This window comes from Muntiacus reevesi, chromosome 16 (assembly GCF_963930625.1).
Source record: "Muntiacus reevesi chromosome 16, mMunRee1.1, whole genome shotgun sequence".
NCBI classification, from domain to species: domain Eukaryota; kingdom Metazoa; phylum Chordata; class Mammalia; order Artiodactyla; family Cervidae; genus Muntiacus; species Muntiacus reevesi.
Window position 1 is genome coordinate 12,843,519 of NC_089264.1, and position 121,896 is coordinate 12,965,414.

General features: G+C 37.3%; 2 protein-coding genes, 1 long non-coding RNA gene, 2 other non-coding genes and 2 pseudogenes across 17 annotated transcripts; 1 reads left to right on the forward strand and 6 right to left on the reverse strand.

Annotated features, from left to right (window-relative positions):
* Positions 1-35,820: 35,820 nt before the first annotated feature.
* LARP7 (La ribonucleoprotein 7, transcriptional regulator) lies at positions 35,821-53,945 on the reverse strand. Of its 4 annotated transcripts, none has more exons than XM_065907410.1 (13): positions 53,793-53,945; positions 47,984-48,187; positions 47,671-47,771; positions 47,516-47,599; positions 47,228-47,392; positions 47,052-47,145; positions 46,622-46,969; positions 46,399-46,543; positions 44,403-44,551; positions 43,592-43,710; positions 40,103-40,262; positions 39,742-39,833; positions 35,821-36,160 (listed from the first exon to the last, which is right to left on the reverse strand). In XM_065907410.1, the coding sequence occupies exons 2-13, from the start codon at positions 48,183-48,185 to the stop codon at positions 36,080-36,082; spliced, it is 1,740 nt and encodes a 579-aa protein (XP_065763482.1). In that variant the 5' UTR covers positions 48,186-48,187; positions 53,793-53,945; the 3' UTR covers positions 35,821-36,079. The 4 variants fall into 4 exon arrangements, with proteins under 4 accessions (XP_065763482.1, XP_065763481.1, XP_065763483.1 ...); XM_065907409.1 differs by having other exon boundaries at positions 46,622-46,972; XM_065907411.1 differs by lacking the exon at positions 47,984-48,187 and having other exon boundaries at positions 46,622-46,972.
* Positions 53,946-54,122: 177 nt separating this feature from the next.
* ZGRF1 (zinc finger GRF-type containing 1) lies at positions 54,123-108,981 on the forward strand. Of its 9 annotated transcripts, XM_065907613.1 has the most exons (32): positions 54,123-54,341; positions 54,444-54,519; positions 57,390-57,475; positions 58,313-58,393; positions 62,679-62,738; positions 64,203-64,388; positions 64,833-67,038; positions 70,540-70,613; positions 72,520-72,570; positions 74,137-74,223; positions 75,861-76,046; positions 77,841-77,943; positions 78,039-78,136; positions 80,450-80,573; positions 81,524-81,607; positions 82,390-83,033; positions 83,587-83,725; positions 84,183-84,367; positions 85,189-85,385; positions 88,389-88,528; positions 91,999-92,142; positions 94,039-94,153; positions 95,509-95,771; positions 97,067-97,226; positions 101,768-101,845; positions 102,045-102,192; positions 103,788-103,915; positions 105,590-105,713; positions 107,081-107,257; positions 107,393-107,527; positions 108,233-108,494; positions 108,670-108,981. In XM_065907613.1, exons 3-32 carry the CDS (start codon positions 57,455-57,457, stop codon positions 108,828-108,830), a joined length of 6,561 nt encoding a protein of 2,186 aa, XP_065763685.1. In that variant the 5' UTR covers positions 54,123-54,341; positions 54,444-54,519; positions 57,390-57,454; the 3' UTR covers positions 108,831-108,981. The 9 variants fall into 9 exon arrangements, with proteins under 9 accessions (XP_065763685.1, XP_065763687.1, XP_065763684.1 ...); XM_065907615.1 differs by lacking the exon at positions 54,444-54,519; XM_065907612.1 differs by lacking the exon at positions 54,444-54,519 and having other exon boundaries at positions 54,123-54,289.
* LOC136148178 (U6 spliceosomal RNA) lies at positions 54,592-54,698 on the reverse strand. Its single transcript, XR_010659463.1, has one exon. It is a non-coding gene; the product is annotated as a U6 spliceosomal RNA (small nuclear RNA).
* TRNAW-CCA (transfer RNA tryptophan (anticodon CCA)) lies at positions 71,982-72,055 on the reverse strand. The gene has a single exon. It is a non-coding gene; the product is annotated as a tRNA-Trp (tRNA).
* Positions 97,234-108,325, reverse strand: LOC136148137 (uncharacterized). Of its 2 annotated transcripts, none has more exons than XR_010659440.1 (3): positions 108,130-108,325; positions 99,230-99,471; positions 97,234-99,141 (listed from the first exon to the last, which is right to left on the reverse strand). It is a non-coding gene; the product is annotated as an uncharacterized lncRNA (long non-coding RNA). The 2 variants fall into 2 exon arrangements; XR_010659441.1 differs by lacking the exon at positions 108,130-108,325 and adding an exon at positions 103,808-103,918.
* Positions 108,982-114,301: 5,320 nt separating the features above from the next.
* On the reverse strand, positions 114,302-115,229 carry LOC136148028 (large ribosomal subunit protein uL23 pseudogene; annotated as a pseudogene).
* Positions 115,230-120,966: 5,737 nt separating this feature from the next.
* LOC136148167 (U2 spliceosomal RNA) lies at positions 120,967-121,110 on the reverse strand (annotated as a pseudogene).
* Positions 121,111-121,896: the final 786 nt, after the last annotated feature.

A 121,896-nucleotide genomic window follows, 5' to 3' on the forward strand; every position in this document is an offset into this window, starting at 1 on the left:
TGCCAAAATGCATACATATTTGTGCAGGTCCAGAAAAATAAAAGTATGGTTTTTGGTGTGACAAACTTGGCTTTGAGTTTGGATTCTGTCTCTTATAATCTGATACATTAGGCAAGTTGCTGCTCTAAACCTCATCAGTTGTTTTGTGTGTGTGTGTATGTATCTGGTTGGGAAGGAGGTCTAATTAGTGTATAAAACATTTATTGTGTCTGGGAACTAAGTGAATGTGAAACTATATTAGACATTATTTTTTCATCAATCTGAAGTTCCCATTAGAATTGTTCTTTCATTTGCAGGCTTTCATACCTATCACAGATTTGGTCTTCACAACTAGTACACAGGGGAGCAGAAGAGCATGACACTCATGTTACAGTTAAGGAAAATAAGGCCCAGAGAAGTCTCCTTCTATGACCCTAGTCACATGGCTAGGAAGCACTGTTTTCAGAACCCTTGTCAAATACTTTGTCGATTTTACTACTGTGGAACTTTATTAAAATTCCCAGGTGTTTTCTGATTCTGACCAAAAAGCATTCTTTTCTTTCCTTTTCTAAATCTGGGGCTTGATTTCCCTCCACCTGCTTTTACTTGTTTGCTCAGATGAGCTGAAGACCATGAATAACATGAAATAAATGCTTCAGTGTGTAACCAAACTAGGTCACATAAAAAGCCGAATCAACTTCCTAAGAAGTTAGGGGTCTGCCACTGATGTGCCATTACCCGACCCATTCTGGTGTTTCTCACAGGCCGCACGCCGGAGGATGAGATCCATGTGATAGCACACAGTACGTGATAAGTGGGTGTGGCATCTGAATGTTGAGGATCATTGCTTGCAGCCCAGCACCTGGCCAGAGCCTTGTAGTTAGCTTGCAGGCATTTCTCCTCCTCGACTTCCATATATAACTGGAAAAGAATCTAAGGACCCATCTTATGCATAAGAGAAAATAGTTCTAATACAGTATAGTTGATATTTTAGCTGGGATTTGTAGTCTAAAACCCTCGTCCTTGCATTCCACAATATACCCTGTTGTTGTTTAGTCCCTAAGTCGTGTCTGACTCTTTGTGACCCCACTGGCTGTAGCCCACTAGGTTCCTCTGTCCATGGGATTTCCCAGACAAGAATACTGGAGTGGGTTGCCATTTGCTCCTCTAGGGCATCTTCCCTACACAGAGCTCAAACTCACATCTGCACTAGCAGGCTGATTCTTTATTACTATGCCACCAGGGACGCCTAGCAAAGGTTAAAAAAGTCTTTCTCCAGCTTCCAGACACATTTGAAAAGGGTAATAAATCTCTAAGGATAATTGGGCCCATTCCCAAATAAACATACGAAAACCATATTCACTTTTCAAACCAATATGCATAAACTCCAAAACAGTCTTAAAGCTAATCAACTGAAAGAACACAAAACAGACTGAGAGACTGAAATTCAGATATTCTAGCTTATATAGATCTTTTTTGGTAGTTTTATTTAATTTATTTTTTAATTGAAGGACAATTGCTTTACTTGTACAGATCTTGATCCAAGTTTTATTTTCATATTAAATATAGACTGAATGTTAGCAAACTGACATTGAAGACTACATGTTAGACCTGACCTGCTTGTCTTCAATTTTATTTCCTATCTTTTCTCTACATAAATCTTTGTAGAGCTGAACCACTCATCCTTAGATTAAATCCCCACATTTATTTTGGCCTGCTAGCAAAAGTATTACTGGATTTCCCGAAACTTCTGTAACTGCCTCATCCTCTGATGATTTATTACCACTTACTGTCAGTAGCAATTAAATAATTCTTACATATATATAATACCTATGTATAATGCTTATTGTACAGTATCTACATTTTATTTATATACTCTATTTCCCAGTAGCTATATCATCAACATGTTGAAGTCAGAGATTATGTCATATGCTTGCTTTCCCCCCCCAAAACCCAGTACAAATACTACAAATAGACATAAAATTAAAATGATGATTTTTTTAATTATTTGAGGGAGTTGCCAGAAATAGAGGGGGAAAAAGCAAAAGAAATGGAGTTTTTTTTTCCTCTTAAAAAAAGTATTATTTTAAAAATAAATAAATAAATAAAAATGAGAAAGTATTCTTTTTCGGCCTCCGGGTCGGGACGCGCAGGGGCGGTGCAGATGCGCAGTCCGGGTGCAGGTTCGCGGGCCGGCGTGGAGGGGTTCTGGCTCACGAGGGCGTGGACATAGAAATCCTGTGTCAACGTTAGTTTCATGACCGCAGGAACTTTCGGCTGGTATCTCTTTCAGGAAGCGTGAACTCTTCATTCCTGTCTCGGGGCAGGTCTTCCTCGGAGGCCGCACACTCTCCAGGGCCTGCAGGACGCGCTCGGCCGCCGTGGATGAACTTGAGGGGCGCGTGGGAACTTGGGTCGTGGTCACCGAGGAGAGGACGGAAACGGAGCGCTTCCAGCGAGGAGAGCCTGCGGGCTGGAGAAGCGTGAACTGAAGACCCCAGAGAGATGCGTCAGCCTGCCCCCACCTGCCGCAGACCTTGGTGGGGGCAGACCCACCACCTGCCCCGCCCTCTTCCGTCGCGTGATCTTCGCCATCACCCACAGATCAACGATGTTCCAGAAGGATACTGCCTTAGTGCTCTGTCCAGTCCAGCCTGTCTCCACACACTCTTCTTTCTAAGCAAATTGCATTTCAGCATGTCAGCTAACAATCCTTACCTGGATTCCCAGTGCCTTCAGGATAAAGTCCAAGTTTAAGCATGAACCGGCCCGTCTCCTCTCTGAATTAGCATGCCTCCATCCCACTGACTTGCCACGCACAGGCACACCTCTGTGTTGCCGTGTCTCTCCTGTCCCTCCTTTCACCTTGCTCACCCCTTCGCAGACTGTTACCATCTCCAGCACCCAGCGCAGGCTGGATGCTCTCCGCCTCTCGCAGGGCTTCCTTGCGGGCAACTTGGCCTGTGCCGCTGTGAGCTCTGCCTCCATCTGACACAGCTGACCCTGATTTCTTTTCCTTCGTCTCCACCGCACCGAAGCAGCAGGACTGCGCAAGCTCCTGTTGCCGCTCTCTGTCCTCATTAAGACTATACTTAGGAAGTGAATGATAGACTTATACACCCATATAATATTTCAACTTCATTAATTTAAAAAATTCTTTTCAAGATTCCTCATTGTATTTAGTTGCATTGAGCAGCTTCAGCTGCGTGCAACAAATTCTGGTAAATTCTCATTTCATTTTTATTCTGTTACAAATATTTTCTAATATAATTATATTATATTGTCTATAAGTTATCTAATTTATAAATAATTCCTGTTACAGCTTCTTGGTCTTGTATGTGCTCAGTTGTGTCTGACTGTTTGCGGCACCATGGAGCCTGGCCTTCCAGGTTCCTCTGTCCATGGGATTTCCTAGGGAAGAATACTGGAGTGGATTGCTATCTCCTCCTCCAGGGCATCTTTCCAACCCAGCGATGGAACCTGCATCTCCTGCATCTTCTGCATTGGCAGGCAGATTCTTTACCACTGTGCCACCTGGGAAGCCCATGGCTTCTTAAATACACCCATCATTTAAAAGTGGACATTTAATTTCCAAATACACGGGGTTTTTAAAGTAAAAAAAAATAAAAGTATTATTTTTCTCATTTTCAAGTCATTTTTTGTTTCATCAAAATAATAGGGAGTGTAGAGAGGCAACTTTTGAAGAACACATTGTTTTTTAGTTGACAACTTATTGATACCATACTACCTAAAGTATTCCAGATATTTTTGATTCTCATATTTACAAATATATTTCAGTATTTCATAAATTTTATTAAGATTTAGAAGTTATTAAGCTATAATCTTTTTTGTAAACTATTAAAAAGGTAAAGGTTAATACCTGTTCATGGTAAACAACATACAAACATTACAGGAGTGTATAAAGTGAAAATTAAGAGTCCTCCATTCCCCATTATTCTAGTCCCATGTCTCAGCAGCAGGCTACCAAAAACTGTCTCTTATTGTCCTTCCTAAATTCTTAGCACACTTATTTGCAAAGAGATAATAAGTATAATTTGGGGATTGTGTTATACATCCTATTTCTTTTTCACTGTACAGTATAACATGTTTCCATATCAGTACATATAAATCTACTTTTTAAAATGTTAATATAATACCTGATACCTACAAATAACTTATGTAACAAATTTATAATAATTAAAAAATATGAGCCTATATTGATATAATCAAACTATGGATTCTTCACATTACTCATTAAATTGTAGGTTTTTTTGAGATAATTATAGATTCACTTCCAGTTATGAAATAATATGCCAAGATTCCTTGTACACATTGTCCAGTTACCTGTCATGGTAACATTTTATGAAGTTATAATTTCACAACAAAGATACTGACTTTGATACAATCTACCAATCATATTCAGATTTCCTCAGTATTGTTTGTATTTGTGTGTGTGTGTGTGTGTGTGTGTGTATGAAGGCAGGTATACATTAAGTTCTATACAATTTTACCATCAATGTTGACTCAGATATCCACCACCAAATGCAAGATATTAAAGAGTTTTAACACAAAGGATCTTTCACATTGCCCTTTTATAGACACCTCTGTCCTTAACCCTGGTAAGCACTAATCTGTCCTTTCTATCTAAAAATATTGTCATTTTAAAATGTCATACTGAATATAAAAGAAATCATATATTAGTTTTGAGATTAACATTTTTGTTGAGTTCCAATTAAGTTGTTGCTTCCACCAGTGAGTTTTTCATTCCTTTTTACTGAATAGCGGTATAATTTAGCATCTTAATACTATAAGCAGTGTGCTATAATCAGATGCCACAGGATCTCCTATCATAACTTATTTTAAGAAATCACATCACAGTGACTCTTAACCATCAGGAATTGTGTTATGAGATTGAGATAGGCCATGCCTGTTTTCAGGAGTGTAATGGTAATTTCATGAATATCATCCTGGGTGTGGTGGTCTTTCCAATAGAAAAATGTAATATTCAAAAAAACATTTCATTTTTTATGTGTTTTATCATTTGGTCAACATGATTTAATTCGAACTTCAGAGACAGAAACAGTCACCTTGGGTTGGAGGAAACCCAGAAGACTTCTGACGTTCTTCTCCACTGGGATATCCTCCAGCTCAACCAGGGCAGAGTGCCTGGTGCATGAAGAGCCAAGGTGAAAACCAGCCATCTGAGGAGGGCCCCCGGGCAAGCAGTCTCTCACGGACTCACCCTTGTGTTTGGAAGAACTTCCTGTTGAAGAACAGGGAGTATCTTGGTGAACTAAGATAATATCGCCCCTTCAGAGCAGTTAGCAAACTGCGAAGGAAAAGGAAGACTGAGGAAAACCACAAATTTAGGACACATTTAACCTCACAATTGCTGAAACAGCTAAGGTGTTTCAGAAAATGTGCAATAGTATGCTCTCAAAAAACACTGTTCTAAAAAAGGAAATTAGAAGAGAAAACAATTGTGCAAATTTATAAGAATTCTCGCATATAATAGAACTTGTTTCCTTAGCGATGTTAATTCTTGGCAAGGGAATGGGGGAATACAAGCATAGGAAATCAAGTTAGACAAAGATTTATAGATGGGAAAATGTACTTTTGAACCTTTTATGTATTTTTAATCAATTAAAACGTGATCTAAGAATCTGTAAATAGAAGTAGAATATTCATGGGCAACTAGGAAAATCTGAATAGCAAATTTCATTGGTTTGCAGATGGCACATAAATGTGACTTTGTAAAAATAGATCAGAAAGAACAGGAGAGAAATGGGGAGTAGTTTATTTCTGTGGCAAAGAAAATAATGTCTAGATCCCCAAACTAAACAATATTTTCCTACTTCTGCAGAAAGTGCTTATATATTAGTTAGCTGTTAAGATAAATATCTCTATTGTTTTCAATTTAACAAGCAAGCAAATTTCAGTTTGTGTCCTTGGAATAGATTCCTCACTTTTATGCTTTCTTCTTCTTCTTTTTTTTTTTTACAGTGCAAAAAAGAATATGGAGAATAATAATGAGAGACCTGAATGAGGATGAAGCATCCTTTATAGGTCAACTATTCAGGCCCATTCAGCATCTCTAACTCAGCATGTCCACAACCACTTCAGCTGCTGCTTCTCCATGTTCTCACAGTGAAAACCGGAAATCCAGAGATTATCTCACTCTCCTTTCTCTCTCCGTCCAGTCACACCCACATCAGTTTTTAAATTCTCTTCTTTCTTCTTCAGTTTCTTTCGTCTCAGTCACCTCCTCTTTCATCGCAGTTGCCACAATCTCATTTCAGGCTCTCACTGCTCTCTTTTTCCTGTTTTACTGCAGGGACTTCTTGACTGGCCTCTCCCACTCCAGTCCTGAGATCTATCCTAGAGTGATCTTTTTAAAGCAAATGTGTAATCAGGGGGCACTTCTGCTCCCACTGCTTCAGAGTTTCTGTATAGTACTCAGGAAAAAATCTAAACTCTTTAGTTTAGTGCACGAAGCTCTTAACAATCTAGCACCGTCTACCGTTCCTATACCTGCACACGTTTTCCACCATCTTGCCTTCAGACATCCTGCTCCTTATCACTCAAATGTTCTTCCAGTCTTTAAATTCAGCTTGAGATCCCTCTTCTAGGTTCTGCTACTCCTACCCCCATGTCAGTCTCATTAAATTAATCTGTCTTACATCCTTATTTTACCTATCTTACTCATTCATTCATTCAACAAACATTTGAGTGCCTACATGTGCCAGGCATTAAGTATATTGTCATAATGTGGTGATGATTTATATGTCTCTCTTCCCCACTTGAATGCAAACTCCGTGGATTTTGGGTTCAACTTAAATATAGTGTCTAGTGGATGGATGGATGGATGGAGCTATTTAAGGATAGCTGACAGTGTTCCTTATAAGCATCAAAAAATTTTTATATTAATCATTTTATGTAGAAAATTTTCTAACCTCCCTGCATTCTAAAAAAAATACGGAGACTGCTTGACTCTTCTAAATGACTCCTTATTGCTATTTTTTGAAGTATTTAAGTTTTCCCTCTGCATTTTTCTGTTTCCTTCTTTATTGATATGAAATCATTGGTCACTTAGTACTGTTGTCAATATGCCACCTGAGGCGGCTGCTCTTCTAACACCATTCTGATCTGTTACAAGTTTGGAAGCCACGTTGTGAAAATTGCTATAACTGTAACAGAAACAAATTGCTATAACGAAACAAAGAAAGATTCAGAATGAGGTCCTAAAGACTCTTTTCTGAGAATGGTCATGAATTCTAGGGTAGTAGTCGTAATGACAATTATTTTTGCCTACTAAGATTGCTTTCCTTCATGATATGTTGAGCTTTAGATAGAAATGGTATTAATGTATGGTATTGTAAAAGACAAATCACAAGGTCAATTTAATTAAAAAATCTGACACAGTCTATGTATTCTTCAGTATATGAAAAGAGCATGAGCTTTGGAGACAGATAAATACAAGCCCAAATCTTTGTTCATTCTTTGGGTGACCTTTGGCTATCTCCCTTAATTTCACCTATAAGATCTGTAGCCTGAAAAACAGAGATTAAGTCACCCTTCTTACTGACTTGTTTGCAAGTAGAATAAGATAATAATTTAAATAGTCAACAGTCACGTGCATTTAAAAATTTGTTGAAAAAAAAAATTGTTGAGAGTAACTCTTATGTTAAGTGGACATACCACAGTAAAATAAAAGAATTTTAAAGAAAATAATTTAAGAGTAGTTGCCTATTTGGCATTTCCTCTTGCAAAAATGAACATTCAGAAAACTAAGATCATGGCATCTGATCCCATCACCTCATGGGAAATAGATGGGGAGAGAGTGGAAACAGTGGCAGACTTTATTTTTTTGGACTCCAAAATCACTGCGGATGGTGACTGCAGCCATGAAATTAAAAGACGCTTACTCCTTAGAAGGAAAGTTATGACCAACCTAGATAGCATATTAAAAAGCAGAGACATTACTTTGCCAACAAAGGTCCGTCTGGTCAAGGCTATGGTTTTTCCAGTGGTCATGTACAGATGTGAGAGTTGGACTGTGAAGAAAGCTGAGCGCCAAAAAATTGATGCTTTTGAACTGTGGTGTTGGAGAAGACTCTTGAGAGTCCCCTGGACTGCAAGGAGATCCAACCAGTCCATCCTAAAGGAGATCAGCCCTGGTGTTCATTGGAAGGACTGATGCTGAAGCTGAAACTCCAATACTTTGTCCACCTCATGTGAAGAGTTGACTCACTGGAAAAGACCCTAATGATGGGAGGGATTGGGGGCAGGAGGAGAAGGGGACGACAGAGGATGAGATGGCTGGATGGCATTACCGACTCGATGGGCATGAGTTTGAGTAAACTCCGGGAGTTGGTGATGGACAGGGAAGCCTGGCGTGCTGCGATTCATGGGGTCGCAAAGAGTCGGACATGACTGAGCGACTGAACTGAACTGAACTGAACTTGCAAAAATGAGCACCTGCAAAATAAGATAGGAGTATACTTCAGTAATAAATAGAAAGTTGAAGTTTCAGCAAAATGATAGATCATTAAAGTTTCACTGGGCAAATCTTACAAACCCTTTAAATGTGTGCTGTCAGTGCCTCTTACAAGCAGTCTTGTGACCTTAGCTAATTTAGGATTACAGTCTTACTTAGCCTCGTGTCAGGAGATCTCCCTTCTTCTACTCTGAGTAGCTCCTCTTCCCTGACAGACCACCAGGCCATTTTGGGAGAAGGTTTTGTTATTTGAACTCTAAAACTGTGCTAGGCTTTCATATCCAATAACTCATTTAATCACACTAGACAGGATATTTTTTTATGTTATCTTAATTTTTAAGTGAGGTATAATTGACAAATAACATTATGTTAGTTTGAGGTATACAACATGATTTCAGTATTTGTATTATTGTGAAATGACCACCACAATAAGTCTAGGTATCACTAGGCATAGTTACAAAATTTCTTTTTCTTGTGATAACTTTTAAGATTTACTCTCAAAAAAAAAAAAAGATTTACTCTCTTAGGAACTTTCAAATATGTAATACAGTACTATTAACTATAGTCACCATGGTATATATCACATCCCCATGATCTATTTATTTTAAAACTGAAGTTTGTACCTTTTGACCTTCTTCACCTGTCAGGTGCCGCCAGGACGTGCCTGGGCCGTGACAAGGTCACGGGACGAGAAAGAGACTTGCAAGGTAGCTCTTCCCCTCGAGGTTGTCCCGGGGGCCTGGTATGTCCCTCTCCTCCTTCTGTCTTACTGTGATTGGGCTTTCTATTAAGTTTTGGAAATATAATATATAGTAATAAGGCCTCCCTGGAAAAGTCCAAGCCTTTTTGGAAATGCTCATGATTGCTCTGGCTCAGGACACAACCATAAACATCAAGTCAAAAGAAAAGGCCACAGGTACAGTTTGGCTGCTTGCTTAAAAGATTATAATGTTCTAGAATAGAAAAGAGTAGAGGCATTGAGATTTAGATATACTGCTTTAGTTTACTTGCTCCTTGGTTGAGAGGGTTTTCACAATTGCTATTTCCTTGCTGCTATTTGTTCATTGTTTCTCTTTCTTTAAACAACATGGGATATTACGGGTATTTTTGTAGAGTTAGAAAATGGGGTACATAGGATTTCAATAGAAGATTTATATTAACCAGCTTCACTGCCATTATCTCACTATTAATAGAGGTGTTTTGCTGCTTTGAGGTGTTTTTGCTGTTTAATAGTTCATCATTGTAAACTGAGATTTGTGGTTTCAGGTTAAGAAAAATATCAGGGTTTTCTCATGGTACTATTCTCAGAAATGTCAAACATGTTACTGTGACCCTTCCCATGTATTGTTTTATTACCCAAAGAATTCATACTATATCTGGAATCTATGGAACATTGTTTTTGTTAGAGTGAGAATGTTAGGCCATTGAGGCAAGAAGACTATGTACAGGACATTTAAGAAAAAACCCTGTAATCGGGAACGATCTAGATGAATGCATAGGGGAAAAACATGGGGAAAAAAATATTGACAGAAGCACGAAACAATATCTGATGTAACATGTGCTGAATTAAGGGGGAGGTAGCGTTCATTCTATAAAAACTGAGCTGTCCTAAAAATAAAAAAAAGCTACCTCTTCTACGCAACCTTCTGTATGTGTGTCTGTCTGATTCTTCGCCGATGCCACTCATCCCTTGGGTATTCTTGGTCCTGCCAGGGCTGGACCGCATCATTCACCCATTTCACCCTCCTTCCTGCCCTCCAGACTGTACCGTTCTTACACACAGTTTACAGATAGGTAAACTGAGGCAGAAGTTTAAGCCGAGTTCTTCAGCATGATAGCCTAGCCCATGTGGCATTTGAGCATTTAAAATGTAGCTTGTCTGAATTGAGATGTCAGGGTGAAGTACACATAAGATTTCAAACACTTAGCACAAGTTAAAAGGATGTAAACTATCTCATTAATATTAGTTTCCATGGATTGCATGATGAAATAACATTTTGCATATATTGGCACAAGTGAAACACGTTATTAAAGTTGATTTCATTTGTTTCTTTTACTTTCTTTAACACGGCTACTGGAAAATTTTAAATCGCTTATGTGTCTCATATTATGCTTCTGTAGGACAACTCTGGTTTAAGCAAATTACCCCAGATCACCCTGGTAGTGTCAGAGGCAGGGTTAGAAGCAAGTGGTCTAGGGGACTTCCCTGGTGGTCCCGTGGGTGGACCGCTGGGTGGTTAAGAAATCCGCTTACAGTGCAGGGGATGCAGGTTGGATCGGGGGAACTAGGATCCCACATACTGTGAGTAACTGAACCTGGCCTGCCGCAACTACTGAGCCCGAATGAAGCAACCAAGATCCCTTGGCCACAACTAAGACCCAACACAGCCAAATAAATAAACATCAAAGTCTGGTCTTAGAGCATGAGCTCTGCGCTACTGAATAAAGCACTTAGTGGGTCCAGACACATAAAATCAAAGTGAAAGTGAAGTCTCTCAGCCGTGTCCGACTCTGCGACCCCGTGGACTGTAGCCTACCAGGCTCCTCAGTCCATGGGATTTTCCAGGCAAGAGTACTGGAGTGGGTTGCCATTTCCTTCTCCAGGGTATCTTCCTGACCCAGGGATTGAATCCGGGTCTCCTGTGTTGCAGGCAGACCATCTGAGCCACCAGGGAAGTCTGGGCATGTAGTGGAAGCACCAATTCAGCAAATGCAGTTTCCTTCTATATTCATTAATAGCATGTCCCTTTTCCCACACCTCTGCTTTCTTCTAAAGTACTTAACAGATATTATCTGATTTGATTTCTGTAATAAGCCTACTAGTTGTCTGCTATTATTATCCCCTTACAGACAAGGATATTGCAGTCTAGAGAGGTTAGGTGCCTTGGCCAAGATCACAAAGCCAGTGAGGAGTTAAATTATCTCAGAGTACATTCATTAGCAAGGATCATACATTCAGTGCATCTAAATTGCCTGAGACAACTCTACCAGGCACGCTCTGTGGAACCAGTTCAGTTCAGTTCAGTCGCTCAGTTGTGTCCGACTCTGTGATGCTGTGGACTGCAGCAGGCCAGGCCTCCCTGTCCATCACCAACTCCCCGCGCCTACCCAAACTCATGTCCATCAAGCCAGTGATGTCATCCAACCGTCTCATCCTCTGCCGTCCCCTTCTCCTCCCGCCTTCAATCTTTCCCAGCATCAGGGTCTTTTCCAATCAGTCAGTTCTTTGCATCAGGTGGCCAAAGTATTGGAGTTTCAGCTTCAACATCAGTCCTTCCAATGAACACTCAGGACTGATCTCCTTTAGGATGGACTGGTTGGATCTCCTTGCGGTCCTAGGGACTCTTAAGAGTCTTCTCCAACACCACAGTTCAAAAGCATCAATTCTTCGGCGCTCAGCTTTCTTTATAGTCCAACTCTCACATCCATACATGACCACTGGAAAAACCATAGCTTTGACTAGATGGGCATTTGTTGGCAAAGTGATGTCTCTGCTTTTTAATGTGCTGTTTAGGTTGGTCATGGCTTTTCTTCCACGAAGCAAGCGTCTTTTAATTTCATGGCTGCAGTCACCATCCACAGTGATTTTGGAGCCCAAAAAATTAAAGTCTCTCACTGTTTCCATTGTTTCCCCATCTATTTGCTATGAAGTAATGGGACCAGATGCCTTGATCTTAGTTTTCTGAATGTTGAGCTTTAAGCCAACTTTTTCACTCTCCTCTTTCACTTTCATCAAGAGGCTTTTAGTTCCTCTTCACTTTCTGCCATAAGGGTGGTGTCATCTGTGTATCTGAGGTTATTGATATTTCTCCCAGCAATGTTGATTCCAGCTTGTGCTTCTTCCAGCCCAGCATTTCTCATGATGTACTATGCATATAAGTTAAATAAGCAGGGTGACAATATACAGCCTTGACGTACTCCTTTTCCTATTTGGAACCAGTCTGTTGTTCCATGTCCAGTTTTAGCTGTTGCTTCTTGACCTGCATCTAAGTTGCTTGTGACAACTGTGCAGGGCATGCTCTGTGGAACCAATATTTCTAGGTAATTGTTAAGACAATCTGCAGTCAGTAGGTTGAAATCAAGTTTCAGATCCCCATAGTCACATAGAGACATAACCTCAGAAAAATATCAAGAAATAATTGCTGCCATATTTCTGTCATAAGTTATACATCATTTCCAATATGAATTAATGCTAACAAATATATTTAAAATTTGTAATGCAATCAATCAAAATATTTCCAATTTAGTATGCAAGTTACTTTCTAGTACCTTGTATGCCAGATAGCTAGTACTTGTCATTGTAACACATTATTTTTTAGCAGTAGGATATTTTTGGAACTTTTCAGCTTTCAAAATTGAAATTAAAGAAGAAATGAATTTAAGGTGCCCTTATTACAAATCTTTGAGATAATTCAGAGGGGGGAACAGATCAATGATCTTTTAACAATTACTAATTGTGTTTTAATTTTCAAAAAATTAATTTTGTGTCTAGTAGTGAAAAAATAACAAGAAAATACCTTGTTTCAATGGAACTTATGTTCTAGCCATGGGAATGGTAGGAGCGATAGATATTACAAATGAATATGTAATATGAATATGAATATTCAGGTGGTTAAAAGGGCTATGAAGAAACACAAGGAAGAGTAAAGACAGAGAATGTCAGGAGAGTGGTGGATGGAACTGGGGCTATTTTTAATAGGAGAATCTGGGAAGTTCTCTTTGATGTGCTGACATTTACACAGGGACCTAAATGAAGTGATGAAGCAAGCTTTGCAGTTATTTTGGGGAAGAGAATTCCAGGCAGAGGGTAAGGCAGGTGCAAAGGACCTAAGGAAGCAGCTAAAAGCTAATGTGGCCAATATGGAGTGAACACGGGTAGGCGATGAGGTCAGAGAGATGTGAGGTGGGGGCAGATGCAGAGGGCCAGGTGGGCCTCAGTAAGGACTTCTAACTTCATTTTGATTGACATTGAAAGTCATTGAGGTTTCAGAGCAGAAGAGTGAGAAACTCTGGGTCACGCTCTTACGGCTTTATGGAGAATAGATTGTATACAGCAAGAATGAAAGTAGGGGCGGGGCAGTTAAGAGCTTACTACAATTGCCCAGTTCTGCAAGTTTGGTACATTAGACTAGGATGGTACCAGTGTAGGTGATAAGAAAGGTCAGATTTGGGTTATTTGTGGAGCTAAGGCTGACCAAACCTGATTGGATATGAGATATGGGGAAAAGATAGCAGTTAAACTGGCCTGAATGCATAGGACTTTGTCTTCATTCATTCATTCATTTGCTCATCCTATCGTAGGGCCTAAAGTCTGTCACCTGTGCCCAAGCCAAAACTCATGTTCAGACAAAGTAATCCCTCTTGTTCCTATATTGTTTTTTGAGTGATGTTGTTGTTGTTTTTTTAAAGATAATTTTTCCCTTTAAAGAACAAGGACATCTATAAAAAAATATTTTTTAAGGAAATAGAGGGAAAATCATTCTAGTTACATCTCCCTAAATCTACTACTAATATTTTGCATATTTTGTTTCCTAGTACTTTGCAAGATACAAGCATATTTTTACATAATGACATTATTGGGCATAATCTATCATCTTATTGCATATTTAGCTTTGCGTTTTGCCTACATAATGTTCAAAAGTAGCATTTATAATGGTTACTATTTCAATCACTATTCTGCTTGTAGCTCCTTCCAATTCTTCCTTATTATAAGTAGCCCTGAAGGAATGTTTCTAATTTTGGATTATAATTTTACATCAAATTTTCAGATTTGGATTGTTGGGTCAAAAAATAATGAATACTTTGCCTAATAAATTAAAATTCATTTAAAATATATCTATTAAATATGTGTATAAGTAAGACCCAAAATTAAAATGAACTTGGTGAATATAACAATTTTTGGAGGCCTAAACATCTAAGTTTTCAGTAAAAATATCCCAGAAGAATAATCTTTCTCAAAATTTTTGGTTAATAGGTGAAAAGGCGGTTATTTTAAACTTCTATTACTATGGCTTTACCATTTACTTCAAAAGTAACACACTTAAACTGTTTTAGAAATATTGAAAAATAGAAGTAGGAAAAACACTTTACTCATGTTCCACCCTCAAAGTCACTGATAAACTATTAGTGGATTTCCTTCAAGTCTATTTTTTAATGTTCAGATTATTTTTATTTTTTAAAAACTTATTTCTCCTGGAGACGGAAATGGCAACCCAGTCCAGTATTCTTGCCTATGAAATACCATGGGCAGAAGATGCTGGTGGGCCACAGTCTATGGGATCGCAAAGACTCAGAAATGACTGAGCGACTATGCATGCTGCAGTGTCATATCCTGGAATGGAATACAATCACAGCTTCAGGTTCCCAAGTGACAAAGTCGTATTAGCTTAATTGAAGAACATATCCCAGAGAAAGTACCGCATATCAGTTCACAGAATTTAGGAAGGTAGAGGTTGCTAATCCCAGTGCCCTGAGAACACTGGTATTTCAGACTTCATGGTTGGTTCTTTGGAAGGTTGAGTTGCTTAATATTTTGATTGTATCTAACGAGTCAGAAATTCAAAACCATATCCATTTTACATAAACATTAAATCCAGAGCAGCCAAAAAAAAAAAAAAAAACCATTTGTTTTCCTGCTACAAATACAGTTTCACATTCCAGTTTATTCATTTAACATCTTTGCACACAGTTTTCATGCTGCTGCTACTAAGTCGCTCAGTCATGTCTGACTCTGAGACCCCATAGACAGCAGCCCACCAGCCTCCTCTATCCCTGGGATTCTTCAGGCAAGAACACAGGAGTGGGTTGCCACTTCCTTCTCCAATGCAAGCATGCATGCTAAGTCGCTTCAGTCGTGTCCAACTGTGTGCAACCCCATGGACAGCAGCCCACCAGGCTCCTTTCTCCACGGGATTCTCTAAGCAAGAATGCTGGAGTGGGTTGCCATTTTCTTCTCCACACAGTTTTCATAAACGTACTTAATAAAAAACTTTTCTTTCTTTCTTTTTTTTTTTTTTTAGCCACAGGGCTTTTGGGATCTTAGTCTCCAGACCAGAGATTGCACTTGGGCCCCCAGCAGTGAAAGTTTTGAGTCCTAACCACTGGATCTCCAGGGAATTCCCATCCCAACTGACTTTTTAAATGACTGTCATGTAAAAAAAAAAATAAATAAATAAATGGCTGTCATGTGCTACGGAATTGACTTGGATGTTAATACAATCTGTCTTTGACTATTGTTAACCCACCCATCGGAGTTTAAGCAGGTCAACCCATCAAGCTCAGCGGTTGTTTCACCCCTTCCTTCCTCAGCAAGCTATTAGCATCCAATGAACAGTTTCCCAGAAGAGAAGGCTTGTAGAAGTCTCCATGCTAGACTCTCTACAGTTTCCTTAACTATCCACCTATTAATTTTGGTTTCTTTAATTCTATCTTGGTGCTACATCTGTTCTTATGTAGCATTTCCAATTCATATGTTGTTTTCCACTTTTAAATATACTGGTAAGTCATCATATACACATTTTAAAATTACATATAATCTTCATCTTCTTTATTAAAAAAGCAATGTTGACTAAAGAACATTATAAAATATACAAGGGGGAAAAAAAGAATCCAAAAACTGTAATCCAAGCAACAATGCTAATTCCTGGCATGATGTGAACAGCCACCTCATCAGAAAAGTCCCTGATGCTGGGAAAGATTGAGCGCAGAACGAGAAGAGGGCGTCAGAGGATGAGATGGCTGGAAGGCATCGCCAATGCGATGGACATGAACTTGGGCAAACTTTGGGAGATGGTGAGGGAAAGGGAGGCCTGGCATGCTGCAGTCCGTGGGGTCACAAAGAGTCGGACACAAATGGGTGACTAAACAACAATGACCTTCATCTTCTTTATTAAAAAAGCAATGTTCACTAAAGAGCGTTATAAAATGTACAAGGGGAAGAAAGGAATCCAAGAGCTGTCATCTAAGCACCAATGGTAATTCCTGGCATATCCTGTTCTACATCTTTTGTTCTTTCTGGCCACGCTGCGCAGCATGTGGGTTGCCCGACCAGGGATCAAACCCAGGCTCCTTTCAGGGGAAGCGCAGATTCTTAACCCTGGACCGCCCGGCAAGTCCCCTCCCCTGCCTGTTTTTAAAGTATGTATATATGCCCCTTGCCGTTCACCTGCAATCATCTTATTGGTCATCAACAATTAAGACTAACCTAACTTTTCATCTTGAAGAGAAAAAAAAAAAGCTGCCTCCTTGAATGAAAGTTTCATATTGTTGTAAAGTTTTCCCCAAAGGGATGCAGAGAGCCTCACCTGGTCAGTTCAGGGAAGGGACAAGCCAAAGTGAGAGAAGGCTGATGCTGGATGTCAAAGAAAGTGGAAAGAAGAAGTCAAGGTCGAAGAGGAAGGACAGCTTCCAGAGGCCCTGGGTCCTCAGCTGCTGCCGCCTCTCATCTTGCATCTGGCCTCCTGCCGGACACCAGTGGCTGCCCTCCACCCCCCAGCCTCCTCCTCCGCCCTGCCCTTGAGGAGACACGCTAAGACGCGGCGAGCCTGAACTCCCACTCCTGCGCTAACCCCATGAGACTCAGGCTGGTATGAGTGATCCCTTAAGCTCCTCATGACCAGCGTTGTTTTAGGGAACTTCCTTGTGTTTGGGAGACATTCTCACTTCAATAAAAGATCAAAGAAATCTCTTGCCACAGGAATACACAATTTAGTTTACTTTATGTTCAATGTTCCTTGAAATAATGAAACTGTATAGAAACTGTATGCTTCATATTTATATTCTACCTTGTAAAACATTATCATTTGTGCTGGTAAAAAAGGGTTTTGATGTAATTTAAGATTGAAATCTTACCCCTGACTTTCCTACTTACTAATTGTGGGAACTTCATTAAGCAACTTAATTCTCTGAGCTTCAATTTCTTTAGATGAAATGACGCTAATAGTTCCCAACTGCAAAGGTAAGTCTTAAATGAAGTGATATATTTTAAATGACTAATTGAGTGCCAAGAGATAGTTTTTTTAAACCTTTATTTCTTATCACAACTACAATGGTGTCTCCTGTGTATTTGTTTCAACTGAATTAAATAGGTTAATATATATAAACATGAGTTTAAACCCTTTGCCAGCACAGGCATCTGAGAATTTTTGCAAGGGAGAGAGAAATCACCTTGGTCCTTCAGTCACAAAATGGTGCTTAGCACAATCACTCATATATGAGTACCCCAGGTTACGGGGTCTCCTTGGAAAAAGCAAGGAAAGAAAGGGACTGAGAATTTCACAGTGACCAGTAGGACCCAGATCTAGGAATTTTCCCGTGTGTTGCCTGAGACCCTGCACTACTGGATTGACACGGAAGTTTGCATTAGCCATCAACTCCAGGGACTCTCAATATAAATCTGGCTCAGGCAGATAATTTAAGAAAAAAAGAGAAGAGAAATAATTGTCCTGCATCATCCTTGAATGAACTTAGGGTCCAAGAGGAGAAAGAATATTAAGCATTAAAAGTTGCTCAGAATTTTTTTATGATGAGTTAGCAGTGATGGGTCATCCTCTAATGATAGGTTAACAGTGAGAATATTATTTCTGGAACAGTGTATTTTAAAATTTTTCTCTTTAATTTTTATTTTACTTGTCACTAAAAGAAGAGCTTCGTGCTCACATTGCTGGCAAAATTCAGGGCACTGCCTGGCTGGTCTTATCTATAGACACAGGAAGAGAGAAAATGAGGTGATTTCAGAAAGATGATACCCTGTGCCTAAAAATATCCTCCTGCCCCTGAAATTCTATTTCAAAAGCTCCTTGTAAAATGCCTAGCACTAGCACATATGTATTAATTAGTCAATATGTGATGACTATTTCTATTACCATATAATATATATAAAATTGTATATTATATTTACTTTTTTTTTTAATTTTTTTTTTAACCATGCTGCAAGCATGCAGGATCTTAATTCCCCAACCAGGGGTTGAACCTGTGCCTCTTGCAGTGGAATCTCCAAGTCTTAGCCACTGGACTGCCAGGAAATTCCCTATTTTTATCTTTACAGTTTTGTGTCTTGGAAGAGAAGTACTTTTAAGATGTTTAAGATCACATTATTCTGCTCAGAACCCTCCAGTGATGTCTCATCTGCTCTAGAATGAAAATTTAAAAAAATTTTGCAGTAACCACCTTACCCCCAAGGACCCATATCACCTGATCTCCAGCTCCATGCTTGGCCTCACACTCTGCCATGCTGTCCCTACATACTCTACCGCTGCTATGCCAGCCTTGTACCTCAATAGCCAAGGCACACTCCCACCTCAGGGCTTTTGCATTTGATCTTCCTGGACTTAAACCCTAGACTCCCCCATCTCACATCCTGCAAGTTCTTCACTCAACTGTCATATTCTCAATGACACCAACCCTTCCTGGCTTTATTTTTCTCCATAGAATGTGTCATAATCCAAAATAGTGTATATGTGTTTCTGTATTGATTGCTGTCTCCTTCCACTAGTGCATTAAGTTCAACAAGGGCAGATATATATTTTATTGCTGATGCTTAGCCATTGATAGCTGCACAGTAAATATTTGCTGAAAGAATAAATGAATGAATCATATATGGTGCCATTTGAAATGCATTATCTAAGAAAATATTTTAGGAAAAGTATAATCTTGAGAGGAGGCATGAGACTCAGATGGGATATCCAAGGAGGTAAAGAGCACAGAACAGAACAGTCTTGGAGATCAAAAGATAACCTCATCTACTTGATCAGTTTGGAGAAAGTCAAGCCTCTTTGGTGGGCCAGAAACAATACTGCATTAATATAGGCAACTGAAGAAAACCTAAACCTCATTTCAGAAATTCCACTGTATTAAAACCCTTTTATGGACTTCCCTGGTGGTCCCATGGCTAAAACTCTATGCTCTCAATGCAGGCGCTCTGGGTTCCATCCCTGGTCAGGGAACTAGGTCCCACATGCTGTAATTAAGAGTTTGCATACCACAGCTAAAAAAAAATCTTCAGGCCTCAACTAAAGATCTTGGATGCCGCAAATAAAAAAAAAACAATAAATAAATAAATCACCCTTTTGTGGTCATTTCTCATTCATGTTAATAGATCTCTCTAGAGCACTAGAGCCAAAAAAGAAAAATTACTTCAAGGGCCCGGAAGGCAATGACTTAACTAAATATAGCCACATCGTACTGTAAGAAATAAAGACTGTGTAAGTCTGCCAAAACAAGATGCTGTCAACAAGGAACACATTCTGTTGTTCCTCATTTCAACCTTGAGATGGGAAAGTTTAAGAAACTAAGATTTGCAATTCTCTATTTTCATATAATAATTAGAAATTTAAAATGATCTTGTATTTGGACCATCTTTTCCAAGTGTGAACTGGATATTAAAAGGCAGAGGCTACGTGACTCCAGACGAAAATACACTGTATCATATTGGGACCCACGTATGCCTTCCCAGCTGCTGCAGGAACATTTGTCATGTGGTGACAACATTCTTCTCACTTCTGATAGCACGCACACTCTCACACCAGCACCCAGGGCCTCTTCAAGTCTCTGTCTCTGTGAAGTCAATTTTCAAGAACGCTTTGAGATTAGAACAATGTGAGAAAGGTCTTAAGCTCCCTCCTACTTTTTCAAGCTATTTCAAAGGTATGTATAGGATCAGCAGAGACATTTCAGTGATACAGTTTGGGGTTGGAGGTGTAGTGAAAAGAAATACTTCTTCTGCCCGGCACAGGGTCTCATAGCCTTAGGATTAAACACCAGCTTTGGATGCCAACTAAAGCTGAGTCGTCCAAAACTTGCTCTGGAAAACTTTTAATTATAACTCTCTCTTTCTTGGCATAGGTAAGTTATGAAGCAGTGATGGAGGGAAAGGCTATTTAGAGGATGGTGTTCTTTTTATACTTAGGCGTCGTAGGGGAAGAGAAATTAAGTATTAATAGAGAGGGAGTATGTTGGAAGCAGACTATAGGTTATCCCAGAAGGGAATATGATGTGGGGCATAAGCAAGTAGAAGCCAGATGATTGCAAAAAATGTGTCATATTAGATAATAATACACTTCCATGTATAATCATGAGATAGTCATGAGAACAGTGGTCCTCAAAAGTGTGGTCCCTGGACCAGCGGCATCTATATCACCTGGGAACTTGTTTCAGCTGTAGAGTGTCAGTCCCACCCCAGACCTACTGAATCAGAGACCCTGCGGGTAGAGCCCAACAAGTTTACCCAGTCCCTCAAGGAGCCTGCTCCTACACACTCAAGTTTGAGAACCACTGAACGAGTGAATCTCGGGCCCTGTGCAGGAGTTCTGCCACGTTAATGAGCTTCAGGGTCATCACCTGGTGAGAGATCACAGCCTCTAACGCCATGCTCAGACCAGGCTTTTCATCAGGCCTTGTGGAAGAAAGGAAAGGAGGGAAGGGAGGATTATATTCATACATCTCACAGAAGCAGAACTTAACAATTTCCATCATTCATCTCACATGTCTTGGTTTTTGTTATACTTAAGCAAATTTACAAAGAGATATAAACTACTATGTATAACAAATAACAAGGACATATTGTATAGCACAGGGAAATAGAGGATTATTTTACAATGACTTTAAATGGAATATAATCTACATAAATATGGACCATATTGTACACCTGAAACTAATAAAATATAACAACCATACCTCAATTGGGAAAAAAGCAAATTTACAGAAAAATTCATCTCTAACACCATTTAAACTGTATGAAGTGGGTATGCATAACATTTTGCTGAGTTGAAATCAGTGTATATGCATTATTTTTGCAATATGATTTTGATATTTTATTTATGCTTTTACCTTTACCTATTAAGGATATGAGGCTACCACTTCTTTTTCACTTGATTTATGTACACACTCCCATGTATCAGTTTAGCCAATATGCTTTTCATTTTTATACTTTATAATCTTTCTGTGGGTTTCCTTTTCAGTGGCTTAAAAATAGAAAATAACTAATTCTGATTTTTATGACAAACAGTGGCAAGAGCATTTGAATCTCCTGCAGAAAGTGCTACCATGTGCTAAATTCAATTCAAATAACAAAGAAAAAAAGAATCAGTCCCAGTTCTGCAGACAACAGTCACCGGAAGTAATCTAAGGAAATTAGTGAGAAGCACCACAGTACTTAAGTAATTAGAGAATACACAGTAAAGAAGTGATCAGAACAGGAATGCTCCTGGAGAAAATGAAGTTCTGGATCAGCATCAGGAGGAAGTGATAGATCTGGACTAGCAGAGAGTAGGACAGTCATTCCAGGTTTACAGAATGGCCTTTCCAAAGGCTCAAAGAGAGGAACTAGCAAGTCATATGCTGGGTGCTATTTGCCAATTAACTTGGCTCAAGAAGAAGGTCATGTTAGGGAATAACAAAAGTTGAGGTTGGAGAGCTGACAATAAGCCCAGAATGCTAAACTGAGAGATACGGTAACTAGTAAACAGGGACTCCTGATAGATTTATAATGAGGCAGTGATGTGATAAAAACAATTAAAAAAAAGGTTGACATCCAAAATGAATGCTGATATAGAAGTAAAATCCATAGGTGTATATTGTTGGCAATATAAGTCATTTACAGCAGGAATTGTTGTGAATAAGACATAATTATTTGCACTATTATGTCTCTCTCCTTTTGTTTCTACATTTAATCTGCTTTATAACTCTCCTATTCCCCCAGCATGACTGTGTAAACTAATTCTCATGTAAGTCAGATATGACTTAGCAACCAAACAATAACAAACTTGGGCTGGAAAAAAATCTCTAACACACCAAATTTCTATCACGCAAAAGTAGTTCAGGTTTTTTGGAACCAATGCTAACATTGTATTTCTGAACTACATTTCTGAACCTCTGCTTGCCTTCAGCTGTGAAGGCTGTACCACTTTACCTTAGTCAAACCAGTGAAGTCTCTGCTTGCTGCATCCTTTGCATACAATGGCAGTTTCATTTAAGACTTGAGTTTCACCATCTTTAACTGGAGCAGCAACAAAGCTGGAAATAGCTCTTAAAAATCTTGATAATTTAGAAATGTCAAAGATATTAAATAGGAGGGAAAATGTGATGCTGTACTGTCTAGTACCAATCTTGAGTTTTATTTTTCTTTTTGATAGTCTACATTCATAAGAAGGCATCTATAATTGAGCTCTGATTGTTCACTCTGGGGTCCATCTACATCAAGGGTACCATGGTGAATTTAAATCAAGAACAGATTTGATGAATAATAAACTGGTATAAGAATGTTGCTAAGACTTCACAGCCTGGAGGTGACAATTTCAAACAGAAACTTTTCCAAACCAGTTTAGGACTCTAAGAGCTAGGGAGAACAAAGTATTTAAAAAGCAGAACTCATGGTCTTCATTCAACACATGTTAAGGGTCAGCACTAACTTTTGGCCAAAAGTATATAGAAATGAGATTGTGTTTTGGGAAAGTAAGTCACTGGGATGGTGAGAAAAGAAGTGTAAGGATTTCCTTGTTGATAAAAACCAAAGAAAATCACCGGGTAGCTTCCTGGCCAGCAGACGCCCATCATTCTTGTATTTTCTTCCCTCTTGTCACTATTTCAGCTCCTCTTGTGTGCCTATGGGCCCTTCAAATATGATGGAGTCATAAAATATGTATGTTGACCTCGAAAAGCAAACCGTACATGCTCAGAAAGGAGAAAGGGAGAAAAAGAAAGAGAGAAGAAAAGGAAAGAGGGGGAGAGGATTGAGAGTGTGACAATTTCATTAGTATGGAAAAGCCTTAATTGGGAAATGGGAATATGCTCTTCCCTGACTTAGTTTTCCACAATCCTGAGTGTGATTATAAAGCTACACTTCAGCATGTTTTAGCATTTATGGATTCATATGTCATATGACATGACCCTCATACACATGAGTGTTCACCTGTTGGAAGAGGGACTGCTTCTAACAGTGGTAGAAAATGGACTCAGTGAGTTTAAAGAACAAGCTTTTCCAGTACATTTGGGGGATTTTTTACCCCAGGATACATCTGACTATTTGTGGTGTTTCTATGATTATTTTTAAATTTCTTTTATTATTTCTTTTATTATCTTGATATACATTCTTCTATACCTAATTTGTTGAGAATTTTATTGTGAAAGGATGTTGAATTTCGGTAAATTCTTTTTCTGCATATTTTGAGGTGACCAGCATCTCTTTTTTGATGCTTCCTATGTACCAGGTGCAGATCTAGGCACTGGAGACACCTAGTTTGAAATCCCACCTCTGCCATTTACTTGCTGTGTGGCCTTGGACAGGTTTCTCAATTTGTCTGACCCTCAGTTTCCTCAAGGGTAAAATATATCTCCTAGGACTGTTAGGAGTGAATAAATGCACAGTGCTTGTAACCGTGCCTGGCACAGTAACCAGCTGTGAATATTCTTTCTACTGTTAATTCAGACAGACGTGTGTAATATAAAAGATGAAAATCAATACCCCATCCCACTCTGCATACATAACCAGTGTTAATAGTCTGGCTAGTATGTGTCCTATTTTTATATGCACATATAAAATTTACACCTGAATTAGGTGTGTTAATTCTCTTACACGAGTGGGATCATTCTGCTCTTGAACTTGTTTGCTCACTTACCTATATTTATTTCATAATCAGAAAGAAATGGATATTCACAATATATCATATAGAGTTAAATACAGGGACTTCTCTGGCGGTCCAGTGGTTAGGACTCCATCCTTGCTTCCAATGCAGCGGGTATAGGTTCAATTCCTGGTCGGGGAACTAAGATGCCACAATTAAGTTGCAAATTTTTTTTTCACTTAAACAAAATTAAATACACTATACATAAATTAAGCCCCTTCCTACACACATGGGCTTCCCTGGTGACTCAGACGGTAAAGAGTCTGCCTGCAATGCAGGAGACCCAGGTTCAATCCCTGGGTTGGGAATATTCTCTGGAGAAGGGAATGGCAACCCACTCCAGTATTCTTGCTTGGAAAATCTCACAGACAAGAGGAGTTTGGCAGGCTCAAGTCCATGGGTCGCAAAGAGTCAGACGCAACTGATGACTAACGTTTCACTTTCCACATACATACTCATAATAAAACATGGATAGGGTAGTGACTTCTAGGCTACCTTGAACCAAGCTGGATATTTTCTGGTTAGAGAGGATAAATGTATAGTAGAGAATAGGGGCCTTTGGTAAGCTGGTAAATCTATTTATTTATCGTCATTGAGGTCAGTCTTTCTTCTTTAAAAGTAATCTAAGAAATCTTGATATATGATATATTAAATCTGAGACTAATGCCAGATCCATCCAAAACAAAATAAGTCCATAGAAACAGAACAGTCCTGAGGGCTGGTATTAGGTAGGATCAGTGAGGAATGCAAGTGAATAGCATAATATGATTAAGTTTCTTGTTCAGTCACTAAGTTGTGTTGGACTCTGTGACCCCATGAACTGAAGCACACCAGGCTTCCCTGTCCTTCACTATCTCCTGGAATTTGTTCAAATACATATCCATTGAGTCGATGATGCCATCCAACCATCTCATTCTCTGTCGCCCCCCTCTCCTCCTGTCCTCAATCTTTCTCAGCATCAGAGTCTTATGAGCCGCCTCTTTGCATCAGGTGGCCAAAGCATTGGAGCTTCAGTTTCAGCATCAGTCCTTCCAATGAATATTTAGGGTTGATTTCATTTAGGATTGACAGGTTTGATCTCCTTGCAGTCCAAGGGACTCTCAAGTCTTCTCCAGCACCATAATTCAGAAGCATCAGTTCTTTGGCACTCAACCTTCTTTATGGTCCAACTCTCATACCCACACAACTATTGAAAAAACCACAGCTTTGACTAGATGCACCTTTGTTGGCAAAGTGATGTCTTTGCTTTTTAATACTCTGTGTAGGTTTGTTATACATTTCCTTCCAAGGAGCAAGCATCTTTTAATTTTGTGGTTGCAGTCACCATCCCTAGTGATTTTTGGAGCACAATAAAATAAAACATGTCACTGTTTCCATTTTTCCCAATCTATTTGCCATGAAATGATGGGACTGGATGCCATGATCTTAGTTTTCTGAATGTTGAGTTTTAAGCCAGTTTTTTCAATCTTCTCTTTTATTTTCACCAAGAGGCTCTTTAGTTCCTCTTCGCTTTCTGCCATTACAATGGTATCATCTGTATATTTCAGACAGCTTATTCTTAGAGAAGTGTTTTAATCAGATAGCTAAAACACTGAACACACAATTGGGAAGAAACAGCACATCTGAGGATGCATTCAGGCACTGACAGTGAGCAACTGATGCTCAGAAACAGCAGGCATATTCAGAGGTTACAAAAAAAAAAAAAAAATTACAGTGTCTTAGAGCTTTCTCATTAGGTGTTCCTTTCTTCCAGTTTCTCTTATTTCATTTTGAAGATGGAAGGCTAGAGCCTTTAAAGTGGTAGGAGAGAGACATACTCAGATGACTTTAGAATATGACACAGATGTCAACTCACCAGCCATTCCAGCCAAGCCTGTGATGTAAGCAGTCCTATTGGAGAGCCTCCCATCAGCCCAGCGTGTCCCCAGTGGCCTCCACCCAAGAGTGAAGGCACTGCTGGGCCCAGTGGCATGCTGACTGGAGTGCCTGGATTCCCCCGGGCCGGCACACAGGTGTGCATTTGGCTCTGCTCTAGCCAGTCGTGGTCACAGTAGCAAGTAGGTTCCTGACATGCATAGCGTAAACCATATTAACTTTGCAGGACAGACAAAGAAAGGCTTTTAGAAATATTTAGCAGGCCTTTACTGAGGATTTCATGGCCCAGCCTCCTCTGTACTCCACTCCTTATCTGCCATGAACATATTTAGGAATTTATCCTAAGCACACATGAATAATTAACAATAATAAAAAAAGTAGAAAACTAAATGTCAAGCAATAATGTACTGATTCATAAATTATGGCAGATAACATAAGGGCATACCAAATAGCTATTAAAAATAAGGATGCTATTTTAAGAGATTTGATGAATGATTACCATATGCCAAGCATGTGCCAAATGGTAGGTAATATTACTATCTCTACTTTGCAGATTAAAAACCTGACTCAAAGATATTTGTTGACAGAAAAACCTTTATAGTATACTACTAGGTAAACATAGAAAGTTATGAAACAGTATAATAAGATATATAGAATTTTGATGAATTTGTTTTCTTTTTTTTCTCATATATTTTTCTATTTTTTTCCTCAGAATTTGTGTAATTTATGTATCTGAGATATAATAACAGGGTAACATTTTTTTAAATAAAAAATTAAGTTAATTTTCAGTACTTGAGGTAATTTAAAAATAAATGCATTTCCATTCCTTTATTTAGTATTCCTTCCTTTCCCTTAATCAAATTTTTTTTAATCTAGAAAAGGGGCAAATAAAGTTGGTTTCCTTAGTAATAGCAGCAAAAGCTTCCAAACATTCTTTTTGTTCTTCCCATTACTTTCTTTTAAAACTGTTTGGATTTCCTGAGTAATAGATATGCATACTAATTATTGGTCCAATTTTATTCCAGGGTTTTTTCAAAATGATGACTGTGAAAATGGCCTGATTCAAAGTTTAAACCAACAATTTTAACAGCTTAAACAAACAATTAAGTGGGTCACCATCTCCTTTTAGAATCTGCAGAGCCTTTCCAACATTAAGTTTAAGTTGAAGGGCCAATGTCTTATTGAAAAATGTCAGGAATGGTTCTCATTTTAAATGTAAGGATTGTGTTTAGAGGATTCTTCAACTTTTTATTCATATTTAAAAAATTAAACACAAGTAATGCATTTTTTAAAATATGCAAACAGGACAGAAAGACATAATATTCTTTGTCTTTACTTCGGTTCTTCACTGAAGGGATCATTATTACCAAATTTCCTGTGTATTATTCTAAAGTGTGTTTAATACATTTACAGTACATATATGATATAAGCTTTTTTAAAGGAGATATTCTCTTTTTAATATGTTTGCCCAGATGGGCTCATACTATATTACTGGTTTGTAACATCTTTTCTCCACTTCAGTTTAATGCAACAGAGTACTCAACTGTATAAATATGGTGGTAGTTTAGTCACTAAGTAATGTCCAACTCTTGTGACCCCATGGACTGTAGCCTGTCAAGCTCCTCTGTCCATGGAATTTCCCAGGCAATAATACTGGAGTGGGTTGCCATTTCCTTCTCCAGGGGAATCTTCCCCACCCAGGGATTGAACCTGTGTCTCCTGCATTGCCAGCCGATTCTTTACCACTGAGCCACTAGGAAAGCCCCATATAAATGTACCATTATGTAAACAATTAGTCTCTTTCTGATGATTTAGGATTTTTCTTTTAGAAATAATTCTGGAGTGAGCAAAATAGTGATCTAAAAAGAACATCTAAATGTTTGACTTTATTTATGTAAAACACAAAATTAGGTGAAGTTAATCTATGCGGAGTCCTCACTTGGTGAAAGGAGTTGGAGGGGTTTCTAGGCTACTTATCTGTTTTCTAATTTGGGTGCTGGTTATCCTGGTTATTTGGGTACAAATGTATTCCTTTTGTAAAATTTCACCAATGTTCACTAAGCTTTAAAGTACAGTTTTCAGTATATAAGTTGTACTTCAGTAAGAAATTGAAAAGAGAGTTGTTAGTGTAACTGCTGTTTTTAAGACTTAAACGCTGGTTCTTCCGGCAGCACACTGAACACTTAGGTGACTTTCATTGAGTTTTAGTTCTGTACTTTTGCATGGTTAAATGACTAAATATATGTTACAAATAAATGACTGAGATATGCGACCTTATAACCCTCTTCTCCAGAGTACAGTGCTAGCATCACAGCCTCAGTAGCACACCTATGTGGGGGAAACCCAAATCCCTGTGTTTGGCCTCTTGATATTATCTGATCATGGTTCCTATTTGTCCAATAACCTGTAAGACATTACCATTTAGAATCCACCCCCAAATTAGCACATATTAAGAAGCTAAGAGTCATGCCTCTACCCTACCAGTCTACCTCTTGAAAATCAATTCTCATCTTAACCCCTTTTTATTTGTTTTTAAAATCAACTGCTGTATTCTGCTACCTAGCCTAAAATCTCAGGCTTTGGAGACTCCACTTCCGTCAGCATTTATATCTGATGTATCAATACAGATTGAAGCTCTTCCTTGGACTCAGGCCTTGCATTCTTCATACCCTTTCCATTTTCACTTAACTCCACTTTCTCATGACCGAGATATTCTAGTGCCTTTCTCATCTTGTTTCACTGGTATCTGATTTTCCTTCTTCACTTCAAAGACTTACATACTGATGTTGGTTTTATTGGACTGGTATTTCATGATATCTTTTCTTTGCTTAGAATCTTCAGTTGCCTTCAGGGCAAACCCCTGAGTCTGACATTCAAAAAATTTCTATAGACTGATCCTTATCAACCTATCCTATTCTTATATCTTTTCTTTCTTTCTTTTTACTTTTCAGCTGCTGAGATTCTTTGCTATGTTCCAAACATGCCAGATGAGTTCCAAATTTATTATTTTTACATTTGCTGTCCTCTCAATTTTACCACTATAAATATTTAGCTAACAACCTTTGCCCTCTTTTAAGAAATACTTTCAAACCTGTAGTTCCAGTGTGAGTATTCGTAACATCTACTCCTCTGGCCACAACTGATTGGTCTAAGATTGCACCCAACTCTAGGCTTGGTCTTTCAGAGTTTGCCTTCTGGGAACTGGGAATTCTGCAACGGAATAGTAGAAGTAGCCTCTCTAAAAACTCCTACTTTCCAGGGGTCCAGAGTTGCCCGGGATCTTGTACTTCTTGGGACTTTACTATTCATCCACCTCTTCCTCATATTTCATGTGCCTTCCTTGTATTCTTACAATAGTTTTTTTCCTTTGCTTAATTTAATGGATTATTATCTGTTTCTTGCAACTGACAAAACTATACATGCATAATATACTTCCTCACTTACTTTCTCTTCCACATTTATTCTACAAATATATTGCTGGGTCTCATACTGACCTAGACTTACTCTGACTGAGAGGTGAAAGGAGTCGACAATCACCGAGTGATTATTTAATGAGAAGGGCAAGTTCCAGCACAGCACAAAAGCTCTGGAGTTAACTCTTCTATCCTGTGCATGGCCCAGAAGTAGCATGAGAACTACTGGGCCAAGTACACGGGAATATCCATGCAGCTGACGTGAATCCAAGACTTGGAACTTCATAATTGGGAGAGTGGCCCTCTTGGATATATTTCTGGAGCAAATGGCCTCCACAACTGGGTATTACAAAAGCCTGGAGAATTCTGACTCAACACTAAGTAAAAGGGACAGAACCCTAAATTGATTGAGATTAAAAACCTCTAAGGGATGTGGGGCTTGAAACCGAGTTGAATTATATAGGAAAATAAAGTTACATTTCTTGTACACTTTAGTTTGTGGGCTGACTTCTACTGCAACAGAAATAATGGATTTTGTAGTATTTTAGGTAAAGATGTACATTATTATTTTCTATACTCCTTCGGTTCAGAATGTAATTTATCAACTGAACAATGAATTCACTAGTTAATGCACAAGATGCTTAATTGCTAACGATCCATCCTAATTTTGTACATATCCCTTTATACTAAAATAAGGATTAGGCAGGTGTACATTTGAAAGGTTACTTCACAAGTAACTCTACGAATTGCTCCAAGTACAGGAAAATAAACTCCTTATATCATGACAATTTTTATTTACTCATGCCACTAGAGACTCACAGAAATACAAATCTAAATCTATTCCAGGCAAAAGATTAACAAAGCAAGAGGCTTATCAAATGGATTCAGGACATAAAATAGCCTTTTCTTTGCCTGCCATCAGCTAAGTCTATTGCAGAGATATAAGCGTGCTGATACTGATATTGTTATTCTATCAAATAACTGCTCAGTGGTATAATTATTACTCTGTGTACTACCATGGATTCCAGTTGCATGGTGACAAAAGTTCTATCAATTCACAATACAGCATATTACCCCTTTAACCCTATCCCTGACCACTCTGGGTAATACTAATCTTTTTTTGCCAATCTAATCAATCCATACAAGAGCAGAACACCTTATTTTAATTTTCTAGATTACTAATGAATTCATGGGTCTGTTCATTATGTTTATTGGCCATTTATATTCAGTTCAGTTCAGTTCAGTCACTTAGTCGTGTCCAACTCTTTGCGACCCCATGGAATGCAGCATGCCAGGCCTCCTTGCCCATCACCCACTCCCAGAGCCGACCCAAACTCATGTCCATTGAGTCGATGATGCCATCCAACGACCTCATCCTCTGTTGTCCCCTTCTCCTCCCACCTTCAATCTTTCCCAGCATCAGGGTCTTCTCCAATGAGTCAGTTCTTTGCATTGGATGGCCAAGGTATTGGAGTTTCAGCTTCAGCATCAGTCCTTCCAATGACTATTCAGGACTGATTTCCTTTAGATTGACTGGTAGGATCTCCTTGCTGTCCAAGGGACTCTCAAGAGTCTTCTCCAACACCACAGTTCAAAAGCATCGGTTCTTTGGTGTTCAGCTTTCTTTATAGTCCAACTCTCACATCCCTACATGACTACCGGGAAAACCATTCCTTTCACTAGATGGACCTTTGTTGGCAAAGTAATGTCTGCCTTTTAATATGCTGTCTAGGTTGGTCATAGATTTTCTTCCAAGGAGCAAGCATCTTTTAATTTCATGGCTGCAGTCATCATCTGCAGTGATTTTGGAGCCCCCCAAAATAAAGTCTGCCAGTTTCCATTGTTTCTCCATCTATTTGCCATGAAGTGATGGGCCTGGATGCCATGATCTTAGTTGTCTGAATGTTGAGTTTTAAGCCAACTTTTTCACTCTTCTACTTTTATCAAGAGGGTCTTTAGTTCTTTCCTTTCTTTAAGGGTGACGTTATCTGCATATCTGGGATTATTGATATTTCTCCCAGCAATGTTGACTCTCATTTGTGCTTCATTCAGCCTGGCATTTCTAATGATATACTCTGCATATATGTTAAATAAGCAGGGTGACAATATACAGGTTTGACGTATTCCTTTCCCAATTTGGAATCGGTCTGTTGTTCCATGTCCAGTTCTAACTGTTTCTTCCCGACTTGCATACAGAGTTCTCAGGAGGCAGTTCAGGTGGTTTGGTATTCCCATCTCTTTTAAGAATTTTCCAGTTTGTTGTGATCCACACAAAGGCTTTGGTGTAGTCAATAAAGCAGAAGTAGATGTTTTTCTGGAACTCTCTTGCTTTTTCGATGATCCAACAGATGTTGGTAATTTGATCTCTGGTTCCTCTGCCATTTATATTAATACTTGCTAATCCTTATTCATTTTACTATTGTTGAATCTTTCCTCATTGGTTTACAGAATTAAAAACTAAAACACTTTTCTTAAGACCAAGCCCTGTTTAGTCAAGACAAAGCAAATCTCAAAACTTCTGGTAACATAAATTATATTCCATACCTTTGGAGTGGAGTTAAGCTTTAAGTACTGCTACAGAAAAGAATCATGAAAAACTAATACTGTCCCCTTTAGTAGTTGAAATCTCAGGAAGATGGACCACATTTAAGAGATTCTTGTCTTAATTCCTGACCCTGAAGTCTCTACTTAGATGATGATCTGGTCTATATTACAAATCCTGACTCTAGGTTTGGATGACCTAAGACCAATTTGTGATGACTTAAAAGAATGTTAGGTTTTTGTTTTGTTTCCTTCAACAGTGGAAGAATATTCTCAAATACAAAATACAAAAAGCTGAACATCCTTGTGCACTGGGCTGCCATGAACAGTTGGGCAGATTGTGCACTGCACAAATCCAACAACACCATTCACATTGTAACCTAGGCAGATACCACCATCAGAGTAAGACTTGTGCCTCTACAGGAATAAGGCAGCCTTGTTGGTATGGCATCATCGAGAAGGTCAATAGACAAGTGCGGACCAAGTACAAGTGACAATGTTGGCTCTTTCTTAGTGTAACTCTTCCCTAGTTTTTCATTCCAATTGCTTTTCTCTATTATAAACTTTCCAAGGCATTTTTTAAAATGTGTGATTTAAAAGCAAGGACCTACCGTATAGCACAGGGAACTGTGTTCAATACCTTATAATAACTTATGATGGAAAGGGATTTGGAAAATATTTATACATACATCACTTTGCTATATACCTGAAACTAACATAACATTGTAAATTAATTATATTTCAATTTTAAAAATGGTTTAAAAAAATAAGGAAATTCAGGGAAAAAAATTTTAGATGAATAGTATAACTTTGCCACAGAAACTCTTAAATCCAGGGAGAGGTAAGGAACCAAGATAGCACAGAAGTATGTCTTAAAAAAAACAAATCAAGGATGTGTTATGAGCATGTGGAATTCTCTAAAATCAGATAGGAAGTCTGCTGAGTTTTTGAGAAATTACTACTGCCTAATAAATTAATAAACCTAAAAGTATGATTTACTTTTTAAAGAATGGTAATGCTTTTTTTTTTGAAGTATGATATTTACTTAAGGTTGTGCTTAGCTGCAAAGAACACATTCACTCATGCTAACTCAAGAAAGATTTCTGCTTATATCTCTCTCTTCTGGGTATCAAAATCAAGAAGTGAAGTAGAGACAGGATTCACAGGTTTCAGAAGGAGAAATCAAGTTCTGTTAATAGCAGATTAAAAGATAAGGCTCTAGGAAGTCCCTGAGGGTCCAGTGGTTAAAACTCAGTGCTTTCATTGCCATTGGCCCATGTTTGATCACTGGTCAGGGATCCCACAAGCCATGTGGTGGGGCCAAAAAAACAGAAAACAAAGATATGGCTCTGTAAAAATATATAAAATATCTATAAAACTGCTATAAACCAAATTTAAAGGCAAGAGATTGAATGGGAGAAAATATTTATAAGAATGCAATAGCTGTTGCTGGCAGTTAAAGTCTATACAGCATTTTTGGACTATTTCAGTCATGTTATATATAAGACTTCTCCCAGCAATCTTTATTCCAGAAATCCATCATGCAGACATACACATGTCAACAAAGGTGGGGGATACAATGTTCATTGTAGCATTTCTTTTAGTAGTAAAATAAAGCAGACAACTACAAGTTCAGTAGAAGTACAGTTACATAAATTGCAGTACATCTCTACTATGGGATGCAAAGCACTGGTTAAAAAAGAAATAAGGAAGAAAAGAAGTTGGCAAGAGGTTGGGAGAAAGGGAGGTATCCTAATCATTAAATGTGTGGTCTTCAGAATAAGAGAAACTGATTTTAAATCCTAGACTAGCTGTTTATTATGACCTTTGGCAAGTGCTTCAGCTTCTCCGTTTTTAAAGTGGTGATACCACTGGTACCTACTTCATTGAGACAACACAGCAAACAAGTAACAAAAGACAATAGCCAATGAGGTTTCCTTTGTGAAAGTGATAGGGAGCGACTGCAAGGTGCTTAAATCAGTACTGCAGTTAAGGGAAGCAAACCCCATTGACATGCACACAGACAAGGTGTGTAGCAGACACTTAAAAAAAAAAAGGAACATGAACACTGAGAATCAGCGATTTGAAAGAGAAAATATCCTTTATGCAACTAAATCAACCTCTGACCCTGGGGAACACCTTGGAGCACACATTCAAGTCACATTTATAAAGCAACTACTATGTGCTGTGTTGGATAAGGAAGGGAATATACTTACCTGAAGGATCAAAGGTTGTATGTCTTGAATGATGCAGAATTAGGACTCTGCTTTCAGGAACTGATCCCGTCATCTGGAGTAACTGTCCTGTTACTTACACTATACTGCCAGTTTATGTTGTTGACTTGCCCCGGTTTCTCTCAAGGCTGTAAATCCCTCAAAGGCAGGGGACCTTACCTTTTCTTCACGTCTCTCAAGTCTACAGTGTGAGTGGCTGATCTGCTGGTTAGTGGTGTTAGTGTTAGTCGCTCAGTCGTGCCCAACTCTGCGACCCCAAGGACTGTAGCCCACCAGACTCCTCGGTTCATGGGATTTTCCAGGCAAGCGTACTGGAGCGGGTTGCCATTTTCTTCTCCAGGGGATCTTCCTGACCCAGGGATCGAACCCAGGTCTCCTGCATTGTAGGCAGATGCTTTACCAAATGAGCCACCAGGGAAGCTGGGGTCAAATAAGTATTCCTTTACTTAAGTGAACTGAAGAAGAAACGCAAGAATTAATGAATGAAATTTTCTCCCTCTCCATCTCTTTCTGTATGTCTCTAGGACTTATCTAACACTGTGTAATTTTTACTTGTTTTTATTTATTGTCTCTATCTACTGCTGGAATATAAGCACCGTGACAGAGGGATCTTTGATTTACTTCACTAATGCCTCCCAAGTGCTACAATGGTGTCTTGATTATCTTGTTTTAAAGACTGCCAAGGGGACAATTTCTGAAAGTTTACTGATAACCTCTCCAAAGTCACCTTATGACAGCCCTCTTTGACATTAACTGAATTCTTGAGACATACACCTACTACTGATTATTCTGGATCAACCAGCACATATTTAGTCATAATCCTCATAAGAGGATTTAGCAACAATTTACTGATCATTCTTTTTCTTCATGAGTGTGTATGCTAGCTTTTCTTCATGGGGAGAGAAAAGCTAGTGAGTCAGTGGCAACCTGCCAGCATTCCTATTTCTGGCAGTAAGCTGCTGCTACCCCACCCTGATGCAGCCAGTCTCCTCAACCTCTGGCCCATAGGAGTGAGCAGATTCTTGATTCTTTGCCTCCCACAGTGCATCCAAGGGACAACCAAGTTCATTCCCCACTGCTGGACAAAGCTGACGGGACTAGAAATGGGTTTGTAGCTCAAGGAAATGAATCCCAAGGTCGTCTAGAGTACTTTCCTGATAGCCTGATGAGAGATTAAGATGCCAGTCATGTACATCCCTGGACATTCAGTTCTAGGAAGGCCTTCAATACTCCCTTCTGTGATTTTCCTGAATAAAATGATACACTCAGTTATACCAAAGGCTGGTTCCTAGAATTTTTTTTTCTTTGTTTACAGCATCTGGTACATTTTATTTTGTCTAATCAAAATAAAATGCTTAACTTCATTTATGAAAACAAACTCAATATGTTTAAAACATTTAAACTGCAAACAGTTCATATGGTCAGTTAAATGGGAGCTGGGACAGGCAAAGTACAATAAACAGAATGAAATATCACACACATGTCTCTGTATAAATCAACATGAAAGGATATCCAAGATATTTCAAATGGAAAAAGCAAGTTACAAAACAAAAAGCACAATGAGCATTCTCTGTTAAACATTTCCCCCAACCTATTTATTTAGATAGCATTATTATTTTTGCATATATGTTGTTTTTGCAATATAAAAACAACAAACATAATGATAATTTCAAACACATTTATTTTCTAAATCACTTTGAGGTTGATTTGTGTCATATAATTTCAACAAATGCAACGTTTACAGAAAAACTGGTAAACAATGTAACTGTCTCCAGGAAAAGTCGTATTTACAAGTTAAAGAACAACTATTTAATTAAATGTAGGTTTTAGAAAAACATTATGCATTACCACCATAAAAAAAAGATATTCCTAAGAATAGCTCTAGTATCCAGTGAAATCTGAAGAGGTGAACAAAAATTTTTTTCAGTCATATTCAGAAAATCTGATGTGTTGACTTGCTTGTTGAGTCTTTTCGAGTCTAATCTTTTCAGCTTTGGTGATTAACTACAGAGAAAAAAATCAGAAATTAGAAGGAACTGGATATGTAAAAACAGAAAGATAATTATGACTAGAAAAATCTCACAACTATTAGCTTGAATAAAATTTTTTAAAAGGGGGACAAGGGAAACAAATGAGATAATTAAGCTCAGATCAAATCTGCCTAAATTAGAGCTTATTAAATATAGTAGATATTAAACCTTTGAATTATCTAAGATCCTTGCATTTTAGTGCTAGACTACTAAAACTTTTTTCAATTAAAAATAACCAATAATTTGGTTATTAATTAATTAATAAATAACCATAATTCCACCAACATGGACCTATTATTCAGTACAGGGAATGCTCCTCAGTATTCTGTAATAACCTAAATGAGAAAAGAATCTGAAAAAGACACATGTATATGCGTAGTAACTGAATCGCTTTGCTATACACCTGAAACTAATACAACACTGTTAATCACCAATGTGCCAATATAAAATTTAAAAATTTTTTTGACATTTTAGGAGGGTTGAAGACCAGTCTTTGTTTCATCATATCCCTTTGGGTTTGAGTATTAATCATTAAGAAATTTTGCTTACAAATTTGAGAAATATTCTAAATAAGGGTCTGCTATTAAAAGTACTTATTATTACACCCTTACATAAATCAAAAATTTTAAAGAAGGCAAATTAAATTATACAGAATGAAGAAGACCATTTAAAATGCCCAAAAGCTTTCTTGTAGAAAAACTAAAGTATCATATTTAGCTTTGGAGGAATTGAAAATCTTATTCTCTTATAAACACAGATTCTAATGACTATTCATTAAAATAGTTTCTTTAAACTGGTGATAAGTGGTCATCAGCAGGAAGTCACCTTTATTTATTTTTCATTTTTTTTATTGTGGTAAGTTTTTAGGAAGTCATTTTCAGATTAAACTAAAAACAAACTGTCAGTGGAGTCAAAATTTAACTGTTTCAAACTCACAACCATATGCTTTTCACAAATTTTATGAATTCTATCTTTATCTGTTTAATAGCTGACCTGTCAGTACTTTATAAAGGAAAGATGATTTTGGTAAAAACAATGAGAAATTCAAATGTGCTTTACAAGCTAAAGAAAAATGAGAAAAGCCTCACTGTGTCGTCTCCAATACTTGTTATCTAATTTTACTAAAATGCTCAATGTGATAGGGTACACTGGAAAGATTTGGTTGAGGTAGAATGAATGAGAGCCCTTTTGGCAGGTCTTTTCTTCATCTTACTGATCTTTGTCTCAGGTCTTAATTTATCTGCACTTGATTTTTTTTTTTTTTTTTTTTACAACACCATGCATATTTAATAGCTTACCACAGTAATTATTTGGGAGATCATTTTAGTTTCTAGTACAATGTAAACTCTATAAAGACTGTTTTGTACTTAGGCCATAGTGGCTTAGTGGTAAAGAATCCGCCTGCAATGCAGGAGACCCAGGTTCTATCCCTGGGTGGGGAAGATCCCCTGGAGAAGGAAAGAGCAATCCACTCCGGTATTCTTGCCTGGAGAATTCCATGGATAGGGGAGCCTGGCAGGCTACATACAGCCCATCAGCTCACACAGAGTCCGACAGGACTGAGCAACTAACATTTAGGTTTGAAGGGCTCTCACATGGATAACAGTCAATAATGGATTTCAGCAACTCATTTCACAGTTCACACGCCTGGGCAAGCTCCATATACTCTCCTCAAGCCTAAATTTCAGCACCTCCTTAAACTGATCGCACTTGATTTTTATACGTCAAAATATCATACATAGAAAATGAAGTATTTCTTAATCAACTGTCTTTTAATTCTATACAAACTGAACAGAGCTTAGAAAACTATCCCCAGTAGCCTTCTCCTCCACAGAGTGAAAAGCAGAACCAGGATTTTCTATTAGTGTTTTTCTTTCACTCAAGTATACTACTGTGGAAATGGTAGAATGGTATGTCAGTGAGGTATTTACACTATATTTTTGGCTGTTAATTTTTCCTAAATACTTATTTTCTATTACTGACATGCTTGCGTGCTTCCCGTACCCCAGCTACACTGGTCTCCTAGTCTGACAATCTCCCCCAAGACCTCTGTATTTTCTGTTGCCTTGGAGTGTAAAGCGGAGCGCCTAAATTCTCCTGGCTTGTCTGCTCACTTCCCTAAGGTCTGCTCTATGGTCACCTTCGTGCTTTTGAGTTTTCTGAACAGCACTGGTCATCATCTGACCTATATTAACTCTAAGCCTCATGAAAGAAGGAGACCTTGCTACTCATGGCTAAACACTCAGTTCTTAAACAGTGGCTAACACAAACCAATACCAAAAATGTTAATTAAATGAATTAACAAAGTAGTAAACTAATAACCTCCTCTCCTCTGAGAAGCTAAGTCGTGTGGAATCTTTCTTCATTTTATGAAATTAGCAAATTAGTACTTTCATTGCTTTAGCTAGGATTCTATACTTTCAGAAGTTTGCTTATCATACAAATCATGCTAATGATAAAAAGCCTGATCCTGTTAACCAATACACGAGAACCCTTCAAATTCAGTGACAGAACTACTCACTGATTTCAACCCAATTTATAAAATTCCCTGTCAATGTTTATTTCCTTGTCTCAAACTTAAAAATTTATGCAGATGGAGTCTTTCTTAAAAACAAAACTGTTTTTTTCTAGTTTTAAAAATATATACAATTTACATGATATTTTACACAAACTAGAAGGAAAAGTATTATTTAACAAAGTGATTTCATTTCAATTGTGAGTTCTGGATTAATGATTTTAATATTTAAGTTAATCAAAGCTTAAATAGGCTTTGAAATTAACACCTCATAGACCTGAAAGAGTCTTTAAAGAGGAAGGAGGCCTCTCTATTTCAGCAAATTCAGTCTGCATTCATGGAAAGAGAATTAACAAAGATCAGTAGAAAACCTCCTCCCAAATCATTTTAAATTCCAATGAATCCTAGGAGATGCAAGACAGACGAAAAAAACTTGATTTTCCAATTAAAAAAAAAAAAAGAATTTTATAAATAGGACCTTAAATCAACAAACCCAGAACACGGGAAGTAAGACCTTTCAAGTACTAACCAATCATGAAATAATGCACATACATCTTTTTGGATTTTACTGATTTTTATAATATACATTGAGAAATTGATAATATAAATTATTATGTGCCCTATTTTGCTCTAAGCATTTTAAGATGTACTAACTTTTACACGTATAATATTTTTAAAAAGAATAAACAGCTTACTAGCAACGATAAACACCTGATAAATTCTTAAGTGTCTTTTAAAGTTATTGAGAGACTTGCTTTAAATTATCATTGTTTTTTTCTATAAATTATTTAATGTACTAATTTAAGCTTATTTATTTCCCCTGTCAGTTATTCTAGAGAAAAAGGAATAAAGCTTACCACTGCAATTGGGAATGATATGCACAGATTCTCAATCTTATCTGTGGAGACTCATATCTTTAAAAACTGCACTCTACATATATTGTGCTTTTTACCATTAAGACAATCTTTAAATAAGCCTTTACTACCAAGTTATAAAAGAAAACAGCCAGAAATTTAAATTACAAAGTATGAACTGATTACCTTCTCAGTGCCTCTTTTCTTTTCACGAGGTTGATTAAGTTTGGCCTGCCTATCTACCAAAATCTTCTGCCAATACCTCTGTTCATGATCACCTTTAAAAAAAAAAACAAACACAAAAATGCTTATCACTGAACATAAGGATATAGATGAAGAAACACATCCACAGCTTTATATTTTCAGTAGAACTAGAATAGTTGTCCGAGTTATTTAATGTCTTTTTACGTATATTGGTGTAAAGAACCGACCCCGCCCCCCCAGTTTCATTTGCCAAACTCGGAAATTATATAAAACAATCACCCCACAATAAGCATTGTTAAAATAAAAAAAAAAAAAAGAAAGAAAAGGTTCTATAAAGTTTTACCAGAAAGAATCTCTAGTTTCCAGCAGTGTTTCTTTTTAATTTCTGAATGCGCAGTTACTACTGCTTGAGCATCCTCAGGAGTTTTAAATCTAGCATGGCATTCTGTATCTCCTTCCAGCAAATCAACATAAACAACCTCTGAGACTGCTGCCAAAGTATCCTGCATTAGAATTTAGAAGGGCTTAAAATAAACAATAAAAACATTTCATTATAATTCTAAAATTATTCCACTGTAGGATCTATTATAAAATTGAGCCATATTATCATTTCAAACGAGGAGTAACTATTTCATTTCAGTTAGCTTCCAAGATACATACAAATGGAGAATTCCTTGGCGGTCTAATGGTTAGGACTCTTCACTCTCGCTTCCAGGGGTACAGGTTCAACTCCTGGTCTGGGAGCTAAGATCCCATAAGCTAATAAGAAAGACGCCCAAAAAAGACTCCAAACGAAAAACCAAACTACCACCAGAAAAAAGACCTCAAAACAAATGCTCTTAGAAATGGACTTGGACAAAGTTGAGGACCAATTTAATATCAACTCTATCAACTTTCTTTCATTCAACAGTATCTTTAAAATCATAGTAGATGGGAATATGGAATAAGAAAAAAAGATCTATAGTATAGAATGTACAAATACTTTCCTCTAACCCTCAAATTTAGAAGAAGGGTTCCATGTCTGGGTGTAGGCAAAGAGTAAAACAAAAAACAAAACTGAAATGGCATTAAGGAAGAAGTTGTGTTTCCATTTACCTGTACAAAATCACTTAGGACTTAAAATACATGCAAACTTTTTATAACCACTTGTGAAAAAAGTTTCAAGGCACACAGAGAGATATTTGGTTCTTAAACTGTCTATGGGAATACAGATAGGCCAGAGTTTTTACTCTGATAAAACATCTAAGCAACCTCTTCCAGTCACGTAGCAGTGAGAAGTTTTACCTATAAGGCCTGCTGTGAGGGCAAATTAACAAGATTCCTGCATTCCCAGGTCATTTTTTTTCACAGCAGGTTCTACAGTGTAAGCAAGGTAATTATGCAGGAATGTTACACTAATTCTTAATTCATCAACTTCCATTCATAAAGCTAAAGAAGTAACTGAAGGTTCCCAACTGAAAGAAAGAAAAAAATCGTCCTACCTACCTCAACCCCTTCAGTTTAAACCCAAAATTTCAAGGTACAACTAATTTAGATTATTTATTTATTAAAAGAAATATTTTTTTTGGCCGCGCCTCTTGGCTTGTGGGATCTTAGTTCCCCAACTAGGGCCTTTCACGTGAGAGCTTGGAGTCCTAACTACTGGACACCAGAAAATACCCTAGATTACTTTTTAAAATTCTGAATTACAGAAGGAACTCAGCAATACCTGGAAATATCATTTCAAAAGAAAAGTGCATTAGTTAATAATAAAGAATAAGTAGTAAAAAAAAAAAGAATAAGTAGTAAAAATCCATGCTTATATATTAATACAAGCCACGTACTAAGTCTTAATTTATCTCAACACTTAAATCACTGCCTATCACAAAATAGGCACTTTATAATTTTAGGCAAATTCAATTTAAAATCTGAAAACTGGAGAGAAATATACTTGCCAATTCTTCCCATTTCTCTATCTAGTTAATGAGTATTTAATTTAAACACAAAGAAGGAAAAATAAGGTATTAAGTGATGAAATTTGAATGTGTTTATTGGTAGTAGTGAGGGTTTTGTAACTGATTTATCAGACAGATTCAATTACTTCAATTCAAAAGATATTTACTAAATATCCATTATAATGTCAGGCTAATCTCCAGATTTAAAATCCTTCTTAGAATGACAAATTAACCTGGCAATCACAGGGGCAACTCGCAGACAGCAGTAAGAATCAGTTTTTGTTCCAGCAAAATGTAAGTAATTAATAATTTGGTTAATGCACTTATTTTATGATTTTGGTGATCAAAAATGAATAATTTGTAATCGACATAATTACCATTTAGATAATAAAATCAGATAAATGCAATTAAACCTATACCAGTTATTCAAAATAACAAACTTTGAGTAATTTTTCTTTTAAAACTTGGGCCATCTGACTAACCACAGCAGCATTTACATCTTCAATTTTTTAATCCTTCTTATTGCAAAGTCTATTTTGCTACCAAATTATGAAGTGCAAGCTAGTATATCAATTTGGGATTGACCAAATTCCTCATCAATACTATAGTAAGAGTATAGATTTACTTGTTAGTGACAGCTACAGGATTTCAGGGGATAGGGTTTCAGATAAAGAGTGCTTACAGATGGTTACAATGAGCAACTTTAATGTTTACAGAAGTTAAAAAATGTTGACTGGTAACAGTCTATGGAAAACCAAAGCAACATACCTCATGGTCCTGAAGTCAGTGTAAGAATTATAAATATACTTGTTATGTTATAGAACACCTTACATAGTTTAAAAAGAAAGTGTTTCACTTAAATGGATGACAAAGTTAAAAAGTAAATAGGATACTCCCACTTAAAAGAGTATGTGAATAAGATACATTGCCATGCCAGTACAAAATGCTGTAGGGGACAAACTCTTATAAAGTGAAAAAAGACTTAGGAGAACAACAGGGATAGGAATTTACATGTAAACTATAAATTTTTGGAGATATTTAAAATACTTTACACTTTCCTGTAATTGTTTCAAAAATTTTAAAATAATTGGTGAGGACTGAAAATACCAAAAAAAATACTTTTAGGAATAAAATTTTAAAAGGTTCTTCTTGCCAAAAACAACCACCCTGCATTTTTTTCAGGAGAAAATTTTCAATTCTCAAGAGGATTCATTAACAGACAAAAATAAACTAAGTCTATGGTAAGTGAAAAATATGCACACTATCCCTTTTATTTCAACATAGTTCTGATTTTTAAGTCACAAAATCTTTTAGGAATTTATTGAAAACTAAAAGCTCTAATGAAAATAAATTACAAATTCTCTAGTTTGCTCCAAATAAGACAACAGCAAATAGTTTTATTTTAGAAACAATCACAAACCAACTTTAATGTTAGTTCCATCTTTATGAATGTTTTATCCCTAAGTATTGCCCCAAAATCTAGTTTCTCTTGATTTTTCTGAAAAACAGAAAAGGTCCCCTGAGAAAATGAATATTGGGAAAGCATTTTACTTAATCTCCTCATTTGATATAATAACTACAGTAGGGTTTCATCCCTTTCCTATACACAACCATTGGGGTACCAATAAAAATAAGCACAAATTGCTGTTTTCCTATAAAAGGATTAAACGAAGTTCACTATAAATTTGATTCAGTGAGGAATTTCAGGTATCAGAATTTGCCTTGACTCAGACTTAAAGGGTTATTATGGAATCAAACCCAATAAGCAGTTTACCACAATAGAACAAATTCTAATTTGATTTGCCTCATTTTCCACATTCAAAACACTTTCACACAGAGGTTTTTAAGAAGAAAGAGAAGAAAGAGAAACAACTATCATGGGGATTCAAAAGCATTACCCTGACTTGCTTCCTGCCAGGTAAAGGCTCGGTGCTAATGATCTTCACAATCACACCACTCACAAACTGTGGTCCTGCTGCATTAACTTTCTCCTGGGGACCACACTCTTCACTGTTTGCTGTTGAAGCAAAAAGAAAAAGACCAGAAAAATATCTCTTCCATTTAATAATTTAACGCTTAGAGGCCCGCTCTAGAGTATCAATAATGGTCTCCCACCTTTATTTAAGTAATCTAAACTTAACTCATAAAGTCATTATGTTTTAAGTTATACTATTTATTACAAATTACCATAAAGTAAAATACAGAAACTCTTATTACTGTAAATGCAAAGTTTTACCATTAGAAGAACCCTTTTAAAATCTTAAAGAAAAAATGTCCCCTTTCACTGAACCAATAACAAATTGTTTTACTCAATAAAGAAAGAACAGGCATAGGTATACCATTACAATTCAAATGTGGAAATTTATATTTTCAACTTATGGGAATTTAAAATATAAATATCAAAGATCATCTTTGTTTCTACAAATGCGATGAACTACAAACTAGGCACTCATAACTAATTTTGATTACTAATGAAAACTATATAGAGAAAAGGTATATGATTAAAAAAGATTCAGTTTAAAATGAGCCCTTCAAATATTTTTAGGTTAAGGATAAATCACATCTGGACAACCTGAGAAATCAGTAATTGCTCTAATAACAACCACTATATAATTGAGTTTCAAAAACTAAAGTTTATCCTATAATAACTCAGTGTGTTTTAGTATAAGTAGAATATAATGCTACAAAAACTATCATATTGATGCTTACTTTTTTCACTTTTCATTCCAGAATTAGAAGGCACTCCATTTGTTTCCATTTCTGATTGTGACTTTATTTGGGATATTGTTTTTTTTAAAGAAGCCATGCTGGCTTTTTGCAGTGCTAAATACTCTTTCTTCAAATCCAACCATTCTGTCCTGTAGTGAAAATAATTGTACTTTTAAACAGTGACAACAGATCATTAAATAAAAAGTAAGTCTCAAAATACAGACATTCAGTGACTTAGAACCACTCCTTCTCCCAATCTTTCTTTAAACACACTTAAATTATTTCCTGAGTTCTAAGTCCATCTGGCAAAGGAGAAAAGGGGAGTTCCCTCTGTCCCAACATTCAGATTAAATGTTTTCTATTTGCTGATTCAATTCTTGAGTATGTTTCAAATGTCTGACTGACAAAAATAAAAGCACTGAGTTAACTAACTAGTAACATTTACTAGAAAAGTCAGTTAACTCTGGGTGAAAAATTAAAATTTTAACATTTGTTAAACTGCTTCCAATTCGAAAGGTAACATTCCTCAGTATTTACTGGAGTCAAAGGAATTTCTAAGAAGAAAAACACCCCATGGAAGCAATTTATTTATTTACATACATTGATCGTGTAGAGGTTTCCTCAAACAGCTAGAGGTCCTCCAGATAGAAACACAATGCCTCTCCTGGCTCTGCAGGAGCACTCATTGTTACCCTAATCTGTGCCATCAAACACGCAGATAGGGGATTTTTTTTTTTTTTTTTTAAAGAGGAGAATATCTGTGGTAATGGTTTTAGCTGTTAACATTGACATCTGTATACTTCAAAAAAAAAAAAAAAAAATCCAGACCCACCCAGGACCATACATTCCCTGAGAGCTGATACATTAGAATAACAAAGGGCTCTTGTAACGATTCTCCGAGATAAAAAGGGAAGAGGAATTCAGGAGTTAAGAATAGTATAAATAGAAGTACCCAAAGTCCTAGCCTTTTAACCCTCCAAGAGCAAAACTGGGGTCTTTGGAAACGGTAATCCAGGAAGGTTAAGGAAACTTTCTTTTAAAAGGTATGCCATTTTCTTTCTTCTCCTTATCTCCCACCTCCTGAGAAGTTGGACTCCCTTTAACTTTAACATGGTAGTACTTTCTGTGACTTTAAAATAGTAAGTGCTTCCATGTTTTAGTAGAAGTGAGTCCAAATGACGCCTCTGGACACAAGATGGCAACGTCTGCAATCTGTGAGGCTGAAAGGGGCGCCCCTCTGCTTTAACACGGGGGTACCTGCTGTGTAAAGAAAAGCAAGTGCTTCCGTGTTTCAGTGGAGGTGTCTCCAAGTCAATACTTGAAAAGCGCTTGTGATCTGAAAACTGGCTATTAATGAAGCTCTGAAAATAATGAAAATGTAGCATTGCTAAGTTTCAAATGAAAGGTTAAAATAAGTAGTCCTTTTAATTATGAAATTGCCTTAAAAGTTATTTCCATTTTGCTTAATAGAAGTTTGTCAGGCATGTCCACGGGGTCTGACACATTTATTCTGTTCCCAGATTATTTTCTAAATGCACTTTACAGGTTAAAGAAAATTCACAATTTTATTTTTCTCAAGACCGGGCTCCCCACCACTTAAACGTGGATGTACTTGCTTTGTAGCTAAAAAAGTAAGTGCTTCCATGTTTTAGTGATGGTAAGTCTTCTTTTTTCATTTTGTCTTCAAGAAAAAGTAGAGTACTTATCGTGCCGCTCCTTGGTATACTACAAGATGCACCTTTAAATCTATTAAGGAATACCCTCCACTTTAACATGGAGGCACTTGCTGTGACTTCATAAAAAATAAGTGCTTCCATGTTTTAGTGTGGTGGTTCCTTTTTAAACCCCAACATTGTGCAACTTCTTTACAGATCATGGCTTCAGGCCATTACTGTTGCTAATATGCAACTCTGTTCAATTCAAACTGGAATTGCACTTTAGCAATGGTGATGGAGTGTGTCAGTTGCCAACAATGTAATTTGCACCCGTGACTTACTTCGATAGCACTCGTAATGGAATAACCTCTTCTCCCATCTTATGCCTCTCTTTATGTTTTTTCTTATGCTTTCTTTTTGCTTTCAGTAGGGATCCGTCTTTTATATCTCCAGTATCCTTTTCCTCTTCCGTAGAGACTTCTAATTCTAAATTAACAAGAAATAAAGACATGAGTTAAGAAGAAAACCCTCCTTATCTAACCATAAATGTAAAGTCGGAAATACCTTTGTTTTCTTTACAAACTTCTGGAGCTTCTTTTTTAACACTGTCTTTCTGAGACACTTTCTTAGATTTCGTTTTGGGAGTGAGGCAGTCTGCATCTTCAGAGCCGCTTCTTTTCCTCTTTCCTGCTTTGACTAAAGGTAAGCTGGATACTTCAGTTTTTTCTCGTTTTTTCTTTTTCTTTGTGGGTTGCTTTTGGGGTTCAGTAACCTCTAATTCAGAGCTCTCAGATGTGGTCCTTGATCTTTTTTTACAGACACTTTCCTTGGCTGCCTCCATGTTTGACTCTTTGGGCTGGATATTGTCGTCTTTCTTTGTTCGGCCTTTCTTCTTCTTCTTCTTTTTCTTTTCTTCTGTAACAATGTTATTATATTTACTTATTTTGCTTCATCTATGTCTATGTCTATGTCTAAGTATTTAATGACAACTCACCAGTTACTGTCAGAGCAGGAATGGGCTTGTTTTTCACTGTCTTGGGAAATACACCAGGTTTTCTCGGGGCTTCCTCTGGTGGGTTATTAAGAAACTGAAATGAAATAAGCAAAATTCTGTTACTGTTTAAAACACTTAGTAATTTTCTTTCTCTTTCTTTTAGGTTGTGGACCTACCTCAATAGCTTTTGCAGCTTGTTCTTTTGTTTCAAATTCCACGAAGGCAAATCCCTTTGGGTCCCCAGTAGACTTATAATGTGGTATACTTATATAAACAACATTGCCACATTTCCCAAATACTCTCTCAATCCAGCTGTGGTTAACATTTTTGGGAAGCAGTTCCTATGATAAATTAGTAATAAAGTGTTGAAAACCTTAACTGAAAATAAAGTCTTACTTAAATTGAATACTACAATGTTTCTGCTGGGAGGCAGCAATTCTGAGCTGTCCAGAAAAGTGGCTTACCACATACACTGTCCGCTCATCCTCATCCTTGGGTCTCTCACCCAGTGGCTTTTTCCTCCTGATTCTGGTGCCTTCTAAATCCAGCTGTAAAACAGTACATAAAGTCAACATTAACTAACAGCATCATGTGACACATAGTATGTAACAATTCTTACCTCTACAACAGCAGAACTTTTCAGTGCTCTGGCTATTAACTTTCCATCCGTGGTCAATTTTTTCATTTTGTTGAAGGACACAAGAAGTGATATATCAACATCTAATGAAAAAGTTTCAAAAACATTTTTAACTGTTAAAATTTAAAAAACATGTTTCATACACAGTGTATATTGTACATTATATGTGGCATATATATATTTTAATAGCTCTTAAAACTTTTATACACTGTATATTGTACATTATATGCAGCACATATAGAATAGAAGTAGATACAGCTCTTAAATCTGGTACAATACACTGAAGAAAACTTACATCCATCTCTAGATTTTTCTATCTGCTCTCGAAGAAATCTATCCTTGTGGAGATTTGCATCTCCAAACCAGAAGTCCACTTGCTTCACAATATCTGCAAGCACCTGTTTAACTCTAGACCTTTTCTTTTTTTCTACTTCTTTTTTCTTTTCTATGCTTTCTTCTTCCATTGCCTTTTCTTTATTTCCACTTTCAGTTTCCATTTCTATGAAATAGGAAAGAAATATTAAGTCAGGGAAAATAATTATTAGTGGTATAAAAAAATACTTAGTTTAGCCTTTATCTGAATGGAAATGGGCTCAAATATGTCTACCAGAGGACAAACTTTGGACATTTTCACTATTAGCTGTGGCAACTTTCGTTTTGTTTTGCCTGTTTCTTATAAAATTTACCTCCTATGTTAACAGCATTTTTTATGCGTTCTGGTATAAATAAGAATGATAGACTGATGTGTTCATTTCACAACCTCCACTGAGAAACATTAAAAAATGTTCTTTACTTGCTGAAATAAAGTGAGATCTCCTATACTCAGACTCCAAAGTTCTGGACAGACAACTATCTCCCCGTTCTCTTCTGGTTTGAACTTAAAACCTTACTAATCTGTTTATCCTAGAATGCACTTACTGGTACATCCCCAGTTCCTGGTATATAGTAATTCAAAAATCTGTTGAATGGTGTCATCTTAGTTAATAACATACACAAAAATGAGTGAGCAAAGACCTAACAGGAAGCCTGGGGTGATATTAAGACATGCGAAGTTTCATCTGTCTTCTCTGTTGCTGGGAGATGCTATTAGTTGGGATGCAGGCCTTGAGGCTATGACCAGCATGACAGAATAGATTGGTAGGCAAAAGGGCTAAAGCTTTTAGGCATCTAGATAAGGGTGGGGGGAAGCAGTGGATTTGGGTTAATTGCTGTATTTGGGGAAGACTGGGACTAGGTCTTCAGATGAGATGAAGATTCTGTCCCTATTCTATCTTCTGTCTTATACCCTTTAAAGCTCAGTAAACAGTTATTAATAAAGCCTATTTGTGTCTCCTGAGTCGGACTGTCAGCTATAATCTGACAGTGCAGCAGTGATGCTGCAGATAGAAAGAGCGACACCCAGCATGAGGGAACAAAGCCATTAATGGCATTTCACTTCAAACCTCCAACTAAGTGTGCATTCTCATCAAAGGAAGAGTATTTTGGCATTTTTAAAGCAGGCTTCCGTTGATCAGCTAAATACTAATTTCTAAAACATGTAAGTAATTATTTAGATGATGCTAGCCTGACTCATAAAATGGAAGTACATGCCAAAATTAATCATTAGAAAAACAACCAGGTGGCATTTAGTGCTGCATAACCATTTATCACACTCTCACTTCAACCCATCCTGTCAGGTTTTCCTTTCCATCATTCTAATGAAACTAAAAACAATGATCTCCACTGTCTACCAGATCTCTCAGGAGCATTTGCAGTTGCTAACTCCCTCACTGAAAACATTTTTTCATTGGGCTTCCAGGAGTTGTCTCCCTTCTCCATTTCCTTTTCTGGACCCTCCGACTGTCTGCTCTACCTTTCCATGATGTCCAAGACTGCATTCAGTCCTGGGCTCCCTTATCTACACAGATGTCCTTTCAGAGGGTCTCTGGCTTTAAGCTCCATGGCTCTCTATATGTTGATGTTTCACAAACCCATCTTCTCCACTCCCAACTTTTCCCATTATCTCCCCATTCCAACACGCAAATGCCCACCTAACCTCTTCACTTATTTAGCTGAAGCTAAATCTATCTCAAGCTTCAGTTGAACTCTCAAATTTTAGCAAACCAGATTTTTTGCCTAGTCTTTCCCATCTCAGAAAATACCAGCGAAGATTGCTGAGAGGGCAAAAACACTGAAATCCTTCTTCATTCCTTCCTCACATCCCACAGACAATCCATTAGCATTTCTGTTAGCTCTAGCTTTTCAAAATTCATATGACTCTTCATTTCATCCATCACAACCACCTGTTCCAAGCTATCACGAGTGTCTTGCCTGCAGTTCAAACACATCCTCACATTTACTTGCTTCTACTCCTCTTCCATTATCATCAATTCTCCAGACAGCAGCTGGAATGATCATTTAAATATGTAAATAACATGTCAATTTCTTGAACAAAATCCTCCAAAGGTTTCTTATCCCAGTCAGAATAAAATAAAAAATCCTTATTGTGGCCTATAGGTCCTATTAGATCGGGCCTGGGGATCTCGCTCTAACTTCATCACTTGCAACTTCTTTCAGAGAGCTCATTACAACCTCAACACATCATCATTCTGTTCCTCGAACAGTCTAATGCATTCCCATTTCATGGCTTTTGCTCCTGCTGTTCCCCAGCTTTCCTGTCACAGCTGCAGGGATTACTTCCTTGTTCACCCAGGCCTCTGCAAATGCCACTTTATCAAAGAGGTTTTCTTTTTCACCAAATAACCCTACCCTCTGCCTCACTCACCACTTTCTATACTTATATCCTCTTATTCCTATCTGGAATTATAATTTTATTGCCTACCTGCTTCATTATAATATAAATACTATAAAGGCAGAGACTTCGGCTTGATCACAACCTTGGCATTTGTTGAATAGTTAAGTAATATAACTAACAGTATCTAACAAACTGTCAAGTGTTGAGCATTTCAAGTTATTTTTAAGGGGGTAGAATTATAAACAAAATACAAATGTAGGCTATGATTGTCACTACAGAATTCACTACTAACTCTTCTGAAAAATCTATAAAGAGCAGATTACCACTTCTCCATTTGTTTTCATCGTCAAAGCCACCATCTGAGGAGATAGTGGACAGAACTGCATAAACACAGAAAGCCACAAATCTCCCAGAAATCAGACTTTTCCCAGCGTTCTCTTCTCAGCCCTGATACTCTCCTTCCTTCCTAAGATTTTTTTTTTTTTTTTGAGTGTGTGTGTGTGTGTGTGTGTGTATGTGGCCTGGAGAATTAAGTTCAGAAAATCTTGCCCCATGTGAATAACACTCATCTGCAATTTTCAATCTTAAAAATCTGTAAAGACTCAAACATACCTTCATTTTCAAGTATGGATATGGATCAGATTAAACAGGACATAAGCTATGGTACAAGTTCTCTTCTCTACACATTGGTTACAGAAGATCAGGAAGTTACATGATAGTCATAGTTTACTTTCTCAATGTCCTATGATAACAAATAGGTATACTGTCATTCCATACATTCCAAATCAAAGTTATCTTTCTTAGCAATGTCTGTTCTACTGTTCTTCTTACCACCCTCATTTTATTTAAGGATGACATATTCCACTTAGTAATCCACTGAGTCGAGCTATTTACTAGCTGTATGGATTTTGAGCACGTTACCTCATCTTTCTACGATCTATAAAGTGGAATAAAAGTTATACCGACATAAAAGGGTTGCTGTAAAAATTAATCAAAATGAATAAAGTACTTTCCATTGCTGCTATACAGCACACAGTCAACAATATGTAACTGTTATTTACTGCCATTTACCAATCTGTCATTAAGTCCTATCAATGTAACCTTTGGAATGACTCTTATCTTCTTCATCCAGTGTTTTCCACAACTACTGTCATAATAATATGGAAATAGTTTATAAATTGTTCAGGAAGTCATTCATCCGTCACAGAAGCTGTGTAACTTGTCTAAACACAGGTCTAATTTTGTGACTCTGATGTTAAAACTTTGAACAACAGTTAATTCTTTAGCATCTTTTGGTAACACAGCATATATTTTAAAAAAATTGTTAAATGAATCAACTAGTTTCATAGGCTTTAAACAAAGAATAAAAGTTACTGTGTAACACAAGTTACTTGACACACCTTGTTTTAAATCCTCATAATCCCTCTAAGTTGGTTTCTCTTAGCTTCTTTTTACAAAGGCTCAAAGGTTAAGTGACCTGGCTAAAGCTAGCTAGGTAAGTAAGCTCAGGTATGTTTAACTCTCACACTGCCTACGTTTTAGTAGAACCTCTTACCATGCAGTCTATGTTTTGACTCAGAAATCCTTTTTTTAAATTGTTAAAAAATTTTTTTACAATGTTGTGTTGGTTTCTCCCGTACAACAATGCGAATCAGCCATCTGTATGTTCGTGCTAAGTCACTTCAGCAGTATCTGAGTCTTTGTGATCCCATGGACCGCAGCCATCCAGGCTTCTCTGTCCAAGGAATTCTCCAGGCAAGAATACTGGAGTGGGTTGCCATGCCCTCCTCCAAGGGATCTTCCTGACTCAGGGATCTAACATTGCATCTTACATCTCCTGCAATGGGAGGCAAGATTTTTTTAACAGTAGCGCCACCATCAGTCATAAATATACATATACCCCCTCACTCTTGAGCCTCCCTCCCCTTTCTCCATCCCACTCCTCTAGGTCATCACAGAGCACCAGACTAGGCTCAGTATGTTACACAGCAACTTCTCAACAGTTATCCATTCTACACATGGTAGTGTGTATATGTTGATGCTACTTTCTCCATTCATCCCACTCTCTCCCTCCCCACCCCCACTGTGTCCACAAGTCCATTCTCTACATCCTGGCTCAGAAATTCTTAACCTGAAATCCATGGAATTTGAGATGGATTTCAAAAATTATTATGAATCCCATGAAATTTTCAAAGGTAAATTTTAAAGAAAACGTGAAACCATGACTTTTCTACATTTATAAAATGAACACATGTCAATCATTTTATTTAAGTGATTAACCAGGGAACTAGTTAAGTGCTAAAAACCAGTTTAAAGGTGAACTCAAAAACTAGACATGCACAAATACAAGCAAGCAAAAACGCTGAAATGACCTTGTTAACAGATGCAACACTAATCAGGGCAATAACTGTAAGACATTTCAATTATGACTGTTTTCTATAACTCACATAATTGTAACATAGCTCAATGACAATGAAGCGCAGAAGTAAGCTGGAAAAGTAAGCTAGACACCTTTTTTTGGGGGGCCATTTCAACGTGTTTCACAATTTTTCTTTAGAAGGTTATAGCAAAATGTTTAGACATGTATATACATTTTCCTGGGAGGCTCATCCATATCTTTTAAATCACGTTTTAAAAGGAAATGGCGTGTCAAAAAGGTTAAGAACTATAGTTCTAGTCACATCTGACTATTCAGCGGTGCCCACTTTCTTGTCCCTGTGCCTCTGCTTTAAACGAGTCTTCTCGTCTTGTCTTATGAACTCCTATTCAATTTTCAAGGCCCAGGTTAAACGGCATCTCACTCTTTCTAGGCTTCTGCTAGCACATTTCCCCTAACCAACGGCCTCATCTATTTCCCTTTAAGTATGTCTATTAACGCACTCAATAATACACTGTATTTAACACTCATTAGTTTTTCCTTCCACAATGGAATTTTCAGCTCTCTGAAAGATAGAGACAAAAGTTCTGAAAAAGGAAATGACTTAATTTTAAAATACAAGTCCACATTCGCTTTCTTTTGACCACCAAAACTCGAATCTGCGAAGAAAAGCAATTCCCCTTTTGACTACTGCCCCATTAGGTACCCGTCCTTCCTCACGGAAGCCGTCAAACGCGGGACTGCCCCCAAACCTTCCAAAACCAGACGACAAGCGCCCCCAATCACTAGAAAACGGGAACTACAAGGGCTGCCGGAGGACTCTTGCGCGTGCGCACACAGAACTAGGACACTAGGACAATCGAACTGATGGGTTGGTGGGAGGGGGCGGGATGAGAAGGACCAGAGATGACAGAAAGGACTGCATAGAAAAAGACTGAGAGTAATTTAGACCTCACCCAACCTGGGCTACCCTAGAGTCCACTTAGAACTTACTTTGCCAAATTCCCAAACTACAGGGCCAGAGACTGCGTTCTTCAGTGCTTCGCGTCCCCCGAACCTTACAGTCGTAGTTATTTTAGCGTCACATGAGCGACACTTCTTCCGAACGCCTTGGAAAAGATAGGCCCACATGCTGTGCGACCGCGGTTTACGTCGCAGGCGTAAGCTCGCTCAGCGTGGGGGCGGGACATCAGAGAACGCAGTAGCCACAGAGGCTCGCAGCCGGAGAGGAATTTGATTGGCAGTTTGAAAACGGCCGTTCAGTTCCGGAGCCTGGGGTTTGATCTGGTGCGGTCGCGAGTTGATGATGTCACGACTTTTCGCGGGAGAAGTTCGAAAGTGGGTTTTGTGCAATGAGCAAGTTAAAAGAGCTGTTTCCACTCGGGAGTTTCTGGGTAGTGAGGGTAGATAGGCTGGAGTTTTGAGCTCGAGGTGCTATCACTGATTTTGATGCGACGGGCGAAGGAGTTTGCTCCGCCAGACGGGGTCCGGTAAGGAAGCTGTGTGGAGACAAGGTTGGATCACGGCTTGCCCCAGCAACCTGTAAATAATTAGTGCTTCGTCTTTACCACCTTCCCCCAACTCCTGCTTTGCAGTTCCGGTATCCGTGTGAGAACCGGGGATGGTTTTGCTGTTTATTTTTAGGACTGACAAAGGGTCACTTCTTCATTGTCATCTGGTTACACAAGATCGTGATAATTAGAACGTTGGCAAATGAAATGTGAGCATCTTTTGGTTGTCTGGACTGGACGGTTTCTTTTTTTTTTTTAATATTTATTTATCTATTTGGCTGAAAAATATGGAACGCTTCACGAATTTGCGTGTCATCCTTGCCCAGGGGCCATGCTAATCTTCTCTGTATTGTTCCAATTTTAGTATATGTGCTGCCGAAGCGAACACTGGACGGTTTCTTAAAAGGCTCGTGATTCTTAAAATTTTTATATCTGTGAACCATTTAGGGATTCGAAAGATCCTGCTTGTTCCAAAGGAGAAGAACCAAAAACATCTCATCGTACTTAGCAAGAACAGCTCATATTTTAGTGATTACACCGAATTTTATACATAAATTTATAAAACAGCACAATAATGTGTGTGTATGTGTGAAGATATGTATGTATTTCTGTAGTAAATTATCACAAAACATCTAGTCTCTCCCCCTTTTTTTTGAAGTGTAATCCTTTAAAGTAATCTACCACTAATAAGAGTTTGGACCTTCTCAATACCTTTTAAATTGCAAATCCCTCAAGTAATATTTCTCATTTAGGAAAACAATGGGGAAATTTATTTTACAGTTGGTAAACAGCATATAAGTAATCCTAAAGAAGTAAATACTGGATTTCTAACCTGTAAATTGTGATGGTAATAACTTTTCAGGATTAGGAGACTGATAAATATTATATGTAAAGAATCCACTTCCATTCTTGCCTGATACAGTAGGTATTCCATACTCACATAATGTAGTTTTTGTGAATAGGAACACCAGAATTTAGACTATTTAGTTTTGAATTCTGAATCTGCCATTTGTTTACTTCATGATCTTAGGCAAATTACATACTTATTATGTACCTCACTTCCTATTTTTGTAAAATGAATATAAAATATAGTATCTGTACTATAAGGTGTAAACATTTAAAGCAGTTTAACAGTGTCTAGCATATAATTTACACTGAATAAATGATAGCTGTTATTAAAGCGATCTAATGTTAACTGCTACATGCCAAGCGTTGTGTTGACACTGTTAGTCTTATCTACATATATAGGATGTCTAACCCATTCAGTGGCTGGAAGCAAGTTGCTGTGAAAGCAGCAGTGAATTAGGTGTTTCTTTGGACCTCTGTTATCTTCTTGGCTTTCACTAGGCACCTAGCAATCCTGTAAGCTGGAGGGGAGGGATTAGGATATGGAGCTGTATTTCTGAAAGGCAGTGCCTCTGTAGGTCTGGTCCTGTGCTGTGAACTATGTCATGGGACAAGTATTCATATCTCATTTGTGTACTCTTTGCCCTGCCCTTTCTCCATTTGGTAGCCAGAGCAATCTTTGTAAAACCCAAGTCAGATTATGTAATCTTACTCTTAAAATTCTGCCTTGGCCTCCTACTATCTTTTTAAAAAGTCCAAACAACTTAGCATAAAATAGAATGTCCTTCGCATCCTGTTATTGCTCACTTTTTCAGTCTTATCTCTCACAACTCACTATCTTACACTTGATGATAAACTAGAGCTCCTTGATGATGTCTTGCTAAGTCTTCCACAGCTTTTTTGTACATGTTATTCTTATTTGGAAATACCCTCCTTGGAATTTTTCCTTGGTTAATGATTATTTCAGTTTACAGTATATGCATTATGTCTTTCAGGAAACCTTGTTTGATGCCCTAGACTGAGTTGGGTGCCCCTCCAGTGCTTTTCCTTCCATATTTTTTGTAATTACTGTTTATTACCCTGCTATACTGAAAATCCCTTGAGATTGGGAGTAGTATTTTGTTCATTTTACTATCTTGGCCTAGCACTATGTACACACAGTACATAGCACACAATAAGTGCTAAATATATGTGATTTATAAATAACATGTAGGTGGCCTATTTTTATACATTTTATAAGTAAAAAGGATGAATTTAATCCAGAATTCCAAATTATTGCTTTATTGACTATCTGTAGGTTTCAAACTTGAGTGTGTATCACTGTCACCTGCAGTCCTTTTTAAATTACAGGTACTGGACCCCAATGCCTGCCTTTATGATTTAATAGGTCAAGACTCAAGAATTTGAATTTCTAACTAGCTCCCAGGTGTTGCTAATGCTGTTGGCCCAGGAATCTAAGGCAGTGGTTAAAAATAATAATACTTTTCTTTGGCATCTCTATTTACTTCTTCAGTTCATTGTCAGTGATTTTAGATTTCCAGATTTGCCCACAATAACAGTTTTATCCAATAGCAAGGGATAAGTATAGTACTCATTGCAATTATATTGGAAAAGTTTTTCCTTGGAGAGGTATTATAATTTATATTTGGTCTTAGATACTATGTTACATTGAGTTTGAAAATGTAAAAGGAAAAATTTGAAATGCAAGGGGGCCATCTTGTGGTGATTGTAGCAATTCAGAGAATTTTAGAAATTGAAGTGCTTTCTCAGAGAAACCAAGCTTCTGAGGGAGGGAAGAATCAATTTTCTGATACATATTATGGCACCTGGAAAAATGTCTGCAGCCTACTCATTATTTTATATATTTTACTTAGTTTTCTCTTTACTTGGAAAATTCTTTTTCCGCAGTGTGGTGTCACTATTCTGTAGGGTCCTCAGCGGCAGATAATTTGATTACATTTGTGGGTTGTTTTTTCTTTTTTCTTCTTCTTTTGGCTTGCCCTGGAAGCTTGTGGGGTTTTAGTTCCCCGACCGGTTCATACTGGGTCGTGTGCAGCGAAAGCGTGGAGTGCACAGCACTGGCCCGCCAGGAGTTCCCTCGCGTGTGTTCTCCTTGGTGATTGCTTAGTCTCAACACGTGAATGCCTCTCTTTGGCCAAGAGTTGCGGGGAAAGATTGTAGTTGCTAGTTATTCTGTTCATCAGGGTTGAATATTGGTCATTTTTCATTTTAGGTGCTATAAATAGTTGAGTGACCACTGATTATTTCCTGGACCTGACTATAACTTCAGAAGAAACAATGGAAAGCCAAGAATTTATTGTAAGTCATATTTGTTTTCACTGTTTCCTTTTTCCTTCCTTCCTTTCATGTTTCACAATTGTTTTGCCAGATTTAGCTATAAAAAACCTAAAATAAATGTTTCAAAAACCCCAAGCCTGGGACTTTCCTGGTGATCCAGTGGCTAAGACTCTTTGCTTCCAAGGCAAGGAGTCCAGGTTTGATCCCTAGTCAGGGAAATAGATCCCACGTGTGGCAATGAAGGGTTCACATGCCGCAGTTAAGAATTCTGAATGCCAGTGAGGATAGAAGATCCCACATGCTGCAACTAAGACCTGGTGCAACCAAATAAAAACAAAAAACAAAATAACAAAAACCCAAACTAAAATAGGACACTCTGTTACATTTGAATTTCAGTGGAACAGTGAATAATTTTTTATATAAGTATGCATCTCTTAAATATTGCCCTGTATTCTGTCTGGCAACCCTGTATTTTACCTAGAGTTCACATTGGTTATGCAAAGTTCTTTGGAACAAATTCTTTGGAAGCTTGGAACCAGGAAATAATTTCTTTCTCTTGAAAAACTGGCATGTCTGTTCTATCTAGATGAATGGTTCTTAACCTCTTTGGTGTCAGGACCCTTTTATAGTCTTACCTCTCCTTTCTCCCCTCCATTGTCTTTTACTATCAAGTTTCCTTTTTCTTTTTTTTTTAACTTGATGTTTCATTGTTATGATATCTGTGCTTTTATTTTGATAAATAAAAGATCCTTGTGATGTCTTACATATTTTTTTGTATAAAAGAAGAGTATAAAAATATATAACATTTAGTACATGGAAGTAGAAACCATTTCTTTCCTTTATACTTTTGGAAATAAGGTACTATATACTCATCAAAAGATGAAGAAGTCAAAAGTATGGCAAGATGGAATTCTGAAGATCTCTCACTTAGGAAATAAAGTAAGTGCAAAACAGTGGACTAAGGAGTCTAAAAGTTGGGTTCTTTTGATTGAATATTAAGAAAAGTCTGTAGATGATAAAATCTTGGATATGTCCATAAGCTGATGTGAAAACAGAAGTTGTCAAATGATTCCTATATCACAGTGATTAATTTGTGGATTATAAAAGCTCAGTTAATACTATTTAATTTCCTTTGATTTTTTTTTTTTAAATGAGATTTTCTATGAAACTTTTTAGGAATTTTGGTACTTTTTTTTTCTATGCAGTAATAAGAGTTTAACTATACCAAAAAAACTACTATAAAATATATTTGTAGCACAACAATGCTCACAATGTAGTGGTATATATAGAGTTGACATATTTTAGAAAAGCTGCCAATTTCTGAAATTATGTGTAGGATTCTTTTCTTCTATTTTTGGATTTTCTTCATTATTTTTGGATATCCTATCAAGTCTTGAGAGAACTATTTACTAGGATAAATCTTTGACCCTACTAGATAGAGTGATCCTTCTGTGGGTGTCTTTTCCCGCCTTGATTATCATTACCTTCATCTGTCAAATTTAAATGTTCTACACTTACCAGTTCTCATGACCTTGTTTAATACCCTTGTCTCCTCATTCATCATACCACCTCTTCTTCATTTGACTTCTGTGATGCCAGACTCTACTAATGTTGCTTACTGTCCACTTGTAAGTATTTTCTGCTGGCTAATTCTCTTCCCATGATTAAAATTTTTGCTCAGGACTCAGGCCTTCATGCTTTTGTAGAAATGTATAAAGATGCATAAATTATCTCTCTCTATGGAGGAAAGGGAGATTTATTGGAAGGAATTGTGTAATGTGATCACAGGGGCTGGCAAGTTCCAACATTTGTAGTTGGCAAGCTGGAGACCCATGAGAACTAATAATGTGGTTTTAGTGTTTATGCCAACAGGCCTGACACCCAGGAAGAGCCAGTATTTCAGTTTGAGTTATAAGTTAGGAAAAAACTGATGTCTCAGTTCAAAGACAGGCAAGAGTTTTCTCTTGGCCTTTTTGTTCTGTATAGGCCTTCCAGTGAAGGGATGAGGGAGAGCAATGCTGTAGTCATTTGTTTTATTGAGGTATATTTCTGACATGACTTTATTTTAGTTTCAAGTGTACAATTTAATGATTTGATATGTGTATACATTGCAGAATGATCACAGTAAGTCTATTTCCCATCCATCACCATCCACAGTTAGAAAAATTCTTTTTCTTTTCCTTGTGATCAGGACTTTTAAGATTTACTCTCAGCAAATAAACAGTTGTTGTTGTTTAGTTGCTGAATTGTGTCTCTTTGTGAGCCCATGGACTGTAGCCTGCCAGGCTCCTCTGTCTATGGGATTTTCCAGGCAAGAATACTGGAGTGGGTTGCCATTTTCTTCTCCAGGGGATCTTCTTGACCCAGGGTTTGAACCTGCATCTCTTGTATATTTTGGACTTTTCAGGTGGCTCAGTGGCAAAGAATCCACCTGCTGTGGGTTCTATTGTTTCTCTTAATATTACCAAATTTAAAAGAAGAACTTTATTACAGATGAGTTGATAACGTATTGGACACATTGGCAAGATTGTAGCCTCCTGAATGAAGCCAGCAGTTAAAGATCTCCATGTTCTGTCCTTTTTCTACTTATACATATCTATCACTCTGAAATTATCAGTAAAAGAAACTTTTTAATATAGAAAGGCTACTTGTAAGAAAACAAACCTCTTAACGAGGTACCAGGCACATTTAAAGCATGCAGTGAATAGTAACTATTGCTATAGATTTTGTCTTCAAGGGACTTTTTTGTAATTTTTATCTAAGAGCCTAATAATTAAAATATGTACAGAGATATGCTTAAGGTTCTAAGAGATTACAAATGAGAGATGTCAAAATTTGACTCTGGTTCAAAGAAGTCTTTCTGGATGAAGAGCATTCTTTTCAGTATTTGTTTCATTTTGTAAACAAAGTTGATAGGTTTGAGGGAAGGAAGCTGAGCCTGGAGTCATGGCTGTAACAATGTGGAGGTGTAGCACAGTGTCAAACACTTCTGGGAACTAGAAACAGTTGACTGTGACTGGAATAAGGGTCCATGTTGGAAAACTGTAGTAGATACAGCTAAAGATGTGAGCAGGAGGCATATTATAAAGGACTTTGTGTGCTCAGCCTGAGGTGCCAGTGAAGAATTAAGAGCAGAAGAATGACATAATCATGTTTCTATTTTTAGAAAGATCACTTTGGCAGCTATGTCTAACATACCTTTTAAGTGGCATAGGATGAAAGTCAGATTGGATTTAGAGGACTTACAATAAAGAGGCTGTAGAAGAATATAGACAAAACATAATGGGGCTCAGACCAAGCAGGCATTAGCATTGACAATGGAGAGAAATGATAATAGAGAGAAATTGTGAAAATATAGAATCTGAAGGTCTTGGATATGAAGGAGAGGAGAATCCAGAGTGACTTTTAGGTTTCTTTATTATGATCATGGTACTGAGTGAGATAGGATCTCTGAGAAAGAAAAGCACATTTTGAGGGAATGATGAAGATTCTGAGTTTCATTTTGAAACTCTGTTTCATTGACTAGGCTAAAGCCTTTCACTGTATGAATCATAACAAACTGTGGAAAGCTCTTAAAGAGATGGGAATACAGACCATCTTACCTGTCTCCTGAGAAACCTGTTTGCGGGTCAAGAAGCAACAGTTAGAATCCGGTATGGGACAATTGATTGATTCAAGGTTGAGAAAGGAATAGACGGGGCTGTCTGCTGTCACCCTGTTTGTTTAACCTATACACTGAGCACATCATGAGAAATGCTGGCTGGATGAGTTACAAGCTGGAATTAAGACAGGCGGGAGAAACAGCAGCAACCTCAGATATGTGGATGATACCATTCTAATGGCAGAAAGCAAAGAGGAACTAAAGAGCCTCTTGATGAGGGTGAAGGAGAGTGAAAGAGCCAGCTTAAAACTAACTATTAAAAAAACTAAGATCATGGCATCTGGCCTCATTACTGCATGGCAAATAGAAGGGGAGAAAGTGGAAATAGTGACAGATTTTTCTCTTCTTGGGCTTCAAAATCACTGCAGATGGTGACTGCAGCCATGAAATCAGAAGATGATTGCTTCTCAGCAGGAAAGCTATGACAAACCTAGACAATGTGGAAAAGCAGAGACATTATTCTGCTGAACAAAGATCTTTATAGTCAAGGCCATGGTCTTCTCAGTGGCCACGTACAATTGTATAGTTGTGAGAGCTGCACTGTAAAGAAGACAGAGCACCAAAGAATTGATACTTTCGAACTGTGGTGCTGGAGAAGACTCCTGAAAGTACCCTGGACAGCAAGGAGGTCAAATCAGTTAGTCTTAAGGGAAATCAACTCTGAATACTCATTGGAAGGGCTGGTGCTGAAGCTCCAGTATTTTGGTCACCTGTTGCAAACAGTTGACTCATTGGAAAAGTCCCTGATGCTGGGAAGATTGAGAGCAGGAGAAGAGGGCGTCAGAGGATGAGATGGCTGGATGGCATCACTGATGCAATGGACATGAACTTGGCAAACTTCGAGAGATGGTGAGGGACAGGGAGGCCTGGCTTACTGCAGTCCATGGGGTTGCACAGAGTCAGACATGACTGTGAGATCGAACATCGAGCGGCACGGCTAGAGAGCTAGAGAGAGACAGGAGAAAGCCAGAAAGTGATCCTCACCTTAGTTTCCTCTTTCTCCCATATCCTGCACATTCAGTAGGCTTTACTCTTTATGCCTCAAACAATTGTCTTATCCCATTGCTGAGGACTTATTTCACGTTTTAATCATCTCTTTGATCCTTCATATCACACCATTACAATAAACTCTTCACGGATACTGTTTCCTGATTTGCCTCCTGTAACTTACTCCAATTCTGTTTTCTCCCCAGTTTCATTCTAAGATTCTCCTGGTAGGGATTAATTTCTTGAATTTATGTGTACGCCTTTGCTGTCTTGCACACACTGAATGGATGATTAGTAAACATTTGAGATAGATGTACTTTCTTTTTTTTTTTTCTTTTTTTCTATTTATTTTTATTAGTTGAAGGCTAATTACTTTACAATATTGTAGTGGTTTTTGCCATACATTGACATGAATCAGCCATGGATTTCTAATCGAAGTTTACAAAGTGGGTAATCCTTTCAAGACATGATTTACTTATATAACAACTTTTTATTTGCTTTTAGATATTTCGGTAAAGTAGAATTATGTTGTGTCCTTTTTTTTTAAGTGTTGATATTTGTTTTGTTTTAATATAGGCAATTTTATATGATGACAAAGGAGGATGTTTGGAGAGTTTATTTCTTAAGTGCCTTGAGGTATTTTAATATATCTTATTTTTAAGCTATTGTTAAAAAATCTTTTACTTCCTTTGTGAATATTGTTAAATAGTATAGTAATGGTACTAATATTAGTAATTATAGATAGTATTTATTGAACATTTATTATTAGCTAGACTCTGCTAAAGGCTTTTAGATATTGTTTCATTTAATCTTTATTCAGCCCTGTGATTTTTATAGACTAAGAGTATAGTACTGAAAGATTAAATAATTTACCCATGTTAAAGTGGTAAGGCTGGGGTTTGAGCTAAGAAAATTATTCTAATTATATTATGTGGTTTTGAAAAGCAGAGAACTACAGTGGGATATATTTTGTGAAATTGTTCTTATTTAAAATATTTTCTCAAATATTTATGTTTTTCTCTGGAGAAGGAAGAAAAGGGAACCAAAAGCATATTTTAGTATAAAGAATAGGATAGTAGAAGTTGCTTGTTCTGGATTTATTTCCCACTTTCACATACTTCCTAGCTAACCTAACCTCTCTGTGTTCACCTTCTCTACTATAAAATGAGGGCCATGGACATACTTGACTCGATTGGTCAGAAAATTAGAAATAGCTTAGGTAAAGTGCCTTGCTGTTTAGTACAGTGACTCTCAAAGTACTAAAATGTATACTTTTATTATCATTGTGTTGATTTTGGCCAAAGTACTAAAATGTATACTTTTATTATCATTGTGTTGATTTTGTGTTAATCTGTTTTGTGTTAATCTGTTTTAAAATTTTATGACAAGAATGGTAGTGGAATTTTTATGTTTATCAAAAGAGGGTCTAGGAGGAGTGGTATTTTAGTAGATACTCAGTTGATGGTAACAATGGTTATTGTTATTTCATTTAAAGTTATTTCATGAGTAAAGATTGAGTACCTTATCTGTGATAATACACAGATTTTGCATATTACCAACCAGGTTGATAATCTTTTTGTGTTGCAGTCGGAAATGGTGATAGTACTGTATTCTGTTTATTAAAGTGATTAAAAATGCTGTTTTGGAATATAATTGTTTAAGTAACAGTTTATAATAATTCATGATAATTTTATGTATCTAATTCAATTAATTTATAAAGATATATGTATAACTGATTATTTAATAGCTCTAATTTAAGAATTACATTTAATTTTATGAATTCTAAGTGAAATCCTTGAGATGAAGCATAGTTTTCTTGTTTGTCTTTGTATCGCCAGCATGTAGCAAAAGTGCTCATATAATCCTTAACATATATTGTTGAATAAACAAATTAGTGAATTTATTTTATTGTATTACTTTCTTGTGTGCTTGTTGATAGTTAACTAGTGCATAGTAATAAATAGTTTAGTTATTGATTCATTTAGCAACTATTTATTGGATATCCATTGTGTCTTTGCCTGTGCTGGAAGCTTATTGCAACACATATATCATCAAATAATTAGACATATATGATTTTGATGTTTATTCTTTAAAATTTAGGTTAAACCTGGAGTTGATTTAGAAAGTGATCGGTACCTAATCACCGTTGAGGAGGTTAAAGTTGCTGGAAGCACAGCTGTCAAGCAGGATGTCATTAAAGAAGCACCAGTATTAAATTCAAAGAGGTGTATGTCTTCTGGGCGATCCCTTGGGTGTCAGCCTCCTGGTTTAAAAAGGAAGTTTACTGTAAGTTTCTCTGTTGAAAACAATAAGTCAATATATATTTATAAAATCATTTCAAGAAGTAGTGAATTGCTGAGCTGTTGTACTGTATCATTACAACAGTACTTCATAGGAAGGGCTATGGGAGAAAGGAAGTAAACTCTAATCTTAATACAAATGAGTGTTTGCATTTTAGCATAGCAAAGTTTATACATATATATATTTTTTGGCTATGCCGGGTCTTAGTTGTGGCATGCGGGATCTAGTTCCCTGACCAGGGGTCACACCCAGGCCCCTGCATGGGTAGTGCAGAGTCTTAGCCACTGGACCACCAGGGAAGTTCCCCAGCATTTATATCTTAATTATTTATCTTGTAAAACATGCACATTCTTTTTTCTTTTTTAGCCAGTTCATTTTACATTTTCTTTATCATCTATAGAACAGCTAATAATTGTTTAATATTTTTAGGGTTTTCAAGGACCACGTCAAGTGCCAAAGAAAACGGTTATTACAGAAAATAGTGAACCAGCTGCTTCACTTGAGTCTGAGAAACCTGGTTCTGTTTTTCTTTCACCATTGTACAGCACACCTCCTTTGTTTTCTACAGTTGGCAAGAAAGATACAAATAATATGCCAACAGACTCTGAGAACATTGTCACTTACAAGAACAGAGAGCGAAATGGCATACCTTTTTCTTCAGTTATCTCTACTCCATCCTTCAAGATTAACCCAGAAGTGCTATGTGAAGAAAATTATGTTTGCTCTCCTATCAGTTCTGTAAATAAGCATTCAGATTCTTTACTGACTGATGAGTCCATGAAAAGAGATAGTTTGGTATCTCACGGTTTAGGAGTTTCACAAAACATTAGAAGCAAAGCCCAGATATTAGCTCTTCTGAAGTCCACATCCACAAGTACGTCTAAGGAGCTAAATTCTGAGATTATAGGACATTTCCCTCAGATACAACCACAAGGGAGTTTAGAAATTCCTACTGAACCAAATTGCTTAATTGAACAGGAAGAGTATGCTGAAGTGAAGAGCACAGAAAGTTTACACAACCAGCATCAATCAGAAAATGCCATGAGAAATAAAAGTCGGTGGGCCATGTATTTATCCTCACAGCGTTCACCTGTACATTCTTCTACAGTAGATGGAAAAAATGCAGAAAAGAAACCCAAGACCCAAGAAGGTAATTTAAACTTGAAAGACCTTTCTATGCAAAAAAGGATTCAGTTCTTTGAAACATGTACTGAAAAGGGAAAAAGGTATAATGAAGATAAGCTAATAGATGATAATGATCAGTCCTGGGATCAAGAAGGAAAATTAGAAATTTCTTCATTCTATGAAAACAGTAGCTTACCAATTAATTGTAGCATTGTAGTAAATGATGGCTTATTATTAGATTCTGACATTCAAAAAAGTAATAAAAGATCTGTTGATCAAAATGACCAGATAGGCATAAAAGGATCAATTCTTATTAGAGAAAAAGCGCAGGAGATAAATATAAATGGAACACCAGAAAAAAAGTATGAACATCTACAAATTGAATCTTCACTAAGTAACAATTCTGGGATCTCTGATGATAGTACTAATATATTTTCTAAAAGTAGTACTAACAATGAAAGCCTTAGTAGTATTCATGAACCCATGAGTGATATATCACAGCCACTTGTGGAAGTCACATTTAATCTAAACAATTTTGAAACCAGTGACACTGAAGAGGAATCACAGGAAAGCAGCAGAATTTCCCAGGATTCAGAGGATTGGGTGAAGGAAACTTCGATTAATAGCAATTCAAGATGTGAGAATATAAGTTGTAAAGAAGTTAGCAGTGAACATCTGCCTCTCTCAACGTCTACTGGGGACAAACTTTCAGAGACATTTCCCACGAAAGAGATTCTGCCATCACAGTTTTGTGATAAAACTTGTGTAGGTTATGCCACAGAAACTTGGAAAGCTGGAAACACTGGAAAAGAAATAAAGGAGGTGTGTAGTGACACATTAAGCAGTTTTGACTCATCTTTAGAGTGGACTGATGATAGATACGTAGAAAATGATGAAGGCGCTAATAAATCCATTAGTGCTTCCTTCCCAACTAAATCTGAAAGTATGAACACAAATTTAAATATTCCTCACTTTTTAACCATAGCCACTGATCAGAAACCTGAAAACGACCCATTTTCAGAACAGGCTCAGACTTGTCCTCTTATTTTGGGAAGTGACTTAGACAAAAATATCAATCAGGTTTTACCATTAACCTCTAGCAGTGACAACAGTATCCAGCTATTAAATGCCAAACAGATTCATTCTAAAGAATGTATTGCACTTGATAAATCACAGACCCAAGGTTCCAATTCTTTGTGTTACCCTTTGGGAAAAACACATATTTCCAGAGACACAGAATCACATATTTATGAATCTGAAGAGGTGGGAAGGAGTCAAAGTTTATTCCAGGACCATATTGATGTAGAAACTTCTGGAGAAAGCAAACAAAACTGGAATAATCTTAGAAATTCTTCAGAAATTTCTGGATTAGTAAATAGCATTTCTCTCTTAAAATCATTGGCTGAACACAGTACGGCTTTGGAAGGCTTGGAAGTATTGAAAAAGAAAAATACCTCCTTTAAACAACAAGGAACTCTGCAGACGTATGAGTCAGGTAGCAATCCTGAAGGTTAGAATGGCATGTCTCATCCTCGTTTGTTTACAGCTGTGTAATGTTTTACTGTGTGGTTGAACCATCATTTGCGCAACCAGTCTCCAGTATTTTGTTATTGCAAATAATGTGACAATGAGTAACCTTTCATATCTGTATAACTCTATGGGTTTTTTGCATGTTATTGCAGGTCTGTCTTCAGGGCAAATTCCCAGCAGTAGGTTTGTTGCGTAAATGTGTGTCTGTTAGATACTTCATAATTCCCTCAAAGGAATCATACTGTTTCTCACTCCCAGTAATAATGGATGAGAGTGCCTGTTTCAGCATAGCATTGCCAATAGAGTATGTTGCCAAGCTTTTGAATTTTTACCAATCTAATAGATGAGAAATGAGAGCATATTTTAAGTTTGTATTTCTGTTGCTACAAGTGAAGTTGAGCTTTTCATATACTTAAACATCATTTGTCTTTTTTCTTGAACTGTCTGTTCTACCTTTTTTTTTTTTTTAACAAAATTCAGCAGTCTTTAATACAAAGACAAATTAGCACAACCTTTAAAATGGCACTTTATTATAGGATACATACCAAAATTTTAAAAGATGTATTTTCAGTTTACCGTTAAGTAAAGCAAACAAACATTTCTGAAACATCAGTGCCTGTTTTGCTATTTGTTTTTTTTTTTTTTGTGCTTCAGTTTTTATTTATTTTTCTACCTTTTTATCCAGTCTTTTCATGGTTGTTGGTCTTTTTATTCTCTTTTGGAAGAATTCTTTAAATATTAGAAATATCAGCCCTTTATCTATGATATATGTTACAAATATTTTCTTTCAGTATGTTATTAATTGGCCTTTTGACTTGGCTTATGGTATTTGCCAACAGCATATTTTTAAAGAAAAATAGCGTAGGAGATAACTAATATGTACATATGAACAATTACTTTATAATATTCAAAAGTTAAAATTGAACTCTTATTTTCAAGGAATCCCTGAGAAAAATAGAAATAAATTATTGTACCTAGAAAATGTTTTTTTAATGTAGTTAATTTGATGGTTATTACTATAATTTATTTTCTGAAAAATTAAAAATATTGAAAAATGTGGGTAGATGTAGTTATGCAATATCAGATAAGGATATAAATTTCTAATATAAGATTTAGGAATTACAGAATTTAGTTCTGGGAAATTTTTTCTTTTTTCTCATCAAGTTGGAGAAGAGGATTACAGTTAATTCTTATTATTTGTGTGATATATGTGCTATAAAGTCACCAAACAGTAAATTAGTGAACAGTAGGCCATTGCTTTTAGGAGAAATGCAGGGTTAGTTTCCTTTAAACCTCTGGTCAGAACATTTTCATCAGCTAATCAGTATAAAACCTTGTTTTTGTTTTTATAATTTGTCTTTTTATTGAAGGATAATTGTTTTACAGAATTCTGTTGTTTTCTGTCAAACCTTAACATGAACTATCCATAGGTGTACATATATCCCCTCCCTCTTGAACCTCCCTCCCCTCTCTCTCCTCATCCCACCCTCTAGGCTGATACAGAGCCCCTGTTTGAGTTTCCTGAGACACACAGCAAATTCCCATTGGCTATCTATTTTACACATGGTAATGGAAGTTTCCATGTTACTCTCCATACATCTCACCCTCTCCTCCCTTCTCCCTGTGTCCTTAAGTCTATTCTCTATGTTTTTCCACTGCTGCCCTGTAAATTCTTCAGAACCGTTTTTCTAGATTCTGAATATGTGCGTTAGAATACAATATTTATCTTTCTCTTTCTGACTCTGTATGATAGGTTCTGGGTTAATCCACCTCATCAGAACTGACTCATATGTGTTCCTTTTTATGGCTGAGTAATATTCCATTGTGTATATGTACCACAATTTCTTTATCCATTCATCTGTCAATGGGCATCTAGGTTGCTTCCGTGTTCCAGTTATTGTAAACAGTGCTTCAGTGAACACTGGGATACATGTGTCTTTTTCAACCCTGGTTTCCTCAGGGTATATGCCTAGGAGTGGGATTGCTGGGTCATGTGGTAAAACCTTGTTTTATGTGTGTTTCCATTTAAAGATGCCGTACTTAATATATACTGGTGATTGATTAACACTGAAGTTATGACCAGCAGCACTCTTAACTCCTGCCTGGATGAAACCAATCGCTTGTTTTCCACATGAGGGACACCATAGCCTTCCTGCACTTAGGAACGCTGGGCAGCAGTACACGTAGGAAGCATTTTAAATATTAGCAAAGTCGCCAGTGAAAAGCCCTCAACTGTGAAAAACGTTCTAGCTAGATCGCAAAAGGGACACTTGTAGCAGGAGAGCTGAAATTAGAAGGTGGAATGTCTCCTTGTTCTGCCTCAGCTGGGAATGTGCACATCAAGAAACTCAATTTTTCATAGTTCTGCATATCTGCAAATGACCTCAGAAAGATAGCTTTGATCTGGGAGTTACAAATAAATTTTAGCAAGTAAGTGGGATCTGTGAATAATGAGGATCGACTGTATTTTCTGATACAGATGTTTCTCTAAAGAATAATTAAGTTGGTTTTCTTGAGACAGTCTGAGGAGATGGAATTTCTTATTGGAATATAACAAATGACTTCATGGATTTTAATTCAGAATTAGAGAAGAATCAGTTTTACCACCATTTTAGGATGTGTGAAAATGTTAAAAAAAAAACAACCACATTTTCTCCAATATGTAAAGTTTTTGTGAGATAATGGCATATATTTTAGAAATGTTAATTTAGAAGTTTATTCTTGAGTGAAGGCAGTTAAGGAAAAAATAATTTTCATCCAGTGCCTTTTAAAAATTCATTTTATAAATAAGGTCAAGTTCCAAAATTTTTGTTTCATTTAAATATAGTCTGAATGTTTACAGGAAAATAATGAAACCAAAAATAATAATTGGTAAAGAATGAAGTTTACACTGGATATAGCTATGTTTGTTGTTTGTTTTTTTTTTTACCAGAAGTAATCACTTAAAAATTATAGTCTTATTGGTGATTTTAGAAGAAACTGAGATTATTGAATCTCTTTTAAGGGAAAAAATCCCATTTTAAGCAGCTAACTGATAGGTGTTTTAACTTAGCCACCCTGTCCTTCTTTCCATTCTGCAGTCTTACTAGCTCTTCTGTCTCAGAGTCATGCCACTTCTTTTGCCTTTTGCCTGAACACCTTTATTCCTGCATAGCCGGTCTTCTTATCCTCAGGTCTCAGCATTTCCTCCCATGAGAGACCTCTCCAGATCATCCTGCTAAAACCACTCTATTATATCGCCCTGTGTTATGAAATCCTTTTGTATCACAGGCTGAATTAATTTATTTACCTTCTGTGTCCCTCTGTTTTCAAGGGATCTTGTTTGTTTTGTTCACTGCTATTTCCCCAGTGTCTGGCATACTGTAATTTCAAGATAATGTTACACTGCTTGTTTCACTCAGTTTTAGAAATAAGTTTTAAAAAATTTTAGAGCACTACTATATGTTTGATGAATAAGATCATTGGATTTTGTCCATTATAGCTAGGAAACCATTGACTACAGTAGTTTCACAAGCTACACCAAAGTCTCCTCGTCTGAACCAGGATCCTCATCAGGTACATTTTTTTCTGTCAGTATATTTATTATTTTCAGATAGAATGCTCTAGAATTTGTAATGATATTCTAGAAATACCGGGGGTTTGAAGCTATCTTGGTTCACCACCTCCCCTGTATCTCAGTGATTTTATTGCATCACTTGGCCAAAGGAAATACCTAGCAGTTCCATTTATTTAGTTAGTAGTATTAAAAACTTACCATGCCCTATTAACTTGGTAAGCATTTTGGTTTTTCTTTCCAGTTTTATGGAGATATAACTAACAGTATAACACTGTATTAGTTTAAAATATGTAACATAATGATTTGATATATGATATACATATATTACTGTGAAATGATTGCAATAAGCATTTTATTTTTAAACATTTACTAATGGAATGCATGTCGCTGTTGGATATTGTCCAGTTTCTCAAACCTTGGAAGAGATTCAGTTTCTAGGTCTACACTGATTTTTGCATGGTAATTGATTTTTATCATAGCAATTTCCTAAAACCCAGCTTCACAAAGATAAGCTGTCACTGACGGAAATGACAGGAGATTTGATGTTGAAACTGAGCTACCTTGAATTGGTAGTTTGTTCAGTTTCTGACAGATGTCGAATGACACGGTGTTTCCCTTAAATTTAAATCATCTTGTGGAGCCCCCATTGAGTACACTGAGGCACGCCAAAGTACCTTGTTACACCAGTTTGGGAACCATGGAAATAATGTAAAAAATAATAATACTAATTAGGGTGAATTGAAATTCTAGAATAAATTATCTAAATTAGTGTTTCCCAGTGAAGATGCTTTTAGCACTTTTGAAGAAACAGTTTTATTGTTTCATTTACCCCTAGTTTATATCATATTTTATTTTTCATGTTACTGTTTTTAAAAAAAATATCAATTTTTCCCTCAGTTTTTAAATACAGAAAAAGGTAAAAAAATAAAACTTACCAAACCACCTGAATGATAAAGAACCTGCTTGCCAGTGCAAGAGATGTAGCAGACATGGGTTCGATCCTTAGGGTGGGAAGATCCCCTGGAGGAGGAAATGGCAAACCACTCCAGTATTCTTGCCTGGAGAATCCCTTGGACAGAGGAGCCTGGCAGGCTACAGTCCGTAGGATCGCAAGAGTTAGACATGACTGAAGCGACTTAGCGTGCATATTACCTGGAGATAATTACTGTTAACAGTTCCAGCTTTTTTTGGCCTATTAAAAAATGTGGTTAGATTAATGGGAACAAATAGTTTTATGTCCTTTCTAAATAGTTTTATATCCTTTCTGCTTAATATCATATTTTATTTTCTCACATTATTAAAAATTCTTAAATGTACCTTTTTTTTTTTTGCTGCACCAGATCTTAGTTGCAGCATGTGGGATCTAGTTCCCTGACCAGGGATTGAACCTGGGGCCCCCTGCTTTGGAAGCACAGAGTCCCAGCCACTGGACCACCAGGGAAGTCCCTTACATGTACCTTTTAAAGGTTACTTACCATTCCCTTCTGTGGATATCCTATGCTTTGGACAAGTAGTTCCCTATTTTGGACATTTAGATTATTTCTGGCATTTTGCTTTTGTAAATAAAACTTTAGTAGATAATTTTGCATATAAATGATTATTTACATTTTAAAGTGTTTCCTTAGATTTGATTCTCAGAAGTGGAACTGATAATTTGAAAGGCCAAGAACATCTTTCTTAGATGCTGATATAAGTCAGATTGAAATATTTTAATGTTTTACAATAGGAATATTTGTTTCACTTTATATTTACCAGTATTAAGATCTTTTAAAATTCTTCCTAAGTTAAATAGTATTTAATTAACACCTACCTTTTATTTCTTTGATTACTAGTAATGGTGTCCTTTATTTTTTATTTTCTAACTTACTGTTACATTTTGGCATATATTAATGTTCTATTCCTAAGATGATAAAAGAAAATGAAGTTGAACCAAGTGAATCACTTCAGTCTTTGCAGGTGAGTTAACTTTTAAAATGTAACCAGATATTGTATCTATATATACAGATAAGTATGTATTTGTATATGCCAGATAAGTATGGCATGTAATTATATGTTTGTGTTTTATATTGCCAGTTTTCAAATTTATTTCTAATTAGTTACCATTTTCTACTCATTTAGATTAGCATACTGGCTTAAGTGCCCTGTGTAGCCAATAGGATTTGGTTAAATAACAGATCTTTTATCATAAAGTTAATTCTGCAAACTTGCAAGCATTACCTAATCCAAGAATTACCATCAACAGTTACAGCTGCATCTGCAGGCTGTGTTGCTTAAAACACCACAAAACAAAATTCATTGTGGTGACTCAGTCATTTTTCACCCTTATATTAGTATTACAAGATCAAATGTATAACATAACAGCACCTTCCTAATTTAACTTACAAATGATCACATTCTTACTGTTTTCTTCAGTTAAAAAAATATGGTTTAAACTTTTTCAGTGATAATTATCACAAATTATAAATTTCAAATTAACACTGTCACTTTTTCCCTTCAGAATGAGTTGCCATTTAAAATAAATGTCATATATTTTTAAAGCAAAATATTTTATAATCTCACAGTAATGAAAAAGGTCTCAGAATCTTTTGCAAAAAAAAGTAATTTAAATCTCTTTAGTATTAATATTGAAGTACATTTGTGTTTTTATAATAGTTTTCTTGCTACAACTCTGAAACAAACTCTTCATATATAGTAGTGATGGGACTTTCAAAATTTAAAGTTAGGGTGCTCTTTAAGGATATACTTAATGCCACCTTCACTTTAGTTCTATAAGTGTAATTAGTCACACATAGCAAAGGAGCTAGAAGATATTATACTATGCTAATTAACTTTTAAAATTCACTATATTAAAAGTGCTAGTAGGAGTTGAATGTTTTTAAGAGCTACTTGATTGGCAGTTGTGCTTATAGAGTTATAAAAGGAAAGTGACCATTGTGTGAAGAAATACAGTTTACCTCTTTTAATGACAATTTTTTTCTTCATAATTATTAAACAAAAATTACTCCTACAGTTGAGTTCATTTTCTAAGTCTCAAAGTCTCCAAGCCTATAATTCACATTAGAAATTATGGCTATTTTATTTAGTAACTTGAACTAAAAATGACTAGTTGCTGTTGTCTATATATTGTGTTTTGTAGTTGCTAGAAAATGATTCATTTTTTAAATAAAGTGTTATATTTTTTATGATTTTCCTCCTTTAATTTCACACTAATTTTTGAATTAAATAATCTGCATTAGCATAAATATTAGTATGGGATTTATAATATACTAACATACAGTCTTAAAAGATTTCAGTTAAAGTTTAGAATTAGAATTTTTGAATGTGCTGAGTTTTTAAATGCACTAGGATAGTCCTTTTTTTTCTAGAGCACTCCTTTGTCAGGGGCAGTTTATTGTGTGTATGTATAGAGAGAAGCGAGATGGAGATGATGTGTCCTCTAAGTTTGGGAATATTTTCCCATCAAACTCATAAACCACCTACAAGATTATTTTAGCTAACACACTAATTTATATTTTATCCTAGTTCTTTCCCTTGGGAAGTGAAGAAGAGACTGCTTTTCTAGCTGTTATTCCTAAACAAATGGAGAGAGAAACCTGTAAAGACCCCAAGGTAAAATTTGTGAATTGATTTTTTTAACCCACTGTGTTTTCCTGCTGTTTTTTACACAACTTTAGAGTTTTCGTAGACAGGTTAGTGAGCAAAATGAATTAGCCTGATTTTAAGAACAAGAGAAACTAATGACTGCTACCTGTTTTTTGGTCTTGAGCCCTCTCTCTGTTACTGAGCCCTCTCTCTGTTACTGGTAATGCATTATTTGTACATAGGATACCCTAGGGATTGGACACAATGATATATATAAAGTACAGTTAATGAATGTTCAGTGCAGAACAAAGTGAAGATGTCCATAGCTTTTCATTTACTATAGTTTACTTCACCACTTTTACTTCAGGCTAAATGGGTAGAAGTATATATAACCAAAGCTCTAAGTAGTGCTACCCACTCCACAGCAAAAATTGATAGAGATAACAGCATATATATGGGTGGGTTTTATAAATAATGATTCTGTTCTTAAAACTCAGCATACCTCTGGAAAAGATAGACATAGTGGCAAAGAAAGCAAGGCATCTGTTTGCTTATAGAGAATTTGTATTCCCCATCAAACAATGCAGAAATATACAGTCTTTAAAGGTTTATACTTTTTTTAAATTGATATGTGTTATATTTTAAAATTCAGAATGTTTTCAACAAAACTCCTGTTCCAGAGGCATTTTAGTTCCTTTCAAATGTGTAGTTTAAAATCTTCATTATTAAGAAAGGATGTTCAGATTATATTTTTTGTCATTTTGTTAATTTATCAGTTGGAAATAAATTCATTCCTTACGTACTTTCCTTCAGCTCTACATACTATTTTTCCACCTTCTGGGTAGACTTTGTCACCTTGTATAGAGTAAAAATCCTAGAACCCTCAAGGGGGCAGCAGAGAAAGCCATTTGAAGTCTGAAAGCAGACCCTGTCTCTGAGTGGGCGAGAGCACCCCTGTGAGGTACTCTTAGACCTCGTTTGTCCTCAGAGCTACAGGATCAGATCATCTGGGAGGCTGAGAGCCCAGCATTTGCCTTGGTAGTAGCCCGATAGCTTACAAGACCTGTAAACAAAGGAACTGCTTCCTCTGTTCCTTCTTTCTTCCTGTTCTACATTCCGAGCATGGTGTTAAACGCACATGATACCTGATGAAGCAGAAGAGTTTCTGCCCTCAAGAAACTTCATTGATGTCTATAGGGGCTTCCCCAGTGGCTCTGGTAAAGAATTCGCCTGCATTGCAGGCGCCACAGGAGACACGGGTTCGAACCCTGGGTCAGGAGGATCCCCTGGAGGAGGGCATGGCAGCCCAGTCCAGTATTCTTGCCTGGAGAATCTCATAGACAGCGGAGCCTGGTGGCTACAGTCCATAGGGTCATAAAGAGCTGGACATGACTGAAGCAGCTTAGCATGCACTCACACACATGATGTCTATAATGCAAAGCTGTGGGGAATTTCCTGATGGTTCAGTAGTTAGGACTCTGTGCTTTCACTGCCTAGGGCCTAGGTTTGATCCTTAGTTGGGGAACGAAGATCCCACAAGCTGTGTCATGGCCAAAAAAAAAAAAAAGTAATATTTAATAGAAAGCTGAATTATGCATTGTTTTCTTTTTATATATGCATTGTAAATATTTTTCTCACTACTCATTTTTAATAATTTACTGTAGCCTGTTGAGTTTCAAGGGCACCAAGTGAAAGGATCCGCTACTAGCGCTGTGATGGTCAGAGGACACAGCTCACAGGTTGAATGCAGTCGGTTTTTGGATAGCGCTGTGTATGAAAGCTGCACAACAAACACTTGTGTTTTGACACCAGAGTTGCCTAGCACTTGTATGCAGATTGACTTCTTGCAGGTAAAATTATTCTTATCGTCGCACCTTGCCAAAGCATTTTCTTTATGTCAGTACTAAATTTTGCAAAGGGAGCATATTTACATCCTCGTAGAGCTGTAAGTTAAAAAAGAGTTTAGTAGATTCACATGAAGCATCATAAATCAAACTAAGTAAGACAAAACTATTTGGAAGATTTACTGCATTTTTTAGGATCGGGAACTTAAAGGATTACTTTTCACTTCAGAGAATAGTAGGAATTCATGACAAGAGCAAATAGGCAGATAATATATAGAAAATATATTTTAATAGCTACTAGATCTATTTTCCTTCTAATATGCACCCCTCTCCCCCGCCAAGTAGATACCAGGTACCTCTCATTGCTACCAAGTAGAAGAGGTTATTGAGAAAAGGATGTATGCATGTATTTGAAACAGTATCTGTTAAAGAGATTTAAAATTTTTCCATTTTTTATTAAAGCATAATACACATACAAAATAAATGCCCAGACCACAAGTGCACAGCTCAATAATTACCGCAGGGTGAAGAGAGCCATGTAACCTCCACCCTTAAGAAATAGAGCATTACCAGCATTACCATGGTTATTGGGGTTTATCAGCTTGTTTCTTATTGGGATCTCTTGTAGTAGGTACTTTGGTTTGACTTTCTTCCATATTGCTAAGCCTATACTGTTCCCCTGTCCTTTTAATATATTGTAATTCAGGGATACCATTATTTCTTAGTTTCATCAAAGGTAAGAGATGTTTCTATTTCTCATTTTCTGATTTTTTTTTTTTTAAGAAAATAAAGAAGTATTCCATACTGAAAAAGAAATTTATGTCCATTTGTTTTATCTTTAAATATTTTCACATACATCAGTATGGTCATGTTTTATATCCCGAGTCTATAAAAAATGTTCTAAGGCAAAGTGACTGACTTACCAACAGAGATAAGAACTTTTTGAGAAGTGTGACAGATTGCTTGCACACAGCAGTATCTGAACTTTAAAAGCTATCTTATATTTCATAAAATCCCAAGACACTATAATTAACTGTAAGCACCATTATAATGTGATTCTAAGAAATGAACACCAGTCAGTTAACATTACACAGTGCTTTTTCACTGCCCTTTTAAAAAATGTGGTAAAAACCACACACTATAAGATTTACGATCTTCACCATTTTATGTGATACTTTGGTAATGGAAAGTACATTAACAATGCCATGAAATAGATCTTCAGAACTTTGTTCACCTTCACTTGGATTTTTAATGTTACATTTAGTGAAAGACTCTTAGATTTATTTGAGCATAGAGTTTTATTGTATATCACACTGCTTTGTTTTCTTGTCTTTCCATGAATACAATACTTTTTGTTTGGTGCTAAACCCTAGTTTGATCTTCTTGAAGACATACAGACAGTAGAATTGCTTTAATATGTCTAATATTAACAATGCACAAATTCATATTTGTGATCATTATTTGACCAATATGACTCTTTGCATATAGTTGCCCTTTCACAGGCAGAGATAACTATGTCACAGCTGTTGTCTGTGCTATAGAGATACAAAAATGCGATTATTTTTAAGGTGTATCCCTATCTCAAAGATGTTAAGAGATAAGAAATATGAGCCATAAGAATTGATGAAATATAATATACTCTACTTTCTCTGAATGCAATTGGCTTCATAACATCTCTTTTTTTTTCTGTGTCTCAAGTTATAACTATAAACTATATATATGTATATATATACAGATAGGTAAAGTTATGGATGTATACACACTTTTTTGTAAACTGATAAATGGATCTCTATTTTCTAGTTCCCAAATGAAGAAAACTTTCCAAAAGGAGATACTAGCTTTACTATTGAAGACAATTTTCAAGTGATAGCTGAGTTTAATAAGGACTTGATTAAAAATGATTGTAAGTATATTATAAATAAAATATAATATTAAAAAGTTATTTGACATTGAACAAACTAGTGTATAAAAATATTCATGCTTTTTCCCGCCCCACAGCAATTTTAGATTTCCCTCCTAAAGATTCAGACCATTTACATAATTATTTGGATTATAATTTTAAATCAACAGAGAGGACTTCGTGGGAAAAAAATAAGGTATAATGTAAACAAAGTTGTTTTTCTTTTTGGTTTGTTTGTTTTTGTGGCCACACCCTGCAGTTTGTGGGATTTTAGTTCCATAATTAGGGATTGAACCCAGCCCTGATAGTAAAGTGTTGAGTCCTAACCACTGGACTGCCAGGGAATCCCCTAAACAGTTTTAATAGTTGTGAGTAAAAAATTTTGGTGAATCTTAGAAACAGCAAGTGTAAATACCCTGAGATTGAAGAGCTGGGTGGGTTCAAGAATGTGAACGAGGGCCATAGTAGCTGGATTGTGGAAAGTCACAGGGAAAGCAGTAATCAAATGAAATTGGGAAAGTGAGCAGGACCAGATACACAAAGTCTTGCAGGTCAGATTAAGAGCTTTAATATTGGTCCGTGTCCCATTAGGAAATTACTGAAGGGTTTCAGCAGAAAACTCATTACATTTACATTTTTAAAAGGTTTTGTTGGCTGCTGTGTGGAAGATGTATTTGATGGACACTGTGGTGGAAGCAAGGAAACCAGTTAAAATGAGCTGTAGATGACAGTGACTTGAAGAAGAGACTGTGGCAGTGAAAGTATAGAGGAGTTGGTAGTTAGATTTAAGATAAATTTTGGAGTCAGAAGTGTGGATGTTGCTAGATTGGCTGTAGAGAGCAGAGTGAAGGAAGGGGAGGAGAAAGCTGCCTGAATTTCTGACATAACAAAGTGGACTGAAGTGGGCTTTACTGAGTGGAGTCAGCTGCAGGGCTCTATTAGTCTGCTAGGGCTGCTGTAACGGAGGATGAGTGACTTAAACAACAGAAATTAATTTTGTCACAGTTCTGGAGGGTAGAAGTCCAAGATCAAGTTTCTGATGAGAACTCTATTCCTGGCGTACGGACAGCTACCTTCTCACTGTGTACTCATGCATACTTCCTTGGCGTGTGCACATGGGTAAAGAGAGTGCAAGGGAGTGAGATCCGTCTTCTTGTAAGGACACTAATGCTGGTGGATCAGGGTACCACTCTTTAGCCTTGATTACCTCTTAAAGGCCCCATCTCCAAACACAGTCACACTGGGAGACTGGGAAGAAAGCAACAATAAGAGGTGTTGTGTCATAGTGGGCACCCACTAAGAGGCCTCCTGTAAAACAAAACTCAGGATTGTCCTCCCTGAAGGATAGAAAAGTAAGGTATTCACACACCAGTTCCCATCTCTCTTTGACTGAAGGTTACTCCTGGTCATATTAACCACCTGGCACGTTTGGCCTGCCCTACCTGCTGTTCCAGCCACTGTCCTCAGACAGAAAGATGTAGATGCTTGAAGTAGGAAGCCTGGGACAGGTAGGGGAGCGATTCCCCAACTGTAGATGACCTCAGAGATAGGCCAGGGGGACATGGCAGGACAGCAACAGCATCTGTCACAGCGGTCAATGGTGGAGATCTTAGGAACTCTTCAGTGGGCTGTGCTTCCTGCCACGCAGAGGAGTCTGATCTACTGGCAAAGACAGAAGCGGACTTTCAGAGAAGAGCCAGAGTTAGTGGCAGCAGAAGCCCTGATTCCAGCTGGTTTTGAGGCCCTGGGCCCAGTTGTTCTGTTCAATTCATACTAGATTTTTTTTCGTTGGAGGATAATTGCTTTACAATGTTGCATTGGTTTCTGCCATACATCAACATGAATCAGCTGTAGATACAGATATGTCCCCTCTCTCTTGAACCTCCCTGTCACCTCCCACTCCATCCCACCCCTCTAGGTTATCGCAGAGCACTGCAAGCCACATTAGATTTTTAAGGTGATTAATTTCTAGAAGTAGCAACAAAATTAAATCCTATTAGGAAGAGAATAACATAGAGAATGATATGACCATTCAGATATGGAATATATTTTAAAAAGTTTATTCCATTTAGAAGCAATATTTGAAGTTTAGATCAACTGTAGATATGCCCTAGACCCAAGGACATGAAGAGAAAGCTGTTCAGGCCTTGGGTTTGCAGGAAGCACAGCTCCAGACATGAGGTCTGCTTAAGCCTGTGTCCCTAAGACTGGAACCTGATCTTCCCAACCAAATCCCCATAACCCATATCAATCCAAATCAGAATCTGACCCATTTCAAATAAATCCAGCAGGTTTTATGTTCTGTATTTCACTTTCCATTATCCTTGTTTGTTTTAGTGCATTTATTTATCCTGCCCCTTTTGGAAGAAACTTTGCCCCACTATAGCTCTACACAATGTGCCTGAAAGCATTGTTTTTATAATACAGTTACTAGAATTTGTTCAGACTATAGGGAAAAAACGCAACAAGAGGATTTTGGTCTGTAGTTTTGTGTCTTCTTTCTGGATAGGTGACGTCACCAGAACAGAAGATCTCAACATTAAGCCCTGTTTCTACTTTATGTTTTAACTCGAGAGATGATGACTTCATGCTAGAATTCTCTGAGCAGTCCCTGAAAGTACAAACTTTACCTGGTAATCTTCACTTTCTCAACGGAGATAATTGTTCCCATATGGTTCTAATCTATCTGTCCATGTAAAATGAAATTTTTTATTTGAGAGATTGCTTATAAACTAAAAATAACCTTGAAACCAGACTCAGTGTCTTATACCCTCATGCCTTCCCACAATCTACTTTGACTTTTTCTGTTGCGGATGCCTCTTACTCCCAAACCCAATACTCCCTTCTAGCTCTCTGGTACCTTCTTTATCCTCTCAGCTTCTCATCTCAGACCTCTACCACTGCCAACACTTCTCACAGCTGTAACTCCAGAGTCTGGCCCCTCTGTAGCCCCTTCCCCTCCCAGGGAACGGGTTCATTGTGAATGTCAATCATCATTGACCTTCTCATAGCCTCTTAGCTTCCCCTCTTTTGCTTGGGATCCTGGCATTATCAGGGAGTTCTTCAACTGCTGTGACCTCAACTGCATTCTCAGGCTTCTGTGTCTTCACACACTACACCTCTTCCCTATGAGTAATTTCCTGCTTCTTGGTAAGATAATACATCTGTAGGATCTCTTCCAACTTTTCTGTTCCTCTCTCTTTTCTTGTAATCTCATCAATGTATCTTCCCTTGATTCTGAAGTTAGGCTGAGTGAGGAGTAAAGTTGTAGGTAATTTTTTGGTCATGGGTGGATGATATAAAAGCTGTAAAGTGTCTGGATAATTGGCTTGGAGAAGGTTTAGTGGGTATGGATGGTAGAGGAAACGAGGTAGGAAGGAGTCAGTATGGGAAGAATGAGTATCTAAAACAAGTGAAGTCACAGTGACATATAGATGACTTACACGGTTCTACCATGACTGTTACTATTTAATCAGGTTTTAACTTTTCTGTCAATGTTGCCTAATCAATTTGTTAGGATTACAGCATAACACTTTACAAAAGAATGTCATTGACTTACCTGCTGTCCTACTACCTTCCCAAGTGACCGCCAAGGTTTATTTCCAACAAAACAGAAACTCTGTCGAGAAGGAACATTATTATAAAATAGGAAACCATAGCATTTTAGGTAAAAACTTTAAGCTTATTTAGTTCTCATGCAGTATTACTATTTATTCAGCAAATATTACTGCTTTTAATATTTTCAGGTATATATCAACTACTCATGATGCTGAAAGGAATTCTAAAACTCAGCCAAAATCTGCCATAACATGAGTTTACCACAGTTGAGCTCTTATCACATAACAATGTATCAAAATAAAGCTAAAACTCTTCTTTACCCTGAAGGTCAACATATTAATCCATGAATGTAATAAATATATAAGAGAGGTTACAACACATCAATAAATAAACCTTGAACTTCAGTCTCTGGAGAAGGAATATGAAGTTGAGAATAAAACCTAGCTTTGGTTTTCTGTCTTAACTTTCTTAACTCTGCCAGTTGGTAGTTATGTTACCTCTAGGCCTTGGTTGGCAACCTCATCTGTAAAGTGAGAATGAGGAATCCCTTCTTGGTTGTAAAGTACTTGAAAGGTTCAGTGTTACATAAATATGCAGTATTTTGGGGGTAGGGGTAGTTGTGATGGTGGTGAGTGGAAATTATTAGCTAAGAAAGAAAAGAAAAAGAGAAGGATTTCAAATTTATCAACCTTAAAAAAGTTTCAGAGTCTAAAATTAAGTTTGAAATCTTTATTTTTTTAAGACCAAAACCATTAAAAATTTTTAAAAGGAAATGTGATTTTCTGGTACAAGGCATGTTGGTACTTTTTGCTTTTTTGTATGGATACCCACTGTTTTCTAAAGATTGAATGATATCTGTAATACATTTTTAATTAGCTCTTTTTTTTTCAGTAATGAAAAAATCAAGTTCTCTGGAGAATAAGAACCTTCAAAGGCTTTCCTTCAAAGTAAGTAGAACCCGAGCTCCACCTGCCAGCGGGCCACCTGACTTAGACTCTCGTTCATCTATGATGGGCTGCGACAGGCAAAAGGCTTCTGGTTCTCCCATACTCAGCTTGTGTGAAGAGTCAGCAGTTCCTTCTTTTAGCTTTGGGCCCAAGGACCAGAATGAGACTTCTTTCCCTAACGAATCTAGGGAAGTAACTCCAAGTGATGTTTCACTTCTTGATAATACATCTACTCAAAGCAAGTGGCAGAAATATCAAAATATACGCCAGTGCAACTTGACTACTCCAGACAGAGTTGATGAGAAAGTAACAGATGGCTTCCATGCTGAGGCTGTTTCTGGGATGCATTTTAGTAACACAGGTGAAAGAGAGAGTGATGCTGTGAAAGAAAGTTCTTTAGACTCTGTGCATTTACAAATGATAAAACACGTGCTTCAGCAGCAGCAGCGGGATTTTAGCAGTCAAGATTCGGTTTGCAGAAGGAAGACACTTTCTTGGAATATAAACCAGGCTTCTAAGACTGAGGAAATTCAGAATATGTTAGGAGAGTATGCCTGCTACAACTGCAGTGTAACAGGAGATTTACAGGTGAGGAAATATACCAGTGTTTTCTTGGTGCATCTTTTCCAGTACTTATCTGAATTTCAGCAAAAGAATTACCAAAGTCATACAAGTGAAATGATTTTAGTCTTGAAGCCAGTGACTTTTTGTTTTTTTTTTTTTTTAGCTTTCCAAAACTCTTGCTACAGTCACATTTTTTTTTAAAGTTCTTTTTATTCATTTAATGGATTGATTTGTCTGCACCCGGTCTTAGTTGTGCCCCGTGGAATCATAGTTCCCTGATCAGGAATCAAACCCAGGCCCCTGCCTTGGGAGCACGGAGTCTTAGCCACTGGACCACCAGGAAAGTCTGTCACATCTTCTTTGACTTAAGACCTTTCTAGAGGTTGTAAACACTAAATTGCATATTTGAAAGTGTCTGATGCAGTATCTGGCACATAAAAGGTACTTAAATTATAGTTCTTTTTCCATCATGACTTCTACCACTACTATTACCATTATATATTATCTATAGAATTTGCTTATTAGTAAACAGTATTTTTCTGGAGTTATTGTAATAACTTGAATTATTCCATTTCAGGAGGTAAATGACTCTGAGCTATGCTTCCCAAGTGGGCAGAAGGTAAAATCTGCATGTCTTCCCCAAAGGCAAATTCACATACCAGCTGTTTTTCAGTCTCCTGCTCATTATAAGCAGATTTTTACATCTTGTCTCACAGGTATGAGATGAGATTATTTTATTATGATTGACTGCTGCTTAATGTTGATAGTATAACTGTGAGAAAGTGTAGTATCTTATATTATGAATTTTTACATTAAATTTCTACTTGAGATTTGCTATTTTCTATACATTTAATCCAGGTTTTGACAGTAACATATTTCAGATCAAAATTGAGTTTTAAGAGTGGGAAATGACAGCATTATCTTTTTCAAGATGTAGTGTAAAAATTTTTTTTAAAGTGTTACAGGTAGTTTTGATAAATCAAGTAGGAAATTTTAAGTATGGTATATGATGAGTAATACTTGTCTTTTTAAAAATGGATGTTAATGTTATGTTACAGTCAAAAGGCTATTTTCAGATTTAACTAATAGTATATATCTGATACGTGAAATTATTTTGTATTTAATTTTCATCTGTGTATATTTTTAAATTACCTTAAAAAAATTTTTTTGTAGAACATTTAAATATATTGCTATTTGGATTGGCACAAAGGTTGCACAAGGCTCTTTCAAAAGTTGACATATCATTTTACACATCATCAAATGGAGACAAACTGAAAAATGTAGAAAATAATGTGCCATCCTGCCATCATCAGCAGCCTGCAAAACTGGTCATGGTTAAAAAAGAAGGTCCAAATAAGGTATTTTTCCCTCTTCCCCTCCTTTTATTAGACTTACTTGTTTATAAAAGGCTTGGTACCTGTTGCTTTACAAAAAGTTTAAAGTGTTAAGTCTTGACTGGGAGTCTTCTGCTTGAGGCATTAGTAACTGACATATAGTAAACACTCGGTACATTTTTCCTGAAAGATGGTCTGCGTTCGAGGATACAAAAATATGAGTTAAGATCAGCTTTCAGATGGCTTGGGAACTTGCTGCATAGTAGTAGATGGAGAAAAAGATGTAAAAGGAAATTTTATATAATACTGGAATTTATAAAATAGGAGGGATGCGCAAATAACAGGAAGGGCACTTAGAAGGGACTGTGTCCCAGCCTGAGGGCCTAGAGAATGCAGAGATGAGCCTGAAGGAAGTAAGGGCTGAAAGAAAAAAAAAAAAAGAGAGAGAGTAAGGGCTGAAACTGGTCTCTAGTACGAGTAACAAAACTGGTAAGGCCAGAGGAATAGAGAAGCAAGCTGACTTATTTCATATTGCTGATAACATTATTATGGAAGAAGTTAACTTAGTAAACTGTGTAATGTTGACGGATGGTTTGGACTCGTAACGGTACTTTCAGTCATAACACAACTTTCCTCCACTGCTTGCATATTCTATCTACTTCATCGTTAGTTGAGTATGTAAATCTGCATTTAAGTTTAGCTGCAAAAGCAAGAATTCATAAATAATATTGGAGAAGTCTCCAAGCAGCCTTTAGAAAAGTCCTGACAAATATGGTACTAAAATAGTAAAATAAATAAATAAACATTATTTTTCTCACTAAGTTTCAATATCTTTGTCCCCTCAGGGTCGTCTCTTTTATACCTGTGATGGACCCAAAGCTGACCAATGTAAATTTTTTAAGTGGTTTGAAGAAATGACCCCAGGATATTTAACACAGGAAAAATCTCTACCTAGCATGGTTTTAAGTGATATAAAAAGTATTGGCTTATACTTAAGAAGTCAAAAGATACCCCTCTATGAGGAATGCCAACTTTTCGTGAGGTATGTTTTATGATGCTAAGTAACTGCATCTAATCATATCAAAATAGTAACCTCACAGAATTATCACCAGTTTTCAAAGAGATTGAGTTAGGAAAAATATCTAAAAGGTACCTCAGTTTTTATAACTATAAAATGGGAATAACTCTCTAAAGCTGTTTTTGGTCCCCTCTAAATGTTGAGCAGATATTTGGGGTGGCCCAGTGGTAAAGAATCTGCCTGCAAATGCAGGAGATGCAGGAGATACATGTTTGATCCCTGGGTCAGAAAGATCCCCTGGAGAAAGAAATGGTAACCCACTCCAGTATTCTTACCTGGAAGATCCCATGGACAGCCTGGTGGGTTACAGTCCATTGTGTCACAAAGAGTGGGACACGACTTAGCAACTAAACCACATTAAACAAACATTGAGCAGTGTCAGCAATATCAGGATTACTGGCAGGAATGCCATTTTTCTAACCACTTTTACATTAATCATAATCCTAAGGAAAACTCTGTGAAACAAATCCCAAGAATAATTTGTATCAGTGCAGGATAATACATAGTGATCATTCACAAACCTCAACTACATAGTTTATAGGATCACAGAATGCTACTTTTTGGAAACAGTCGTTATAAAAGTTGAATTACCCAAAAAGTAAAATAATGAGCATTTGGATGATAATTTAATAATAACAGCATTTATTGGGAGCTGGTACATCTCAGGTACTCTTCTAAACACTCTGCAATATTATTTCATTTCATTGTCATAAGCTATGGAAATATAATCTATTATTGCATTTTACAGTTATAGAAACCGAAGTATTCTATCATTTAAATACTATTCTTATTTGTCTCTTTTAAAACTAATGATGCTTCTGTGAGGCTTGTATTTGACACAATGTATTTTTATTCTGTATATATACATATGAAAGTGGGCTTCCCAGACGGATCAGTGGTAAAGAACTCACCTGCCAATGCACGAGTAGAAAGAGATGTAGGTTTGGTCCCTGGGTCAGGAAGATCCCCTGGAGAAGAAAATGGCAACCCACTCCAGTATTTTTGCCTGGGAAATCTCATGGACAGAGGAGCCTGTTTGGCTACAGTCCAGTCCAGTTCAGTTCAGTTGCTCAGTCATGTCGGACTCTTTGCAACCCCATGGACTACAGCATGCTAGGCCTCCCTGTCCGTCACCAACTCCCACCAGCATGCTCAAACTCATGTCCATTGAGGCGGTGATGCTATCCAACCATCTCATCCTCTGTTGTCTCCTCTTCCTGCCTTCAATCTTTCCCAGCATCACAGTCTTTTCAAATGAGTCAGTTCTTCGCATCAGGTGGCCAGTATTGGAGTTTCAGCTTCAGCATTAGACCTTCCAGTGAATATTCAGACTGATTTCTTTTAGGATGGACTGGTTTGATCTTGCAGTCCAAGGAACTCTCAAGAGTCTTCTCCAACACCACAGTTCAAAAGAATCAATCCTTTGGTGCTCAGCTTGATTTATAGTCCAACTCTCACATCCATACATGACTACTGGAAAAACCATAGCTTTGACTAGACAGACCTTTGTTTGCAAAGTAATGTCTCTGTTCTTTAATATGCTATCTAGGTTGGTCATAGATTTTCTTCCAAGGAGCAAGCATCTTTTAATTTCATGGCTGCAATCACCATCTGCAGTGATTTTGGAGTCCCTCCCAAATAAAGTCTGCCACTGTTTCCATTGTTTCCCCATCTATTTGCCATGAAGTGATGGGACTATATGCCATGATCTTCATTTTCTGAGTGTTGAGTTTTAAGTCAGCTTTTAAACTCTCCTCTTTCACTTTCATCAAGAGGCTCTTTAGTTCTTCTTCGCTTTCTGCCATAAGGGTGGTGTCATCTGCATGTCTGGGGTTATTGATATTTCTCCCAGCATTCTTGATTCCAGCTTGTGATTCATCCAGCCCAGCACTTCTCGTAATGTACTCTGCATATAAGTTAAATAAGCAGGGTGACAATATACAGCCTTGACATACTCCTTTCCTAATTTGGAACCAGTCTGTTGTTCCATGTCCAGTTCTAACTGTTGCTTCTTGACCTCCATACAGATTTCTCAGGAGGCAGATAAGGTCGTCTGGTATTCCCATTTCTTTAAGAATTTTCCACAGTTTATTGTGATCCACACAGTCAAAGGCTTTAGCATAGTCAGTAAAGCAGAAGTAGATGTATTTCTGGAATTCTCTTGCTTTTTTGATGATCCAGTGGATATTGTCTATTTGATCTCTGGTTCCTCTGCCTTTTCTAAATCCAGCTTGAACATCTGGAATTACACGGTTACAGTCCATGGGGGCTACAGTCCGTGGGGTCACAAAAGAGTCGAACATGACTTAGTGACTAATTAGAACAACAGTATATAAAAGCGTATAAACATACACTCTCTTTGGTTCTTTCCTCTTCATGCTCTATTTTAAAGAAATTTTTTAGAAAACATTTGTACTTTTAAACTTCCCGTTGCAAAATAAATAAATCCTGCAGATGTAATAATATACAGCATGGTGACTGTGCTTAATATTATTTTACTGTATATTTGAAAGTTGATAAGAAAGTAAGAGTTCTCATTATTACAAGAAAAAACTTTTATTTAAAAAAATTTTATACATGCAATGAGTTCTTCAGTACTTTAAAAAAAATTCAATGTATTTATTTATTTGGTATGCCTTGCAGCATGTGGGATCTTAGTTCCCCAGCCAGGGATCAAACCCAAGTTCCAGCAGTGAATGCTTGGAATCTTAATCACTGGACCACCAGGGAATTCCCCTTAATTTATTTAAAAATAAACAAAAACACTTCATCCATTTTTTTTCACAAGGAAAAAACCATTGTGACTGTGTGGTGATGGATGTTAACTGGACTTTTGGTGATAATTTCACAGTATACACATAAATCATGATGTACACCTGGAATAATATAGTGTATGTCAATTATATCTTAAAAAAAATGTCATACCTTAATATTCAAATTCAGTTTTGTCTCTTACTCACTTTGCAGAAAAGGATTTGATTTTCAAAGAAAACGGTATGGTAAACTAAAGAAGTTTGCTACTGTAGATCCTGAATTTTATAATGAACCTAAGAGCAAACTTTATCTTAAACTGAGTCGGAAAGAAAGTTCATCTACTTACAGCAAAGGTGGGTTGATCTGATGACGCTGTGCCTGAGTCTGGCCTTGTTCTCAGTTATATGTGTGTTGTGCTCTGTGCCCAGGTTGCTCCGTCGTGTCTGACTCTTTCATGACCCCATGGACTGTAGCCCGCCAGGCTCCTCTGTCCATTGAATTTTCCAGGCAACAACACTGGAGTGGGTTGCCATTTCCTCCTCCAGGGGATCTTCCTGACCCAGAGATCGAACCTGAGTCTCCTCTGTCTCCTGTATTGGCAGGCAGATTCTTTGCCCCTGAGCCACCTGGAAGCCCCATCTCAGTTACATACAGCTCTGTAAATTCTTTGTATTAAAGAGATTTTTATTTTTTTATTTTTTTAAAGAGATTTTTAAAAGTACAGTTTCATAGTATATATTGTGAATTACTGTATAATAAATTAAACCATTTCTTTTGAAAAAAGCATATTTAATTCTTCCCCTCACCCCTAGAAAATAAATTTTAAATTTTATTTTTTTAAAAACTTTATTATAAGCTGTCAAAAACTGTTTAATTTTGTTTAAAAAGTCACATGAGTTCTTGGCATCATAAGTATACTAGATGAATTGTACCCTGAACTTAATGTCAAAAATAAGCTGAAAATGTAGAGTTTATTGATACTTCTGTCATTGCTGCACAACATGACAACACTGGACCCCAGATTTTGTATATTTGGAAATAAAATTCTTAATAAATTATTTTTCTAAGGACCTTATATACACTAATTTGGGTTAATTATTATCTTGGTTTCATGACCTACTCTTATGATTTATCCTCACCTAGCTTGCTTTAGGAGAAGGCAATGGCACCCCACTCCAGTACTCTTGCCTGGAAAATCCCATGGACGGAGGAGCCTGGTAGGCTGCAGTCCATGGGGTTGCTAGGAGTTGGACATGACTGAGCAACTTCACTTTCCCTTTTCACTTCATGCATCAGAGAAGGAAAAGCAACCCACTCCAGTGTTCTTGCCTGGAGAATCCCAGGGACGGGGGAGCCTGGTGGGCTGCCGTCTATGGGGTCGCACAGGGTTGGACATGACTGAAGCGACTTAGCAGCAGCAGCTTGCTTTAGTTATTTGATTAGTTATTTTAAATGATAAAAGTGAATCAACAAAGCAAAGCTAAATCTGGTACCTATTATAGCTATCTATAGTTCATACAAAGAAACCCCACTAACTTATCTAGTTGTTTCTCCTAAACCAAAGCAGTTAGTTAGCATTTTCATCCCTGTGTTCATCAGCATCTTGCTTTCCTTTGTATATGTTTATATAAATGAATTCCTTAGAAAGCATATTTTAAGTTTTAAGGTTTTTAAAATGTTATTCAAGTGATATAGTTCTGTAAGTAATCTTATAGAATTTATCTTTTTCACTGAATAGTATAATATATTGCTGCAGTATATATATGTTATTAATGTTGATCTAAAATCTAGTCTAGATTATGTGTTTTGTGTATAGTATTTTATTTTGTGACTGTGCCATAGTTCGTTCATTCACTCTTCCATCGATGATCATTTGGTTTCTAAGTTTTGTCATTGTGAACAGTGTGCCATAAATATTCTTATACTATCCTGTAGATGTGCAAGAGTTTCTCTTAGATATAATCCTAGGAATGAAAATGCTGTTACAGGAATTGAAAATGCCACACAAACCTGTAGGCTGTAGAGGCAAACTGATTTCTAAAGCGGTTACATCAATTTATATTCCTGTCTTGTGACTCAGCATACTCAAATGAGCACAAAGTGATCTCATTGTGGTTTTAGTTTGCATTTCTCTGCTTGCCAGTGATGTTGAATAGCTCTTCATGCATTTATGAGTTATATATTTCTTCTTACCCATTTTATTATTCTGTTGTTTATAATCATATAGTTCTTATATATTTTTCATGTAATCTTTTGTTGATAAATATATATAGTGACTATCTTCCCTCATGTATAAAATAGTAATAATAATAGTATTTATCTGACATTTAAAATGTCTGTTGACCCAGAACGTACCATAGGTTATTGTGTTTTACTTAAAAAACAAAATTCCCATAGAGACATGACCCGCTGATGGACTCTGACCTATTTACCTGTCCTGGGTGCTGAGCGGTCATGCGGGCTGCTGCCCTGCTTCTCATGCTCACAGTCCTCTTGGTAGCCTCAGGTTTTTCCCCAGAGTTTAACCTCAGGATAGATCCTGGAGTCAACTGCTCCAAGAGTGATAGGATTATTCCATTATCTATTAAATAATGTCCCAGTTGGCCTTGTGTACCCGTAATTCCTTGGTTGATAAGCTTGGAGTTAACGTAGGAATCTGTTGGGGGAAATTCTGTGTGTGTGTTTTCAGAATTCCTTTCTACCTGTGAAGGATTAGTGGTTTCCCAGCTTTGTAAGATGTGATCATCCTTTTCGTCCCGTTCCCTTTATGACTTCCTTAAGAATCTCTGAAATAAGTCTGGCTTTTCCTGCCCCACCGCTGGTGTTTTCCAGTACTGTACTGGATTTGGATTTCATATTTCTTCTATTATTTTAATAGGATTTAGGGAGAAAGGAGAGGTTTTTTTCTGTCAACTATTTTGAATTGGAGATCTTTTTAAAAATTGTGAATATTAAATAGAAAAATATTTGCAAATAGGAAATTGCTTAAGTATATGTTACCTCAATTGGCAGATATTTTTAAGTAAATTAGATATGAGTGAGTGAGTGAAGTTGCTCAGTCGTGTCCGACTCTTTGCAACCTCATGGGCTGTAGCCTACCATGCTCCTCCGTCCATGGGATTTTCCAGGCAAGAGTACTGGAGTGGGTTGCCATTTCCTTCTCCACAGGATCTTCCCGACCCAGGAATTGAACCTGGGTCTCCCGCATTGTAGGCAGATGCTTTACCGTCTGAGCCACCAGGGAAGTTATAAAAGTATAGTAGCAAATACAGCTATTAATATTATAAGTAAGTTTTAGAACAAATGCAATTGACTCTTTGTAGGTGTAAATTCAAACTGATGGTAGAAGTAGCCTCCTAGCTGAGTGCTCAGTGTACTGTGGAGAAGAAAGGAGAACATTAATTAATCTGGAGCATCTCTTAACTGGAAGTCTATTAACAGACCTTGTATTCTGTCCACAGATTGCCAAATTTATTTGAACATGGAAACCATTAAAGGGCAGAGCATCTTTTTAGGCTAATATTCTACCTTGGGAAAATAAAATGTAGCTATAAAACTGTTTTATAAGAGAAAAATTAGTTAGATGTTTTTATTTATAGTGTTTTTTTAATAATTACAAAGTAACTTTAAAAGCATAAAATTGAGTTAAAGTCATGGAAATGAAATGTTATGAATTCAGCTCTCTGTTTGGGTGGAATCATGTCAATTACAATAACCACATTTTTTTTTCTCCAGAAACTGTAGGACTAAGCATCAAAGAAAATCCAAGGTAGCTTTGGATTGAGCATTGTTCTGAGACCTGTAAAAGTGTTTGTCTTTTCAGATGATCTTTGGGTGGTTTCAAAAACCCTAGACTTTGAATTGGATACTTTTATTGCATGTAGTACTTTCTTTGGACCATCATCTATCAATGAGGTAGAGCTTCTACCTTTGAAAGGTTATTCCCCTTCGAACTGGCCTGCTAACAGTAAGTATTACTATGACCATATTACTTTATATTAAAAAAGAATGAAAGACATGTGATGCATGGTAAGCAAGCCTGCTAACTTTGTGTGGGATTATTTGATTAAAGCCAACAGAAAAGGAGAAGGAAATGGCAACCCACTCCAGTGTTCTTGCCTGGAAAAGTCCATGGACGGAAAAACCTGGTGGGCTGCGGTCCATGGGGTTACACGACTGAGCACACATGCATGAGGCGGGTGGAGGCAGATGGATTGGTAGCAATAAAAAAGCCAACAAAAAACATTCACCTCTGCTTCCTATTGGGCTTCCCTGATAGCTCAGTTGGTAAAGAATCCACCTGCAATGCAGGAGACCCCAGTTCAATTCCTGGGTCAGGAACATCCACTGGAGAAGGGAAAGGCTACCCACTCCAGTATTCTGACCTGGAGAATTCCATGGATCATATAGAGTCAGACAGTGGGGAGTCACAATGAGTCAGACACGACTGAGCTACTTTCACGTCTTCCTATTATTGTATAGGATGTTCCTAAAAATGTGTATACAAAATATTTCTACAGCTCAAGTCCCAGAGCATTAACAGTACAGTAAAATCTTGACCCCTCACTTAAGTGTTCTGTTGTAGTTGAATTTTACATGGTATATATTTAATTTCTAAAAATATAAATAAGAATTTTCTTAATTTCTTACAGCAAGTTCTGGTTCTTGATTTATCTAATTCTCTTGGTTTATTCTAGTAGTATACATTTAATAAACCATTTTTATATTGAGAAGGTCTTGTAGATTTTACAAGAGATTTTGTGAGCAGTTGGATATGATGATTTTCATTTTGAGGCTATTTTATCATCTACCTTTAGAAATTCTTTTTTCTTTTTGGCCATATTGTGTGGCATGCTGGATCCTAGTTCCCTAACCAGGAGTCAGCCTGTGCCCCCTGTACTGGGAGCGTGGAGTCTTAACCACTCGATTGCCAAGGAGGTCCCAAGGAATTCTTAATAAGACAATAGGGTATGAACCTTATTTATTTATTTTTAAAATTATTATTAGTTTTTAATAAAGAAAGCTTTAGTTAGCTCAAAGTGAAAATGAAAGTCACTCAGTCATGTCTGATTCTTTGTGACCCCATGGACTATATAGTCCATGGAATTCTCCAGGCCAGAATACTGGAGAATTCTGTAGCCTTTCCCTTCTCCAGGGGATTTTCCCAACCCAGTAAGCTGAATCCCTAACCAATTCTATGAATCTGTTACTTCTCTATACATTTTGATCTCTGGGATAATTTCTGATGGTTGAATTTGATCCATAACTAATTAAGACACAGCAGGTAATGACCCATTTCACCTATTTCATAGACTTTTTAAACTTGATTTTTTTTCCCTTTAGAACTAAATAAACCTAGTCAATCAGCTTGAGTTCAATAAGAGCCTAATTAAGTAAACATTTGTCATTTTTCAAATGCATATTTTCGTATTTGTTGCAGTTGTTTCCTCACCAATAAACAGAATTCTAATTTCCTGCTTCCCTTATATTTCTATAAAATAACTGAGGAAACAAATGTTGAAATCACACACACACACTACTATACAGTACAATGTGGTGTGCTGACTGAACGGGACTGCCCGCTGTTAAGCAGTGCCACCATGCCCTGACTCAAAACAGTTGTTCTTGTTTCATTGACTGATACATGGGAGTCCAGATTTGGTATGTTATGCAGTTTATAAAGTATGAATGAGCAGGTCGTATATTGGTTTAATGGACAAAAGGACCTCCGCATATATACTTAAGGGTTTATTTTATGTTGTGACTAATCCATATAACTCTTGAGTTATATGGACATTTAATAGTTTTTTTAAATGGTTCATTTGTTTACATTAAATGTTCATTTTTTGTATTCTGTCTACAGCAGTGGTCCATGCATTATTGGTTTGTAATGCCAGCACAGAGCTGACCAGTTTAAGAAATATTCGGGACTACTTTAATCCAGCTACTCTACCTCTAACACAGTACCTGATAACAATGTAAGTCATTATTTACCTTTGGTAAATTGGTATTCAAAAATGGTGACTAATCATGAATATGAAAATGGAGTAAAAGTACATTACATAAATTTTTGCCAATGAAGTGTTAGTTTTCTTTTGGGGATTATGGGGTTACTCTCCATTAGTAGTTAAAAAGAGAAAGGGGAGGTACACATCGTTTCCCAGCAGTTCATCTATTTATTTATTTATTTATTGTGGTTGGGGCTAACAAGGGTTACCTGCAGATATTTTTCCTTTTTTAAGGAATAATTTCTTAAGGATGTTTTGAGTGTTTTTATTTTTTTATTTATCTGTACCTTTATGTTGCAAATTATTAAACATTTAAAGTTACGTAACATTTTACAGCTTTAATTCAGTGTATGTATTGATACTGATCTTATTCTTGCTGCTGCTGCTGCTAAGTCGCTTTAGTCATGTCCGACTCTGTGCGACCCCATAGATGGTAGTCCACCAGGCTCCCCCGTCCCTGGGATTCTCCAGGCAAGAACACTGGAGTGGGTTGCCATTTCCTTCTCCAATGCATGAAAGTGAAACGTGAAAGTGAAGTCGCTCAGTCGTGTCCGACTCTATGCGACCCCATGGACTGCAGCCTACCAGGCTCCTCCGTCCATGGGATTCTCCAGGCAAGAACACTGGAGTGGGGTGCCATTGCCTTCTCCGGATCTTATTCTTGACATAACCTATATCTTCATTTTAAATTTCTCAACCACCTTGTCCCTTTCTTTAAAAAATTGGAAGTGACATGTTGAATTCACTAAAGTGATAGAAAAAGTCTACATTCTAATTTGGAATGTTATGATCTAACTTGTGGTATTTCATTTTTTCCACCATAATGAAGTCCTAGGTAAAAAAGTAAATATCCTTATCCATTTTGTCATTTATCTACTTTGAAATGAATTCAGTCTTAATAGAAATAAAACCAGTTTATTTCCATTTTACCTTAAATGAAGCTTTATTAATTGTCTCAGTTGGTTTTGTTTAACAGAACATGGGCTTTAAAGTCAACATACCACTTATTAACTGTGTGCTTTCGGGGGAATAAAAGGTTAATATTTCTATATCTCTATATGGGATAATTAAGTACATACTATTGTTGTGAAGATTACATCAAGTAACATAAAATGCTTAGCATAATGCCAGCACATAGTAGGTTTTCAACCAATGTTCTCTTTTCATCCACCCTCCTCCAGACTGGGGTATATGTTCATTTGTGTCTCCAAAAAAATATTCTCTGTGATGCTTATAAAGTGAAGGCTAAGTTACAAATAGGTCTGCTCACCTGTTTCAAAAGCCTCTCATTTAAAAAAATATTTTTCATGCTGCCTTTTTATTAGGTCTTCATCAACTACAACAAGCAACAAGAGAGTCAATAAGAGAAAGTTTATCCCACCAGCCTTCTCAAATATCAACACAAAATTTGAACTTCTCAGTATAGAAGCAACACTGAAGTTGGCTAGTGAGTTAATTCAGGCGCACAAGTTAAACGAGGATCAAGCTGCAGCTCTAATTCAGATAGCTCAAATGATGGCATCACGCCGGAGTGTTGAAGAAGCGAAGGAACTGGCAATTCATACCCTCCCTATCACGATCATACACGGTAAGAAGCAGGAAAGAAAACAGCTCTAGTAAATACATTGTTATATAAGCTTGTGTCAGTCAGTCTGCACCTTTGTAATTTCCTAGTCAAACAAGATTCCAGAATAACTCAATAGATTTTTTTCAAACCTGAACCCTCTTTAGTATCTTTCTCTCTAGATTAAGTGATTTTCTCTAAACCCTGCTCCATCTCTCTTACTGTTTCTTTCCTCTGTTAGATCACTCACTGAGATGTCCCTTCTAGTTTCCTCCTATTTTTCATATTGATATTTCATTTTCATTTCATATTTTCTATCCTATCCAGCTCATTTGTATCCACTCAATCCAGGCCTTTTAACATAGCTCCATATCGCCTAGTTAGTGAGAGTGCGGGCTCTCTTAGCTTTAATTCCCTCCTCTGTAAAATAAGGTTTGGTAATAGCATCTGTCTCATAGGTTTGGGGATCAAATGTTAACAGGGATAAAGAGCTCAGAACAGTACCTGGCACATGGGAGGCATTTAGTAAAGTTAGCATGTATTTGTTATGATCTCACACAGCTTTCTAATTGATCTACCTTCAGTTCTTCCTTTCTTCTTATTTTTACTCAAGTTGTTGTTCAGACGCTAAGTCATATCCAACTCTTTGCAACCCCATGAACTGCAACAAGCCAGGCTTCACTCAAGTAGTTTTTCTTAAAAAAAAACAAAAAAACACAATCTGATTAAGTCAGTTCCATTGATTAAAATTCTTCATTGATTTCCATTGGCCTTTAAGATATAATTCAAACTTTTAGCCGTAGCAAGCAAAACTCTTTTGTGATTTATCCCCTTGCCTTCTTTGTCAAACAGCCTCCTCTCCTGTCTTTTTGCTACAGCCCGTACAGAAATACTTACCAGCTTCATGCATTGTCATATCTCTGCCTGGAATGATCCTTTCCTCAAGAGTTGGGATATCTTACCCTGGAAGACTTAGTTCTCCTTTTTATTTTTAGGAAGCATTCCCATCTCCACCAAAGGAAAGAGAGATGTTTTTTCTCTGATGCCAATAGTGTTACGTAACTGTATTGTTTTATCATTGTTCTTTACTTGTCTATCTTCCTAAGTAGACTGTGGTCTCATTAAATATGAAAGTCTTTTGATTATCTATGCATTTACTCGTTGTGCTAATTAAACACATGGTTGGCAGGCAATATTTTTTAATAAATTAATTAAATGAAGGAGAGAGGGAGGGAGATGGATGAGATATTTCTTGTGCTTTTCAGAAATTTATTTATGATGTTGCTTTTACTTTTCTTCCCCCCCTTCAAAATAATTAGGTGTTTTCGGAGCAGGAAAGAGTTACTTGCTGGCCGTGGTGATTTTGTTTTTTGTGCAACTGTTTGAAAAATGTGAAGCTCTTACAGTTGGAAATGCAAGACCGTGGAAACTTCTGATTTCTTCTTCTACTAATGTAGCTGTTGACAGAGTGCTTCTTGGGTGGGTGTGAAGGTGTATGTAAGTGCCTAATGCGTTAGGTTGTTGAGAGGCAGTCCACCGTGGGCTCTGAGTGTCCATGCACATCCGTGCTGTGCATGCCAGAGCAAGGCCTTTGTCTCTGACTCGAGAACCAGAGTCCGTGAAACAGGAAGAGGCTGACTTAACAGTTTGTAAGTAGGATAAAATACATACGAAACCTGACAGTTTTGACATAGGGTGGGATCAGTTCAGTTCAGTCGCTCAGCCGTGTCCGACTCTTTGAGACCCCATGAACTGCAGCACGCCAGGCCTCCCTGTCCATCACCAACTCCCAGAGTCCTCCCAAACCCATGTCCATCGAGTCGATGATGCTATCCAACCATCTCATCCTCTGTCGTCCCCTTCTTCTCCTGCCCTCAATCTTTCCCAGCGTCAAGGTCTTTTCCAATGAGTCAGCTCTTTGCATCAGATGGCGAAAGTATTGGAGTTTCAGCTTCAACATCAGTCCTTCCAATGAATATTCAGGACTGATCTCCTTTAGGATGGACTGGTTGGATCTCCTTGCAGTCCAAGGGACTCTCAAGAGTCTTCTCCAACACCACAGTTCAAAAGCATCAATTTTTCAGCGATCAGCTTTCCTTATAGTCCAACTCTGACATCCATACATGACTACTGGAAAAACCATAGCCTTGACTAGACGGACCTTTGTTGGCAAAGTAATGTCTCTGCTTTTTAATATGCTATCTAGGTTGGTCAAAACTTTCCTTCCAAGGAGTAAGCGTCTTTTAATTTCATGGCTGCAATCACCATCTGCAGTGATTTTGGAGCCCAGAAAAATAAAGTCAGCCACTGTTTCCACTGTTTCCGCATCTATCAACCATGAAGTGATGGGACCGGATGCCATGATCTTAGTTTTCTGAATGTTGAGCTTTAAGCCAACTTTTTGACTCTCCTCTTTCACTTTCATCAAGAGGCTCTTTAGTTCTTCTTCACTTTCTGCCATAAGGGTGGTGTCATCTGCATATCTGAGTTTATTGATATTTTTCCTGGCAATCTTGATTCCAGCTGTGCTTCCTCCAGCCCAGCATTTCTCATGATGTTCTCTGCATATAAGTTAAATAAGAAGGGTGACAATATGCAGCCTTGACGTACTCCTTTTCCTATTCGGAACCAGTCTGTTGTTCCATGTCCAGTTCTAACTGTTGCTTCCTGACCTGCATTCAGATTTCTCAAAAGGCAGGTCAGGTGATCTGGTATTCCCATCTCTTTAAGAATTTTCCACAGTTTATTGTGATCCACACAGTCAAAGGCTTTGGCATAAGTCAATAAGGCAGAAATAGATGTTTTTCTGGAACTCTCTTGCTTTTTCGATGATCCATCGGATATTGGCAGTTTGACCTCTGGTTCCTCTGCCTTTTCTAAAATCAGCTTAAATGTCTGGAAGTTCACGGTTCACGTATTGCTGAAGCCTGGCTTGGAGAATTTTGATAGGATGGGATACTCATGTAAAAATCTGAGTCCAGCCAAGGACATATATTGTTGGGGGAGGCAGTCCACTATGCATGGCCCTGACCACTCTAACCCAACACATTTTTTCCGGTTGTGTTTGCAGTAAGCAACCTTGACTGATGATGTAATGTCTCCCTCGAGGACAAAAAGCAGAGTTGCTGATTTCTTGTTAAACAATCGTGGGTTTCCAGGCTCAGTGTTCCTTTCCTACAGCTCAGTCCACTGCAGTGCGGGTGTCCACCTGCATCCTCTGTGTCTCCTCGTACGACCTGGGGACCACAGGACACCACTGTAGATACGCCAGTGCTTATGCTGCTTCCAGTGCCATGAGTAAAAGGCCTTTGTCTCTGACCCAGGAGCTTAGGGTGGCTACTTTGAAAGTAGGCTGAAATTGCAGAACCAGGTGACAGGTTATTCTCTCATCCACCTGCATGAACACATAATAACAAAATAGCTGAACAGTTTGATTAAATTATGTTTTGGTTTCAGTAAGAGGGATCCACCTTTAATTTTACCTTTATCCCATCCTTGTGCCAAAACCATCAGGTTTCATATGTGATTTTTTTCCTTGTTGCTGTTGTTTAGTCACTAAGTCGTGTCCAACTCTTTATGACCCCATGGACTGCAGCCCACCAGGCTCCTCTGTCCATGGGATTTTCCAGGCAAGAATACTGGAGTGGGTTGCCATTTCCTTTTCTGGGGGATCTTCCCGATCCATTCTTCCAGGGGTTTAACCCAGGGATTAAACCCATGTCACCTGCATTGGCAGACAGATTCTTTACTACTGAGCCACCAGGGAAGCTTGATCTTTTTTCCTACTTACGAACTAAAAGGTTAGCCTCTTGCTGTTTCATGGAAGCAATAGTGCAGTCTGTTATACAGGGTAAAATTTTTGTGTAAGATTTTATTAAAAATGCAAAGAAGATATTACATAATGTTTTACCAGTATTCCAATGTTTAATGATCTGAATTTCAACATAAATGATAAAGTTTGATTGGGAGAAATAATCCATTATTTATAAGTATAGCCTTTTAAAAATTAACTTTTTTTAAATTTTTAAAATTTATTTTTATTAAAAAATTAACTTTTATAATTGTATTAGGTAATGGGTATAGTAGAAAATATGCAGACCTAACATTTTATTACATTTATTTACAGACTTTCAATACATACACACACATTCATGTTGTTTTCCAAGCTTAGTTTTCAATAGTATATACTGTTTGTTTTGTGTCCTGCTTTTTTTTTTACTCAAAGATTATTTCTTTATGGTATTAAATCTTAGAAACCAAAATTTTCATAGCTGTATTATATATGCCATGAGTTTTGATCTATAAACAATTTTTGTACTATAAACAATTTTTGATCAGTAAGTTCTTTCCAAGCTTTTGCTATTATAAATAATGTTATAACCAAGATTCTTAAACGTAAATCTTTGTCTCCATTTCTGATTCTTTTCTGAAGGCAAACCTAGGCCCAGAACAAAAGATATGAACATTTTAAAGCTTCTTGATATACTTTGTCAAATTGCCTTCTAGGCAAGTACTACCTGTGTGTACTATTCTAAGTAATCTAAAACAGTGGTTGAGGACATTTTTTGACTCAGGATAATGAGCAGTTACTTGGGGACGAACTGGAAAGAACTTTAGATTGCTTAGCTTTAGATAAAAATTTAATCTGTTTAGAAGAGAAAAATCAAGAAGCTAGAAGAGTGAGGACTGACTGTGAAAGGTAACAAAAAACATACAAGAGATTCTTTAATGCTTAAGCCTCTGATGCGGACCTGAGGGATGTGGACTGCAGTTAGGATCTGTATCTATCCCAACTGCATGTAAGCTGGACCCAGACATTTCTTCACACTGAACTGACATTCAGCTATGTACTTGGATAATGCATTTCAATTGCAATGGATGGAATAGGATGAAGAATTTCTTGAGAAGAAATAAAATATTTTTTGCCCCATGATATGATGAGGATACTACACTGTTCTCATAGAATTAATACACTTATATTGAAAAACATATATAAACTAGTTTTTCAGACTGAAAAATAGCTATTATCCAAGATAAAAACTAAAAAAATGCAAAACCTGAAGTCTATTCATGTATTGATTGACATTAAACAAATTGCTTCAAGATTATCTAGGAAAACGATGTTTGGAGAGCCATAGTTTCTTTAGTTTTCCAGTTCTTTATCCCCCATTTGAGGTGGCTGATGTTTCAGAAGTCTAGGTGTTCAGTGGGTCCCTCCTTTGTTCCTCACACAAAGCAGGGGCTGTAGGATATGTAAGAAGGAAGGAAGGTGCTCTCTGCTGCCGCACAGAGCCCTCACTGGGGGGTCACGAATGTGGAAGAACAGTCACCCGTATCTTTTGGAGGCAGACAGACTTGCCCAGGTTTGATTCATGATTGCCTCACTTATTAGCCATGTGGCCTGACTTAGCAAAATACCTGACTTAGAGCTCTGAGTTACAGTTCCTCATCTCTAAGATGAGATCTCGTGCAGAGCTGTAAGGAGTGTTAAACAAGACAAGGTATATAAAGAGGCTAACACTCTTCCCACTAAATCTTGATGCTAAATATGTGGTAGCTGTTGCTTTCCATGATGTCTTTAGGGCAGTTTTGTCTTTTTTGTTTATTTTTGTGGGTTTTTTTTTTTTGGCCACGCCATGTGGCTTGTAGGATCTTGTAATAATTCCTCAACCAGGCATTGAGCTGGGCCACAGCAGTGAGAGCACAAAGTCTTAATCAGTAGATTGTCAGGGAGTTCCTAGGGCAATTTTATTTGTGGTAAATTCTAACATCAGTATTTTGTGAACATTTCATGAGCCCTCAACATAAGATAATACATTTTTTTAAAATTCTCCGAAACATGTTTTATAAAAAGTTTTTCAGCTACATTGCCTTTGAGTTTAGGCATTTCACATTAAACTACATAACTATAAAATATATTAGTATACAAAGTTATGTTAATAATGTGTATATTATATGAAAGTTTGTTTTAGATTCTGTTTTCTAAATAATAAATCTGTTTCACTCTGTTTTCTTTAAAGGCTTCTTAGTCTTGGATTTGAAAAGTTTGTCAGAGTTGGGAGTGTCAGAAAGATTGCCAAGCCAGTTTTACCTTACAGGTAAGAATGCCAAATTCCAAAAGTCACAGAATGTGCACAGAAGTATAGTCTTACATAACGCTTACCTTAAATTTGGTTTCTGAAGAAGACTAGAGAAAGCCTTTTTCTTGGTGTTAATTTAGGAACTCTGTGTTTTGCTTTTTTGGGATACTACTAAAATAGAATAAAAGGGTATTCTTTTATGTAATTGTTTTTTAAGTTTGTATGCTGGCTCAGAAAATGAAAATGAACAATTAAAAGAACTGCATGCACTCATGAAGGAAGACCTGACTCCTATGGAAAGAGTCTATGTGAGGAAAAGCATTGAGCAGCATAAACTGGGGACCAATAAAACCCTGCTGAAACAGGTGAGAGGAAACAGCGCTAGCTGTTTATTTCTTTAATTTATATATACGATTTATATTATTTTTATTCCTATTGAGAGGAATATTATTCCTATTTATTTTCCTTACGTAAATAAAAAAAAACCCAACTATGATAGCTTAGATTCAACTAAAGTGTGCCTGTCTATGCAATCCATGTTTTATTTTATTGACACTGGGCAAAATATCCAAGTGAACTTTACCTTTGATGCTTCCCTAGAAAACCAAACCCTTCAGGGTCTGTCTAAAATCTGTCCAAGAACCTGGGAGGCTCAGACCATGGATCCCAGATATTGGGAGACCACATCGGACACATAGGGTCTCTGGCTGTAGCAAGTAGCACCATCGCCTTTGTCAAGTTCTGACTCAACATAGGGTGTCAGCTTTGAGGAAAGAAGTCTTCAGTAGCTTTCTCCTATAAAACAAAGCATGGGGGAAGAAAAGGAAATGGAAGAAAAGAGGGTTGTTGACTTGTTGGACAGCGTGGACATGGGTCACTTTCTGTAAGAGATTTGGGACAACCGTGGTGCTTGGGACCCTGTTTCAGTGAGCTACTGCTGAAATACCATTGCTTAACAAACAAAATCTCAACAACTTAAGACAACAAACTTAATGATTCAATGATTCTACAGGTCAGTTGGTGTAGGTCAACCCTCTCGTTCTGAGAACAGTTGTCTGTGGCATGATGGCCCTCTCCTGACAGATGGCAGAAGTGCAGGAGGGCAGGCTAGATCATATAGATACATGTGAAGCTTTTGTTCATAGCATGTCTGCTAACATTCCATTTGCTTTAACAGGTCATATGACCAAGCCCAGTGTCAGTGGGGCTGGGAAATACACTTCACCTGCTTCTCTGGTGGGAAGTGCTGCAAAGCCATACAGCAAAGGGTGTGGATGAGTAATAACTACTCTCGTGGTGAAGGAGAGAAAATTGGAAATAATTATTTAGTCTACAGCAAGTTTTAGTTCTAGGAGTCCTCAGAATGCATCAGACTAGCTTTTTATTATCCTAAGTATGGACTTAACTTCCCTCCTTTTTCCCTGACCAAATCCAGAAGGGCTTAGTTTGACTACACTCAGCTAGTGCAAATTAGTCATTTATGTGAAATACTTGGGCTTCTCAGGTGGCTCAGACGGTAAAGAATCTGCCTGCAATGCAGGAGACCAGGGTTCGATCCCTGACTTGGGAAGATCCCCTACAGAAGAGAATGGCAACCCACTCCAGTATTCTTACCTGGAGAATTCCATGGACAGAAGAACCTGGCGGGCTACAGTCCATGGGGTCGCAGAGAGTCGGACACGACTGAGTGACTAACACACACACACTTATTTTACATCCTTTTCCAGCATACTGATATGTTACTATAATTTATTGTTCATTGGTTTCATTTGTTCACTAATAAAATTCTTTTAAGAGGAATTCCTTATGTGGGGATAATGAAAATGTAGATGTCAAGTGGCCTGTTCTGATTGGTGGTGATTAAATTAGGACTCGCTCACTTATGGCTTTAGCCTACAAGTTCTTTGGTAAGCATATTCTTTGTTTAATAGTTGTTAACAACATTCTTGTTACAATAAAGGTTCGAGTAGTCGGCGTTACCTGTGCAGCCTGCCCGTTTCCATGCATGAATGATCTGAAATTCCCGGTGGTTGTCCTGGATGAGTGTAGTCAAATGACAGAACCGGCTTCTCTCCTTCCCATTGCAAGGTAACCTAAAAAGTTCTTTTCCAAAGACACTCGGATGTTGCAATTATTTCAAACATTCCCTCAGTTCAAACTCTTACCAAACTTTTGTGAAAATCCCTAGCAATGCAAGTACTAAACTGATTCTTTAAAAGAATGTGAAAGGAAATTTGAGGGAGGGAGGTGTTAGTATATCAAAATTTGGTTAGATCACAGTTTAGACACCTGAATCATATAATTCACAAAAGCCTTGAAAGTTCTAGTGCTAGGATTCTGCTGGAACATTGCAGATCTCTTAACCCGATTAAAGGTGCCTCTTTAGTCACAGTTTCAGAACCTAACTCTACTGAAGAAAGTTCTTTAGTTCTTACCTTGATATAATTCCAGTGTTTAGGTTCAAAAATAGTTTTTAGATTATGAAAGTAGATAAAATATATAAAGAAAAATAAGTTGAAAATGAAAATTTATCTACTAAAATTTAAAAAACTATGAAATCTTCTAAGCTGTCTCAGCCCACTGAAACACTGTGCTTTTAAAGCATCTCTTACTGAGGAATCCTAAAGGCAGAGGAGGGTGTGCTAAACTAGACCAGACTAATAGGCTCCAGTCCTAGGCCTTGTTCTGTCCCCCTTTGCTGTTTTGCTTTTTCCTTCTTTATAGTAAATATTTAATCTTCTGATTTCCAGTGTACAAGTGTTGAAAATATACAAGAAGGATTTTACTTCACCAGTACTTTTACATTAATATATTTTGATGCAATATGTATATGGCAATAAATTGCCACACATCATAACCAAAAGTATGGGGTTTCTTCCCTTAAAAAAAAATGGGGATGTAACATTAACAAACACTTTTAAAATAAAGCACACAGTGACTTTGGTGAATTTACAGATCTTTTTTCCCAGCTGTAAAGGATGAGGGGGGAGGGCATCAACTGTCACGCTCTGCCTGAGGCTTGGGAGGTTCCTGCATCAGAGGGCTTTCAAGGTTTAAACTGGGACAGTCCTGGGCACCAGCACCAGTTGGTCACCCTAATTAGGAGCCAGGGACGGAGAAAGTAAGGCCCTGCATAGAGGGCAGAGGAGCAGTGTTTATGGAGCATCTGCTGTATACTAAACACATTACACGCGTTAAGTCCTTACAACAGCCATGCGAGGTATTATTATATCAAGGTTACCGATAAAAATACTGACACTGTGGAGATTAAATAACTTGCTGTGTCCATAGAATATAATAGAGCTAAAACTTAGATATAGGTTTCTCTACAAAACTTGGATTTTTCCCCACTATATACTACTCCTATTTAAAAAGACATTTAACCCCTGAGAACCTAATATACTACATCTCTAAGACAAAAGTATAAGCTAAATGATATCTAAGGAAGTTTTTAAGTCTAAGTTTATAGATTCTCAAAATCATTATTCTCAAAGTGTGTTCTGTGAAATACTGATTCCTTGCCAAGGCAGGGGACACTGAATAGGTTTTATGTGGGAAAAGTTAAGTTATGTGGAGGACCCTTGACTCCATGATTTTGTAAAGCCTTTGAGTACACCTGGTAGCACTATTAAGCCTTGTTTGTTCTCCGCACACTTCATGGTATTCAGACTCTTTGAAATACGTTTTAGAAAAAGGTGCAATAAATGATGTTAATGCATATTTTTCTCACTGCTTAGATTAATTTTTAGAATTTTGTTTTAGGTTTGAGTGTGAAAAGCTGATACTTGTTGGAGATCCTAAACAGCTTCCTCCTACTATTCAGGGTTCTGATGCAGCTCATGAAAATGGACTGGAACAAACTCTTTTTGACCGACTCTGCTTAATGGTACTACTTCTGAATCATACAGTTATCATTTATTGATTATACACTGTGTAGGTTGATAGAAAATAAAATATAGGGCAAGACCAGGTCCTTGCCCTGAAATTATTTTAATTGGAGTCATTTAGAAAGTACTCATCTTAAAAAAAAAAAAAAAAAAGAAAGTACTCATCTTAAAGATAAGGAGAACACTAATAATCTAACAATAAAATGAATCTTTCCCCTGTAAATTTTAGTAGTGGGTAGTAAGTATATTGATTTTGCTATAAAATAAAAACAGTCTATAACGTTTCTCTTATCCATGTCCAGTGTTGTAGAGCTCAAGTGCAACTGCTGGGTCTGATGCTATTTCTATATTCAACTTTTGAGAAACTGTCAAACTGTTTTCTATAGCAGCTGTACACTGCATTCCCAGCAGCAATGTGCAAGAGTTCTAATTTCTCCACATCTTTACCATAATGTTATTTTTCATCTTTAAAAAATTAGTAACTATCTTGATGGGTGTGAAACGGTATGGGTGTGGGTGTGATTGTGTTTTCCCTAATGTGTAATGATGCTGCACGTCTTTTCATGCACTTATCTTTGGAAAAATGCCTGTTCAAGCCCTTTGCCTATTTTTGAATTGGGTTATTTTTGTTGTTCAGTTGTAGGGGTTCTTTATATATTTTGGATTTTAATTCCTTATCAGATATATGATGTGTAAATATTTTCTTCCGTTTGATAGGTTGTCTGTTCATAAATTTATACCCTAAAAGAGTTTTGGGGGTTGATTTTTTTCCTCACATGTTTTTCCCCCATAGAAGACCCTTTGTCCATGTGATCACTAATTCTGCATTTTATTACATATTATTATCAGAGTACCATGTAACTTTTCAAAATATTCAAACAGTATTATGGAACATTTTGCAAATAAAGACCAGGAGAGCCCTAAAATAGATGGGAAGTAGTTTATGACGTGTTCACAAAATCGAAAACTTATTTGAAGATTCAGAGTGAAAAATAGCTTGTACCGAAGGAGGAAAGTTAATGGGTTATCACCAACAATTTCTGATTTGTTTTTAAAGATTTCTTTTCAGTTTAGTGTTAGGCCAACTCCACATAGGTTCTGAAGGCATAATGTTAGATACCAAACTTACTAGTGTAAGATTTGTTTGTTTTACAATTTTAATATAAAAAGTTTACTATGGAAATATTTTTATTAAATTTTTTTAAAGTTCTTTTTATTTATAGTCCATTTTATCATGGTTGTAATTTATTTTCTAAGAGCACAATATGGCAGTAGTTTTAAACTTTAAAATATTATTGTGGATTTTTTTCCCCTAAGGAAAAAAAAATGTTTTAATTCCTTATTTTTCTATACTTAAATTTATTAGGGTCACAAGCCAATTCTGTTGAGAACTCAGTACCGTTGTCACCCCACAATCAGCGCTATTGCTAATGATCTGTTTTATGAAGGACATCTCGTGAATGGCATTTCCACAACAGAGAGGAGCCCTTTACTGGAATGGCTCCCAACTCTGTGCTTCTATGACGTAAAAGGACTGGAACAGGTAAATGACATTAATGTTGATAAGAGTCAACACAGTTTAGTTTCCTGTTTTAATTGTATTGTTGTCTGTATGGTTTTCTTGGACTTTGTGTAGCACTTCTGGGAAATATAATCTCGGTTCTGTTTCTTATTCCAGATTGAAAGAGGTAACAGCTTTCATAATGTGGCAGAAGCTGCTTTTACACTCAAGCTGATTCAATCACTGGTTGCTAGTGGGATCGCGGGCGCCATGATTGGGGTGATAACATTATACAAGTCCCAGATGCACAAGGTCCGTGCTGCATGTGGTGATACTTACCATTATTAAACATTACAATTTCATATTATAGTATTTGGTATTACATTCATCGTGCTTTAGGTTGTATTGGTTTGGTGCTAGAAAAACTTTTAGGACTTTAAGGTATTAAAAAGCAGCATTTAGATTTTGGTCTACTGTGGCTTTTTTCTATATAATTAGATGTAAACCTAACAAGGTTTAATTAAATTCCGTTTACAGCTGTTGGAGCGAAAATGCAAATAAACAAATTAGAGGGAAGGAAATATGGTGTATGCTTTGTGTTTTGGGACAGATGGGTTTGAATCTGTTTTCCGAAATGTTCTTTCACTATTGTTACATTTTATCAGTAAATCGAAGATAGATCCCAGATATTAATCTACTCACAAGCCAGTTACTTCTAACTACTTTTAATTTATATGAATTTACTTTTAGTATTTTTCATGTTTCATTATTAGTTTATCAACTCTAAATATCCAGATGAGTTCCCAGCAATAGATAAATCATCACTTTGATTTTGTTTTGCAACTTATCATCTAGTTATTTATCATTTCAGAAACTAAGTCTCTGTGAGTAATAACAAAATGAAAATTACCCACTATTAGTTAAATGATAATGGCTGCCAAGGGTAGGTGGAGAGGTGAGGGCTCTTCATGAAGACGTTGTCTGCACTGCATGATTCTTGTCATCTTTCCTCCGCAGCTCTGTCATCTGCTCAGTGCTGTGGACTTCAACCATCCTAACATGAAAGCTGTGCAGGTGTCCACAGTAGATGCTTTTCAGGGAGCTGAAAAGGAGATCATTATTCTGTCCTGTGTAAGGACCAGACAAGTAGGATTTATCGATTCAGAAAAAAGAATGAATGTTGCATTGACCAGAGGAAGGAGGCATTTGTTGATTATAGGAAATTTAGCCTGTCTGAGGAAAAATCGACTATGGGGGCGTGTGATCCAACACTGTGAAGGTAAAACAAAAATGTATTTAATTCACGCATTTTGAATTAAAACTGACTTTTGTGGTAGTACTTGGGGTGTTTTAGGTAGGAACTACACTGAATTAGCCACTACGGGTGATGAATGAAATGATGAAATGGACACTACTGTAAAATATAGTTGTCTCATGTTTTGTATCTTTTTAAGGGAGGGAAGGAGGATTGCAACATGCAAGCCAGTATGAACCACAACTGGACCATCTCCTTAAAGTTTATCTTGAAAAACAAGCAGAAGAAAAACAGAAGAAAAAGGCTGAAAAAGATAAATTGACAGATAAAAAATCTTATTCACAAAAAGACATGGTATAGTTTGTAAAGTTCAAATTCACTTTACACTATACATTTGTATATTTTTATTACTCCCTAACCCTTGTAATTGGGGGGAAAAAAAGATATAAGTAAAATCTGCTCTTCATAAAAAGTATAATTACTTAAGATAGGCAAATGTTGAAGGAACTATAAAATCTCACCAATAAAATTGTTTCTAAAATTTATGACTCTGTTTCTAAAGAAATGAATTTTTCAAGGAGCAGGAAAAAGCTTTTATGGGGATGTTACTTCAAAAATAAGTGATTATCTCAAAAACTCATCTTTTAAAATGCATCTACACAGTTATACCAACATACTCCTTTCTGAACTACAGTGCTACCAGAATCTTCAAAAAAAGAAATATAATGTCCTATCATTCTGTAAGTAAAAACATATTCACCATAAAACTTTTTTTAAAAAAATATTTGTTTATTTGGTTGTGCTGGATCTTAGTTGCGACATGTGGGATCTAGTTCCCTGACCAGGGATCGAGCCTGGGCCACATGCCCAGATTGGGAATGCAGAGTTTTAGCCACTGGACCATGAGGGACATTCCTTCACAATGAAACTTTTAAGAAGTACAAAAGAAAGAAAAACAAATTATCTAAGAGTTCGTTCCTAGAGATAGCAGTGCTCACAACTGGCCATGACTCTGGAATAGTAGGTGCTCAATAATGAACTGTTGGATGAATAAAGAATGAATGAAAGACTCCCTCTGGCTCATTTCCTTCTGGTCTTTTCCCTGTGCGTTTATTTTCACAGTAGTTACTGGTATATATTATAATGGATTTTAACTATTATAAAAAGAATACATTCCCCATATGGAAAATTCGAAAAATTCAGAAGAATACACAATGAAAAATAAAAAGCACCTAGAGATTCACTACCCAGAGATAATAATTGCTAATATATTGCTTCAGTCTTTTTTCTATGCTATTATATTTCTAATATATTCTATATTTATGTATGTAAATAAACCATTTGTATGATTTTTAGCCATTATTAACAAGGGAACATTTACTTATCCTTCATGGAAAAATAGCAAGGGCTTGATTATAATTAATATCAATGAAATATTTGTCTTCACCAATTACAAACTCATGGCTCAAGTCACTCAATATTTATTTTAAAGAGGCAGGACTTCCGTGGTGGTCCAGTGGTTGAGAATCCACCTTCCAGTGCAGGGGACATGGGTTCAATCCCTGGTCATGGAAGTAAGATGCCACATTCCTCAGGGCAACTAAGCCCGCACTGTGCACCTAGAGAGCCTGCGAGCTCTAGAGCCTGTGAGCTGCAGTAGGAGTACATTGCCACAATAGGGATAATATGCCACAATGGAGATCCAGCAACAGTAAAACAAAGGCGCAGAGAATTGCTTACTTGAACTACTTGCCTATGAAAAATGACCCAGCCTACCTCTATGAAACTCTTGTTTGGGAGAAAATGAATCTAACAAACAAGAGTTGTAATTCTGCAAGCCTTGTCCACAACGTGTTCATGTTTACAGCAGCAGGTAAATGAAAGCGGTAACTTGAGTTCCAGGTGATAGACAACTGGATAGGAGACACCCCAGACATCACCCATTGCCTGCTGCAGACCCCTGTGAGCTCCACATGTCTTCAGTAGGTTAACCAGGACAGAGACCCAGGCCTGAAGATAGTGTGTGAGATGCCACCTGCAGGCTAGTCAGCGGAGTGAGCTCTGCATCACCATCCGGGAAAACGGTGAAGAGAAGCCTTTAGCGATCTGTCATTACCCTAAACAGGCCTCACTGAGCCAGAAGTTACCATCCTGCCCTGTAATTGTGTGTCTTACAACCGGAAGAAGAGAAGAATGGACCAGTTTGCTCCCAGGCTCTATTGAGAATTCAAACTTGAGCACCACATGATGTCAATTATATGAACAAGAAAGGAGCCACATTTTCATGATGTGAAACGATGGCAGAACAGAATGACTTTGAGTTCTTCTCTCGTGAGCACACCAAAATCACAACTGACTGCTGAACAACCGTCAATAAAAAGACTGGGGCCTAGCAAAAAAAAAAAAATTCTACAACCAAAGACAATGAAACTCAACAAGATTTTATTTGATATAATCAAGTCTCAAACACTCCAGGTGGGCAACCCACAAACGGGAGAACAATTACATTACATAGGTTCTTCCACAGGAGTGAGGGTGCTGAGTCCCACATCAGGCCTGGGGGTCTGGCATCAAGAGGAGGAGTCTCTAGAGCGTTTGCTTTTGAAGGCTAGCAGGGCTTGAGTGCAGGCGCTCCACTCTTGGAGGGCACGCACAAAGTCTCAAGTGCACGAGGATCCTAGGCAAAAGGAGTGACTTAATAGGAGTCTGGGCTAGATCTACCCACTGGGCTGAGAGGGTCTCCTGGGGTGGTGTAGGGCAGCTGTGGTGCATTGGAGCTCACCAGTGACGGAGGTCCTGGGGAGCATCCACTGGTGTGTGTCCTGGAGGCTGCCATTTGGGGACCACACCTGGCCACACTGTAGGCTCCAGTGCTGGGACATCTTAGGCCAAGCAACAAACAGGGTAGGCATACAGCCACATCCATCAGCAGTCAAGCTGCCTAATGGTTTCCTGAGCCCATAACCACCTCTAGACACAGCCCCTGACATGGCCTTGTCCACCAGAGGGCCAAGACCCAGCTCAACTCGCCAGTGGACAGGCACCAGCCCCTCCCATCAGGAAGCCTGCACAAGCCTCCAGACCAGCCTCACCCACCAGTGGGCAGAAACCAGAAGTAAGAAAACTAAGATCCTGCAGCCTGTGGAGCCGAATCTGCAGATGCAGATCAGAACCTACCCTGGGACCATCTGGTCCCTGGCCCTTGATAGGACACATATGACATCACCCACAGATGGCCACTTATCCAAGGTTGAGAAACATAATTAACCTTCCACATAGAAAAAATACAGATATAAACTGAAATGAAATGAGATTGGCAAAGGAGTATTTTCCAAATGAAGGAACAACACAAAACCCCAGAACAGCTAAGTGACATGGAGATGAGCAGTTACCCGAGAGAGTTCAGAGTAATAATCGTGAAGATGAGCCAAGAACTGGGAAAAAGAATGGATGCACAAAGCAAGAAGCTACAGGAAGTGTTTTAACAAAGAGTCAGAAAATATAAAGAACAACCAGAGTTGAAGAATACAATAACTGAAATGAGAATCACATTAGAAGTAAACAACAGCAGAATATATGAGGCAGAACAGATAAGTGAGCTGGAAGATAGAATGGTGGAAATCACTGCCATGGAACAGAATAAAAAGAATGAAAAGAAATTACGACAGTTTAAAAGACCTCTGGGACAATGTCCTGCACCCTAAAAACTGTAAGATGCTCATGAAAAAATCAAAGATGATACAAACTGATGGAAAGATATACTGTGTTCTTGGATTAGAAGAATTAATATTGTCAAAATGACTATACTACCCAAAGCAATCTATAAATTCAATGCAACTCCTATCAAATTACCAATGGCATTTTTCTTAGAACACTTTTTAAAAATTTGTATGGAAACACAAAAGACTCTAAATAGTCAAAGCAATCTTAAGAAAGAAAAACAGCTAGGGGAATCAGGCTCCCTGACTATAGACTATACTACAAAGCTATAGGAATCAAAACAATGTAGTACTGGCACAAAAACAGATATATTGATCAATGGAACAGGATAAAAATCCTAGAGATAAAAACCATGCTCCTATGGTCAATTAATCTATGAGAAAGGCAAGAATACAAAATGGAAAAAAGAGAGTCTCTTCAGTGAGTGGTGCTGGGAAAACTCAACAGCTACGTGTAAAAGAATGAAATTAGAACATTCTCTAACATCACATCCTCAAAGTAAATTAAACACCTAAATGTAAAACTGGATACTATAAAACTCTTAGAGGAAAACAGGCAGAACACTCTTTGACATAAATCGTGGCAATGACTTTTTGGATCCACCACCTAGAGCAATGGAAATTAAAACAAACAAATGAAACGAAATAAACTTAAGAGCTTTTTTGCACAGCAAAGTAAAACATGAACAAAATAAAAAGACAACTTACAGAATGGGAAAAAAATACTTGCAGACAATACTACTGACAAGGGATAAATCTCTGAAATATACAAATAACTCCTATAACTCAATACCAAAAATACAAACAACCTAATCAAAAAATGGGCAGAAGATCTAAAATACTAAACTCTAAAAACAGAGTTACCACATGATGCTGCAACCCCACTCCTGGTCATATATCCAGAGAAAGCCATGGTTCGAAGGACACGTGCACCCCAGGATTCACTGCAGTACTATTTACAATAGCCAAGACATGGAAGCAACCTAAATCCCTGTTGACAGATGAATGGATGAAGAAGATGTGGTATATTTATATAATGGATACGACTCAGCCATAAAAAATAATAAGAATGTTCTCTATATTTTTATTTATAAAAGAAGTCTGTGCATCACAGAACGAAACAATGCAATTTCTAGATTGTAATCCACTCATCAATTGCCTTTGCTTTATACAGGCAATTGGGTATGTGTGCTAGGTTTTTTCCAAGATTCTTTCACAAACACCACATTGATCCCTAGGGAGGAGAACAAGTAGTTTCCCCACTTTATAAATGATAAAGCCAACAGAGAAATTGAAGTGATCCATCTAATTGACCATGAGTAGTACAAGTCAGGGCTAGAACCCAGGCTAATCCAACTGAGGCTTTTTTACTACACTGCACTGCCTGAGTGGTAAGTCATTCACTTTATCAAACTGTGAAAGACACTGAAGCCAAAGATTCTACAGTCCTCTTTGATTAAACCAGACTGATTTACTGTTAATTTAACTTGATTAATTTATATGCAACACTTTACTAATAATTTGTTTGTACAATCTATACCTTCCTGGTAAATAAACTTTGCTAGAAAAATGGGATTGTTCATTTTGCTTTAAAGTGCTTGAAGGTCTACATTTGCTACTAGAAGATCTGTTTGGATATAATGAAAGAAAAACTGATTTATCAACAAAAAGGTAGTGATGTGGCTGAGCTGGTGATTTTTATTATCAAAAGTTCATGAAAAACTAATAATTATGATTCATATTCTGCTCCATTTTGCAGCGAACCCCTATCCTTAAAAACATATGTTTCAATATTTGAGTTACTTGTGAAAAATCAGAAGTTAAAATCTGAGATTATGAAGCCCAGCTTAAAACTTCAAGATAAAACATAACTATTGGTATAGTTCTTTAATATTTGAACAAAAAGAATGTTTGATTTGGAGATGCCAAAGCAAACCCACATGCTTCATGCTCTTCTTGACTACAGTTTAATTTAAAGACAGCTGTGAAATAGCTTTATACTAATTTGATTTTTTTATATTAAATAAGAATGAAATGGAAATTGGTGATTTACTCGACAGATATTGGACCCTGAAAATTAAATAATTGCTCTAAAAGCATTAGCTCAACACTGATTTGAAATGCCTGCTTTGTAATTAGTCTTGAGTGAAATGTATGTTCAGTTCAAGTTGTGTTTTTTGGTTTATATTAGTATGATTTGATTATAAAGTAAAGGAAAAATACAATCCAAATATCGCTGCAAGCCTTTGAATACCTTTCATCCTAAAACACCAGTCAGGCTGACTTTTTAAAAACTCTTCTATTAGTCTCTTAATTATTGATATTCTTTACTATTTGACTTTCTAGCTGGGCAAATCTGGTCGTGATAATATAGTAAATGAAGGTCTGCATGTGTGTGTGTAAGTGTATGTGTGTGTGTATAGAAAAATTAGGAAGCAGTCAACTCGCAGGTTAAAGAATTAGTAGAGAAGACTTCCTAAGTGAGTTGTTTTTTTTTTACATAGTGAAAACTTTTATATTTGGAATTAGCCAGCTGGACTCAGTTTAGATGATCCCAATTTTGTTGGCAACATCCAAAGCATCATAGTCAGGAGCCAGTCGAACATATGCCTTCTCCTCTCCATCAGGCCTGATCAGAGTATTGACCTTAGCCACATCAATGTCATAGAGCTTCTTCACAGCCTGTTTAATTTGGTGCTTGTTGGCCTTGACATCCACAATGAATACCAGTGTGTTGTTGTCTTTTATTTTCTTCATGGCTGACTGGGTGGTGAGGGGGAATTTGATGATGGCGTAGTGGTCAAGTTTGTTTCTCCTCGGGGCACTCTTCGAGGATATTGGGTTGCCTCCTGAGCCGCAGTGTTTTGGGCCACCGGAAGGTGGGTGACATCCAGATCTTCTTTTTCTTGTGGCTGTGGACACCTTTCAACACTGCTTTCTTGGCCTTCAAAGCCTTTGCTTTGGCTTCAGCTTTAGGAGGGGCAGGGGCTTCCTTCTTCGCCTTCGGCGCCATCTTCATGAAAAGCCCTAAGTGAGTTTTAAGTTACCAATTGCTTCTTATTAAAACAAAACCTTCAAGTACATTGATTTTATTGGCTGAATGAAGGTGAGATTTGTAGATTCTTAGAATAGAACAGATTCTTTGGTTCCACTGAAGTCAGTGCATTCACTAAGCATCCACTCTGTGGCTGGTCTGTGTTAAATGGAGATCAGTCTGGTTCATTCTGGAACAGTCATGTGCAACTTGTTTTATTTGTCAGCCCAGGCGTGATGAATAGGTGAATCAGTTACATATCACTCTATCCTTATATGGGGCAAGTTTCAGCTCTAATAGAGAAACTGGGTGGAATCCTGGAAGTAAGAAAATTGGGCTTTTGGGGGGCTTAATTTTGAAATATATTCTTCTAAATAAACCAAGAACCAACAAGGCCATGATGTATTGGGAGCTCAGATACACCTGAGCTCAGGTTCACTTCAGGTTCAGGATAAGAAATCCTCAGGTTTCTTATCTCTAGAGTGAGTATCAGGCTTTTACACTTTGGGTTTTGAGGTCAAGGCCAGACACTGAGGAGCAAGTAAGGCAGTGACAAGTAAAAAGAGGGATGGCTACACATGGTTGACAAATTCTGAGGCATGAAAAATTCTAGGTCTTTCAACACAGTTGTGTGCATGTGTAAAACCAAATGACATCTACTGGTCTTTGACTTCTTTTAGCTATCATGGGCCCTATCCAGTGTTTTGAATGGATAGTGATAATCTGGACTCACATGGTGATATCACATGAGTCAGGGTATCAGGCAAAGTGTAATTGCTGAGTCTAGATATTGTATGTGGCTTGCTTTTATGTGTTGGCATATTCTGTAAGCAAGCTGACTGAAATATAAAGAGTCAAGGACAAAACAGATGACATATTGCAAAGAAACTACACATATAACGTTAGTGCCAATGGCTCTTCAGAATGCTATTTTGCATTTACAATTTGGGATCAGCACCATCACAGGAGATGCTAAGTGTTTAGACAATAAAATCAAGAATATCCAGTGATCTGCTTTTTTCTCCTTTGATTGCCTTCTTATTAAGCATTTTTTCCTATATTGTAAAACAAACCAAATAGGACATGTTTCTCTTGCCATCTTCTACTGGGTCATTTATGTGCCTAAGCATATATTACTTGAAGCAGATCTTTATATGTTAAGTATGACTACCTCATTTTGTGTTGTTTTTATTCATTATAGCACATCTATTGCCTTTTCCTTGTTTTTTAGTTTTATTTATATATTTTTAATAGATAATAACATATGCATGGGGTCAATATTCAAGAGGAACAAAAGGGAAGACAGTGTAAAGTCTTTCTCCATCCTGTGTCCCCAGCTACCTAGCTCTCATCTCCAGAGTCAACTGATACCATATTTCTTTCAAGAAACAGTTAATTAACATGCAAGTCCATACATACAGATGGTCTCCCCTTTGACATAGTAGCCTACCGTGCAGCAGTCCATGAGGTCACCAAGAGTCAGACTGGGCAGACAAACGACAACTACCATGCACACCTTCCTGCACCTCGCCTTTTCCACTAAACAGACATCTTACAGTTCAGTTCACTCCACGTTGTCTACACTTTTTAAAATTGTCTGAGATTTGTCATCACCTAAATTACTTCAACATGTCACTGACCACAACCTCACCCTGACTTCACCTCCACATACTTTCCAGCTCCACCAACATCTCCCATCTCCTGACTCCTTACTATTCTACCAGCCTCCTTTTATCTTTTCCTGTCTGTCAGGACACCATTGTGTTTAATCATTCTCAACAGTCCTGATGCCTTGCCTCTTTGCTGCAGGTTCTTCCAGGGATTAGTCCAAACATCCTCTTCCAGCCTCTTACTCCTGGGCTGCTGGGTGCTGGAGAGAAAATTATACTAACGTGCAGATATTGCCACAATACATTCACGATAACTGATATCACAGGTCCCATAGGCCCAGAAGTTATATGTCCCTAATAAGCACTTCAGCTCATTGTTTCCAGCCACTCTTCCCACCAAAATGATTTTTTAACATGCAAAAATCCTATGAATTCAATCAATCCCTCCCCCACGTGAGGTAACCACTAATCCACTCTGTCACCATAGATCAGTTCTGCCTGCCTTAAAACTTCATGAAAATTGAACCAGTGTCTACTCTTTTGAGTCTTTTTACTCCGCATGTTTTCAGGTATATCCATGTTATTAGACGGATCAGCAGTTCATTCCCTTTAACTGGAGCATATTCTGTTGTATGAATTTTGTTGTTGTTGTTTTAAATCTGTTTGCCAGTTCTTCACTTCTGAGATATTTCATCTTCTCTCTTTTCTCTGTTCTGTTAGTCAGATGATAGACTCCTGGAATGATAAGTATCTTATCCTTACTGTTGTTTATATCTTTGACTTTTTTCCTATACTCTAGGAGATTCCTTTGAATTTATCTTTTACGTTTTTAAATTAAAAAGCCTTTATTGGTGCTGCAGTCCATGGGGTCACAAAGAGTCAGACACAACTGAGCGACTGAACAGGCTGAGTGGAGGTCTGCTTCCTCTACAAGAGGTGGTTCCTGTTTCCTCAGCTCTTGTGAGGTGTCAGCCTTTAGGAAAGCACTCCAGAAAATGTTGCCTCCTTTGGCTACTTGCTGCAACCTAAAAATATAGGGGAAAACTAAATGAAGAAAAACTGCAAAAGAAATGGCTCCTTTAGAAGACAGTTTTGGACTTCCCTGGTAGTCCAGTGGTTAAGAATCTGCCTGCTGATGCAGGGTACACAGCTGTGGTTCCGGTCTGGGAAGGTGCTCCATTCCACGTGCCATGGGGCAACTAGGCCTGTGCACCGCAACCACTGAATCCAAGCTCTAGAGCCTTTGAGCCATAACTACTGAAGCCCGTGTGCCCAAAGCCTGTGCTCCGCAACAAGAGAAGCCACCGCAGTGAGAAGCCGTGCGCTGCGACAAGAATAAACCCCGCTTGTTGCAACTGGAGAAAGCCCGAGGGCAGCAAAGAAGACCCGATGCAGCCAATAAATAAAACACACACTCATTCCCTTTGGAATGAGTTTTGCCAAGAGCACTGTTATTGATCTGCATGGCCTTGGCACAGCCATGAACTACATACCATTTGATCCATATTAATTAATAAAGAGGAATAAATGAAGAAAGTGAGAGTCCGCATGCCTTGTTGACCCTGATCTTGACTTTTCCTATCATGATTAAATTCACCCTGTGTTCTATAGCTACAGGTTTATTTCTTCTTAAATACTGAATTAGAAATGTCCAGCTGCCAGCAAATTGTGATTGAAGTCACATCAAGGTATTCTTTCCTGGCCAAGTGCGTGGAACCAAGGGTCATGCGTGTATGCGCCTCGGTTCTTTGTCTCGTCACAACAAGGATTTGGAGCGACAGACATTAAGGTCTCCTCGGCGTGTCACAGCTCTTGGGCCTTGGACAAACCGTGTCATAGCTCTTAGACAAATCAGTGTTACAGCTCTATTTTATTTAGAAGGTAGCAGGAGAATCCATCCTGGAAGAAGAGAAGAGAGTGGAGGAGCGCGCCAGTGCAGGGTGGTGGTAGGGGGGTCGGGGGGAGAGAGAGAGAGAGCCCTTTGGCTCCTCTTTTTAATGTGTTTTTCTTCCCCCTGGGCCTGCCCTGAGCAAATCGGGCTTGGCCAGGAGTGCTGCTCTACCTGAAGTCCTCACTCCGGTCCTCGGACCTTCTTTGACCTTCCTCTGTTCTATTTTCGTGGGCTTTTCCCTTCCTTGTCTTTTAGCCACCACCATTTTGGACTCCTTTTCCCTATTCTAACTACCTAACACAAGGAATGTCTTACTGACTTCTGATTAGACTGTCTGCATATGTTTTCCTTATTATTTAAAAATTCTGTGTGGCATGTTTTTATTTCATCCCAATTTGGGAGGAAAAGAAAAACACTTGGGATGAGAGGAAAGGAAAAGGCTGTTATTTTAATACGATGCTACTTCATAATTAGCTTATTTCAAACAAAGGGATTGTTTTCAAGCATCAGCACAGGAAAAGTGAGCACTGTTGATGCCAATTTCATGAAACTGAGGATGAAAGTAAGATTCAGAACAAAATCCAAAACACCATGTGATTCTTCTTTGGGAGTGGCCAGCAACTTAAGGAACAAGGCACTTAGCCCCAAAACAGTGTTCTTGAGCCTCCACGACTCATTCTCTGAGAAATGGTGTTGGTCTCAAATCCAGTACAACTCAAATCATTGGTGGTATAAGAGCAGTGGTCACTAGGTTCACAGAAATAATAAAGCTGTACTTCCCTCTAATTTTTAGTGACACAGACTCTACAGCTGGGAAATTTTTTAAAAGGGAAAAGCTATATTCTAGTTAAGGCAGTAACAAGAGTTCACATGTGGATTAATATTGATATAAAGGTTTAGTTTCTATTTCTAGCATGTTTCATTTTTTTTCAGAATTTCTTAGTAAACATTTACCATGAAAATATCTCTTGATTATTCTGCACAATATTGCATTGTGAGATTATTCTTTCTTTTCCTTCAAGAGAAAATGAGCTCTCAAATCCTCAAAAATAAAAACCCTGGAGAAAAAGAGAATTTGCTGAGAAGAAAGCCAAGAATTATCCTCTTGCAAATCCTTTCCTTTCTCTTATTCCAAGTCCTGCTGTCTCATGCACTGCCAATAATACGACATATTCTCAGTGTGGTGATCGCTGCTTTAAAACTGCAAAGTTAAACAGAAGTCCACAATAGCCTCCCTTGGGCTAAAGATGGTTTGTGTCAACAGAGAAAGCCTAAGACCTAAAAGCATAGGTAAGCAAAATTCAGAATTAAACATTTTCCAGATCCTGATTATTTTTAAAATAGAAGCTTTAGATGTTATATATTCAAGCACAGAATAACAGAGGAGGCATGTTTTTAATCACCTCTGAGGACTGGTCAAGAAACACATTTAAGAAAGATTAAATACAAGTAATTTCCTGTTAGCAGATATTAATAAATAAGAGAATTATTACTGAGACACTGGTAAAAAATCTTTCTTTAGAAATTCCTCAAGTCCCTGGGATCTCATCTCTCTAGAAAAATTAGATGTGATTTACCCAGAATAGAGAAAATAATAGCAATTGAGAAGCTTTTCTTTCTCTGTGAAACCCCAGGAACTGTGAGTTAACAAAAATTAAATTTTGAGAGAGCAGTATGCAAACACATACATTACCATATGTAAAATAGATAGCCAGCAGGAATTTACTGTGGGACACAGGGAGCTCAACCCAAGTGCATCCTGCTGGCCCAGAGGCCAGGATGGGATGGAGACAGGAGGAGGTTTAAGGAGGGGACACCTGTATACCTATGGCTGATTCGTGTGATGTGGGGCAGAAATCAGCACAATGTCGTAAAAGAATTATCTTAAAAAAATTTTTTTTTAAATTAGCACTGAATGTTTCTCTTCCATACATTTCCATCATAGTTCAAGAACAAATTTTAAATGTTTGTGGGGGAAAAAAAGTTACAATATGGTGTTTGTGCTCAGTCCTGTCCTACCTTTGCGACCTGATGGACTGTAGCCTGCCAGGCTCCTCTGTTCATGGAATTTTCCAGGCAAAAATACTGGAGGGTTTGCATTTCCTGCTCCAGGGGATCTTCCTGACCTAGGGATCAAACTTGAATCTCTTGCATCTCTTGCACTGGCAGGCAGATTCTTTATCAGGGAAGCCTTTTCCAGGATTCTTTACCTGGGCAGCCCTACATTATCCCATGTTAATCCAAAGGGTCCAACTCCTAGGGCCTTAATTATAACTGTGAGCAAGTTCTGTGATATAACTCACCCTACTTCAGACATCTCTGATCTGAAATTTACTCCCAATCCTTAATACTACACTTGATCTTAGCCAAAAGGCTGAGAAGCGATCCAATCCTTAATAATAAGAGAAGAAAAGACAGAGACACTTTGCAGAAGGCCAGTGGTGGTGGTGTTTTTTAATAACAATTTCTGATTATAAATGTTCCAAAATTTACCTGGAAAACACAAAAAGAGAAAATTTAAATTACCAATAACAAAAAGATAGCCACTACGAATACTTTTTTTTGCCCAGGATGTATGAGTTTGTATTTCCCTACAATCATTCAGAGATATATATCATATACAGATTGGGGTCACACTAAGCATTTTCTCAAAATTTAAAAAAATTAAACATCCAGGCTTCCCTGGGGGCTCAGTGGTAAAGAATCTGCCTGCCAATGCAGGAGACATGGGTTTGATCCCTGGTCCGGGAAGACCCCACATGCTCCAGAGTAACTAAGTCTGTAAGCCACAACTGCTGAGCCTGTGCTCCAGAGCCCTGGAGCCACAACCACTGAAGCCTGCAACCTAGAGCCCATGCTCACAACAAGAAAAGCCACCGCCAGGAGAAGTCCTGGCACCACAGCGAGAGAGTCGTGCCAGCTCGTAGCAGCAAGAGAAAAGCACAGCCAAAAAGGAAAATAAATAAAACTTAAAAATTAAACATCAATCAAAAATGTGATCTTAAAGTCTGCATGACAGCTTGGTATTGTGGCAGTATTGTATTTATTATGAGTCAATCTCTACTCTTGGCAGATGTGGACAGCCCAAAAGTTTCATAGGTACACTTGGGAAAATGCAATTTGCCTGACACAGTTAAGGACAAGCAAGCCGAAGCAGGAAAGCGATGAAGCA

Excerpts from the sequence above, each read along its gene's own strand:
- ZGRF1 (XM_065907613.1), top strand. The coding sequence starts at position 57,455 with ATGGAAAGCCAAGAATTTATT. Across the intron at positions 62,739-64,202 it reads TATTTCTTAAGTGCCTTGAG|GTTAAACCTGGAGTTGATTT; the intron begins GTATTTTAATAT and ends TTTAAAATTTAG. Across the intron at positions 64,389-64,832 it reads GTTTAAAAAGGAAGTTTACT|GGTTTTCAAGGACCACGTCA; the intron begins GTAAGTTTCTCT and ends TAATATTTTTAG.
- LARP7 (XM_065907409.1), bottom strand. The coding sequence starts at position 48,185 with ATGGAAACTGAAAGTGGAAATAAAGAAAAGGCAATGGAAGAAGAAAGC. Across the intron at positions 46,544-46,621 it reads AGTTTGTAAAGAAAACAAAG|AATTAGAAGTCTCTACGGAA; the intron begins GTATTTCCGACT and ends TTGTTAATTTAG. Across the intron at positions 39,834-40,102 it reads GAAACTAGAGATTCTTTCTG|GTGATCATGAACAGAGGTAT; the intron begins GTAAAACTTTAT and ends TTTTTTTTAAAG.